The sequence below is a fragment of the Podarcis pityusensis genome, assembly GCF_964106645.2.
Source record: "Podarcis pityusensis genome assembly, chromosome: 16".
NCBI classification, from domain to species: domain Eukaryota; kingdom Metazoa; phylum Chordata; class Lepidosauria; order Squamata; family Lacertidae; genus Podarcis; species Podarcis pityusensis.
This window is the reverse complement of record NC_138041.1, coordinates 9,569,307-9,711,684: the sequence shown is the minus strand read 5'-3', so window position 1 is coordinate 9,711,684 and position 142,378 is coordinate 9,569,307. Positions and strand designations below refer to the sequence as shown.

Below are 142,378 nucleotides of genomic sequence, written 5' to 3'. Positions count from 1 at the left end.
AGGAAGAGGAGAGGTTAGGGGCCCAAACAAGAGGAAAGGGGGATATGTTGCAGGGTTCAACAACAGCACCTATTTCCTTTTTGTTGTTGTGGGGTTCAAATAGCAAGGGGAGAGGTTCTGGCACTCAAACATAGGGGTAATTTTAGCTTCTGGGGCTAAGAAAATACAGTGCCTGTTTTCTTTTTTCTTACCGGGTGGGGAACAAAAGCGGGAGAGGTGCCAGGGCTCAAACATGTGCTAATAGGCTCTGGGGCTCAGCTCCCGTACCTATTTTCTTGTTCCTGTTGGATTATAAAGCAGCAGGGAAGAGGCAAGGCAACTCAAGAGAAGGAATACCAAGGAGGTCTGGGGATGGAGAACAGAGCCCTGTGCAAAAGTGTGTAGAAACTCCACCCACTTTTGCCACTGGCCCCGCCCACCAGTAGCATGTGGCCCCTGGAAGGCTGCCGAGAAAGGAATGTGGCCCTCAGGATGGAAAAGCTCCCCCACCCCCTGCTTAAGGGGCAGGGGAAAGAGGCGCTGGGGCTCAAACAAGGACTTAATGGCTTCTAAGGCCCAGGGCCAGCACCTATTTTTTTCTATAGGGTTAAAAGAAAGGGAGGGGAGGTCAGGATAGGCGCTGGGGTTCAAACAAGGGCATAATAGGTTCCAGGATTCAACATCTGCCCTTGTTTTCTTTTTTGAAAAGGAGGAAAGAGGTACTGGGGCTGTGACGCAGAAGTAGTGGGTGATGGAGCTTAGCCCTTGAATCTATTTTCTTTTCTGTGTAAAATGGGTGGGGAGGGGTGCTGGGGCTTAAACAATGGGTTCTAGGGTTCAGCTCCAGCATCTGTTTCCTTCTTGTTATCGTTTAGTCGTGTCCGACTCTTCGTCACCCCATGGACCAGAGCACGCCAGGCATTCCTGTCTTCCACTGCCTCCCGCAGTTTGGTCAAACCCATGCTGGTAGCTTCCAGAACACTGTCCAACCATCTCGTCCTCTGTCCTCCCCTTCTCCTTGTGCCCTCCATCTTTCTCAACATCAGGGTCTTTTCCAGGGAGTCTTCTCATCTCATGAGGTGGCCAAAGTACTGGAGCCTCAGCTTCACGATCCGCCCTTCCAGTGAGCACTCAGGGCTGATTTCCTTCAGAATGGAGAAGTTTGATCTTCTTGCAGTCCACGGGACTCTCAAGAGTCTCCTCCAGCACCAGAATTCAAAAGCATCAATTCTTCGGCGATCAGCCGCCTTTATGGCCCAGCTCTCACTTCCATACATCACTATTGGGAAAACCATAGCTTGAACTGTACGGACCTTTGTCGGCAAGGTGATGTCTCTGCTTTTTAAGATGCTGTGTAGGTTTGTCGTTGCTTTTCTCCCAAGAAGCAAGCGTCTTTTAATTTCGTGGCTGCTGTCACCATCCGCAGTGATCATGGAGCCCACGAAAGGGACAAGAGTTTCTGGGGCTTAAAGGTAGAGCTTAGCTGGTTGCAAGGCCTACCCTCAAAATCTGTTTCATTTTCCTGCCCATGGGATTTTAAAAAGTGGGGGTGGGGGGAGAAATAGGTCCTGTGACTTTGTCATCAAGCCTCCATCCTGCTGTTCATTTTCTCCTGCCTCCCCTTAAACAAACACGCAGTATTAAGAGTTTTAGCAAGCGAGACAATTGGCTTGAACAAAGCGTTAAGCAGCCTAAGACAACAGATCGATACGGAACACAACCGAACACAATAACAACGGAGAAAAGGGAGAAGGAAAGTTAATTGTTCGTCTTTCTGAGTCATTATTCTTCGGCAGATGCACCGAAACAGTTAGATTGCGTGGGATGAGGGTGTGTGTGTGAGAGAGATGTAAATAGAACATTTCCAGAGGGACCCTAAACAAGTCGCTATAATTATAACAATAAAAAAGCAGTAAAGTGTTGTGTTAGTGGGTTGTTCAACATGTTCCAAGTTGCACCCAGCTAATGCCCCGTCTGTACTATGCATTTAAAGCACGACTGTATCACTTTAAGCAGCCGTGCCTTCTCCCAAAGTCTCCTGGGAACTGTAGCTTGCTAGCTCAGTTGTCAGAGCATGAGATTAATAATCTCAGGGTTTTGGGGGGTCGAGCCCCACCTCGGGCAAAAGATTCCTGCATTTCAGGGGGTTGGACTAAAGGACCTCTGAAGGTCCCTTCCAACTCTACATAAAATTACAATATAAAAGCTGCAAAACACATAGTAAAAATAAGGACACCAACCAGCCAATAACCCACCCCCTTCTAACAACTCATTTAAAAGGGCATCGGCTGAAAAGGAATCTTTTCGCCTGGCGCCTAAAGGTGTATAATGAAGGCGGCAGGCGAACTAATGGTCATTCTGTGAGTGTTCACATTTGGGATTATAAAGCTTTACAATTACACCAACCCATTTTGCTTGTTATTGATATTTATAATTTTTATTTATGATTTTCAGTTATATATATACATTACAATAGTTTTACAATCATTCTAACATTTCAGAACTTGACTTTCTTCCTCTTTCTGCGGTTCCTCCAATTAATTTTTTTATATTTCCTGCATATTCCAAATTAACTTAGCTTATTCATTTATTTATCTACTTTAAATATATACTAAATATGTATTACAATAATCCTGCCAATGTTCTTATCTGTTTGCAGTTTGTTTGTAAACATTTCAATAAACCATTTCCATTTTTTAATAAAAAAGTTTGTTACCTTGAATTCTTATTTTTTCCGGTAAGTTTTGCCATTTCTGCATATTCCATACATTTTTGTATTCATTCTTCTTTCATTGGGATGTCTTCTTTCCATTTTTGGACAAAAAACATTCTTGTAATCACATACATGAATAATTTTTTATACAGTATGGGTAGTTCTGCCTCAATAATTCCCAAAGGGAGAGCTTCTGGTTTTGGGGGATTTTTTTACAAATGCTATTTTAAACATCTTTTCCAATTCATTATATATCATTTCCCAGTAAGCTTTAACCTTACCACAAGACCACCACATAGGATAAAAAGTACCTTCTTTTTGCATTTCCAACACTTATTCGATTTTGATTTATACATTTTTGCCAGTTTACTTGGTGTTAGATACCATCGATATAACATTTTCATATAGTTTTCTCTTATAAACCATAAGACGCTGTGAATTTTATATCTCTGTTCCACAACCGTTCCCATATCTATTACCCATTGTATCATTGAGGATTTTACTTGCTTATCCTTCGTCTCCCATTCCAATAACATCTTATACATTTTAGACAGCACATTAACATTACATTCCAACAGATCTGTCTCCAATTGTGATGTTTGTTATTGTCATTTACTGTATATACTTTCGTGGGCTCCATGATCACTGCAGATGGTGACAGCAGTCACAAAATTAAAAGACGCCTGCTCCTTGGGAGAAAGGCGATGGCAAACCTAGACAGCATCTTAAAAAGCAGAGACATCACCTTGCCAACAAAGGTCCGTATAGTTAAAGCTATGGTTTTCCCAGTAGTGATGTATGGAAGTGAGAGCTGGACCATAAAGAAGGCTGATCGCCGAAGAATGGATGCTTTTGAATGATGGTGCTGGAGGAGACTCTTGAGAGTCCCATGGACTGCAAGAAGATCAAACCTCTCCATTCTTAAGGAATTCAGCCCTGAGTGCTCACTGGAAGGACAGATCCTGAAGCTGAGGCTCCAAGACTTTGGCCACCTCATGAGAAGAGAAGACTCCTTGGAAAAGACCCTGATGTTGGGAAAGATGGAGGGCACAAGGAGAAGGGGACAACAGAGGATGAGATGGTGGGACAGTGTTCTGGAAGCTACCAGCATGAGTTTGACCAAACTGCGGGAGGCAGTGGAAGACAGGAGTGCCTGGCGTGCTCTGGTCCAGGGGGTCATGAAGAGTCGGACACAACTAAACGACTAAACAACAACAACAACTGTATATACATAGGAACCTAGAAGGCTTCCTTATACAGAATCAGATTATTGGTCCATCTACCTCAATAATGCTTGTACTGACTGGCAGTGGTTCTCTAGGATTTCAAACAGGATACTTTCCCAGCCCTAACTGGATATTGAACCCGGGATCTTGAATCAGGAACCCCTGAGCTATGGCCCTTTGATTCAATGCAGCATATTCAGTGTACACAGTAACACCCAGGCCGCAGGTCCCTGCCTGCAAGGAGCCTACAGTCTTTAACTGTCCAGATTATTTTGGGCATAAAGTGGTGCTCCCTGGACTAGAATTATCTTTAGGCCCGTCGATATTTCTATTACACTGTATGAAAGATGTACCAAATAATCATCAAGATCCCATTTTGAAGACGGCTGCTAGGATCGGCTACGCTAAGCAATGGAGATTGCGAATCGACTGCGCTTGATATTGGAGCTGGAAAATAAATTATGAGCACATAACAGCTGCGTCGAAAAAGTATAGAGAAAGGAAAGACAAAAGAGCCAGTCAGGTGTCTGCTGTTTACCAGCAGCAAAATAAAACCCATCTGTCCACAAAAATGACTTGAAGTCACAAGTTTCCTTTATCATATGCATTTATTATGTAACCAGGATTCCTTGCGCTGTAGTCATTCTGGTAATATTTTAATACTGTAGTTTCAAAAATAAAACTTACTGTGCATAGATATTATATGCCTTAGCTCATCATCGTAAGATTCCAAGGCAATCAGCAATATTAAAATGGACTTTTATTATATGATTACCCCGACTGCTGGAGCAGGTGTTAGGCCAGGCATAGGCAAACTCGGCCCTCCAGATGTTTTTGGGACTACAACTCCCATCATCCCTGACCACTGGTCCTGTTAGCTAGGGATGATGGGAGTTGTAGTCCCAAAACAGCTGGAGGGCTGAGTTTGCCTATGCCTGTGTTAGGCCATAGACTTGACACAAGATCTCATCTTTCGATCCTCTTACTCAAAGTGTATGGGCGATTTGGGATGAGAAAACCACTCTGTACGTCCTCAGAGCCTGCCCTAGTATATAACACCTAGCTTTGTAAAATGGGAAGCCTTCACTCCAATCTGTAAGCAACTTATATGAAATTAACACACACGAGCTTTTGAATGACACCCGGATGACAGCAAACAGCATTCCAGGCTTAGGTATGCTGTGATCCCCGCTTGACAGTTGAGAAATAGGCAGAGAGAAAGTGACTTGCCTGAGCTTAGGGCCATTGAGGTTGAGCCTGACAGGTTCTGCGTTCGAGTCACGTAGCGGCATAGTCGCAAGGTAGAGTCACTTCCAGCCAGGGCTTGTCCTCTGGTCTTTCCAGTCTGGCATCCTGTCTCTTCACACTGCTCATTACGAGATGCTTGGCGGAGAAGCCGTCAGGAATTGGGGCGACTGGGAGAGGGCAGGGGAGGCAAAGTTAGCCCGCTGCCATCCACTCCCAGTTCGTGGCAGAAATGGCTTTGATGCGATGGAAGGGCAGATCGATTCTCCCTCTTGTTTTTCTGTCGACCCATTCCAAAACACTTAGGCTGTTTTATCTTTCGCCTATGGACGGTCCAATCCATCCATTCAGCAGTTCTGTTTAGCGAGCGGGATCTGCAACCAAACGTTGCAGTGCAGGTGCCGGCCAGTCAGTCCTGCCCTTCTCTACGATACTCCATTCCGCCCTACTTTTTCCCCTCTCCACCCCAATTTCCAGCAGTCTGTGAGCATTGCTCATTCCTCACTGGGCTGTTTTGGGGTTTCTGTCCCCTCCTTAATGTTGCGGAAGGGGGAATATTTGCTGTGTTTCTGGGAACCTTCCTCCAACCTTGCCCAGACAGCGCCATTTTGGCTACATATGGAAAAGCGCTAACCATGAAACCCCAGATATAGAGGGAATGGTGAATGTAGCCCAAACCTCAGCACGGATGTTAAAAAAACCTTGCGATCCCTTAGAAACAAATGAGCATCTTTATGGAATAAGCATTCCTGGACCCACAATGCCATGATACGTGCATTTACTCAGAAGTAAGGCCCAATGGGTTGAATGATGTCCACTCCCAAGTAGGGATGGGGAAGAAATTGGGTTCCAGACAAACTTATCTAATCTGCACTTTCTAAATCAATGCACGAACCAAAACTCAGAGTTGTCTGATGAAATCTGCAATGCTCTGAATTTTGCAAGGCCGTTTTGTAGCCTGGTAATGTGTACAGAAGTGAATCTCACAAGGTAGAGAGTGTACAATATCCATTAGCAACGCTAACATGCCAAAAACGCTTTATATTTGGGGGAATGCCTTTTGCAAAAAATGTGTCTGTTAGACAAACTTGTTTCCAAAAATGTGCGTCTTTAGGAGAATCCCAAACTAAAATACTGGTGAGGACTTTTAAATAAATAAATAAATAAATTGCAAAGTGCTTTGGAGATGTGAGGAAATGAATTGAAACTTGGAGACATGAGAAGCTGAGAGAAAACGAAATGGACAGATTCTCCCTCCCAGGTAAGTATGAATTGGATTGCACCCTAAAGGCCACTTCATATGAAAGGGTTCTAAAAGCTGTTAGGAGACCCCTTCTATTCCACTGAAGGAGCTGCAATTCGCAAATTGGGAAGGGGTTGATTGTTAGGCCATTGTGGGAATTTTAGCTCTGGGGGGCAGGGTTCTCCTAAAAATTCTCAGCTCTTTTAGAAAACTGCCATTCCCAGAATTATTGGGGTGGGGGAGAGAGAAGCCATAAGTGGTATCTTAGCTTTTTAAAAGTGTGTGGATATGGCCAAAGAAGGGGAAGAAATGGAGGCAGTGAGAGATTTCATTTTCTTTCCATGATCACTGCAGATGGTAACAGCAGTCACGAAATTAAAAGACGCCTGCTTCTTGGGAGAAAAGCAATGACAAACCTAGACAGCAGCTTAAAAAGCAGAGACATCACCTTGCCGACAAAGGTCCGTATAGTTCAAGCTATGGTTTTCCCAGTAGTGATGTATGGAAGTGAGAGCTGGGCCATAAAGAAGGCTGATCACCGAAGAATGGATGCTTTTGAATGATGGTGCTGGAGGAGACTCTTGAGAGTCCCATGGACTGCAAGAAGATCAAACCTCTCCATTCTGAAGGAAATCAGCCCTGAGTGCTCACTCTGTCGTCCCCTTCTCCTTGTGCCCTCCATCTTTCCCAACATCAGGGTCTTCTCCAGGGAGTCTACTCTTCTCACGAGGTGGCCAAAGTATTGGAGCCTCAGCTTCACGATCTGCCCTTCCAGTGAGCACTCAGGGCTGATTTCCTTAAGAATGGATAGGTTTGATCTTCTTGCAGTCCATGGGACTCTCAAGAGTCTCCTCCAGCACCATAATTCAAAAGCATCAATTCTTCGGCGATCAGCCTTCTTTATAGTCCAGCTCTCACTTCCATACATCACTACAGTGGTACCTCAGGTTACATACACTTCAGGTTACAGACTCTGCTAACCCAGAAATAGTGCTTCAGGTTAAGAACTTTGCTTCAGGATGAGAACAGAAATCGTGCTCCGGCGGCGCGGCAGCAGCAGGAGGCCCCATTAGCTAAAATGGTGCCTCAGGTTAAGAACAGTTTCAAGTTAAGAACGGACCTCCGGAACGAATTAAGTACTTAACCCGAGGTACCACTGTACTGGGGAAACCATAGCTTTAACTATATGGGCCTTTGTTGGCAAGGTGATGTCTCTGCTTTTTAAGATGCTGTCTAGGTTTGTCACTGCTGGTAAAGTTCGCAAACCGGGACACTACTTCCGGTTTTGTGGCGTTCGTAAACCGAATAGTTCGTAAACAGGGCTATTCTTCAACCGAGGTACCATTGTATCAATCAAAGCTTGTGGCCTGAAATGACCTTGCCAGACTCTTCCATCCGTCCATCTGCTCCTCGCTGTCGCCACTTTTCCCTTCCCGTTTAAAAACAAAAACACAACCCATATGCTTTTACCCTCTGAATAACCCCGCGGCCCGGAGTACCACAAGCTAATTATATATTTGGTAAAAGCTAAACTTCCTGGGGTGTAGTTTGCATGGGCAGCGCCCTCCCGACTGCACACATCTTTATAAATATGTGTGTTTGCTTTCTCCTTCGGCTCCCATGTTGTTGCTGTTTTCTTTCTCAAAGCAAAGAGAACGATTCCCAGAATGCCCTGGGAAGAGCGGTTGACTGTTTTGCTGCTCAGAGTAGACCCCCCTTGAAGTGAAACAACATGGCTTACTTAGGTCCGTACATTTTAATAGGTCTGTTTTTAGTAGAATCTAGCTGGAGACAAGCCAGGGTTGTTTGTTGTCAAAGAGTACAAGTGTCTGCCCTTCTCTGAGGAAACCCATTCGTAATGATGGGCAGGACCTAAGTTAGACCCATTCATTCCAATGGAGTGTGAGCTTAGGCCGTCATCTGCACTATACATTTAAAGCAATATTGTGCTAGTTTAAAACAGTTGTGCCCCCCCCCACTGGGAACTGTAGTTTCTTGAGGGAGCTGAGAACTCCCCCTCACAGACCTACAATTCTCAGAGAGGCGTACAAATCAATCCCTTTTTTCAGGGAGCTCTGGGAATTGTAGCTCTCCAAGGGGAATAGGGGGCGCTCCTAACAACTCTCAGCGCCCTCAAACTACAGTTCCCAGGAGACTTTGGGGAGAAACGATGCCTTTTTAAAAAAAGTGGTATGATGGCACTTTAAATGTGGTATGATGTTGCTTTAAATCAAGATGTGGCTGTGATCAGAGTCTGGCATGGACTGACGTAAAGAGGGGCTCACCCAAGCATCCTGATTTTACTTCTCTTCGCCTCAGCACACATGCAGTCGGTATCCATATCAGTTTTCTGCTCTTGCAGCTCGACAAGAGAACCACCAGCCTAGCCTCAGCAGATTGCTTCCGGGCTGTGAAATGCTTTGGAGTTAATTGGGCAACGCTGGAGGAGACTGAAGCACGTAATGACGCAACTATTTCTTAAGCTTTCGGCAGACGAAAGCTGTTGCAGCACTATGGAAAGAGGGGAATCTGTCCTTGCAGACAGATTAAACTGCCCTTGTTTTTGTGAGGACCAGAAAAGCCCTTTCCCTGAGGAGGACTCCAGGATCAGGCCAGTGGACCTTTGCAGGCAAAGCTATTGGTTTCGGGAATAAAGACTTCTAGCTTTTGCCAGTCCTACTCAGAGTAAGACCATCAGAATGAATGGAAACAACTAGCTTAGGTCCGTGAATGTCAACAGGTCTGCTCTGAGTAGGGCCTAGCTGGCTACCAACCCCACATGCTGCATCTACCCCTTATATAAAAGCACATAATACACCCTCCATAATCAAGGGCAATCGATTCTCTTTTCTACACTGTGATCTTAAACCTGCAGCCTCTCTTTAGGGATGGGTGTTCCCTGCTGTTTGTAAAATGAGGTAAGGGAAAATATTCCCACTCACTTTCTCTTCCACTCACAACCTTGCTGCAGATTAATATTATCATCAAAGGTGTGTTCCCCACTGGCAGTTTTTTCTTTCTTTTTCTTAATCGTCGCCGCACACCGCAAAGCTAACAAGTTGTGCTAGCTAAATAGAACCTCCATGCCCGGAGGGAGTCTACCTCCAAATGCCAGCTGCTAGGGAAAAGACGTCGCTGCCTTAGTGCCCAGTTGTGTAGTGGCAAATTCATAAAAACAGGGTCCCTTCGGGATAATCGCAGCGACACCCCCTTCGAAGATTATACAGTCTTCCAAGGCTGCGCAATAACCTTCTAATTATGCAATAATCGCAACTAGAGAGGCATTGCTGTGATGCACGCAGATCTCCATGTGTGGCCTTTGAGCCAGATCTATGAATTCTAAGAAACGGGGGGGGGGGGGGTAGGCAGGGAGGAATCAGTGCAGTTTTGAAATCAGGGGTTAAAATCAGTCCATTTTGAAAGATTCAGTCGACCGTATTGATTCAAAACAGCATCCGTTTGCATCTAAACGTAGACAAAATTTGCTCCTTGATCTCAGGAAATACCGAGCAAAATTTGATGACGGTATTTTAAGAGATGCCCAGATTCACCAAGGCAGACAAATTTCCCCCTAAAATGTAGGTATACCTACCTACCTACCTACCTACCTACCTACCTACACACACACCCCAAATCTAAATAATATAAATAATATAAATAATATAAATAATATAAATAATATAAATAATATAAATAATATAAATAATATAAATAATATAAATATAAAGGGGGGAGATTAGCATCTTTAAATGTTTTGCAAATTTGTGTCCTGGTCTTGTGACCCTGAATCTTCCAAAGATCTTACTAGCAGCCCTGCCGTGTAGGTCTCATCGTGACAGTTCTGCCTTCCATGGAACATAAGAATAATTCCCTGCGGTGATCCCAGCAGTGGGAAGTTAAAAGTGAAGTTTTGGCAAGGAACTCAAAGGGCCTCTGGGAACAGAGGTAGGATCAAAGGACATTCCTTTCTCTCCCACCTGCGCCTGTTTCATAGGCACGCAGCGCCTTTTCGCTTCATGTTGTGTACACCCTGTGCCAAATTTGTATACTGGCGTCGCCAGCCAAGCTTTAATTTGCCTGGCACAACAGCAAACAGGTTGCCTGGATATATTGGACCAAATGTTCCACCTAACCCAGGATCCAGTTTCCAACAGTGGTCAGCTGAGGTGAGGGATAAATTAGATTCATTTTGCATTTAGAGGTAGGCTTTTTTTGATTTGTACTTTCTGAATCAACAAACACAGTCACCCTTTGAAATTGGCACTTTGCCACTGTCCCCTCAAATGATCGTGGGAACTGTAGTTTGCCCCCCACAGAGCTATAATTCCCTGCACCCATAACAAACTACGGTTTCCATAATTCCTTTTGAAGGTGGGTGGATTATGCTTTGAGCATTTGGTGTGAGAGCACATTAAACCATCATGGCTTCCCCCAAAGGATTCTGGGAGCTGCGATTTGATATAGTTGCTAAGAGTTACTAGGTGGTCCCTATTCCCCTCACAGAGCTAACAATTTTCAGAGCTGCCTGAGAAAAGGGCTTGATTGTTAAACCCCTTTGGGAATTGTATATTTGGGGCAGGGGTTTGAATAAGGATCTTCTAACAAGTCTCCACACCCTTAGCAGTCATGGTTTCTCCCAAAGAATCTTAAGGACGGTAGTTTGTTAAGGGTGCAGAGACCTCATTGGAGACCCCCCTGTTCACCTCCCAAAACTACAATTCCCAGAGTGATTTAACAATCAATGTCTCTTCTCAGGGGAATTCTGCAAATTGCATCTCTGCGAGGGGAATAGGGCAGTCTCCTCGCAACTTGCAGAACCCTTAACAAACTACAGTTTCCGGGAAACGTTGGTGAGAAACTGTTAAAAGTGGCACGATAGTGCTTTAAATATATGACGTGAATGTGGCCTATTGCCTGGTCTTTTTTTTTTTTGAGGATTTGTTCTGATTTGTTTGCAGGGAGGGCATAAGACCGCGAGACTTCATCCAATTTTGCTTGCGTCTCAGGTTCTTTCCCATTACCTTCCCTAACCACAAAAAGTGTTGTTGTTTTTAAAAAGTGGATTTGTTGTGCTGGGCCGGCTGCAAACATTAATCCACTTTAATTGCACAAACCTAAATTTCCAGGCACGTGCTTGACATCTCTCTTGCGAAATACTGATGCTGCTGAGACGACCTTTTTAAAAGCCACATATTTTGTAAGCTTTCTTCATGGGGGAGCTACTGCTCCTCACGATCATTCTGTTTGGCCTTTCCTTGGAAATTATCATCAGAGGGAGAAAAAACGCCCCTCTCTTTCCCCCTGGAAATTATCATCAGATGGGGGGAAATGCACACACCCTCTCTCCTCACCCTGCCCTGAAATCTTACCTAATTTTAAAAACCTGAATTAGTGGCAAAGTGCCTCGTCTCTTCCCTTCCACCCACCGCAACAAGCGGCGCCTCACTTACCTGCGAACAGAATCTCGCAACCTTGTCGCTGTGCTAATGAATTTTGAAGGTCTGAATAATTTAGCGTTCGGGAACGGCTGGCTGAGGCGTCAAAAACTGTTCAAAGTTATGATAACATGCATTATGAAAAATAATGTGCATTCTGGGGTGTTTTTTTAAATATATTAAAAAAGGTCTCATTTGAAGCAAACGCTTTTGAAAATTCTTGGGGGATGTAATTGACAGCCACCAAAGGGAACTAGCCGTGTTGATATGTTCCTTTTATTCAACACCCCCACCCCCCACCCACCCCAAAATACAAGGCCTGGGTGGGTGCGATTTCAGATAGCTATGCTGATCCACGGCAGGGGGTAGGGGATTGAAAAGTAACAAGTTCGTAGAATTGTAAGTAGAATTGTAAGTTCGTAGAATTGTAGAGAGTCATCTAGTCTAACCCTCTGCCATACAAGAATCTTTTGCCCAATGTCAAACTCGAACCCACAACCCTCAGATTAAGAGTCTCATGCTCTTCTAACTGAGCTAAAAAGGTAAAGGGGCCCTGACCATTAGGTCCAGTTGTGACTGACTCTGGTGTTGCGGCGCTCATCTCGCTTTATTGGCCGAGGGAGCCGGCGTACAGCTTCCGGGTCATGTGGCCAGCATGACTAAGCCGCTTCCGGCGAACCAGAGCAGCGCACGGAAACGCCGTTTACCTTCCCACCGGAGTGGTACCTATTTATCTACTTGCCACCGGAGTGGTACCTATTTATCTACTTGCACTTTGACGTGCTTTTGAACTGCTAGGTTAGCAGGAGCAGGAACTGAGCAACGGGAGCTCACCCCGTTGCGGGGATTCGAACCGCCAACCTTCTGATCGGCAAGTCCTAGGCTCTGTGGTTTAACCCACAGCGCCACCCGCGCTACCTACGGATAATATCCTTCTTACTAACAGCAAACACTGGCCGATGAGTGCAGAGAGGAGACCAGGCGCCTCTGGGAAAACCCACAAAAGCAGGAGACACAATTTGCCTCTCCTGCGCTTGCCCACCCCTCTCAGCAATCTGGTAGTTTGCCCCTGGACAGGGAGGCTCTGCTGAGTTTTCCTAGCACCCTCCATCTCTCTCCACCTCCCTGAATTGTCAGATCCACTTTCATAAGGCATCCGAGCCTGTTTTCCATCACCACACCTTGTTGAAACAAATTCCACGTTAATTATGCATTGTGTGAAGAAGGCTTTCTCCCCCCCCCCCCTTTTCGCTTATCTTGCCCGACTCTCCTGAACTGAGTTTCATCTGGTTTGATGAGAGAGAGAGGAATTCTCACTCAGTGCCCTTCCTCCACACCAGACATCCTTTTCTTAAACCTCAATCAAGGTGTTCCCCGTAGCCGGAGTTTTTCCCAGACAAAGAAGTAGCCTCAAACACTTTCATCTTCGCTTGTAGAGAAAATAACTCCGGAGCCCCAATTTCCCACAAACTTTACATGTTCTGTGACCCACGTAGAGGCTGAGGATCTTCCTCATTTTATTTTGAAGAATAAGTACAGTGGGACCTTGGTTCTCAAACTTAATCCGTTCCGGAAGTCCGTTCCAAAACCAAAGCGTTCCAAAATCAAGGCGCGCTTTCCAATAGAAAGTAATGCAAAACGGATCTATCTGTTCCAGACTTTTAAAAACAATCCCTAAAACATGTAATGTGACCATGGATCCATAAAAATGAATCTAACGTGACCATGAATCCATAAAATGGAAGCAATAAACAATGTACTGCAGTCACACAGTCAATCAGTCAGTAGCTGAACTGTGTTCCACGCAGTCACAAAAGCAAAAACAAGACCCACAAAAATGCAAAATAAATAGGGAAAACAGACAGACCTCAGCGTAACACTCAAAACGGATGTGTGGCACTCAAATCGGAAGCGTAACACTCAAAACAGAGCACATTTGACTTCCGAAAAAAGTTCGCAAACTGGAACACTGACTTCCGAGTTTGCAGTGTTTGGGTTCCAAGTTGTTTGAGTACCAAGGCATTTGAGAACCAAGGCACCACTGTAATATGCATTTTTAAAATTACCTCTCTCATAGGTCTCATGTGTGACATGAGAAGCTTTTTGTGATCCCAACCCGAAATCTGGGGAGGATGAAAACTCTGGCTAAACCCAATTTGACATGTGGCCCCCAGAGGGTTAGTTATGGTTCAGTGTGGCCTGTAGCAACCCCAGACTCTATTCAGCTTTCCACTGATTACAAAGTATTAAGGGGAAATATCTTGCTGGTTTCTTAAAAATTGTACCCATTGCTCAGTATGACAAAAGGCAGGCATGCATCCTATTTTTTCCCTAAATTTATTTTAATGAAAGATTTTCTTGGTTTACAAAAGCACATGCCTTGTCTCTCTTTTTTCAGGTTGTACAGTCTTCCTTACAAATCGGTTACATTTGTTGTGAGACATTATGCTGTACAGGGTTGGGGAAGAAGAGGGGGGAGAGGAGGGGTGGGGTAGCGAGGCAGGCTTATATTCTTTTATATAGTGTGTGTGCCCTGCTTTTTAACAAGGCTATCCCAATTCTGAGAATAATCACTGCAAAGCAAGCCAAGAACCTAATGTTGCAAGGCAAATATAAAAAGATGCCACCAAGGAAACTTGATTTTATTATGGTTTTATGATGATTAACCATTACCTACCAAACTAAAAGGTGAACAAAGGAAATTTAAATCCAGGTGAATATCTGGCTGAGTAGCTGCGCCATTGGCACCGCACCGAAAAATGGGACGTTCTGGGATCCAATCAGAAGCTGGGATGGCTTCTGTAAATCTGGGATGTCCCATTTAAAACGGGACAGCTGAGGGGCATGGACCCTTGGCCCACCCACTGCTGATCTGCGGCAGCTAGCCTGATGCCAGACTTCTGGGTGGGGTGGGAAGGTTAAGGGGGGGTGGGAATTGTTGGGTCGAAGTGATTTGGTTTTTGGACTCGCAAAGGGGTTGAGGTTTTGTGGGTTGGAATATTGCTTTGTCTAGTCTTTGAGTTTCACTAATGTTGTTGGTTACTGCTTATGGGGTTTTCGTTTTTCAATACGTTGCATGTTACATGAAATATTAAGGTACAGTGGTACCTCAGGTTACATACGCTTCAGGTTACATATGCTTCAGGTTACAGACTCCACTAACCCAGAAACAGTGCTTCAAGTTAAGAACTTTGCTTCAGGATGAGAACAGAAATTGTGCTCCAGAGGTGCGGCGGCAGCAGGAGGCCCCATTAGCTAAAGTGGTGCTTCAGGTTAAGAACAGCTTCAGGTTAAGTATGGACCTCCGGAACGAATTAAGTACTTAACCTGAGGTACCACTGTATTATTCTCCCAGCTATCCCCCCCACACACATTACAGACCCTATTTTCCAGGTTTCTGATTTGATCACGGAATGTCCCACTTTTCCTTAAAGGTAAAGATAAAGGGACCCCTGACCGTTAGGTCCAGTCGTGGCCGACTCTGGGGTTGCGGCGCTCATCTCGCTTTATTGGCTGAGGGAGCCGGCGTACAGCTTCCGGGTCACGTGGCCAGCATGACTAAGCCGCTTCTGGCGAACCAGAGCAGCGCACGGAAACGCCGTTTACCTTCCCGCCGGAGCGGTACCTATTTATCTACTTTTCACTTTTGACATGCTTTCGAACTGCTAGGTTGGCAGGAGCAGGGACTGAGCAACAGAAGCTCACCCTGTCATGGGGATTCGAACCGCCAGCCTTCTGATCAGCAAGTCCTAGGCTCTGTGGTTTAACCCACAGCGCCACCCACGTCCCTTTTCCTTTGGATGTCCCTATTTTCATTGGAAAAATGTTGAAGCATATGTCATCACGGTATTATGTATGGACCTGTATTTTTCTTTCATGTCAGCTGCATGCAGACCTTTAGGTGACGAGTGTCTAGTAGGTTTATTCCATATAAATACTTAGGTGTTCCGTAAACTGCCTGATCGTCCAAGTCAGCCTAACCGCCACACTCATTCCTCCGCGTCTGTCATGCTCATCTAGCTGCTACTTATGCCACGACATTATAATTGCCGTGCCGGTTAGACCAGTGCTGAGACTGACCTGGCTCAGAGCCGGCGCACTGTGGGAACCCAAAAAAGTCTACAGGCTTGAGAAGCAGCAATGACAACATTTTGTACACAAAGAACAAGCCAAACATTTTGGCTCCTTGTTTTCTTTTGGTGGTGAGGGAGGAAGGCAGCCGAGGAGGAATATGGCAGAGGTTTGTGACATCATCCGTCTGTGTGAGTGGAGAGAGATATTGCGCTCCATCTCATAGCGCTAGAACTTCAGGGTGGGCCAAATGCAGTCCCTGCAAGTGTCCCTGTTTTCCAGAGATTTACAGAAGCCATCCCGGTTGCTGATCTGATCCCTGAATGTCCCGCTTTCCCCTAGGACGTCCCTATTTTTCATGGGAGAAATGTTGGAGGCTGTGGAGTTATGCGACCATCCGAGTCAAGGAGATCAGTAACTATACAACCATTAGAAGACATCTGAAGACAGCCCTGTATAGGGAAGTTATTAAAATACATATATACAGTGGTACCTCAGGTTATAGACGCTTCAGGTTACAGACACTTCAGGTTACAGACTCCACTAACCCAGAAATAAGAACTTTGCTTCAGGATGAGAACAGAAATTGCATGGCAGCGGCACAGCAGCAGCAGGAGGTCCCATTAGCTAAAGTGGTACCTCAGGTTAAGAACAGTTTCAGGTTAAGAATGGACCTCCAGAACAAATTAAGTTCTTAACCCGAGGTACCACTGTATTAATGTTTTATTATGTTTTCATATGTGTTGGAAGCTGCCCGGAGTGGCTGGGGCAATCCAATCAGAGGGGTGGGGTATAAATAATAAAATTATTATCATCATCATCATCATCATCATCATCATCATGGAATAGCATGTCCCTATTTTCATTGAAGAAATGTTGGAGGTTATGCAAATACGGCCCCCAGACACCTCTCTCTCTGGCCCTTGGAACTCTTCCTCATCCTTTTCTAGAAAACTGAGCAATCCCAATCGCAACCTCTCTTGACTCTGCCTTGCTGTTGACGGGAGGGCTGCCATCTTGGTACAGGAGACGCCGGCCGGCCTTCACCCAGCTGTTCTTTCAGATCACTGCTTGCAACACACAGGGAGCAGTTGCCTGGGGCCTGGAAAATATAGACAGCAGGACACCTGCACAGCTGTGACTGTGGAACAGAGAGGGGGCAGGATCTTTTGTCATATTTTCTGTGTCATATTTTCCAGCTACACCTTATTTATTGTGAGATGTGCAGGTTAAAATGACGTGGGATGCATCCTGATACTGGGTCATGACGTGTTTTCCATCTCGTTCAGTATTCAAATGTAAACTGCCTCTGAACCTGGAGGCTTTATTTAGCTAATAATGGAAAATGTTAGGCTGCCTGCTTTAAAGTGCCTTTTCCCACCCTCAAGAATCCTGGGAACTGTAGTTTGTTATAGGTGCCACCGATGGCAGCTCAGTGAGGGGTAAACTGCAGTTCCCAGTATTATTTGGGGAAAATAGCGTGCTTTAAATGTATGGTGTGGATCATGAAGCCTTGGTGGGGCTCCTTGGACGAAGGGGAGCAGGAAATACAAATATAATTATTAAAAAACCTCTCCTCCATTATTTTATTTGACTGAATTCAGGGAAAGAATCCCTGAATTCTAGTTTTATGGGAGAAAGCAAAAATAAATAGATACAGAAAGAAAAGAAACAGCTGCTTTCTTCAGACCTTGCATCATATATACGTAAACTTTGCGGAAAATGGGAATTGGATGAAGCATGATAATTACAAGTACCGTATTTTTTGCTCTATAAGACTCACTTTTTCCCTCCTAAAATGTAAGGGGAAATGTGTGTGCGTCTTATGGAGCGAATGCAGGCTGCGCAGCTATCCCAGAAGCCAGAACAGCAAGAGAGATTGCTGCTTTCACTGCGCAGCGATCCCTCTTGCTGTTCTGGCTTCTGAGATTCAGAATATTTTTTTTCTCGTTTTCCCCCTCCAGAAACTAGGTGCATCTTGTGGTCTGGTGCGTCTTTTAGAGTGAAAAATACGGTACATATAACAACTTGCCATAAGATTGGAACTGTGTTGTAGAAGAGGGCTTGATGGAGCCAGGAATATTGTTGCGGACTTAATCATCCTAGCACAGTTGCCAAGCACATAAACGTTTTTGGTTAGGGAGATTGGCTGACTGTTCTCAATAGCCTGCCTTTTGAATAGCTGGGAAACAAAACACTTATCCCCACCTCCCAGCGAAGGATGATGCAATCTAGGTGTTTTTGTATGTAACAAAGGAAGAGGCTGCAGTTTGATCTTGACTGAGATCTGGAACATAGGGAGATACACTGTATTATATTGAGTTGAGCCCTTGGTTCATCTACCTCCATACTATGTCTGCACAGACTAACCGCAACAGCTCTCTACACAGTAGTTTGAGGCAGGAGGAGGGTTGAAGGAGACATTTTAATCCAGTATGCCTTTAAAACAGGATCTATTAAATTTGCTCCTTCCAGAAGCGAAAACACAGCAGTCCCTCGAAATTGGCACTTATCCGAATTTCACTACCCAGTTCTCCAAACAAACAACATTAAGAGAAATGCATATATTGGGGAATTTCCTAGTGAAAATAACATATACGAATGCAAATTTGGGGAAATTGCTTTCCCAAGTTAGTATAAACTACATGTGTTTATTGGGAGAAATTTGCACTAACTGCAGATGAATTTTAATGACAATTTAAAAAATAAATTGCTGTGGGATGTGGAGGACTGAATTTAAGATTTGAAGAATGAGAAACTGAGGGCTAAAATTTGGGACAAGTTGAATTTATTTGCCTTGAATGGCCATAAAAGTGTCTTCTTTTTTTGCTCTTCAGAATACAGCAACTCTACAACCTCAGCAGGAGGCTTTCTGAACACTACCTGGAGATGTTGATGATTGAAATTGCAGCCTTCTGCATGCAAAGCAGATGCTCTACCCACTGAGCTATACAACCGTTTCCCAGATCCAGAAAAGTGGCTTCCAGATTACCTTATTTCTCAAGCATTTGCCTGCACAGAGTTTGTGGGGAAGTGAGACCATGACAAACTGTTTACTGAGAATCCATGCAGATTTATTTGCAGGAGAGTCATTAGCTGGCTCAAGCAAGCATTTTCCCACCTTTCCAGTGCATTCTTCTCAGCCACTTTTGTTCTTGCAAGAAGTCCAGTTGTTTTGGGAAGCAGATCTGTTGCGTAGGAGCACCAAATCAACTTTCATTAGGCCACCTGGACTTGTCAGTATCCCACGCAGAGATAGCAACAGTTTTGGTAAAAGCTCCCAGGATAAAGAGCGCTGAGATTAGCCAGACTCAGTGGGGCACCTCCGGAATGACAGGGTAGGGTAGGGCAGGGCAGGGTAAAGGGAAGTTTTTTCATGGCTGGTGCTTTATTGCGTTCTTAATATTTTGTTGGGAACAAAATATGGCTGGGGCAACCCAGTCAGATTTGAGGCATATAATAATAAAACAGCAGCAAGAACATTTAAAGCACTGTGATAACACTTTTAACCGTCATGGTTTCCCCTCAAAGACGACAGCTCTGGAAACTGTCGTTTGTTATGGGTCCTGAAAATTGTACAGAATCCACCGTATTTCCCTTCCCTGAGTTCCCCAGAGAAGAGGGATTGATTATTAAACCACTCTGGGAATTGTAGCTCTGGGAGAGGAAATGTTCAGGTCCCTCAAGAAACTACAGTTCCCAGGAACAGTTAACCCAATCAACCCCTCTTCCCAGGGAACGCTGGGAATTGTAGCTTTGGGAGGACAGCGGTCACCTCACAACTCTGGGTACCCCACGCAAACCGCAGCTCCCAGGATTCATTGGGGGAAGCCATGGCGGTTCAAAGTGGTACCATAGGACCAAAGCCTTATTTCAGGCATGTCCAACCGGTCAATCGCGATCTACTGGTCCATCGCGGGGTTGTCCCTGGTCGATGGCCCCCCCAGCTCAACAACTTTGGTCACAACAAGCCAGTTTTTTTATACTGGGAGTAGATCGCAGTCGCTTGGAAGTTGAACGTGCCGGCCTTATTTGAAACTGGCAAGCGGGGTTGTAGCTTCCATACATCGTCTCTTCTGGAGAAACCCAGCCTAGAGGCATTTCAATAAGCACAGCTTACTCTCGCCTCCAACCCATCGCCCTCTTTGCTAATTTTCTCTCCCCACCCCTCCCCGGGGTAATTTTCCTCCCTTTGTAAAGCCAGTTAATTAATTAGCTAATCAAAAGAACCCCAGCGGGCAGGGCAGCGAAGGTCAACAGCTCCAGCTCAGAGGGCCTCATCTGCGGAAGGCAGGAGGGACGTTCCAGGCAGCAGGAAAGGGAGACGGCTTTCTAAATGTTCCAGCTGTTCCTATTTGCCATTTGGATAATTTCTTTGGGGGGCGGGTAGGGTGGGACAGAGGTAGAATGTTTCATTTTAAGAAGACCAGAGTGGGGAATCTTAGGCCCTGGGACCAAATGCGGCCCTCTAAGCCTCTCTTGGGGACGCGGGTGGCACTGTGAGTTAAACCACAGAGCCTAGGACTTGCCAATCAGAAGGTAGGCAGTTCGAATCCCCACGACGGGGTGAGCTCCCGTTGCTCAGTCCCTGCTCCTGCCAACCTAGCAGTTCAAAAGCACAAAGTGCAAGTAGATAAATAGGTACCGCTCTGGCGGGAAGGTAAACGGTGTTTCTGTGCGCTGCTCTGGTTCACCAGAAGCGGCTTAGTCATGCTGTCCACATGACCCGGAAGCTGTACGCCGGCTCCCTCAGCCAGTAAAGCGAGATGAGCACTGCAACCCCCGAGTCAGCCACGACTGGACCTAATGGCCAGGGGTCCCTTTACCTTTAAGCCTCTCTTATCTGGCCCTCAGGACATTCACCAAGGCCACACCTCTCACAGAAACACGCCCTGCTTTCATCGAGTGCTTTTTCCTGGCCATACCATGTCCCTGAACCATTTTTATACATTTTGTTTCTCTGGAGGAAGATGTGTGCACACATAAAATCTAGCCTACGGTAGCAAGATAAAATTTAAATTATTTGCTCTACCCACTTTTGTTTCTGGCCACGCTCACCACAGGATGCTGAACTAGATGGGTCACTGGCTGTATCCCAGCAAGCCCTCATTCTGTACTCTTCACCTTTGTTATTTCCTTTTAACCTCACGGCTTACAATACTTTACACCCAAATATATAAAATTGCCTGCCAAAAGCGAGCATTTGACAAAGCGGATTCGACTAGTCTACAATCTATTTTCTTTTGTGCCATCACCACCTGCTTAAGTTTTTCCCCCCTGGTGCCACAGGACTTTTAGCTGTGCAAAGAGGTTCATCTGTGAGCTAAAGCATTCCTAAGTTTCAAAAGACTCTGAAACCCAGAGGGCCGAGCAGGAGGGCTGACACATTTCAGACATGATATATAAAAATAGAAATTGAGTGCGATCAGCTTGCTATAAGCACAAGGCAGCTTCTGAAGGCTCTGCAGGACAGATGGATGGAACATTTGCAAGCGTGGCAGAGGTGGTCTGGTTGCAGACCTGAACCCCTGCAAACAACATAGGTTTTTCAAAACCAGTTCCAATCCATTTTGAAAGGTCATGTCTTTCTTCACTCCAAAGGTGTACAGCGTGTGGTTAAGTGAACAAAAAGCTTTGAGCAACATGCAATGGTGTGTGTGTGTGTGTGTGTGTGTGTGTGTGTGTGTGTGTGTTGGTACAAAGGCAAACACCTTTGGAGCAAAAAAAGGGATTTTACAAGTACCAAAGACTTTCCAATTTCATCTAGCCACAGAGAACAAGGCTATATATATGGCCACCATTTGAGCCTCATGACAACCCTGTGAGGTTCAGTTGAGAAAGAGCATTTGGCTCAAGGTCACATAGTGAGGTACCAGACCCTCCAACATTTATCCAATGAAAATAGGGACGTCCTAAGGAGAAGCGGGACGTTCTGGGATCAAATGAGAAACCGGGATGGCTTCTGTAAATCCAGGCTGCCCCTGGAAATCAGGGACACTTGGAGGGTCTGAAGTACATGGCAGAGCAGGGATTTGAACCCAGGTCTCGCCCCTGTAGTTTGTTAAGGGTGCTGAGAATTGTTAGGATTCCCCCTCCCAGAGCAACAATTTGCAAAGTGGCTTAGCAATCAATCCCTCTTCCCCGGGAACTGGGGAATTACAGCTTGGGGAGAAGAGGGATCTCATGGCAACTCTCAGCACCCTTAAACTACAACTCCCAGAATTCATGGGGGGGGGACCCATGGCTGTTTAAAGTGGTATTGTAGTGCTTTAAATGTATGGTGTGAATGTGGGCTTTGTCAGACACCACATCAACTCCCAGAGATTCCTCTGTGGAATATTGGGAGGAGGCCTGAAGAGTTTTATAACAAGTCCCAGCCAATCCCGAGGCTTCATGCTGACAGGGCAGCCAATGGCCAGGACCGATATTGCTGTCTCAATACCTTTCCATACCTATAGGGGGCTCTGTGCCCCGTGTCCATACAATCCCCGCACAACTTACTACTAACAGGCCTCACCTCCTGCACTAGGCCTTGTCAAGCAAAGTGCAGTCAGATCCCCTGCTGTTAATTTCACCCTACTTTAAGGCAGGAGCATTAAGGGGCTTTATTTTGAGGGGGTGCAAAATCCTTTCCCTCCAGGTTATTTCAACAGCCTGTGACTTCTACTGCTTCCATGAAAATCAGCACCTCCCTTCCCTTCTTTGAGGCTGCAGACACAACACACGTTTAAAGCGCCTTCCCTTCCACAAAGAATCCTGGGAACTGTAGTTTTTAAAAGGATGTTGGGAACTGTAGCACCGTGCAGGGAGGGAAAACTACAGTTCCCTGGATTCTTTGGGCTTAATAATGTGCTTTAAATCTATGATGTGTGTGTAGTGCTTAGAGATTGTCACACTATGGGCGCAAATCCCTACTCGGGCATGAAGCTTAATGGATGGGCTTGGGCTAGTCAACATCTTTCAGCCTAACCTACCTCACAGGGCTGTTGTGAGGATGAAATTGGGAGGGGGAAAACTATATGTTGTCACCTTAAGCTCCTTGGACAAAGGTGGAGGTTTATAAATATAACAAACAAACAAACCCTCCATGATTAACAAACTGGTTTGTTAAGGGTGCTGGTGGGAACTGTAGTTCTGTGAGGGGTGAATTAGAGTTCCCAGGGTTCTTGAGGCAAGGCTGTGCTTTAAAAGTATGGTGTGTCTGCAGCCCCAGTCTGCTTTAAAGCACAGAAGATAAAAACAGAAGTCACAAGATCAGACCACAGATGATCTGTCTCACACCCGTCTGAGCCTGCGATTCGTCAGCCTCTCCCTGATGTGACGGAGATATGGGAAAGGAATTGTATTCCAGCTAACGAAACAAAACCAAAGGAAGCACAAGAAAACAGTGACCCTAAAACCAACTTTTGACAAAGACCACAAAAGCAGCCGCTGTGGTTCAGCTGAGTAACAGCCGCCTGTCTGGGCCGGGTCACTTTCCCCGACTCCGAATGCACCACAATAACAAAACACAGACAAGTCCACAGCACCAGACAAATTGCTTCCATGACTTGCGACTGTCGGATAAGCCCCCTGCTGCTGATGCATCATCAACAAACCAATTACATTTTCACCTTTCTACAGGTTTCCCTGAGAGGTACATGGCAGAGAATCACTCTGTGATCATCCCTCCTGTTTTGTCTCAAAAGCCTCCTCCAAACTCTTCTCCCCTAAACCCTTTGGGCGCAACTATCTTGGTCCGGCAATGGGAAACTGTTTTCACCCCAAGGGCCACATTCCTCTCTGGGGAAGCTTCCGGGGGCCACATGCCTGTGGAAGTGGTGGGTGGGGGAAATGACTCTTACGTTTTACCTTTGCAAAGTAGGCTAGTTTCTCACACGCCCTTCTCTATCCTCCACCCAGGCAAGGAAAAGGCATGATCCGAGCTCCAAGACACATTGCAGCTGGGCAGAAGCTCAAGCAAGGTATGCAGCAGGGCTGGTAAGGGGTGTGGCTCAGGAATGGGCATGACCTGGGGAAAATCTTGAGGGCCCAATATTCAGGGCTAGAGGTACGTTTGGCCCCTGAGCCTGTTCCCATCTTAGTCCTTGTCCCTTACTAAAAGGCAAAACTAAGCACAGTACAGTGGTACCTCGGATTAAGTACTTACCGTATTTTTTGCTCTATAAGACTCACTTTTTCCCTCCTAAAAAGTAAGGGGAAATGTGTGTGCGTCTTATGGAGCGAATGCAGGCTGCACAGCTATCCCAGAAGCCAGAACAGCAAGAGGGATTGCTGATTTCACTGTGCAGCGATCCCTCTTTCTGTTCTGGCTTCTGAGATTCAGAATATTTTTTTTCTTGTTTTCCTCCTCCAAAAACTAGGTGCGTCTTGTGGTCTGGTGCGTCTTATAGAGCGAAAAATACGGTAATTTGTTCCGGGGATCTGTTCTTAACCTGAAACTGTTCTTAACCTGAAGCACCACTTAAGCTAATGGGGCCTCCTGCTGCCGCCGCACCGCCGGAACACGATTTCTGTTCTCATCCTGAAGCAAAGTTCTTAACCCGAGGTACTATTTCTGGGTTAGCGGAGTCCGTAACCTGAAGCGTATGTAACCCGAGGTACCACTGTACATTTTGACTGAATCTCTACCTTTCCCCAAATTTTCTCTCCCTTGCATCCTACCCTGGGGTAAATTTGTGATTTTAAGCTCCATGGGGCAAGGAGCTGATGCCTTCTTGACGATTTACCCTTTAACATTTGCCAGTACAGTGGGATGCGGGTGGCGCTGCGGTCTAAACCACAGAGCCTAGTAGATAAATAGGTACCGCTCCGGCACTGGCTCCCTCAGCCAGTAAAGCGAGATGAGTGCCGCAACCCCAGACTGGACTTAATGGTCAGAGGTCCCTTTACTTTACCTAGTACGTATGTATTAAAAACAAATGTAAGGCAATGTAATTTTTGCAGAACTGTTCTGGAACTAAGCAAACTCAATGCAGGTGCCCAAATGTCACACATTTCCATTATTTTTTCACTCCTTTGAAAACCAAGTTAACTTGCTGCTGCTGCTGCTCCTCACAGCGAAAGTGCGAAACTCTCACCCTCTCCGTTCACTGGAAGTCTTTATTCAGCAACTCCTCCATCTGGGTTTTTTAGAAACATAGTCCACACACTGTCAAGCGGATTTGTGCAGCCCTTAAGGACTAGAATCTTGGCACGGGGTTGTTTAAAACGAAAGCAGAGAGTTCTCATATGCACGCGCCCCCACTTGCTAGTGCAATGTAGCAGAGAGATTGGAATCAACGAATACTCTGGTTTTAAACCAGTCCCTGATTAGCATCAACTTGCGACGTTAATCATTCACCAGGTCTCTGGTCCGTAAAATGGAAACAACGCTCAGCTGCTTTATGGAAAAGAAAGGTTAAATGGCCTCATTGACAAAATTAATAATAAAAAACTCCCGTAGAAATACCAAAAAGCAGCGATTGTAGCATGCCCAAGGGAAAGGGTGTGTGTGTGTCACATGATACACACTGTCCCAAAAGTATCTAGAAAAGTAGCAAACCAATCTTAAAAGATCAGTAAAATTCCCCAAGTCTCAACATTTGACGTTTTGTCCTACTTCCCTGGGTTTTCTAGGGGAAAAGTAAAAATGCAGGTGACAGAATATTTAACAGCAAAAGCTAGCCCAGGCTTCCTCAACCTCAGCCCTCCAGATGTTTGAGACTACAATTCCCAGCATCCCTGACCACTGGTCCTGCTAGCTAGGGATCATGGGAGTTGTAGGCCAAAAACATCTGGAAGGCAGAGATTGAGGAAGCCTGAGCTAGCCTGACTTGTAGGTTTTTGCTATACTTCCGTTGCTACAATTTCCCTTGTTCCAACAGGCATGTTAAGGTGGTGCTCATTTATATGATAATTTAAAAAAAATCTTCCTGTTTTCTGCGATATTTATTTTTACACACTCCACTTAGAAATGCGGATATTTAAGCGGTGCATTAATGTCTCAAATAACTAACTAAATAGTAATTATTATTTCAATCTCTTAGCTGCCCCTTCACCATCAGGTTCCAGGCAGCTAGTTACAGTAATAATAAAAAACCGCATTAAAAATCAGTTTAAAACAGATTAAGGTAAGAGGGTGGGTCCAAAAATATGTATCTGGTCTCAAAGACAGGAGTGCATCTTCAGCAAAGGACTGACGCTTTGTAATGAAGGTGGTGGACACATCTCTGTGGAAACTCCACAACTTTCAGGGGTCAGCAAACTTTTTCAGCAGGGGGCCGGTCCACTGTCCCTCAGACCTTGTGGGGGGCCAGATTACATTTTGAAAAATAAAATAAAAAATGAACAAATTCCTATGCCCCACAAATAACCCAGAGATGCATTTTAAATAAAAGCACACATTCTACTCATGTAAAAACACGCCGATTCCTGGACCATCCACGGGCCAGATTGAGAAGGCGACTGGGCAGGATCCGGCCCCCGAGCCTTAGTTTGCCTACCCATGACTTAGGCACTGCCGTGGACAAACCATGACACCCTGAACACCTGAGAGTAGTAGATATACCAAGAGGATCTGTAGGGGGAAAAGTGTCTCCAAAATATTCAAGGCCCAAACGGAGTCTCTGCCACTCAGACTGCAAATAGCCCATTTCCCACAAAAAACAGCCAATTCCACCACCAGGCCCCACCCCTCAATATTCAAATCACCTCCCATTCCCGGGCTCTGCCCCTACACCAGAGGTGACCTCCAAGTTCATACGGATCAGCACCGCAGCAGAGCACAAACACTGATGTAGCACGTTTCTTCTGGAGTTATTTATTCAGTATAAAAATAGATATATATATATATTTTACAGAGGTAAAAAGCTCTACAACATTATCTCCCCTTCCCCTCCGCACACAGAAATATATTTTTTTCGCAGTCTGTTCATTTCTCTGTCCTTGTGATTGAATATCGCCGTGTGCCAAACAGGGGCATTGCCCTTTGCTGTCCTCAACAGGTTTGCGTACACAAGACACAAAATGTCCGCCATCCTGCCAGATTTGAAAATGGAACCTCCCTGGGCAGAGGCAGTATACCAGAAGCTGATGGTGGCCATGGGTAAGCAGCACGGGGAGGACTGGTAGTGCTTCCTGGAGATAAATGGCTGACCACTGCCAGAAGCAGGATGCTGGACCAGGTGAACCCCTCAGTCTGATCTAACAGGGCAACACATCCTCAACACGACTGGTCTCCAGTTTGATCCTTTCAGGTACAAGGCAGCGGTCTTCTGAACTCGGCGCAGGCAGGGGGAAGAGTCGTCGTCAAAGCGGGGCACACAAAACAGAGGATTCCTCCCCACTCCAAAAATTCCAGGGCCTGCCTGTTTGATAGTCACAATTTTTTTTGCACTGTACATTGTCCCAAGGTAACTGTGTGTTTCCAGTTTCATGATGTGCCCAAAAATCCATAAGCACCACCAACAGGGCGTGATACAAGGTGGCATTCCTGCCCGCAGGAAACTCAGCGCCACGACCTTTGTGGCAGGGCCGGATCCATCCAAGCCTTGTTTGCCGCCGGGCAGCCAAAGAGAGTCCCCATCTGGTCCATGTCTGTCTGCTGGAGGCCTATATCTGTCCACAAGACCCCTCACCAGTCCCAGACCCCACCAGCCACATCCCTCATAGGGTTGCCGGCGATTTGATCCCGGCGCTCAGCCTGCTAAAACCGACTGGTGCACCACCGCATCACACGGAGGCATTGCGGGCACATGGAGACTCGCATCCCCCACACCACACTGTGTTGCGGGGGGGGTGTGGCGGCAACAGAACAGGTGCTCCCCCCTTTGCCGATGGCTTCAAGCTGGGGAACTGGGTGCCATCAGGGCCCCTGCGGCATCAGCAGTGGCAGCAGGAGGAGGACGAAGGTGAAGGGGCTGCAGAGACGGGGGGCCGAATTGTGCCCCACGCTGCGAAGCATCGTTGCATCAGGGTCATCTGCCGGGGGAAAGAGAGACAAGCAGGTGAGAAAAGGGTCTGGTCAACAGCAAAGTTGGGCACATAGGACGAGAATATGTGGGATGATGAGAGGCAGGACTATGAGGTGGGAAATGCTTTGGAATTCAGACCGTGGGAAGTCAAAAAAATTAAGATTACAATTTGGAAGTCCAAGATTACAATTGGACTTTTTTATTTTAGTTTTTTATTTTTATTGGATTTTATATGTTAATTGGATGTTCTTATTGGAATAATAATAATAATAATAATTATTATTATTATTATTATTATTTATTATTTATACCCCACCCATCTGGCTGAGTTTCCCCAGCCACTCTGGGTGGCTTCCAATCAAGTGTTAAAAATAATACAGCATTGGAAAATTAATAAACGCTTTAAAAAAATAAAATAATTATGTGGCACGCAAAATTCAACCCAAATTCAAATCCTCTCCTCCTGAACCACTTCCTAAACCCACTCACTTCCGTCCTTTTGGAGGTCTGACGCCCTCCATTTTCCCTCCTTGAGTCTTCTTCCTCACCACCATTTCTGCCAGCTCCTTTCTCTTCCCCGCCATACCCGCACCACCATACGTTTAAAGCACTACGACGGCACTTTAAAAAGTCACGGTTCCCCCCAATGTATTCTGGGAAATCTTATTTGCTGAGGGAGCTGAGAGCTGATATGAGACACCCCTACCCCGAAATTCAGAACTGCAGTTCCCAGGGAAGAGGAACTAATTGTTAAACCACTCTGGGAATTGTAGCTCCAGGAGGGGAATGGGTGTGTGTGTGTGTCTCGGCACCTATAACAAACTACAGCTCCCAGAAGTCTTTGAGGGGAACCCACGACTGTTTAAAGTATTACCGTAATGGTATAAATGCGTGTTGGGGTGTGTGGCCTCATTCTCACCGCCCCTGTTGCCTGGGCCTGAGTGCGAGGGGGGTGGAAAAGCATGTTGATTATTAATGTTTAATAGGATATTGTATTTTAATATTCCGTTGGAAGCCGCCCAGAGTGGCTGGAAGAAACCCAGCCAGATGGGCGGGGTATAAATAATAAATTATTATTATTATTAGGTGGCAAGAGTGAGGAAGGAGGAGATGCAGGTTCAGAGGGGTCTCTTGTCAATGGGTCCCCTGCAAATGGCTGATTGTGCCACCCCTCTTTGCGGCACCTCCACATCCCCCACCCCTACAGAACAAACTCTCTCCCCTGGACCTACCTGACTGAGGTCTCCCCTTCAGGGTGGGGCTGCGGCTGGGGGGCATCCGACCTAAAAGCGAACGGAGACACACAGTGAAGGCCGGACCCCCAGAACACAGCCAACCTAAATACTGAGCCCATAATTCTCAACCCCAGCTTAAATCTCAGCCTGCAGCCCCTTGTTCTCTTGATGCGGGGCAATACCACTGGGGCAATACTATATGCAACTAGGGGGCAATACCCCTTGCAAGGAGAGCAGACTTCCTCAACCTCAGCCCTTCAGATGTTTCTGGCCTACAACTCCCATGATCCCTAGCTAGCAGGACCAGTGGTCAGGGATGATGGGAATTGTAGTCTCAAAAAACATCTGGAGGGCCGAAATTGAGGAGGCCTGGTGGAGAGGATACAGGCAAACAGTTTTAAATACTGACGTGTGTCAGGTATTATTACTAGCCTCAAGAGCAGTCACATAAAAAAGTGGGGGCTGAGATTAGACCAGAGTATTAGCTTCAGGTAGGAGGAGAGTATAAACCTTTTCCTCTCCTCTCTCTCACATACGGTTATCCCAATTTATATCGCTCCCCACCAAACTGCCAAGTATCTCACCTTATGGAATAGGAAGTGGAGGGGAGACAGGGACTCATATCAGATCTGTCTTATTTCCCAAAGGCAGCCTTCCCCCAAGCTGGTGCCCACCCCCCCCGATTTCGCTGTCATCCCTGCCCACTGGCCATGCTGGCTAGGGCTGATGGGCACCAGGTTGCAAAAGGCTGTTGCAGAACTTGGCAGATAGCATTTGCGGGGGGGGGGGGGGAGTCTGATCAGGACAATGGCATGGGTTTAACGAGAGACAGACAGACAGACAGACAGACAGAGAGTGTCAGGCACTAGAAAACTCACCATTCTTTGCAGCCACTATGACTTTCAATTTAAGGCAAGATTCTCCGTGGTGATGGATAGGTTTTGCTAATAGGGAAGAATTGAGAAAGAGATTTTTATTGGCGAGAGTTGAAACAGACAGGAGGTTTTGTGTAGGTATTGGGGGACATCTAGTCTATATAAATCTGAGACCTGGTAACTTGACACGGACTAGAGAAGCTTTTGTTAATTTTTATTTACTGGTGCATCTATTTTGGGTGGGTGGGTGGAGGCTAAAATTATACAACACATAACTTATCTTCAATTCTTCAATTAAACTACACCCCACCACAGATCACCCCAAATCAGCTCCTCTTTCATTCGTTACCCTCTGCCCAAATTAATTCATCAACAAATCCTGTTCCTATCAAGTTTGATTAGCCCCATTAACTGCCCCCAAATTTCCTATAGAGAAGTCATTTTAGTTTAGTTCAATCCGCAAAATTTATATCCTACTCAATAATCCTGATCTATTTCCCTCAAATTCATTACCCGGCCCAAAACAAGAGATCTGGGGGCCCTCAACTCACAAACCCGACCCAATTCCCTGCACTGCTGAAAAATTCAGCCTTGGCCTCTGGCTGAGATGGATTTAAAAGAGGGTTAAATGTCCCCTAATACAAACCTTCCTACCCCAGTGGATGTTCTTAACCAAAACCACAAATGTTAGGAAAAACCCGTGACAGATCTCTCCTATAGGTCGGCCCTTAAAGTCCTATAACCAGGGCCTGTTAGAAATAAAAACCACCGTGTAGCCCTCTCGTTCCCAGCCTCCTTTTTCCCCATCTGTAAAATGGGCTTAAATAAGTGACCCTCCACCGTCTCAGAATGACACAAGTTAAGAAATCTTAGGAGCGCTAAAACGGAAAAATAAATGACAGCTGGTAAGGGTGTGTGTGTGTGGTTTCTCTGCCACGGACACTTACAGATATAATAGTATTCGTGGCCCTCCCGGAACTCTTTGCCCAGCGTGAAGGGAGTGTAGCGCTGGAATTTTTCTGAAAACCGCTCAGGGCCGTGAAGGGCATCGGGCTTGTTGCACTCCCACCGGATCTGCTCCTTCGAGCGCGGTTTGCAGGTCTCGTACTCCTCCTGTTCCACCAGGTATAGGGTGTAGCGTTCCATCGAGTGAGGAGCCACACTGCTGTCCTCGTAGTGCGGGCAGATGATGTCCAGGTAGTCGTTTAGCCTCACCTTGACGGCATAGCTATCCCACTGAAACCTGTATCAGGAGGAGGGAAAGACAACAACATTAGTGCTTGCACTCTAACGCCTGCATAAAGTTCCTCTAATAAATCCTTACAAACAACCCTGTAAAGTAGGCACTTTCAGGCAAGGTTGGTGGCGGTGGAACAGGCAGACACAATTTTGAAGCCGGTCCGTTTCGTCTCCATCCTCCAATAAAATTAACGTTGCGAGAAACGTCTAGGAAATTCTTACAAACTATCTCCTAACCCCTTTGTAGAAGGCTTGGGCGGGGGGGGGGGAGAGGACACCATTTGGAAATCGATACCATTTCAATTGCCCCAGCACCTCCATGAAATAAAAGTGTCACATACTGTTCCATCGCCTCCCCGCTAATAAAAGTTACAAGAAATCCTCACAAAACAGCCTTGCAAGATAGGAATCCCTTCGTAACTCCCCCCCCCCCAATAGTGTCAACATCCCAGGCTGGAAAAGTACAATTTACAACAATATGGCTATGACAAGGAATCAGCCAATTCTATTCAGATGAAAAAAGGGGAGAAAACGGACTTTTAAAAAATGGAAACCCATTGATTCAATCGCTGACAAAGTATTGCATGCTTTTCTATGGATTCCATGTATTTCTTTCATACGCTACTCAAAGGGAGCTTTTGTTAAGCTCTTCCTGTATATCTTTGAGGTGGATTTTTAAAGAATAGAATAAAAACAATGCATACAAACAACTTCCTCAAAGTGGGAGACTGCTGAAACACCCCTCCCTCCGGTAATTATTTGGGGCTGGCTCTTAACCTAAATCATTGCCACTTTACCTAAGTGTTATTATTTTCTTAAGTTGACCAAATGCATTTAAATAAACCTTTATGCAACTCTCTCTTATAGCTGCAAGGCAGATGCTCCCCTACCCACCCCCCCAGCCCAAAAGAAAGAACAAACTTCAGCCAGGCCATTTGCTAAAAAATAAAATAAAATCCACTTTTTTTACAGCGTTTATGAGCCTTGGAACTGCTGCACACATGTTAACCCGGCTGACATCTTTACAACAGCCCCAAGGTAAATCAGTTACATTATACCCATATTGCAGATGGTGGTGGGAGAAACACTGAGGCCAAAGGCTAATCAAGCGAGCCCATCACAGGGGGGAGATTTGAACGGGGGAGTCTGGATGTCACAACTTAGGTTGCAAACCTGCATGTGCTTAGTGTTTTTATTTTTTTAAAAAACAGATTTTTATTGAGGATTTTGTGATACAAAACAAAGAAAGAAAAGTTGTGAGTAAGACCCACTGAAGTCAGCAGGCTTACTTGTAAATTATCTGGAGATAATATCCAGTGGCATAACCAGGTAGGATGGGGAATTTCTCCCTGCCTGAAATCTGGAAGAACTGCTGCCAGCCCGTGTGGACAATATTGAGCTAGGCGAGTGGTAGAAGGCAGCTTCCTCCATGGGCAAGTTTGCGGCGCGAAAGCTCAAGAAAGATTCCAGTCCTCACAGCTCAAAATAGTTTAAATGGGAACGCAGAAAGCTCCCTTATACAGAGTCAGAAAACTGACCCATCTAGCTCAGTGCTGTCCACACTGACTGGCAGCAGTTTGCCAGCATTGGAGACAGGTGATACTCCCAGCCCTACCCGGAGATGCCATTGGGGATTGAACCCAGGATCGAAAGCAAATGCTCTACCCACTGAGCACACGACACAAGAGCATTGCTTCCCCCTTTCAGGGCTGGCCCTGGAAGCTTGCTGGGCTAGCCCACATTCCCAGCAGAGAGCCAAGGTGTTTATTAAAGCCTTGCCAAGACAGCTGTGGAAAGAGGGACTCCACCCTGAGTCACAGAAGCTTTGGAAACCGAAAGACTCCTCGGGAGAACGAACCCACAAACCGGTTTGGCCGCCCGAGGCGGGTGGCAGGAGGCAGCAACGAAGGATCCACCTCATCTTGGCCTCAGGTGCAGAGATAGCAGCAGGGTCTTGGGGGGGCGCCCACCCACCCTCCGTCTGTCTCCTCGCCCCAGGGCACCACCCAGAAGTCTTGACCCCCTGGAAGATCCCAAAGCAGCTGGCTGATCCTTGTCAAAACAGTGCAATCAAATGCAACAAGAAGGGCCAGTGGCGCTTCTGAGCCTCATCCATTTATTTCAGGACCTTTATGCACCGCTGGGTTGCCACAAGCCCTCAAATCAGCCGGCAAGACAACAACAGAAGTATCCTCTTTAAAAAAAGGCAAGTGTTTTTAGACACTCCCAAAAAATAACAACATCAGCTATAAGCGAAAACCAGATTAACAACACACGGCGGTTTCTACATGTCTGGATAGGCTTGACAAAACAAAACAAAAAAATCGCTTTTAGCAAGCGCCCCAAAGGGTACAGGGAAGGCGCCTGCCTGATGTCACAAGGCAGCGGGTGCCAATCCTGACAGGTCCAGGGTGCTGTTCTGCAGGGGCACACCAGATGCTTATGGGGAGCCTCAACAGACCCTGAGCACCACAGCAGCTCCCCCATCCTGCGGTTTCCAGCAACTGAGATTCAGAAAGGCTGCTTGCTGCAATAGGGGTAGCTGGCGGCAGACGAGTTTTAGATGCGGCTGGCGCCCCCAAATTCATGATCCAAGGGACGGCAAAGTGTAAAACTGAGTGATGCACTCGGGGACAAGTGGTGCCTGATGACATCAGGTCTGGTGGTGGTGGTTTCGAAGGGTTTTTGCTTTTTTTCTGTTTTTTGCAGGAGGGGGTTTATTGGCATGCAAAGGCTGGGCATTTAATTCTACACAGCAAAGATCTGGCTAAGGTGATCGTTATCATTGTTATTATTTCGCTTTTCTTAGTTGCTGCCCCTTTTGCACCAGTGACCCAAAGCCACTTGCCGGGATAGCATAGCACTGATGTGTTGTAGTCAATTGCTTTTTACTTAAAAAAAGGTAGGTGTGCTGAAATTAATGGAACCAAGTTAGTCCAGGTCGTGAATGGGTCTGCTCTGAATAAAAGTGGAGTACAACACGGAATGAGGAACTGTAGGTCGGGGTGGTGAACGCAGTGTTACAACCTCAGGTATATAAGCTAAGCGCCATATAGCACCTTAAACCCTGGTTACCAGTGGCCACAATGGAATGTCTATCCACCAGGGGGTTGGACTAGATGCCCCATGGTGTCTCTTCCAAAGCTACGATTCTGTGATCTCAACTGCAGCGCTTGGCTGTCGCTTGCTCTTACAGCAATTCGCTTGTCCCAGTATGCAAGAAGGAGAAACACACAGGGGAAATGATACTAACTATGCAGAAGTTTCTAAACTGTGGTCGCCAAACCTGGCACCCAGAAATCTCCACGTAGTCGCAATTGGACCCGCACCAGTAGCAAACACGCCTGGCTAGTTTAGAACACTGGTCCTCCAGATGTTTCAGGCTACAGATCTTATCATCCCTGACCACTGGGCATGCTGGCTATTTGGGGCTCAGCCGGGCTAGCGTTCAGCAGCTTTCAAACTCCATAATCTGCAGCCAGCATGGGCTAGCGGCTGCTCCAGAGAGTGATGAAGTTGACTGTGAAAGGCAAAGCCATGGTAAGTCCAATAGTTCTTTAAGGAGTCACAGCTGGGGAGCCTGCGTCCTCTCCCAGATGTTCGATTCCAATTTCCATTGCTCCCAGCCTGGGAACTGTAGTTTAAGGGTGCTGGGAACTGTAGCTCCATGAGGGATAAGATCCTTTTGGAAAGGAAGCAATGTGCTTTGAAAGTATGGCATGGATCACTGCTGTTTTTGACAACCAACAGGCCAACACAAAGCGATTAAGGCTGCCCTTCCTGGAAGGAAACTGCCCAGACACAGCAGCCTCAGGGTTTTCCACCCTGCCAGAGGTGGCCACATCTGGGCCCTGCAATCTCCTCTGCCTGGACTCTCACCCGTCACAGCAACTGCCTCCTCCCTGCAGGGGCAGGAGCTGTACACAAAACACCCCCCCCCCCGCTGCACGCTCCATCCCACCCCTCCAGCCAAGTTGGCATCGGACTTGGCCATCTCTTAAGCCTCCGTGCCAAAAAGACGGTTTCGCCTCCAGCGTCCTGGGCGGAAAAAACACACGTTAAAATATATATCTTAACAACATGTTGGTTTTTTAAAAAAGGAGAAAGATTTCCTGCCCCGCGTGCCCTTGGCGCCTTCCCTTGGGCTCTCGCCAGCGCCGGGCGGGAAGGAAGGAAGAGGCCCATGGCTAGTAAGGAAGGGGGGAGATGGACCCTGGGAAAGGAAGGAGCGGCTGGCCAGCTGCGGCTTTGCTCTCTTCCAACTTTCTCCAAGCTGATTCAGCCTTGCTGGCCAAGACCCACCACCTGCTGCCTGCACCGCTTGAGAACTTTGCCCTCTTGGCAGTGCCAGCCGGCGGGTTTAAGGCACCAGTGAAAGGCAGAGAAGAGGCCAGTAATATCTGCAGGGGGCAGACAGGCACAACTTTGAAATCACCACCCGATTCATCTTCTGCAATGAAGTAAAACTCTGCAGATCATCCTCAAGGTGCCTTTGCCAACTTGGCACTCGCCAGAGGCCAACTCACAGCCAGCCAGCATGTCCAATGGTCAGTGGCAATGGGAGGTTTTTTTGAACCCTGGAAGCTCCTTGATATTGAGTTGGATCCTTGCTGCACCTAGCCCTTCCCCTAAAAATACACTAAGATTCTAGTCCTCATGGTTCTGACTCCAATAGGAACACAGAACCCTGGATCTTCCCCATGCAACGAAGATGCTCTACCTGAGCTATAGTTGTAGTCCAGGGACATATTTTTTTCTAAATCAATCCCCAAAGGATCTCACCACAGGCACGTCTCTCCCCAGGGCTTACAAAGCTGAAGAGTCCTAGCATCTCTTTTCAGTGCCAAGCTGGGAACATCTAGTTACAAACAGACGAAAGGAACCTCTGTGCATTTGCAAAGTGCAATTCCTGCACCACTTATGCTACTGCAGAGAATCTGTCATGCGATGGGATCATCCCCCCCCCCCAGTTTACCCCTACAATGACCCTGTGAGGTAGGTTAAGAGTCTGCGACTGACTCCAGCAAGCTTACTGAGTGGGGATTTGAACCCTGATCTCCCAGGTCCTAGCCTGACACTCTAACCCAGGCTTCCTCAACTTCGGCCCTCCAGATGTTTTGAGACTACAATTCCCATCATCCCTGACCGCTGGTCCTGCTAGCTAGGGATCATGGGAGTTGTAGGCCAAAAAACATCTGGGGGGTGAGGCTGAGGAAGCCTGCTCTAACCACTGCACCACACTGCCTTCCTAGAGTAGTTCTGCTATGGGGCAGCTCTACAATTTAAGCAGGTAGATAAATACTGTATGGGAAAAGCCAAATGTCACTTAGAGAAGGATCTGAAATATTTCCCTTGAAGCCTGAATTTGTTTTATTCTGCATTTTTTTTTAATCTGATATTTTAATGTGTTGTAAACCACTCTGAGATTTTTTTCTTTAGGACATAAGGCAGTATAAAAATGAAATTAATAATAAATTTCATTGCAAAATAAAAATGCTGCCTAGACTTTCTGTTCTGGCGACCATAACCGAGGTTTAAGGTGCCATTTGGCAATCAGATTATATATCTGAATTTTGAACACTGATGCAGAGCTCTGCTGGATCACAGTGCCCAACCAGATGCCTCTTCCAGGAATCCCCAAAGCAAGACCTGAGCTCAACCGAAAATCTCCCCATATGCGATTCCCAGCAGATAGCCTTAACAAACTTGCCCAAAAAAGTCCAGCATTCTGCTTTCAGAAATGGCTAACCCAACACCTCCCCTGCTTCCTGCCCCCACCTCCCTGCCAGCAATGTTATTCAGAGGTACACTGCCCCTAGGCGTGGAGGGTTTACTTCTACAACCACTCAGCCTTTTACAAAGACTCAGTGCCAGCATTTACAAAAGCTCTGATTTAAGCAAGATCAGACCCACCCAAGGCAACAGCACAGAGCTGACCTGACCCGAGGCCAGGGGGACGGGCAAATCTCACAAGCTAGCTGCCATGGGGGGGGGGGAGGGAGGAAGGCCACCTGGAAAGGGCCAGCCAGATCCCTGGCCTTGAGGTTTGCACAACAGGACACAGATGTCTGTGCTTCTCACACACAGGCAGAATGAACAAAGGCACCAGAGCTCGCTCTCCCTCCCTCCCTCCCCTCACCTTACCTTCCAGCATAAAAACAATGGCTTAATGCGATTAACTCTTCAGTCCCCGGGAACTGGCTGGAACCCTTTGCCCCCACCAATCTCTGGGCCTTTTAACAAATGGGAAAAACCGTGCCGCTATTCAACAGGTGAGCTTTCCCAGAGATGCCAGGGGGCGTACCTGTTGGATTTCGGCCCCAGCCCCTACAGCTCTTATTAAAAAAAACGAAACAAACTGCAACAACACCTCAAGAAGCAGAGCTTCCCCCTCCTTCCCTAACGCATCTTGTTGTGAGTTTATTTTGAGGGGGGCATTGCCATTCAAATGGTGAGCCAAGTCATGTGATCGATTATGTGGGATGAGGCTTACTCTCCCGCCCCCCAATATTTTATTCAAGTTGGCCCCCTTGGCTGTGGGCCACTTTTAATACCCCACCCCACCCTCTAATTCCCAGCACGCAAACAAAAGCCCGATGTCTCCTACAGGCGCCATCAGAAGTACAGATCTGTAAGCTCCTTGGGGCAGAGAACCTGTCTTTTTCCTTTTCGGTCCTTTGCGTGTCATCCATAAATTACAGCCGGCGTGACATAACTCATTAAAAACCACGAGCTCCTCAAAAATGCTCTAAACCGGACCCGGGAACCCCAAGGGGCAAAGGGGGTGAAGAAGGCGTCCCTCTCCCCACCTCGGCAAGCAAAGGGTCCTTTCCGTCCGCACTGCCCTATCTTTCCCAGCAAAGACCTGATTCATGCCTCTGTCACGGTGCCTAGGTACAGGCTGGGTGCCAAGCGCAGGCCTACCGTGTGGATGTTTACGAATTCCAGCTTTTATGCCCAACCAGCTCCTCCTCCTTCCAAAGGTCCAGGAACCCACCCCTCATCCATATTTTGCAAAGCTAAACCTGCCTCCTTCAAAGAAAGAGTAGCAGCAGAGGCAACCTGAAACGTGAGGCTTGGGGGCTGGCAAGGGAAATCTGTGCCAGGCTGCCAGAGGTGGGCTGCCCTGGGTGGCCCTCGCCCAAAATGCAGGCGCAGGAACAGGAGGGGGCGAGCTAAGGCAAAGAGGCGGGGTGGGGTGGGGGAACAAGGGAGAAAAGAAAGGAAAAACTTTCATCTGCAGAGCTTTCACGCCAGATTTAAAGGGCCAGCTGCCCCTTTTCCCTTAACAGGGGCAAAGACCGAGGCTGGAAGGTAGGAGGGTGCCAAAAACCACCAAACCATCAGGGGGATGGAAGCAGAGTCCTATTTCCCTCCAACCCTCCCTCCAACCCCTCAGAATCTCCACGGCCCTTCCCCAGATGTATTCCAACTTCTAGGGAAAACGACCCCTCCACGGCTAACATCTAACCGAAGGGGTTTCTAGGCGAAACTCATTCTTTCCCTGAACGTCCGCACCCTCCTTCAAGAAGCCTCTGCCCGCAAAAAAGACACGCACACCTATTCAATACACGGCAGATTTTTCAACAACGGGGCGATCACTGGCCAAGGTTGGCCGCGCTCCCCGCCTGCAAGGCGCCTCCAGTGGAACACCCCCTGAAACCGGACCCCTAAGCGTCCCCTGGGTGCCTGGTTAGAAGGCGGGGATCTCCAAATGCCACCCCTCCAACACAACCCCATTATCACAGGGTGGGGCGGGAGCGACGCCAAAATAAAGGGTCATCCCTTTTATACACGCGCAAAAAGTAAATTCTGGCTGGGCATTGGTGACGATGATAACTCTCCAGCCCCTGGCTAGGAGGGCTTGGTTCTCCCCTCCACGCTCCCCCAAAACTCACTTGGGGTTGGTGCTGTTCCAAAAGACGGTGTGCCGCTCTCCCGACGCCACGCACAGCCCGCACCAGAGGCCCACCAGCGGGGCCCACAGCAAAAGCAGCAGCTCCATTGGAGAGGACGCCTGGGGTTCTCTCGTAAAAGAGTAGAAAACCAAGAGTGTGCCTGATGCGCCTTTACGCACAGCCGCGGCACAGTGGCGCCTGATCGACGGCGCGGACAAGCGCTCTCTCCAAACTGCTCCGCCCTCGCTTCGCGATCTCGCTCTCTCTACAAGCTGGGCAGCTTGCCCAGAGCCGAGCTTTATACACCAGGGAGGCCCCCGCCCCGGGCTGGGCTGGGTGGGGCTGGTTAGGACGGGGAGGGAAGGCGGAGTAAGAGCAATACTCGCTGCGGAGAGTTTTGCGCGCAGAGAGACAGGCAGGGAAAGAGCGCGGGAGAGACCCGCTCGGAGTCAGCCTCTCACACACCCCACCGCTAACAACAACAGCCGCTGCCACGCCCTGGGTCCTTGCACGTGGGTCAGAAAGCAAAACACAACAGCAAAGCTGTCTGCTTTTTCTTGGCGCCATCTGCGCTACAGTTTTTAAAAGGCATGATGCCGCTTTTAAAACAGTCTGGTCCCCACCCCCTCGAAAGTCCTGGGAACTGTAGTTTGCTGAGGGGACTAAGAGGAGCTCAGAACTACAGGTCCCAGAGTTCCCCGTGAAGCGGGCTTCGTTGTTAAACTACTCTGAGAATTGTAGTTCTGTGACAACACAGTTCTCCTAACAACTCTCAGTACCCCTTCGCCACCTGCAGCTCCCATAATTCTTTTGGGGAAGCCATGACAGTTGGAAGTGCTAGCATAGTGATTTAAATGCCCAGCTTTGCATCCTTCTTGAGTGTTTCTGGCTGGGATGTGCCTTGAACCCAGATCAAACATCTCTTGCTTCCCTGGGTGAGTCTCTGTATGTAGAAACTAGCCTAATGTAGAAACGTATTACAGTATTTGCATTTGTGGCTCCACCCACTTTATACTCTGGCACTGCCCACCACTGTGCCCCTGGAAGGCTGCCCAGGAAGTAATATGGGCCTTGGGCTGAAAAAGATTCCCCAGAACAAGGGTCATAGCTTGTATAACGCAACTTCCCCACAGTGATGGGGATCCCGCGGCCCTCAAATGTTGTTGGACTCCAGTTCTCATCATCCATGACTGTTGGGCCAGTGCTGGCTGGGGCTGATGGGAGTTGGAGTCCAGCAACCTCTGGAGGGCCACAGGCTCCCCATTCCTGCTTTACACCAGGGTTTCCCAAACTCGGGTCTCCAGCTGTTTTCAGACAACAATTCCCACCATCTCTGCCCACTGGTCTTGCTAGCTAGGGATGATGGGAGTTGTAGTCAGCTGGAGACCCAAGTTTGGGGGAACACTGCTTTACACCATCGTAGGGGAATTCGGTATGTGATCCCTGAATGGTTAGGACCTGTGTCTAAATCAGGGAAGGGGGAACCTGTGGCCCTCCAGATGTAATGTTGAACTCCAGCTCCCATCATCCCTGACCATTGGGCTTTGCTGCCAGGGGCTGATGGGAGTTGGAGTCCAGCAATATCTAGAGGGCTCCCCAGACTCCCTTATCCCTATGCTCAGATCAGTCCTTTGTTCAGAACCATGAGCACAGGACTCTTTAAAAAGAGATTCTTGGAAAAGATTCAGAACAGGGTAATCCAAACTGATCAAGGCGATGGAAAAACTCCCTTACGAGGAAAGGTTGCAACATTTGGGGCTTATTGAGTTCCGCAAAATGATGAGTAAGATGTGGACGTGATTGAGGAATATAAGATCATGCACAGCCTGGCTGGTGGGAGTTGTAGTCCCAAACATTTGGACTATGTATTTTGGGCAAGGCTGTTCCAGTAAGTACGTTTTAGAATTGCAGCACCAGCCACTATTTATCTACTTTGGGCTTTTAATCTTTCATAAATGATTGTATTAAATAATTATTTTATTAGACAATGATTGTATTTCAGCTTTGTGCTTCATTGCTGCGGACCTATTTGGACAGAAAGCAAAATATTGATATTTTTAAATAAATGGAAATAAGTAAATATAGCAGCATTTATAAATCAAACACATGCAATCTTAGAAAATGACACACAGCAAGACAACATAGTCCTTCATACTGCTGGTCACAGTTTTACATTTCTATTTTTTAAAAACATTTTTATTGATACTCATCAAAAGATATACAAAATTTTATACTCAAGGCAAAGTATCTTTTTATAATGTACAAGGATAAAAGAAATAGTTTTAAAGTCTAATGTTCTTGTTGTGAACCTCCTTGAGACCTCCATGAATAGGGCGTTGTATGTTGAATACATAATAATAATAAATAATAATCTAAAAAGAAACAGGAACAAAGAGAAGCTTTACATTATTACACACAAAAGCATTCATCTCTTGTGCAGGAATGGAAGAACAGCCAATACACACCTTTTTAAAGGTGAAAATAACAAACGCAAGAGACTTGCACCTACACCCACCCACCCACCCACCAGCAACAGCAAATGAAATTCTCTAAAACGAAAAGGAAAATCGAAGAGGGCAGTAGGGCAGTACATGCGCATAAACACACTGCCCCACACGGGCCTCTTGGCACATGGAAGAAACTTAGGGGTCGCACCAGAGAAGCAGGGCATGGAGTCAGGCGTAGCTTTTGCGGTGGCCTCCTTAAACACCAGCAGGCTTGTAAACTCGAGGGACCCAGACACTCATGTGCTGGAAGGGAACGGCAGCAGGAGGTGAGTGGGCAAGCCCAGGCTCGCACTATGCCTACATGCGGCCTCCCATGTGCCACAACAACTTGTTGCACAAGGGCTGATCCAAGCAGTCACACCAGAAAACATGACACGGCAACACCAGCGCAGTCCGACAGGCCCTTTTTTGACCCAGAACAGTTAGGTCCCAGGGAACTCACACCATACATTTACCGCTTTAAACAGTCAAGGCTTCCTCCAAAGAATTCTGGGAGCTGTCGTTTTTGACGGATGCTGAGAGTTGTTAGGGAAGTTTTAAACGGTTGATGTTTTATTGCGCTTTTAATGTTTTGTTGGGAGCCGCCCAGGGCAAAATCAGTCAGATGGGCGGCACATAAATAATAAAATTGTTGTTGTTGGGATACCTCCCTCTTCCCCTCACAGAGCCAAGATTTCCACAGTGGTTCAACAATCAGTTCCCTCTTCCCAGGCAACTCTGAAAACCAGCTCTGTGAGAGGAAGAGAGGAGGGTATCCTAGGGTCAGTTAAGCTAGAGAATCCGCTTCCACGAGGCAGTAATGGCCACCAACTTGGACGGCTTTAAAAGTGGGTTAGACCAGGGGTCAGCAACCTAAGGCCCATGGGCCAGAAGTGGCCCATGGAGGCCATTTAACCGGCCAACGAGCCACCCCCGAACCGAGCCACCCACTTGGCGAGTCCCTGTGCGCTGCACTAAACCAGCACAGCTTGGCGTGGGGACTCTCTTCCGCGGCTCCGGAAATTGCTTCTGCGCATGCCCAGATGCCAGAAATTGCATCTGCACATGTCTGTGGCACCAGAAAATGCTTCTGCGCATGTCTGTGGCGCCGGAAATTGTTTCTGCCCATGCCCAGACACCAAAAATCACTTGTGTGCAGGCGCAATTCTCAGCATCTGGGCATGCGCAGAAGCGATTTCCAGCGCTGTGGACATGCGCAGACGAGATTTCTGGCGTCACGCTGTGCCAGTCTGGCCCACAGAGGATCTCCCCGGGAGTGATCCGGCCCATGCCCGGTAAGCCTTGCCGACCCCTGGGTTAGACAAATCCATGGAGGAGAAGGCTGTTCTCCCTCACAGAGCTACATTTCCCACAGCTCCGTGGGTAGAGGAATAAAACCACTCTGGGAATTGTAGCACTGTGAGGGGAATGAGGGCAGTGAGGTCCCTAGCAACCCTCAGTGGTCTGAGGATCGATTGTTAAACCACTCTGAAGGTTGTGGCTCTGTGAGAGGAATAGCGGGGTCTCCTAGCAATGCTCTGCACAAACTACAGTTCCCATAATCCTTTTGGGGGGGGTGCCATGACTGTTTAAAGCGGTATCATAGCACTTTAAATGTAGGCTGTGGATGTGGCCAAAGAGGCACTCACACTGAATAATCCCACAAGGACGTCCTCGCAGCTCTGTCCTTTTTAGCTCAGTGGGGGGATTCAGTTTGGGCCCCTTTGGCTTTAAGTCGTAGGGCACAGTTGGGGAATCTGTGGCCCTCCAGATGTTGCTGGACTACAACGCCCATGAGCCCTGTCCATTGGCTGTGCTGCTGACTGGAGCTGATGGGAGTTGGAGTCTATCAGCATGGGGGGGGGGTGGCTCTATAGATGTTGTCGGACTCCTGCTCCCATCATCCCCAGCCAGCATGGCTAGTTGTCATGGATGATGGGAGTTGTAGTTCCACACCGGAAGGCACCATGCCAGCTAGCTCTAACCTCAATTAAGTTCTTAGCTTTGGTGCTTCCATGCTTGAGGTGGTTGCCTTAAATTTCACAGTGACCTGTGTGTTTTCCTCCAAGCTTGACTCCCCCATATAAAACCCTTCAAAGCTGGGGTCAAAATCCTTATGTTTCTGTTTCCCAATTTTGAACGGGAATTATGAGTTTCCAGCACTCCCGTCTCCTTTCATCTCCTTCTACTTAATCCGAGAACAAATAACCCATGTGAACAGGGCAAGATCAGACCTTGGTCTGAACGTATGGGGAGCCAGTAACTAATCTGAGCAGCCCAATAATAAGCCAGTCCCCCCCCCCCAATAGAGCATCAGGCCTGCCCAGTAAACACAGCAGTTCTGGACTGGCATCACTTGGAAAAACAAACCGCCAACCCAGCAAAGCAAATTTATCACAGTTCAAGGCTGTGGCATTGATCATATATATATATATATATATATATATATATCACTAAACAGTGTCAGAAATAGAAAATAGAAAATAAAATTAAAGCAAAAATATAATACAAAGCCAGTAAAATAGTAGTATAAAAGCATATGAAAATGGGAATTCATATGTGTCTGTGTGTTTATATATGCATATACATATGAATGTGTGTATAAATGTACGCAATATATGTATATGCATTTATAGATAATATCTGTATTTCAAAAAGTTCTTTTTGTTAATATTTTATTTAAAGGATTTCAGTTATACAAAATAAAGTGACGAAAGGAAAGGAAAGATAAAAAGTGAAAAAACACATTAAGAAAGAAAGAAAGACATAAATATAACCAGTTACATTTCCATAAATTGTTATATAGATATATAAATAATATTATTGTCCGGATGGATATGATTATTAAAAACCTACTATATTCTGAATAATCTTGTCTCAAATGTCAAGGTATTTGCCAAAACAATGCCTGTGCTTATATGTCGCGAGTGTCATCATGTCGTCAATCCATTGATTAAAGGGGATCCTATTCTTCCAGTTCTTCCAGGGTTTCCCAGACTTCGGCCTCCAGCTGTTTTTTTTTTTGGACTACAACTCCCATCATCCCTGAGCACTGGCCTTGCTAGCTAGGGATGATGGGAGTTGTAGTCCAAAAAAACAGCTGGAGACCCAAGTTTGGGAAACACTGCCGGTCCTTTGCCTGTTTGCATGTGGGCACCTCTCAAGACATCGCAACCAAATTTTGTGCGAAGGTTTCCTGAGACCGAGCTTGTTCTTTCTTGCTTCGCTGGACGCCATTTTGAATCAAGATGGCGGATGGACCCTTCCAAACCTATGCTGAAAAGAACCGCTGTTTGGAAAAACTGCTCTTTTTTGGGGGGTTTTTTTGTAGAATTCCCAAGCCTACGAGGATGCTGATATATGTATGTGTGTATGCATGTATAAAACACGAGTTTCATTGATCTATTGGGGAAGAAGCTGCTAAATTTTGTGGCCTGCTCAAGGCAGCCCCACCAGCCCCACTAGATAGGCTGCAGCTGGACTGAGGCATCAAATCTGATGGGCTCTGAAGGCTTCTATGCAGAGGAGATGGCAGGGGAGAAGGAGAAGACGGAAGCTGCTTCTAGAAAGAGGTAGGAAAAATGCTGTGGAGCGCTGGGTAGGTTCAGGGCCGGATTTAGGTCTGATGAGGCCCTGAGCTACTGAAGGTAACGGGGCCCTTTATATGTCCAGCTGTCCTTTGTCAACAACAAACGGTCACTGTTTTTTGTGTTGAATATATGCTACATGGTAATTTATGGACCTAATCGGTATCTAAAGCCATTTGCACATAACAAAATATGTATTATATCAAAGTAATTGTTGAACTGAAATACAGTTAAGAAGAAGTATATTAATAGTGAAATTATTAAGCTCTAACTCATGGGCAGGCAAACTAAGGCCCAAGGGCCAGATCCGGCCCAATCGCCTTCTAAATCCAGCCTTCAGACAGTCCGGGGAATCAACGTGTTTTTACATGATTAGAATGTGTCCTTTTATTTAAAATGCACCTCTGGGTTATTTGTGGGGCCTGCCTGGTGTTTTTACATGAGTAGAATGTGTCCTTTTATTTAAAATGCATCTCTGGGTTATTTGTGGGGTACAGGAATTCGTTCATTTATTTTTTTTCCAAAATATAATCCGGCCCCCCACAAGGTCTGAGGGACAGTGGACCGGCCCCCTGCTGAAAAAGTTTGCTGACCCCTGCTCCAACTTAACATGATTGGAGACCTGTTACTTACATCATAGGAGCCTACACAACACAAAACACTGTTGCTGTATATAGGTTTTATTTTATGTTTTTTATCTTATATTTTGGAAATGTACGTCCAGTTTTTTCCTTCTTTACATTTTTTTGGGGGGCCCAAGAGAGTGGGGCCCTAAGCTATAGTTTGTTTAGCTTATACATAAATCTGGCACTGGGTAGGTTTGCTTACTCTCCACCCCTCCTTCAAGTACTAAGCAGGGCTTCTCAAGTCTGACAAGAAGACAAAGGAGAGCTGATAATGGCCCAACTTCTGAGGGGGCTTGGACCTTGAGATTGTGACATCCCTAATAGCCTGTTATCTGGATAAGCAAAGGTGTTTCGATGAGATAGGAGCTGCATGATCAGAGGGCTCCAACTGCCCTGTTTCTTAACTGGACAGTTTGTGTTGCTCTTAATTATTGCCATTGCTCTATGGACAAGCAAACAAGGAAGCAGAATTTGAACCGGGCACCCGTAACTGGGGTTTGAACCATACTGCGGCTGCTTCAGCAAAAGTGCTGTGCAGTGCATGCTGCTGGCCTAGAGAGCCCTCTAGTGCCCACTTGGGGTAAGTCTGGCCTCGAGTGGTATGTGTGTCCTTCTGCCTGGCTCCCCACCTCTTGACAACAGTGGCTGTGTGTTAATTGACAACACCAGCACAGCATTGACTTGGCTCATGTCCCTGAACTACAATTTCCATCATCCCTGACGTCCGGAGGGCACTGTGTTGGCTGTCTCTGGCAAAGCACCATTCATGAACTTGCACATCCATTCAGGAGAGTACCAGTTTCCTCAGGCCTCCTGTTTTTAATTAGCAACCCATGGCATATTTGGGAAAGGTGTTTGCTAGTGGTGCATTCAGACACCTTTTAAGATTGGCACAATGGCTCCTGAGATCATCTATTTCTGGGTATGACTGGATGCCATTTTGAATCAAGATGGAGGACCGAAATGTTTGAAGCCGCGCTGATTTTAACCATAATTTCGCGCAATGGTTCCTGAGATCAGCAAGTGGGTTTTTGTTTACGTTTTGATACAATTGGATGCTGTTTGAATCAAGATGGCTGACTGAGCCTCTGAAATCTGCGCTGATTTTAGCTACTGTTTTCAAAACTTTACTGGGTTTGTTGTTGTTCCTTAAAATTCCCAAGCTGTTCCAGGTACAAGGCTGCCATTCTGCAATAATTCACTTCTTCCAGAACATGCTAACGTTTGCTGGACTCTCCTGCTTATTCTGTTGAGTCAGGGCAAAGTTTTATCCTGAGCGCGCCATTTTGGTCGACTTGATCTGATAGTTCAGTTGCAACTTGGGGAAAGTCAATGTTTTTGAGTAATTCCCTCCATACAACAAAAGCTGGAACAACTCCCTGGCAGTAGAAACATAACCCCTCACAGAGAAAGGTTTGCTGTGCTAGCTTTCTGCTTGCTGGGAGTTCGCTTTGTTTTGCTTTGTTGTTTTAAGGACATAGAGGAGCAGTCTAAGTTATTCCGAGCTGAACAATCCATCCCAGACTGTACCACTCCGTTCCGCTGCCTGTGTCGATAGGACCAATAAGTAAGAGCCTCCGGCGGATTCCCCAGAGCACCTAAACATGGCCGTCCGTCAAGCTCTCCTTACCGGCACGGCGGCGCTTGTCGGTCCCGAACGCCGATCCATTCTCGTTTAAACAGCTGCTGGAGAGAGCGAGAGGCAGAGAAAGCGATAACTCCTTGACGTGTCTGCAAAACAACCTTCCTCTTGTTTATCGCATAATGATGCATTGATTGCGGGTAATGTTCCATGCCCAACACGGAGCAGGCAGCAAGCGAGAGAGAGAGAGGGAGCAGGAGCTGGCGGCAATCCTGACATGCCAGACAGCAGGCCGCAGTAAGCCGATTCCCCCTTGGCGACACGCTGGAGAGGAGGCTACCTTTGCAAACCTCCCTCTCCTCCTGCCCTTGCAAGTTTCGAACTGCCACAGGGAGCAGCGGCCAGAACACATGCTTTGCGTCTCAGGTGGTAGGACAGAGGAAAGAGGACAGGTCCTGGGTTCGAGGGCCTTCCCGGCAAAGTAGGCTCTGGGAGGGTCCTCCGCTACGGTCTTGAGAAGAGGTCTGGTGGATCAGGCCAGAGGCCTGGCTGGTCTTAGCATCTGTTCCCACAATGGCCAACACATTAGGAGCCTGCAAGCAGGACCTGAAACTCCCCCTGCTTGCAGTTCCCAGCCACTGGCTTCCAGAAGCACATCACTGCCTCCAAACAGGGGCGTTAGAAATCTAGCCATCGTTGTGGCTATGAGCCATTAACCTAGTCCAGCATCTTCGCCGGGGAGGACGTGGGGAAGGCTTCCTTGTGAGCTGGAGGCAGCATTGCTAGATCAAGCAGGAACATCTTATGAACATAAGAACATTGAAGATGGAGCAAGCTTCTTCTTTTCCTCCTGCTCCAGAGGGCAGGACTTGAACCCGTGGCTTCAAGTCGCAAGAAAAGAGATTCCGGCTAAACATCGGGAAGAGCTTTCCGACAGCAAGAGCTGTTCAACAGGGGAACAGTCTCCCTTGGGAGGTGGCGGACTCTCCTTCCTTGGGGGTTATTAAGCAGAGGTTGGATGGCCATCTGTCACGGATGCGTTAGTTGAAACTCCTGCATTGCAGGGGCTGGACTAGATGAAACATGGGGTCCCTTCCAACTCTACCGTTCTACGATTCTACGACAGTGGAGGGAGGACATAGCTATTGTTGCTAGTAGCCATTAGCAGCCTGATCCTCAGTGGATTTGCCTAGTACAGTGGTACCTCGGGTTAAGAACTTAATTCGTTCCAGAGGTCTGTTCTTAACCTGAAACTGTTCTTAACCTGAAGCACCACTTTAGCTAATGGGGCCTCCCGCTGCCGCTGCACCACGGCTGTGCAATTTCTGTTCTCATCCTGAAGCAAAGCTCTTAACCTGAGGTACTATTTCTGGATTAGCAGTGTCTGTAACCTGAAGCGTCTGTAACCTGAAGTGTCTGTAACCCGAGGTACCACTGCAGTCCTTTTTCTATTTCCATGCCTTATTCCGAGGCACAAACCTTTCCAGACTTTGCAAATCCCAAGCACGTGGTGACACTCCTTTCCCTTACTTCCTTCTCTCGTCCAGAAACACACCAGCTCCATCCGGTAGGCCATGGGTAGGCAAACTAAGGCTTGGGGGCTGGATCCGGCCCAATCGCCTTCTAAATCCTTCCTGTGGATGGTCCAGGAATCAGTGTGTTTTTACATGAGTAGAATGTGTCCTTTTATTTAAAATGCATCTCTGGGTTATTTGTGGGGCCTGCCTGGTGTTTTTACATGAGTAGAACGTATGCTTCTATTTAAAATGAATCTCTGGGTTATTTGTGGGGCATAGGAATTCGTTCATTTTTTATTTTATTTTTCAAAATATAAACCGCCCCCCCCCACATGGTCTGATGGACAGTGGACCAGCCCCCTGCTGAAAAAGTTTGCTGACCCCTGCGCTAGGCATTACAGTCCCAGTTTTGAAAGCAAACAAATGTTTTCTCTTTCTGGTGCCACCTTCCTGAACCCAGGCATGTCAATGCCCCCCCCCCCGCTGGACCCCGCAGCCTCCCCCGCCTCCCTCGAGCTGCCAAAAGGCATTCGTGCAACCTCTCTAGAGTTTTCTTCACACAGTGACCTTCTATAAAAGCAAACAGATAACAAGAGTTTATGGCCGGGGTTTTCACTCCCAAGGCTTTTTCCGCACGTCCCGCATGTAAGAAGAAGAAAACACGTAAGGCGGAAGGGGATCACTTTATTCCGGCTAAGTTCCCAGAAATTAAGCGACATAGTTTCCCCCTTTGCAGAGCAGAAAGGATTTAACCAGTAGGTCATAATCTAGGGGATAGGGCGGTGGAGGAGGGTAGCCTTGGAAACCCCCTTCTGTCTCCCCCCCAACCCCTAGAACTGTTTTAAATCCCTACACCAGGGATCTGCTGAACCCAGGGCTCACTTGTGTTCTCTGTCCAGGGGCAGGTGAGGGAATAATAGTGCCCTGGAGCATGCACAGAGTGCTCCCTTGCCAATAAAAACATAGATGTTCTGCGGGGGGACGACGACTATTTCCCCCATGTCTATGGGCAGCCAGTGTGGCTTTCTTCAGTCCCAGTACCTCTTGCTTTTATGCCCCCTCACCTGTCTGTTGCACCAGGTTCAAGGTTTCCGCGCTCAGGACCAAAGTTTGACATTGAGTCCTCTTTCCCCATCTTAAGGGCGTCCAATAAAAGAGATCCAAACTGAGTTTTGATTGGTTAGCTGATGAAATATACTGACTCTCAACTCTCACAATTCCTGACCATTGGTCAAGCTGGCTGAGGCTGATGGGAGTTGCGGTGTCCAGCCACATTTGCCCTTTGCTGGACTAAAAAAAAGAAATGAGGGGCGGGGAGAATTATTTCATTAGACTTTGGTGTGTGGCAGCAGGTGCCATCTTGGGAGAAGCATTCCTCTTTAAAAAGGGCAGAATCAGCTGCAAAATTGGTGGTTCACGGTACAAGGCCACTGACTGCTGGAGCCACACGCTGGGGTGACCCACATATATCAAATCAAAAGCTACCTTTTGAGAAGGTCCCAAGGACCCAGGGATCCATGACAAATAGCTAAAAGTTGCCATTGGAGCTGCTCAGTGGTCACCAAGTAATGTGCCCATTTTACAGATGAGGAATGCTGAGGCTGAGAGATGCACAGCCCCCGTTTTTAACCCGTAAAAGGCATCAGTCTTTTCTGTCTATCTATCAGCTCTCCAACTATTTGTCTCCCAGGCCTAGAACAGCCTCTCTTTGCTCACAGTGCTTCCACGAAGGTGCTTTCTGCAGATGAATTGGGATCTGACCGTGTCTGATCTCTCCTGCTTCCCAGCGCTTTTAAACAAAGCAAGATTTAGCACTTTAACATGCATACAGTTTTAAAGTACTTCTTCCAGTATTGGGAAAGGCGTAATAGGATTGGATCTTGTTGCTGGAGTGAGAAAAATGATTTATGGAGAGGTTTGGATCGATGGAGGGTCAGTTGATGAAAATAATCTGGGCTCCTGTAATTTTTCTCTCCTCCTGTTAACACCTGTGCTTGGCTTCTTTGCATATCACACAGCAAACCCAGCTCTCCAAATGCTAATTTGGAGAAGTGGAGGAAGGGCAATAGGGAGAGGAACCCCAGCCAGCATAGCCAGCAGTCAGGGATGATGGGAGTTGTAGTTCTGCAACATCTGGAGGGCAACAGAGTCCCCACCCATCTCCTACACCCATCATGTTCTAACCAATTAGGGATCACATATTAAATGCATGGAAAGCAGGCATGGGGGAGTTGGTAGCCCTTCCAGATGTTCCTGGACGTCCACCTCCCATCAGCCCCAGCCAGCATAGCCAACGGCAGGGGATGATGGGAGTTGTTGCTCAGCAATGGGCAGAGGGCTGCAAGTGTCTCACTCCTGTCCTAGACCAACCATGTCCCAACCAATCAGGGATCACATATTAAACACACCTACAGAGGTGTAAAGCAGGAATGAGGAGCACATGACTCTCGTGATATTGCTGGGCTCCCACTTCCCACCAGCCCCACTCAGGCAGTGTGGCTAATGGCCAAGGATGATGGGAGTTGTAGTTCCTCTGTGACTTGAAGGTCTGGGCAGGTTCCTCCATCCCTGTGCGAAGACCGCAGCAGGCCGGCACACACATACCCTAGAGAACAAGGGAGCAGTGCCAGGTTGGAGGCAGAGCAAGGGTGAGACGAGACTTTACTCTATCGTAGCATTGTCAACACGGTCACCAGGGGAGGAGTGAGATTTCTGCGTACGTGCACCTGCCCAGAGCAAGTACACAAATAGCCAAGGAGTAGTAAGGAGCATGTTTGCGTTGAGCTTGTAGTCGCAAGGGCAACGATCTCGTGATCAACTTACTTTATAGCTCACAGGGAGTGAGGGCAGTGCCCGGGTGAGTTGGCGGGCACAGGGGTTGTCACGCGGGCAGGTGGCTGGGCAAAGGGCACAGCAGCCCAACAAGAGCACTGGCATGAAGCCAGGGCGCTTTGCAATTGGGTTCAAGTAGCTCTCAGGCTCGGAACATGGGCAAGAGCACCGCTGAGCATGTGCAGAGGGTCTCTCCCTTCTCTTGGGGAGAACACAGCCTCCCATTTCCCCAGAGACTGAAGGGGGCTCCTGAGTCCCACTGAACAAACCAGCCTGGGCTCACCTTAATGACTCTCCCCGAATCTCTCCACAATCCATTGCCTGGTCCTGGCTGGAGGTGAAAGGACCTGTCCATTTCAGATTTTCTCAGCTTCTCAGATTTTCCCATTTTAAAGTTAGCTCTGCGTATTTCTGCAGAAATTAGTGGGTTAAGAAAAAATCCTTATGAAAACTCATCAGCGTTTTAATGTGAATTCCTCCTGATAAGGTACATATGTGGTCACGGGTTTGAGTCCCACACTGGGTGGAAGATTCCTGCATTGCAAAGTTGGATTAATTACCCTCATGGTCCCTTCCAACTTGACAAATCTAGGATTCTATTATTTCTATGCGTAGATGCAGTTTTGAACTGGGTACCCATTTTTTTGCAAGCGGTCTTCCGTAATATAATTCAGTCCTGATGTATTATTTTCACAAATAGATTCCTTTTATGTACAATTCTCCCTAATACGATGCATTTTTTGTGTGGGGGGTGGGGTGGGAAATGTTGGTTGGAAACCTGTGTCACAAAATCTGGAGAAGTGCGAATCCCGATGGATGCCCGAATTCCGCTTTGCATATTGTTTTGGGAGGTCTGGATTTGGTAGCGTTGCCTTTCATAGAATTAGGTAATTGTAGATGTGGAAGAGACCCCAAGGGTCATCTAGTCCAACCCCAGGCTGCGGTGCAGGAATCACAGCTTCCACCTTCCCTTAAATGCAGGCCGAACCGATTCACTCCCTGATCCCTTTCCCTGGTGACCATTCTTTTGCCCAGGATGGAGACTCTCTGGGGCAGAGACTGTTTGCATCACCTTACACCTTAATGTTCGCCCCTGCGCAAATGAAAGAACTCTTTGCGGCTGAACCCTAGAGAGTTAAAAGCAGTCCTTTGAGGCCTCTCGCATCCACTCCTGCATGCAGCTGAAAGCAGCCGCACCCACAGACTCAGACGCAGCCAAGTTGGCGGGCACAGACTTTGCCCCATGCCAAGGCTAGGGATTTCCCCCTCTTTTCCGGGTGGGGGATTCTGGGGGAGCCAGGAGAAGATTGGGGGCGGTCCCTTTCCTCTCTGCAAGAGGCTTTCCTTCCCCCTGGCCCCTATCCCCTGCCACCAGGTCTGTGGGAAGGAAGCAGCCTCCTCACCCCCACCTCTGCTGACAAGACCCGTCCAGCCAGTTTGCCAGCTTCTCCCTCCCAGGGCAGGCTCTGACTTGGCAGCGCCCTGTGCATAAACCCAACAGTGTCACCTGGCGAGGCAGAAAGAGAACACAATGGCGCAGCTTTGCAGCTTAAGTGCATGTGCGGGGAAGTCCCGGGTTCGAATCTCGGTGCTCCTGCGACCTCAAGGTGGGATAAAGCATTTCGTGTAGCATCCTGCAGTCACAGTGGTCAGCAGGGCAAACAAGCAGGACTCGAACCAGAAACTGGCACTCAGGAGGCATCCTGCCTCCAGCAGTGGAGGGAGAACTTAGCCATCCCTCTCCTCCATGAATTTGTCTAATCCTCAGCAATGCTTCTGAATACCAGTTGCAGGAGGAGAAAGGGCTCTTGAGCTCTCATTCTGTTTGCAGGTTTCCCATAGGTATCTGGGTGGCCACTGTGAGAACAGGATGCTTGACCAAATGGGCTGTTGGCCTGATCCAGCAGGCTCTGATTTTCTTACATGTTGTTGTGTGTGCAGTCAAACTAGCACCCCACACACAGGTAAAGGTAAAGGGACCTCTGACTATTAGGTCCAGTTGTGACCAACTCTGGGGTTGCGGTGCTCATCTTGCTTTACTGGCCAAGGGAGCCGGCGTACAGCTTCCGGGTCATGTGACCAGCATGACTAAGCCACTTCTGGCGAACCAGAGCAGCGCACGGAAACACTGTTTACCTTCCTGCCGGAGTGGTACCTATTTATCTACTTGCACTTTGACGTGCTTTCGAACTGCTAGGTTGGCAGGAGCAGGGACTGAGCAACGGGAGCTCACCACCGTAGCGGGGATTCGAACCGCCGACCTTCTGATCGGCAAGTCCTAGGCTCTGTGGTTTAACCCACAGCGCCACCCACGTCCCTTACCCCACACACAGAGGTAGGGATTTAAGGTGCCAGACATTTCCATCGCAGCCAGTACTGCTTCTCTTCTACCTTGGCCAAACCCTACGCTGTCCGTCTTGCTGCCTGTTGGGGCCAAAGCTGATGCAGTTAATTTTGTAGTGAGTTAATAAATTGACTTTGGTGCCTGGAAGGGAAACATCAAAAGTAACGCGGGCAGTAACACGATTATTTACGTACGGTTTGTGTTGTAAAGCAGCAGCAGCAGCAGCAATGGTAGTGAATACTGGCTTAGGCAGTTTGTGCTCCTGACCTCGGACCAATGTGTGGGTCACAGCAGTTTCAATTCCTGTTTTTGATGGAACTTTCCAACACCCCTGCTTGCAAGGGACCCCAAAGGTGGCAGAAATAGGAAGTCTTTATGTTGGGGGGGGGAATGGGACAAAAATTGTATGGGAACAGGGATACACCCCAAATTTTCTATAAGGAATAAGAGTGTTCAGGAAAAAAACATGGGTGCATGTGGATAACGGTTGGAGAGGGGGAACAGAACAAAGTGTCTGGAATCCTGAACACTGCAACATTTTGTTACAGTTCCGCTTCTAAGGTTCTTTATTATACAGTGGTACCTCGGGTGGCGCTGTGGGTTAAACCACAGAGCCTAGGGCTTGCCGATCATAAGGTCGGCGGTTCGAATCCCCACGACGGGGTGAGCTCCCATTGCTCGGTCCCTGCTCCTGCCAACCTAACAGTTTGAAAGCACGTCAAAGTGCAAGTAGATAAATAGGTACCACTCTGGCAGGAAGGTAAACGGCGTTTCCGTGCGCTGCTCTGGTTTGCCAGAAGCAGCTTAATCATGCTGGCCACATGACCCGGAAGCTGTACGCCGGCTCCCTCGGCCAATAAAGTGAGATGAGCGCCCACTACCCCAGTTGTTCACGACTGGACCTAATGGTCAGGGGTCCCTTTACCTTTACCTGGGTTACAGACACTTCAGGTTTCAGACTCCACTAACCCAGAAATAGTACCTCTGGTTAAGAACTTTGCTTCAGGATGAGAACAGAAATTGTGCGGAGGCGGCACGGAGGCGGGAGGCCCCATTAGCTAAAGTGGTACCTCAGGTTAAGAACAGTTTCAGGTTAAGAACGGACCTCCGGAACGAATTAAGTTCTTAATCCGAGGTACCACTGTATTGCAAACAACGAGGACAGGTCCCTGCCACAAGGAACTTACAATCTAGAAACTGCTTCAGAACATGGGAGTCAAATAGAATAGCTGGGTGTGTGTGGGTGTGTGTGTGTGTGTGTGTGTGTAAAGATCAGAGACTGCGTTTAGGGGTGATTAGTGTATGCCTGCAGATGGTAACAGTTGCCACTGTTTGTGTGGGGGAGCAACTTCACCCCCTAAAGGTCTGAGCAATGATCGTGCAATTAGGTGATTCAAGATGGGCACCTGAGGACTTTCTAGGTTCTCCCCGGCTGTCTGGGCAGCCAGAATCCTTCCAGACTGTGACTCACTCAAGGGGAGGCGGGCGGATGAGGTGTCACTCTGCCCTTTGTGTCTAAGCCTTGGAGGAGCACCCTGACCTCTGGCTGAGCCCCAGAAGGAAAGAACTCAGTTCTCTTGTGGGAGCAGCAGTGAGCTGTTGGAAGGAGAGAGCGCTGGGGGTCCTCTGCAGCTGGCGCAGGAGGCTTAGAGCAAGGAAGGGGGGGGGACTCCTTTTCTCTTCTGCGCCTCCTGTAGGGTGAAAATCACACAGGGTCCGTGGAAAACTGGGAAAGTGGGCAGAGCTCGTCCGATCTCTGTCCCCCTCCTCTGCAGGCTGCATGAAATCGAAGCATATGGAATTATTCCAAGCAAAAAACATTTCAGCCTGATTGGGTACAGCATCATTACAAAGAAGGCTTTCTGACTTCTTCTCTCCCGGCCCCTCCCAGCCCTGCTTCCCAAACTTGGATGGCTTTAAGAGGATTATACAAATTTGTGGCAAAGGCTAATGATGGCTACTAGACACGGTGGCCAGGCTCAGTGCTCTCAGAGGCATCGCACACCTCCGAATACCAGCTGCCGAGAATCAAAGGTGGGGTGAGTTGCTGGGGCGCTCAGGACTTGCCCAATGGAAGCCAGTGGGCTTTCTCGTTGGCCATTTCAAGAAACTGCAGTGGATCGATGGCTACTAGTTAAAATAGCTATGCTTTACCTCTGCTACCCATCACCTCTGGGTAGCGCTTGCTGCCAATCAAAAGAGAAGAGAGCTCAGGTCCTGTTTTCAGGTTTTCCGGAGGCACCTGGCTGGGCACTGTGAAAACAGGATTTTGGACTAGCCAGGCTGTTCTTACAGGATCAGGCAAATTCATGGAGGACAGAGTTATGTTCTGCCTTCTTTGCCAGAGGCAGTGATGGTTCTGAATACTCGTTGCTGGAAGCCACAGGAGGGGAGAGCGTTCTTGCGTTTGAATTCTGCTTGCAGGTTCCCCACAATCGTCTGGTTGGGAGAACAAGATCCTGGATCTAGAGGGGCCACTGGCCTGATCCAGCTGGGCTTTTCTGTTCAATGGGTCTCCTCTGAGTAGGAGCAGGAGTAACAGCCCTTGCAAAACCACCGCAAGGTGACGGCGCAGGGAAAAGACAACTATCTTTATATGTAATTTTTTTCTCCACCTTTTATTTCATTTTTTTTAATAGACTAAGAGCAAGTATATGAAAATCACCAGCCAAAGCTCTCGTGGGGTGGGGGAGGAAGGGGGCACCAAAAAAAAAAAAAAAAAGGAGAACCCTACCCCCACCTCGCCACCCCCAAAGTTCCTTTGCTTGTTTTTTTGTCCGTGTAGTTGGTTGGTTGGTTGTTTTTTTGCCCCCGGGAACGAAAAAAAAGTGTCCGTGCATTTTGCATAGGTTCGGTCTTCACAGAAGACAAAGGGAAGAATCGCGCCCCCACCCCACCCAAAAAAACCTAAAAAACAAAACCCCAAAAGACTCTGGCTTAGATAGGCGGGCCGGTGCCCGCCCCGTGCCCACCCCACTACATGATCAGTTTTTTTTATATAATCTATAGACACGGATAATAGAGCCTCTCTCTCTGTACAGGACACATAAAGAGATATGTACAGGTAACCCCCCCCCCTCGGGTTGAGGGCTAGGAGATCACACACCCCCATCCTACACGCACCCTCCAGCTTGAGAGTCACCAGGAAGACAGTGTATTTTGCTGCCGCCGCCACCTATCTCTGGGGTGGGCATTCCTGGGGCACGGTGCCCGCACCCCCTACGCAGGGCGCACAACTCTCCTTTGCAAAAGTTTTCTCAGGCCGTGCAAAACACTCCCTGTGTCCTGACCTGAGCCATTTTTTTAAAGTTCCTGAAGGTGGTTCTGTCTCTCCAGATGCCTTTTTTTCTTTTTTTTTTGCAATGGGGGGCATTGGAAAAGGCAGGCAGGTTGCCTATTGCTGCGGTCCTCAAAAGAGACTGGGAGCCCGGCAGGAGGAGGGAAATGCCATATTCTGGTTTTTTTCTTCTCCGGGACACCAAAACAAAACCCCGGCCGCCCCTCCGAAAGTCCGCAGGAGAGGGAGGGCCTGCTCTGAAATACCCGCCATTCCCCTCACACACATGAGCAGCCCCAGCGAGCGGCAGACGGGGGGGGGGGGGAGAAAAATCAGAAGCGGAGGAAACCCTCCCCCCCAGCTGGTGGGGAGGAGCAGGAGCAGGAAGAAGGAGCAGCACAGCCAGGAAGGTCAGTCGTCCTCCATCTTGGGGCCTTTCCTCCTCACTCTGCATCACCTCAAGCTGCCTCCCTTTGGAATTGTATTTCTTTTGATATATAGATTAAAAAAAGGTCTGGTGTTTTCTCTCTTTTTCTTGTCCTCAGAAACAAACCGGGGAGGGCCGCTGGCACAGGCTGGGTCAGTGAGCTTGAGTCGGGGCCCCTCTCCTGCGGCGACTCGCGGGCGGCTAGGAGGCCAGCAGGGTCATGAGGAAGAGGGCAGCAGCCACCGCCAAGGGTAAGTGTTCCCGCTTCGGACTCGTCCCGCTGATGCTTTTCTCCAGCTTAGGCATCTCGGGGTTAAAATTATCTGCAAGGGGGGAGAAAGAGAGAGAGAAAGAGAGAGAAAAGGGGAAGATTGGACTCTAGCAAGGAGTTGGGCACCCTCTCCCCTCCCCTGGCAAGTGCCTCCTGCTCAAAGCGCCTTCAAGATGGCGGGCAGCAAAGGATTTTGGGTATCAGGGAGGAAGACGGCTGCTACTCCATAGCTCAAGGGTCAGGGACCCTCTTCCTGCAGCAAGTGTCTCCTGCTCAAAGCTCCTTCAAGATGGCAGGCAGCAAAGGGTTCTGGGTATCAGGGAGGAAGACGGCTGCTACCCCACAGCTCAAGGGTCAGGGACCCTCTTCCTGCAGCAAGTGTCTCCTGCTCAAAGCTCCTTCAGGATGGCAGGCAGCAAAGGATTCTGGGTGTATGGGGGAAGGAGACGGCAGCTACGCCACAACTAGAGGTCTTTATTACCCAGTCCAGGACAGACAGAATTCTGAAGAAGTTCTTGCCCTCTTTCCAGCAAGTGGAGGGGGGCACTGCCAACAGGGAGGGGCTGGTGTTTTGCTGAGTCTCCGGGAGAAAAACCAGTGCCCCCTGCCGCCCCCCACCCCAGCAGAGAGAGAGAGAGCACTGTGGGCATCACTCACCCAAGTCCTCGATCTTCACCTCGGGCCCTATAGTGAACTGCGGGAGGGTCGGAACCGCTTTCTCCCCAGAATGCGACGCTGTGGGCAGGAGAGGGTGGGGGGGAAGAGGGTTATGCCCAGGGGGGAGAGAGGACGGCAACCAGGCCCCAAACCCCACCGCCCCTATGTTGTGGTTTTCACCCACCCCATCCCAATGATGCTTGCTGCCCCCCAACCCTGGCACCCTGGAACTCCCAAACAAGCTGGGTGCCCCTTGTATGTGGTTGGGGGTGATGAGATGTCAATTGAGGCCACTGGGTCATGTGACACACAACGTAGGTTTTTTTGGGGAGAAAATGGAGCATGCACCAGGAGGGCTGTGGGTGTGTCAGAAATGATGAGCAGCACCTTGTAGGGAGTGGAGTATTATGGGGTGCACGCAGAGCACAAATCTGTCACTGCGTTTCTTTTTGCTAAGCCTTAGTGTGGATTATCATTAGCGGGCTGTTAAGCCTTAGTGTCCTTTTCAAATCGACTCCATCAGAACATAGGCAGCGGCCCTATTGAGAGTCAGACCAATTGGTCCACCTGGCTCAATACTGTCTACACTGGCTGGCAGCAGCTCTGCAGCATTTCAGACGGGACATTCCCAGCCCTTCTTGGAGATGCTGAGGACTGAGCCTAGGATCTTCTGCATGCAAAGCAGGTGCTCTACTGCTGACCTCCTTTTAAATATAATAGTATTGTTCTAGTCCTCATGGTTTTGACCAAACAGCTGCTGTAGGAATATAAGGCACTGCCTTATTCTGATTCCTGGTCCATCTAGCTCAGGGATCTCTGCGCTGACTGGGGCTGATGGGAGTTGCAGTCCAAAAATAGCTGGAAGGCCCCAGATTATGGGATGCAGACACAGAGGCATGGCTGGTGCTGAGTGCCCTCTGGTGCTCACTGCGCCTCTCCCCCCCCCCCCCCAATTATTCATGCTGCTCTGTGTCAGAAACGCTTTGGGTATTTTGATAGATAAGCCAGTGTGTAAATACGTAATACAGCAACCATATCATTGCATGGAAGTATTGGGTAAATGGCATAGGCTGTGTAGAACGCGATTAATAAATTAACGGTGACGATAAATGTTATGAAATATTCAGCGGATTTATGCACTTATTTAAACAGCCGGAGGTCAGTCTCACAGGCGAGGAGGGGCTGTTTGTCACTGGAAAGTAACGAGAAACATAAACATTACGAAATCCCCTTTTCATCTGGGTATGCCGACGACCTTTCCTTCTGTTGCACCTCCATTTCACCACACGGGGGCGCGTTAGCAAGAGAGAGCGCAACCATGAGGACTAGCGGCTTGCTTTTGAAGGGAGGAAAAAGCAAGAGGTAAAATATCTAAGAAGTATCTACACAGCACCCTGTCCAGGAGGGCTTGCAATTCGCTTTGGAAAATAAAAACAGCGCAATGATAATGAAGATTCTCAGCATGCTTTGCTTAGCACCAGATTCTGTGGTGCAATTGCAGAAAGCATGGAAACACAAACAGAGCGAGAAAAAGTCGGCTGCTTGGGACCTCTGCAGGCTTTTGCACCCCAGATAATCCTTGCTCCCTTTGGTCAGGCACAGATATCTAGAGCAGCACAGAAGAAGAAAAATGAGGGGCTTGTATCCACCTCTCAGAGTAGATCCGTTAACTTGAATGAGCGTGCCCATTTTTCCTAACAGGTCTACACTGAGTCGAACTTGGCTGGATGCAACGCAGTTGTGTGTTTGCATGGGATGAACGTGCTCAGAGCGCCTGGGACAAGGGATGTGTCTCGCGCACACCGGGGGTGAGGGGTGTGCCCCAGGGAGGTGGGGGTGCCAGGTGGGGGTTCAAAAGAGAAAAGGAGCCAGGCACTCACGGGAGGCGCAGCAGACGAAGACCTTCATTCGGAGGCAGGCCCGGCGGTGGTTGTGCATTGGAGTCGCTGGAAAAGAACAGAAAGCAACGTCAGAAGAGGCTGCTGGATCAGGCCAAAGGCCCATCCAGTCCAGGATCCTGTTCCCCCATTGGCCAGCTGGATGCCCCAATGGGAAGCCTGCAATCTACTGTTCAGTGGTAGACTGCCGTAGGACATGGAGGTTCTGCTCTGAACTGCTGTGAGATCAGAAGAGCCCTGCTGGATCAGGCCCAGTGGCCCATCCAGTCCAGTATCATATTTCCCCGGGGGGGGGGGGAGTTCTATTAGCTAAGTCAAAAGGAACCTCCTTGGGCAAAGGCAGTCTACCTGAGCCATATGCTAAGTTCCTCCCCAGGACCTGAGATCCTCTGAGCTGCAAATGCCCTTTGCATGGGGGCCCTTTTGCAATGAAGGTGCTATGTTTCAGCAGCAGGAGACGGACCCTGCAGACAGAAATCTCCCTGCCCCGGTCCAGGGCAGACAATAGCGAGCTGGACGGGCCAACAGTCCGACTGCTTGGTTTATAAGGCAACTTCTTATTTAAACCAGCCCTTCGTCCAGAATCTTGAGGACCAGCATCTCGCTTTTATTTCGAGGGGAAGGGCACAGCTCAGCGACAGAGCACTTGCTTTGCATCCAGAAGGTGGAATCCCCAGTAGGGCTGGAGAGGCACTGCAAAACAATGACTGGACTTAGATGGAGCAATGTTTTGACTCTGTGTCAGCCAGCAGCTCCATGCTGCCCCCACCCCTTGCCCAACAGCCCGGATTTCTGGCGCTGGTCCCAGAAACGCACCTTCCACCTGCTGACATTCTGCAGATGAGAATCAGGGCAGCCAGCCTTGTTTACTTGATCCGTATCTGTTTGCACCCCGGAAGGATCACGGCCTGAACTAACCAACCCCCACCTTTGCCCATTCCTCAAGGCTCCCCCACCCCCCAAGCTCCTTGGCCGCCTTCGGGATCCGGGCCCTTGGCAAGGGACTCCCCCGCCTTTCAACGCAAGGAGGAAGCATTAGCAAATTGATCAACACGGTCCTCCGTCTCTCCTTCCCTTTAAAGAAGGCGAGGAGCGTAATCTCTAGTAAAAGGTTTAATCTTGCGCTCGGATCTGGTTGTACTCATTATAGACGTGCTCGGCAACATTTGCTGGCTGGATAGGCAGGGGGATTTTTTGAGGGGGGGGGTGGGAGGAGAAGGGAAAGAGTCCACTGGCAAACTTGGGTCTTCTAATTGGCCCACTGGCTACAGCTACAAAAGCCAGTGTGTTGTAGAGGATGAGTAAAACGAGAGGGGGGAACTATTTCATTATTCCATTTGCACTCCACTTTTTCCCTTAAAAAGGTAAACGGTAAAGGGACCCCTGACCATTAGGTCCAGTCGTGACTGACTCTGGGGTTGCGGTGCTCATCTTGCTTTACTGGCCGAGGGAGCCGGCATACAGCTTCCGGGTCATGTGGCCAGCATGACTAAGCCGCTTCTGGCGAACCAGAGCAGCGCACAGAAACGCCGTTTACCTTCCCGCCAGAGTGGTACCTATTTATCTACCTGCACTTTGACGTGCTTTTGAACTGCTAGGTTGGCAGGAGCAGGGACCGAGCAACGGGCGCTAACCCCGTCGCGGGGATTCGAACCGCCGACCTTCTGATCGGCAAGTCCTAGGCTCTGTGGTTTAACCCACAGCGCCACCTGCATCACACTTTTTCCCTTGTGTACACACATAAACTGGGATAGCTCTGCTGGTAGAGCACGAGACTCAATCTCAGGGTTGCAGGTTCGAGCCCCACGGTGGGCAAACGATTCCTGCATTGCAGGCGGTTGGATCCTTGTGGTCCCTCCCACCTCTACAATTCTAATGATTCTTGCCCTTTGCCATTTCATCCTCATTTCCATTTCAACTCTCTGAGGTAGGTTAGCCCGAGAGAGAGAGGGAGTAACTGGCCCCAAGTCACCCAGTGGGCTTCATAGCTGAGTGGGGATTTGAACCCTGATCTCCCAGGTCCTAGTCCAGCACTCAAACCGGTACTGTTGGCCTCCCAGCAGCCAGCCCAACCAATCATCAGGGATAATGGGAGTCATAGTCCAGGACTGGACCTGGAGGGCCACAGCATTCCCATCTCTGTACCAGATACACATCCCAACCAATCAGGGATCACATCTGGTCTCCAATGCCCATCAGCCCCAGCCAATGTGGCCAGTGGTCAGGGACGATGGGAGCTGTAGCTCAGCAATGTTCTTGGGCTCCAGCTCCCATTGGCCAGCTAACAGATCCTTCGCTCCACTCATTCACGCTGGAGCCACCCTGTCCCGTATCATGTGATTCTTCTCAAGGTGTAGATTGGGCCTGAGCAAAGCTGCGCCCAACTTTAGCCAGGGCTGCCCCCTGGTGGACCCTAGAAATACATGCGACCACTTAGCCCTGCCAGGTGACACAAGGAGTAAGAGGTGTGGAGGGCAGAGGAAATGTGTGCGCACACATCTGAAAGGAAGAATTTCCTTTCAAAAATTGGTCGGGTGGGGCAGAATCAGCTGTCTTTAACTATCTGGACCTTTCAGCAGCCTTAATGGGAGATAGAGGCCTCATCTGCCCTACACATTTATAGCACTATGATACCACTTTAGATAGTCATGGCTTCCTTCAAGGACTCCTGGGAACCAAACCTTATTCAAGGTGCTAAGAGTCCTTAGGAGTGCTTTAATTTTAAGGTACAGATGCGGCCAAAGCATTTAAGATTGTTGGATTAGAACTGGGGAGACCCTGGTTTAAATCTCCACTCAGCCACTGAGCTCACTGGGTGACCAGCCACTCTCTCTCAGTCTCAACCCTAACACTCCTTGCTGGGTGTCATGAGGATGGGGGAAAAGCAGGGTTGGAAAACTGTGTGCATCCTCAAGCTTCTCAGAGGAATGGTGAGATATAAACACAAATCAATCGACTCTACTGTCTACTCAAATCAGGAGCGGGAGATTGGACCCAGGACCTTCTGCATGCAAAGCAGGTGCTCTGCTACCAAAGTAAGATTCTAGTCCTCATCGTTCTGGATAAAAGGTTCACTTAAATAGGGACACAGGAAGCTGCCTTATCCTGAGTCGGACCACTGGTGCATCTAGCTCAGAAGACGAAGGGGATTGAACCCAAATCCTTCAGCATTGAGTTTATGGGCCTTTTTCCAAAGACCTCCCCTCAGTTCACAAGATGTTTCCCTCTACTGAATAAGCCTGCTGCACCATCAAGCTCATCCCTGTCTAGTGTTCCTGAACCTTGGGCCCCTGGCTGATGTGTTGGACCTCAGCTGGCGCTGATGGGACTTGCAACCCAAAACCTCAGCCAGGCCCCAGTGCAAGAAGACTACTTCGGTTTTGACTAGCTGGGAGCTCTCCCAAATCCTTCAAGCCTCAGAAACAGGTCCTTCCGATCACTTGCTAACAGAGACCCATTTCTCCATCAATGGATGGTGTCAGGGATGGAACTCAACCCCATCCCTGCACCCCACCCCTTGCATTTAAGGACTATGGGATGGTGCATCTCAAAGACTCACAGATGTAGTAATACTCGTGTCCGGCGTGGAACTCGTAGCCCAGCGAGAAGGCGCTGTAGCGCTGGAACTTCTCCGAGAACTTGATGGGGCTGTGGGGAGCGTGGGGCCGGTTGCACTCCCAGCGCTTGAAGCCCTGGCTGATGTTGCACGTCCGGTAGCCCTCGTGGTTCACCATGTAGAGGATGTACTGCTCCATGCGCCCCTCGGGCACAGAGGCGTTGTAGTGCGGGCAGTAGATGTCCAGGTAGTCGTTGACATTCACCTGGACCGTGTAGCCTTCACGGCGCAAGCTGGGAAGGAGAAGGAGAAAGGAGGGGGGGGGAGAGTCAGGATTGGTCCCAAACAAACAAACAAACAAACAAACAAACAAACCACAACTCCCCAGTTTGTGGAAGGAGCATTCACGCACGTGTGTAATTTTCAGAACTTGCACACAGGCGGAAATATTATTATTAAAATAATAGGAATCCAAAATAGGATATCCAAAATACTCGGAATCAGCAAAACGTAGCTAATATTAGAATTATAGAATTGTAGAGTTGGGAAGGACCACGAGGGCCATCTAGTCCAACTCCCTGCAATGAAGGAAACTTTTGCCCCGACTTGGGGCTCAAACCCCAAGCCCTGAGATTAAGAGTCTCATAGCGATACCTACTGAGCTGTCTTGAATAGATGTGGCTAATTTAGATTCATTCATTTTGACAGGTCTATGCTGAGTAGTTGGATACAATCCATGCTTGTTGTTATTATTATTGGCAATAATAATCTATGAATTATTAATAGTTAATAATGTCACTTTTCCATTGCCTCTCGAATGCCAACAACACAATGACTAATTATTTATTTAGTTTATCTCCTCCTTCCACCCAAAGGAGCCCAGCCCTTGGATAGCTCAGTTGCTACAGTATGAGACTCTTAATCTCAGGGTTGCAGGTTCAAACCCCACATTGGGCAAAAGATTCCTGCATTTGCAGGGGGTTGGACTAGATGACCCTCGTGGTCCCTTCCAACTCTACAATTCTATGATACAGCAAACAATAAAGCAGCAAATAAACCCAATTTAAAATAAGCACACCTTACAAAATCATGTAAAAATGATTAGGGGTGATGAAGAACATCAGATTTGGTATGCACTTTTTTGGGGCGGGGGGAGGCGGAGAGGAGAGAGAAAACGCAAGGCTGCTACATGCAAGTTGTGGCTCCCTCCTGAAAGGTACCTGCTGTCTTAGATAACAAAGCACAGTCACAGCCCAAGTTTAAATTAACATAAAAACTGATCAATGTATTAAAAGTGTTAATACACTTGCACAGAGTCTACAGTCTGTCTCAATACCTTTGTATGTAAAAGCAAGGAAAGGGTATAAATGCCAGTACATGACAACTGCACCCCCAGCCCAAAGGACCCCCCCCCGCCCCATCAACAGCAAGGAGTTTGGGGTTCTCCCAACGCCCAAGATTGGGATGAAGTTCCAAGAGGCGACCACTAGAGGCCGCAGGACACAACCTGGCACCTTTTCCACCAGTTTGGGATGAGCTTGCCATTCATTTCAACGAAACGCGTCCGCTGGGCCCTCCCAATACAAAAAGCACCCCTGTAATCAGGGCTGTGTCTGCCCCAAGTCCCTGCAGGAGCAGAGAATACAGTACTGGGGGCGCAGCACTCTGAAACCCCTCACCATGTTTGAGGTTGGAAGGGACTCCCAGCCTCATCTAGTCCAACCCTCTGCGCTGCAGGAATCACAGCTAAGGAATCCCTGACACACGGCCACCAAGGAGCACCTATGAAGGAGCACTTTCCGAGCGAGTCCACACCAATGTTACATAGTCCCACTCAGAGCAGGGGTGGAATTTGTCCCCCAGGCCCCTCTGTTTGTCCCTTGAATAATGGGGGTGGAGACGCTCCTTCAGGTATACTGGGCAGAGGCTGTTTAGGGCAGGCACAGGCAAACTCCGGCCCTCCAGATGTTTGGGACTACAACTCCCATCATCCCTAGCTAACAGGAACAGTGGTCAGGGATGATGGGAATTGTAGTCCCAAACATCTGGAGGGCCGGAGTTTGCCTATGCCTGGTTTAAGGGCTTGAAAGGTCAGCACCAACACTTTGAATTGTCCTCAGAAACATACTGGGAGCCAATGTAGGTCTTTCAAGACCGGTGTTATGTGGTCCCGGCGGCCACTCCCAGTCCCCAGTCTAGCTGCCGCATTCTGGATTAGTTGTAGTTTCCGGGTCGCCTTCAAAGGTAGCCCCATGTAGAGCGCATTTCAGTAGTCCAAGCGGGAGATAACCAGAGCATGCACCACTCTGGCGAGACAGTCCGCGGGCAGGGAGGGTGTCAGCCTGCGTACCAGGTGGAGCTGGTAGACAGCTGCCCTGGACACAGAATTGACCTCCATGGACAGCTGTGAGTCCAAAATGAACCCTAGACTGCACACTTGGGAAGTAACAACAACAACAACAAGGCACCTTTGAAGGTAAAATTGAAATCTGTTGCTCCATGCACTTTTCCCTCTTCGCCTACCACCGGCATGTGGCCCTCAGTAAGGAAAAGGCCTCCTTTGCTTTCAGACCCTCAGGACTAAAGAGTGTGGGGACGTCATCTGATGAAACAGCAGAGACCTGATGGGTGGCTGAACAAGCTTCCTGGTGGCTGGGGTTGTGTGTGTGTGTGTGTGTGTGTGTGTGTGTGTGTGCGCGCGCGCATGCAGGGTGGAGATTCTGTCTCCCATACAGCTGGCAAAACCAGAATAAAAAATAATGCAACGGCAGGAGTTATGATAATGCACTCTCATTTGCATGACTGATACAGGCAAAAGTATTCAGTGCTGTCCTGCTGGGGGGGGGGGGGCGAGGAAAGACCCGGGTTCAAATCGCCACTCAGGTGGGTTTCCCTCCAAGCAACTGCTCTCTCTCATTTGGTCTGTCCTACCTCGGAGGGTTGTTGGAAAGCTGAAAAGGGAGAAGGGTTGGGAGACAGAATCATAGAACTGTAGAGGTGGAATGGACCCAGGGGTCATCTAGTCCAACCCCCTGCAATGCAGGAATGAAGTACGTCACCCTAGCTTCTCGTTTGAAACAGTTACAGTGCTAGAATAAAAATAAAACGGTGCATTGTTTTCACACCCACACCATACAATGCAAAGCATCATTTATACGTTTTTAACAGTCACAGCTCTCCACCCCCCCCCAAGAATCATGGGAACTGTAGTTTGCACCCTCACAGAGCTCCAGCGCCCTTAACAAATGACGCTTCCCACAATTCCATGGGGAAAGCCTTGCGTGCTTTAAATGAGTGGTGCTAACACCAGAGTGGCATCAGGGATGCTTTCCACTGCAAGTTCTGCATTTCAGGGGGTTGGACTGGGTGAACCTAGAGGGGAGGTCCTTTTCAACTCTTAAAACTCTTGTTGTTGTCGTTTAGTCGTGTGACCCCCTGGACCAGAGCACGCCAGGCACTCCTGTCTTCCACTGCCTCCCGCAGTTTGGTCAAACTCATGCTGGTAGCTTCGAGAACACTGTCCAACCATCTCGTCCTCTGTCGTCCCCTTCTCCTTGTGCCCTCCATCTTTCCCAACATCAGGGTCTTTTCCAGGGAGTCTTCTCTTCTCATGAGGTGGGCAAAGTCTTGGAGCCTCAGCTTCAGGATCTGTCCTTCCAGTGAGCACTCAGGGCTGATTTCCTTAAGAATGGATAGGTTTGATCTTCTTGCAGTCCATGGGACTCTCAAGAGTCTCCTCCAGCACCAGAATTCAAAAGCATCAATTCTTTGGCGATCAGCCTTCTTTATGGTCCAGCTCTCACTTCCATAAAGCTCTAGGATGCTACAAATGCGGCCTTAGTTGGACGCCAGCTGAACTGAAAGTCTTCCAAATTTTGCTTGAGGCCAGGGGACGAGCAGTGCTGGGCAGTCATTTTGCAGGATGGCTTTGTATCCATTTTATAATGGATATATTTTTTAATCAAGCCAGACCATGCACCTACCATCCAACCCCCTCCCTGTCCCCCCCTCGGCCCGCTCCCAGCTCTGCAGGTTGCCCGTGTATAAATGACAGGAGTCAGCCTAACGCCATCGGGCGTCTAGGGCCACGGTGATTGACACCTCTCGAGATCGGTCTGGAAAGCAACAGTCATCTCGATGCGCCTGGAACGGACGCGACCTGCGGATGCCGGGCTGGGAAGACTGGTGCCCCTTCCTGAGCCACGAGGTCGTCCGTGTCGTCCCCCCACCCCTCTGCCTCCCCCAGACCCTTCCAATCCTCTCGCTTGAACCCGCGCAAGGCACCCTCCCCATGTTCTCCTTTTCCAAGCTTGTGTCAAACGGAGGGCGCCAAACATCGATTGGCCACAGACACACATGCTGTGCAGATGCGCTCTGCAAATTATGTATTTCTATTTTGCAAAACGCAACTTATGTTAAAACTCCTGGGCGGTGCTGGAGGTGGCAGGGGACTGAGGATGCGAGCCGGTGAGGTGTTGGAATAGGACCTGGGAGAGAGCAGGGTTCGAATCCCTATGCAAGTGAAGCATGCTAAGTGACAGCTGCTTGGGCTGGAAGTCCAGATTTTGGGTCAGGAGTCAGTAAACTGTGAGTTACAGCTTTCGTTTAGAAAGAAAGCAAACTTCTAATCTAAATAATCGGCATGTTTGTGGTCTTGGGCCAGTCACTGTTTCTTAGCCTAGCCTACCTGTCAAGGTTGTTGTTGGGAGGAGAGAACCATTTATGCCAACTTGGGTTCCTTAGGGTGGGGTAGGGGAAAGAGGTATATAAAATGCAAGAAAAGTAAAAATAAAAATGGAGAGCAATGCAATTTTCTTGGCCCACCAAACATATTGGGGGAAAAGTAGGGGGTTGAACTAGATGACCCTTGTGGTCCCTTCCAACTCTGTGATTTGATATGTGCAAAGACGTGTGCATATAACAACAACAACATTTATACCCTGCACGTCTGGCTGGGTTTCCCCAGCCACCCTGGGAACGGCATCCAGGAAAATGCACACATTGGTGAAAATAAGATATAAAGTTTCCTTCTATTAGAGAAAGCTGCTTGCAAAAATGTATTAGCCAAAACTGCATGCAGAAATGTGTTTATCAGGAGAAAGTTGCGCAAAAGAAATGAATTGCCAAAAAGAAAAAAAATCATTTATTTTGCGCAAAAATAAATGAATTGCAAATTGCTGTGGAAATGTGGAGAACTGCATTTAAGATTAGAAGAATTAAGAAAACAAAGCTAAACTGAAATGGACAGATTCATCCATCCAGTTGGGGGAGGGACTCTCTTTATTCCGCCTCCAGTAAAAATGGTGCCAACATAGCCACATATAGTTAGTCAATGTGGACCACAACTCCCATTATCCCTGCCCATTGGCCATGCCGGCTGAGGCTGATGGGAGTTGTAGTCCGAGAACGATGTTGTTGTTGTTGTTGTTGTTGTTGTTGTTGATTCAATTTATATACTGCCCTTTATCCAAAAATCTCAGGGCGGTGTACACAGCGTTAGAAACTCCCATTGTTCCAGGCGCATTTTGCAACAGGGAATTTCATTAGCGTGATCTGTTTCTGAGCCCTGGGCGCAGTACTGCGCCTAAGATTTCCGATTAAAACTGCAGAGTGGAAGGAAAGGACCACCTTTTTCTGCCTCCCCACTTCCAGCCACTCTCTGAAGACTGGAGAAAAGACCCTCTTAAGAACATTAGGGGTAGGGAGCAGGCAGGGAAAGGACTAGACCATGTGAAAGTTCATTCATTTTCAGCTTTTTATTCTTGTTATTAAAAAAAGCGTGTCTAGACATTCCGTTCTTGCGCCCATAACCCTGGTTTGTGGTGCCATCTAACATTGGGTGTACCCCATTAAGAACATTGTTTTTCACTGCATTGTTGAACTACAACTCCCATCATCCCTGCTTTACACCTCTGCAGGTGCATTTAATATGTGTTCCCTGATTGGTTGGGACACCTGTCAAGGATGTTGCTGAACTACAACTGCCATCACCTGTGGACACAGGCTACAATGGCTGCGGCTGATGGGAGCAGGAACCCAACAACATTTTGTCTTTCAGGGTTATCACAGGCTGGCTTCTTGGGGCCACTGCAGAAAGAGATCAGTCCTAAGCACGGGGAAAACAGCATGTTCAGGACCACCTTTTGTGTTGTGATGGTGCACAAAACCAGACCGAAGTAGGAACCAGGCCAACCACTAAAAATCAGATCCTTCTCTGTGTCCCATCCCTCCCTCAGGAGGTGGGTGGCAATCGATTACGGGGCCTTTGTGGTGGTGACCCCCCAAAAACCCTCTGCTGCATCCCTTCCAGAAAGAGCCACCGGTCTCCTACTCATTTTCCCCTTTCCAATCCCCATGTGCTATTTAAATGCTGCCGAATGTTCTGTTTATAGCCGCGTGTATGTGATTTTAAAGATGGATTTCATTTTTAGATTTTTTTAATCCCGTATCTAAATTTTACCACAAATTCTATAAGTTGTGCAGCCTCCCGAAAGCCTCACGAAACAGGAGGAGGAAAGTGGGGTGTGGGGTGGTAGTTGGTGGATTCATTATTTACATAAAACGCACTGCCGACTCTTGTGATTTGAAGGCAATCCCAGGAATTATTTTTTCAAGGGGGGAAAAACACACCCACACACTTTCTGCCGAAAGGGAGAAAATTCCAGCAGCCAGAAGGAAGATGTGCCAAAGAGAAAGACGTGTGTGTGTGTGTGTGTGTGTGTGTGTGTTTGGGGGTGGGTGGGGGGGTTATGAAGAACTTGAAAAGGGATGCTGAGCAGCGGGGCGGGGGAAAAGCCCTTTAAGCCGCTCTCCAAGCTGTTGAAAGACAGGGAAGGAACAGTTGCAGTCTAGCTCTAAGATAGCTTCCTTGCAATGATACTGGCCCTACCCACCCAAAGGGCTAGGCTGCTGATGGGGACAGGCGAACTGCAAGCAGCGCACTCTGTTGCAAGATGAATCCCAAACTCACTTGGTAGAGCATGAGTCTCTTAATCTCAGGGTTGTGGGTTTGAGCCCCAAGTTGGGTAAAATATTCCTGCACTGCAGGGGGTTGGATTAAATGACCCTCGTGGTCCCTTCCAACTCTAGGATTCTGTGAAGCTTAGATCAAACACTCTAAAATGTGGTTAAGGGCTCTTCCCAGGGAGGAGAAAGGCCATCTCTCCCAGCTCACAAGCCCCTCTTAAGGTAGCCCCAGAAAGGCTGAAAGGAGAACCTTAATACAGTGGTACCTCGGGTTAAGAACTTCAATTCGTTCTGGAGGTCCGTTCTTAGCCTGAAACTGTTCTTAACCTGAGGTACCACTTTAGCTATTGGGCCTCCTGCTGCCGCTGCACGATTTCTGTTCTCATCCTGAAGCAAAGTTCTTAACCCGAGGTATTATTTCTGGGTTAGCGGAGTCTGTAACCTGAAGCGTCTGTAACCCGAGGTACTACTGTACATTTGTGTGGAAAGAGGAATTATTATGCTCAAGACAATCCGTCTTCTACACAATTATTAAGCTTAATAGATAATTTTATTTATTAGATTGAGGCTTCCTCCAAAGGAAGGAAGCGTATCCATGCTAACACAATTAAAACATATCAATCCTGATTCAATTAAAATGTCCACAAGGCAGTTTAGAACAACGTTCAAAACTTCTAAGAGCAATCACCTAGGCTGCATTTGTGCCATACATTTAAAGCGCTGCGATACCACTTTAAACAGCCATGGTTTCCCCCAAAGAATCCTGGGAGCTGTAGTTTGTGCAGAGAGTTGCTAGGAGGCCCCTCTATTCTTCTCACAGAGCTACAACCCCCAGAGTGGTTTAACAACCGATCCCTCCTCCCAGGGGGAACCTGGGAATTATGGCACTGTTGTGCTATAGGGGCCTCCTAACAACTCCAGCAGCACCCATAGCAAACTACAGTTCCCAGAATTCTTTGGTAGGGGAAGCCATGATGATTTAAAGTGGTATCATAGTGCTTTTGAAGTACAATGAGAATGTGGAGTCGCTCTCCAGCATAGAATTTCAGGACTGGCAGGGACAGGATGTTCAGTCATCAAACGCCTTGGCAAACAGGAATGTTTTTACATTTCTCCTCAAAGAAAACAGCGAGGGAGACTGACGCACCTCACCACTAGGGCAGGTGTTCATTCCACAAACGGGGCACGGCCACCGAGGAGGCCCCGTCATGGGTCATTGCCAACTGGGGCAAATCATTTCAATAGCAAACTCATGTGGAAAAGTGTCAATGTCCCAGGAAGCTAAAGGGGGCCGGTTGGGGGGGGGAGGGAGGTCCCGTCATGTTTAGGGGGGTCCCCAAGATTTGCAGAATCATAGAATTGTAGAGTTGGAAGGGACCACGAGTGTCATCTAGTCCAACCTCCTGCAATGCAGGAATAAGCAGATGTCTCATACGGGGCTTGAACCTGCAACCTCGGCGTGATCAGCACCAGGCTCTAACTCACTGAGCTATCCAGGGCTGACCAAGTACAATTTTTATTCTAAAAAATCCAAGGGGAAAATCCTCCCCTAGGGAAGAAAAACACACAATGAGAACTGACAGCTGTGGGCTGTTGCAAAATTTGCCCATTTGCAAAACTCGGGTAGGGATGGAATGGAGTACCCTGGCGGAAGGGCATGGCTGGCACCCTTAGGAGGCGGGAAACAGACCCACTTAATTGCATGTGTGTGTATTTCAGTGATGCATCTGTTCTTGAAAGGAATTGGGCCTCGCCTCTGCTTGATCTCGTTTATTTTCCAGGGCAGGAGTTGCAATTCCCAGCCTGGTGCAAACCCAGCCGTTTACTCAATTTGTAAAGTTGACAAGGGGAAGGCACAGGAATCCCGGCTGCGGCCCATCGTCGGCACCCCCCCCCATAAATAAATAAATAAATCCCGGCAGCTTGTTTTGCCGGAGCTGGCTGGCAAGGGGGCAGCCGAGTCTCCCCACACGAGCCGCCTTCTGCCAGTGCCCAAATCTCAGGGGATCGTGTCGGAGAACGCTGTGCTTCACACACCCCTCCCTGTCTGTTTCACCCCTCCTGGTTGCCAGCTCCTAACAGGGCAAGAGGGATTTCAGCCTTTGGGCGGGCGCCAGGGAGTGCCCAAGCGGGTTGTGCTGTGCCAACGCTTTCCCATCAGGGGCTGCTGCTGTTGCTGCTGCCACCACCCAGTAAGGGGTGAGTGTGTGAAAAGAGAAAGAAAAAGCTCACACAAGGGCCACTGACGCTAATTGCACCCCACTGAGCAATTAAGATAACTTTGCTGACGAGCAAGGGCAGGCAAGAGCAGAGGTGGAGGTGAAGGGTGGGGTCCCTTGCAAAGAGAGGAGCAGGAAAAGTGCTCCTCTACCCTCCTCCTCTCGTTTTCCTCTATTGAGGTGTGCTGGGGGGGGGAAATGCACACATCTGGGTCTGGGCCACATTAACGCACACACCATATCTTGAAAGCATGTTTTCACCTCCAAAGAATCCCGGGAGCTACAATTCCCAGCATTCCCTGTGAAGAGGGACTGACTGCTAAACCAGCTCTGGAAATTGCAGCCCTGTGAGGTTCTCTGCCTCCAATACCCAAGGCATCAAACCAGAGCAATATTTCCCCCACCCTCCCACCGTTGAGATGGTATTACCCAGAGACATTTGGGACAGAGAAGGATAGAGAAGGCTATTATTTGCATGACAGCTAAAACCAAACCATTGTGTTCAGGGGCACTATAAGACTAAGTAACAGTGCAAGAAACTCAGATATATAAGCTGATCACCAAATGGCACCTTAAAACTCGGTTACCATGACCACCACAACAGAATGTTTTTCTCAGTAAGTTGTTGTATTATTATTATTATTGTTATTATTATTATTTGCATTTCTATACCGCTTTACATTTTAAAGAAAACATCTCAAGGCAGTTTAAAACATCAGATAAAACAATCCGGAATAAAACAAATGCAAACTTCCAGGAAAATAGTTCAGATCTAAGGGACATTTTGCTTTCCCCATATTTATTTACCACCTTAATTGATAGAGCTGCCCAATAGCAGAAGTACTCTAGGAAGGAAGTGTGGTGTAGTGGCTAGAGCGCCAAGCAGGGGGTGTGGCCGGGGGACAAGGGGCTGCCTGCAGCGAGTTCAAATCCCCTCCGGTTTTTATGCATTTGGGGAGGCACAAACTGACTCTGGCCGTTGCCTTCTCTGCCTCAAGGAAGCTGCCCAAAGATGGGGGCAACTTGCAGAACGTGTGGGTGCAAGAGAGAGCCTTAAAAGGGGGTGAAATCTTGTTTTCTGTGTGTGGAGTGCGGAGGAACGGCAGCCAACCCGCCCGTGACGCCCACCCCTTCTTCCCCACTTTCTCCACCACTGCTGGCACTAATCCTGTTACCCGTTAATGCTCTAAAAGGGCGCCCCTGGGGAGCTTCCATTACGCTGATCCTGCACCGCAAGGCCCCTCTGATGTGCTCAGGGGAGGCCCCGGCACTGCCTAATCCTGCCTGATTGGGAGCCCGGGCTTTGATAATCCTGACAGGCTGACAGGCCACACACCAGCACGCATGCACGGCTCCGCCAATTAATTAGCCACGGTCTCCGCGCAGCACTGAACTGGCGGCACGGAGGGACATAACCCTTTGCGCCGCCGATGGGGGGGGGAGCGAGATGCAAGGCGCCAAAATGCCTCTAAAGACCAGGCGCTGGGGACAGATTCCAGGGGGCGGCTGGGCATGAGACACACGCACCCCAATGTGTGTGTATGTGTGTCTCGTGCCATGGGGGAACTGGCTACGGGCTGCAATGGGGAAGCAGAACCTCCACAACCAGTGGCAGTGTATCTTTGATGGTCAGGGGAAATGCAACATGGGAAAGGCCTTTGGATGAAAAAAGAGGCTGGATTAAAAGAAGCTTGTCTGGCCAACCCAGCAGAGCAATCCTTCTAAAGAGGGCTGAGATTCTAATTCATAAGCTGCTGAAGAGAGGTGTCTGCCATGGATGCTGAGAATGGAGCTTCCTCGTGCAATGGCAGTCTACCTCCAAATGCTAGCTGCCAGGGCTTGGCTGCTGTCTGTGTGCCTGTTTTGTGAAGTTCTCAAGTGCTGGAGGCCTGGGATCCAAAAGAGAACGAGGCTGTTATATACTTCTGGCATGACTCCTATTCCCCAGTCTCAGATCCCAAATCTGATGCTCTTATCTTGCAATGTAGTTCTGCTCTTGAGAACTTGCACACTGTAGCGGTGGAGACAGTAAGCGGTGAACCTGAAACTCAAGCGATCACATCTCTGCTCTGCTACTGTCTCAGACCCCGAGGCCAGGCCTCCTTACTAGAAAACCTTGGTATTGATAGCACTCAGAAAAGAGGAAAAGCACTCATTACATGCTCAGGGGGCTCCCCCTCTTTTCTTACTTAAGTAGCCGTGTTTTTCCACTGCCCTGCACCCCAGGAACTGAAACTGATGTAGAAGGCTAATACCAACTGACCTAACAGCGTCATTGTAAGGATTATCAAAATCAAGAACACAAAGCACAGTGGAAGCTCAAAACGACTGCAAGCTAAGTCTGGTGGGATATTCTGCACTGTTGAACTACAACTCCCAACACCCCTGACCATTGGCCCTACTGGCTGGGACTGATGGGATTTAGAGTCACACCTCTGAGTTCATTTAATATGTGATCCCTGATAGGTTGGGATGTGTGTCCAGTATGCAGTGGGGAGCCTTTGGCCCTCCAGGTATTGCTGGACCCCCATCACCTCTAACCATTGACCATGCTGGCTGGGGGTTGATGGGAGTTGCAGTCCGGCAACATCTGGAGGCCCACAGGCTCCCCGTTGCTGTCCGACAACAATTGGTTCGTACATGGACAGTTCACCACGTCCCCGTTCTGTACCCATGTTAGGAAGCCCAGGGCAGGTTCACACACAAACACCCTTCAGCAACTCCCTGCTGGCCCATCGCTTTGCCACTGTCATCTCCTCCAGATTTCCAGCCCAACGAGCAAAAGCGCCTTGTGTGCACATCTTGAAATCGGAGGCCTTGACAAGAGTGACAGGCAGCCTCTCTCTCCACCTTCCTTTCATGCGCGAGGAGGGACCGCCACACTGTGGCTGGAGGTGCTGCCATCGTCGCCTCTCCAACAAGTCCCGTGCCCAGGGGCAGGACAACAAAGGCCCCTCTTCTGCTGTTTAGAGGAACAGGGGTTTGCAACCGATGCAAACTGCATCTCTTTTCAGCTGCTCAAAAACGGTCCTCCACAAGCATCAAAAGCAGCATCTTTGGCCAGGGATGTGAGGTCTCTGGGGCCCTTCAGATGTGCTCAGACTCCATCTCCCATCAGCCCCCAGCCAGCATGGCCCATGGTCGGGGATGATGGGAACTGGAGTCCAACAGCAGCAGCAGCTGGCGAGCTATCCCTGACCTGAGGAGCCTGAAAAGTCCTGGGTTCAAATTTTGCCTCTGTCACAACCTCTCTCGCTGAATAAGCCACTGTCCGACACACACACTCTCACACACACTATTAACATCTGGAGAACTGCAGGTTCCTCAGCCCTGCTCGAAGAAGCAGCGTGGCTCAGTGGGTAGAGCATGAGACTCTTGATCTCAGGGCCATGGGTTTGAGCCCCACGTTGCGCAAAATATTCCTGCATTGCAGGGGGTTGGACCAGATGCGCCTTGGGGTCCCTTCTAGCTCTAAAATTCTATGATTCTGTGCTGCATGGGAGAGATGCAGAGATGCAAGAATGCCTCTCAAGATAGGTGGATACCTCTTAAGGCATGGGTAGGCAAACTAAGGCCTGGGGGCTGGATCCAGCCCAATCGCCTTCTAAATCTGGCCCGCGGACAGTCCGGGAATCAGTGTGTTTTTACATGAGTAGAATGTGTCCTTTTATTTAAAATCCATCTCTGGGTTATTTGTGGGGCATAGGAATTCGTTCATTTCCTTCCCCCCCCCCCAATATAGTCCGGGCCCCCCACAAGGTATGAGGAACAATCGACTGGCCCCCTGCTGAAAAAGTTTGCTGACCCCTGTCTTAAGGGCTAAGAAGGGAGACCTGCAGCTCTCAGGACAGCGCTGGACCCAAACTTCCAGCAGGGCTAATGGTCAGGGGTGCTGGGAACTGTAGTCCAGCGACATCTGGAGGGCTGCAGGTTTCCCCACACCTGTCCTTGGCACACCTCCCAACCAGTCAGGGATCACACATTCAGCTGCACCTACAGAGGTGTAAAGCAACCGTGTCTTAAGGCTGCCAGGGTACTTGTATAGAATTTTTTTAAAAGCACACAGTTCCAGCACATTTTCAACAGGCCCCGGATTCAGGAGGCACCTAATGTTTTCGCCAGGGTACAGGAATCCGCAGCAATAATATGCATGTTCAATATGCATCTCCCCCTCTTTCCTGGTCCCCCCAGGAACCTGCAACGCGGCTTCCATGTTAAGATCCGTTTAAATAATACAGAACGGTGCCCACACAGCTCCCTCTTAAAATTTGGCAACGGGAGCTTTTTGCAATCAATGGCCTATTCTGTAGGCGTTTAAAAATCGATGAACGCTTACCCCCAAAACCCAAGAGGTAGAAGAGGATGAAGGGGAGGCAGAAGAGGGTTTGCAGCTGGAACAAATCCAGCCTCGCAAGTCCATTTGCACAGGCTGGAGAAACACCGGCGATCGGGGTGCAAGTGGGGCTGCTTAGAGCGGCAGGTCTCCAACCTTTACAGATCCAGGACCTGCCTTCAGCCCAGATGTGCATGGAATCACAGAACTGTCGAGTCCGAAGGGACACACGGGGGTCATCTATCCCAAACCCCGGCAATGCAGGAATCTCAGCTAGGTCATCCCTGACAGATGGCCATCCAACCCCTGCTTAAAAACCTCCAAGGAAGTTCTCTCGCACTCTGTGCACTCAGTCTAACCTGCCTCACTGGGTGCTGCCAGCCAGTGCAAACAGCACTGAGCTCAATGACCATTGGTGGCAAAAGGCAGATTCCTATGGTTCTAAGCAGGGGGCAGGGCCTGGTGGGAAACATCTGCGGGTGAGAGAGTGAGGCCTGTGGACCAGAGTGTCCCTGCCCCTGATGTGGGAACTTGGTAGGAGGCAAAGGGAAAGCCTGCCCTCTGCTGGAGAAGCTGCAGAGTCCCTGCCAGCCCAGACAAAACAACGCTGGCCTTGACAGGGTGAGCCGCCGGACCCAACAGACAGCACCTTCGTACGCTTCTCTGACGAACACAGGCAGGTCCCAACCTGTCAGGGATCTTGAATGCCTGGGATTATTCCTGGTCGTGCGCCCCAGGCAGGTCTGGAAGCCCGGCCAAGGCTTCTTGCAGAAATCCGGGCACTGCCCTTTGAGGTGCTGGCCTAGGAATTTCGCTTGGCTGGGTGCGGCAGTGGCGGTGAGGGGCTAGTCCGGGGCGGGATCGCCTGACTTTATTTGCGGCCTTCTGCCAGCCGCTTTCTGCTCCTCTGGCGCAATGAGGGCTGACCCCTCCCTCGACCCGCCTTGGCCTCTTCCCTTTTCACAAGACGCCGTTTTCACACCACTTCAAAGGCAGCCGGTGATGGAAGGCTGAACGTTTTGCTCTGGGGCGGATCATTGCACCTTGATGTGTGTGGGGTTTGGGGGGGGGAATGCGTTGCCTCCTGTGTGGCGCTGCCCGCACTTCCAAAGGGCCTAACTGGCACAGCCCAGAGAAAGGGCAGGCAGACCAAGGAAGCTGCGTCTTTGCTGCCCCACCTCAGGCCTAGCAACCAGGGATGGTGCCTCTGAACACTAGCAGAGTGCCTTTCTCCTAGGCTGTGAGCCTGGGGTGGTGAAAGCTGTGGGCTGTGCATGGCATGAGGCCTGAGCTTCGTGGCTGAGGGGGGAATTTGCACCTGGGTCTCCTCAAAGACCCGTGTGGGTCATGGGTGGCGCTGTGGTCTAAACCACAGAGCCTAGGACTTGCCAATCAGAAGGTCAGCGGTTTGAATCCCCGCGACGGGGTGAGCTCCCATTGCTTGGTCCCTGCTCCTGCCAACCTAGCAGTTCGAAAGCACGTCAAAGTGCAAGTAGATAAATAGGTACCACTCCAGCGGGAAGGTAAACGGTGTTTCCATGCGCTGCTCTGGTTCGCCAGAAGCGGCTTAGTCATGCTGGCCACATGACCCGGAAGCTGTATGCCGGCTCCCTCGGCCAATAAAGCAAGATGAGCGCCGCAACCCCAGAGTCGTCCGCGACTGGACCGAATGGTCAAGGGTCCCTTTACCTTTTACCTCCTCAAAGTTCCAGGCATATGATGCAGAAGGCCCAGCTTGGCTGCAGTCAGTGTGGGAAAAGGACCCAGGCACTTCCTTGAAGCTTGAACTTGTTTTATTATGGATTGCTTTATTTGATCTTTTTAATGTAAGCTGCTTTGAGTCTTTTCCTTTAGGATATAAAGCGGTATAGAAATGAAATCATCAACAACAACATATTTTACTGTATTTTTGGTTTCTATGGAAGCCGCCCAGAGTGGCTGGGGAGGCCCGGCCAGATGGGCGGGGTATAAATGATAAATTATTATTATTATTATTATTATTTCATGGGGGGTGGGGAATGGCACCTAGACATTCTGTTGTGGCAAACATAACCTAGGCTACAGGTGCCATTTGGCGATCAGCTTATATGAGTTTCTAACGCTGCTTGGGCTATGCACCCTTTGCTGGGAATAAAGTCGCACTGAGCTCCCTTCTGGATAGGCGTGCATAGGATTGCACTTTGTAGCTGATCCAAAGCTGAACGTAAGACTGTGTTTGGGGAGGGGGGACAGCGTCCCTTGTGCTCAGTGGAAATTATATAGTGAGCTCAGATCACCGCTCTCTATCCTCTCGCTGGGGAAAGCTCCTTTTTGCGCAGGGAAGACGCAGGCAGTAATTCAGCTCAAACACCGCCTCCCTTTTTTGTAAGTGAAGCTGCAGGCAAAATTCAACAGGGACAGCAACCTTCCCCCTCTACCCCAAGTGACGGGAAACATCCCCTGTTGAACCTCTGCCTGCATTCTTACCCCGGTAAGCAAGCGGGTTCCGACCCAGCCACAAACTTCTACTTAGATGCAAAACAACAGCCAGAGTCCCAACCCTCGCCTCTCCCCATGGCTCAGGAGAGAGAGAGAGAGCGCTGCTGAGGGTGCAAAGTACCCCCCACAGGGATTGCTTCCTGCAGTGGGACCTATTAGAACTATCGGCAGCCTGGTAAACAGTCTCAGGAATAAACTGAAGGGCTGGAGAGGAGAATAATTTTTTCTCAGGGCTAAAAATCGGGGGCTGGGCAGCGATTTGTCTAAACTAGGGGCGGAGGGGAAACCTGCGGCCCTCTGGGTGTTGTTGGGACTCCAAATCCCATCCTGCATGGCTGGCGGTCAGGGATGATGGGAGTTGTAGTCCAGCAAAAAATAATTTTTTTTTTTTTTTAAATTGGCAGGTCCCACATCACGCTTCACCTCATTTCCAGAATTTAAAGGAATCCAACTAGTGCCAAACGGGGGGTTGGGTGGGATCCAATGGTTTGTGTAAATGAATCCATTCACATCCATGTGGACTAGAAACTGCCCTTTTCTGTTTTAAGTGAAAGCTGCAGTTTGTCTGCACTTCCTGTTGGGGCAACTGCAGAGTAGGGAAATTGAACCCTGGGCTCCAAGGTCCTCAAGTCCACTACTCTGAATATCTGTCTGTTGCCCAGGGAGGCTCACCTGACATCAACTTTCTCGTCACTTCCAGACCACGCAATGGCATTTTTATTTTCCCAACCATTCTGATAGCACAGATCGGTTGATGTTATAGTCTTAAGTTTTGGACACACTAATGCACGTCAGGGAGAAGGGCTCAGGGGCAGAACGCCCCAGGTTCAATCCCCCAGCATTGCCAGGGAGGGCTGCCTGAAACCCTGGAGAGCTGCTGCCAAGTCAGTGCAGACCACTGGTTCCCAAAAGGGGGTGGCCAGTGGCTTCTAGCCACAACCTCTATGTTCTCCCTCCACGCTCGGGGTCAGTGATGTGCCTCCGTTGCCGGGAGCAGCGAGTGGGGAGAGTTGCTCAGGTCCTCTTGCAGGATGATGGAGGAGACGGGACTTTGGCCTGATCCAGCAGGCCTCTTAAGTTATTATGACTCCTCTACACACACACACACACACACACACACACACACACACACTGCAGTGTGGTTCCTTGCGCTTCCGAAAGGACCTCGAGGAGGCTGGAGCCACACCTCGACTTCTCCAAAAGAGAGCGCAGCTGCAAACCGCCAACAACCACCCCAGCACCCCCCTCGGGCCAAATCCCCGCCCAGGATGACGCTCGGCTCCTGCCCAGGCGAGTACAACGTGCTGCTGTGCCCAGCCACTTGGATGCTGTGCTGAAAAGGACACCCCTTCCTGCCATAACTCACTTGCGCCCGTGGCATCCCTTGGCTCTCTTCCTCGCATGGAGGGATCTTCTCCCCCCCCCCCCAACCTCTCCCAACTTTGCAGCAGAGCTGGGGAAGGGAAGAGCTCTGTGGGTAGGCGAGTGAGAGGCTCAAGGCCTGGGACCTTCTCTGCACCATCCCACAGGATATGGAAAAAGTATTTTAAATAAAAGACAGAGAGAAAAGAGCTGGGGGCTGGCTACTATGCACCACACATGCCTATCAGTTGCTGGGTGCTATATAGCAGGGTATAGAGGAGGAGCTGATGACAGGCAGAACCTCCATGTTCAGACGCAGTCTACCCCCAAAAGCCGGTTCTCCCCAGATGCAGCTGCTGGGGCCTGCAACTCCCCTCGTCCCTGATTACTGGGTGACACTGCCCAGATTGAGGGAGCAGGAGGGCCGTTTCTTTTGTGCCCTTCCTGGGGCAGATGGTTGGCTCCTTTCGGAAAGAAAATACTAGCGACTAGGGGGGACTCCTGCAAGAGGGCGGTCCTAATAAGGCACAGAAATGCCTCTTAAGCTCAACGCAGAGATAGTCTACCATGGAATAAAGGTAAAGGGACCCCTGACCATTAGGTCCAGTCGTGGATGACTCCGGGCTTGTGGCGCTCATCTCGCTTTACTGGTCAAGAGAGCTGGCATTTGTCCACAGACAGCTTCCGGGTCATGTGGCCAGCATGACTAAGCCGCTTCTGGCAAACCAGAGCAAAGCACGGAAACGCCGTTTACCTTCCCGCCGGAGTGGTACCGATTTATCTACTTGCACTTTGACGTGCTTTCGAACTGCTAGGTTGGCAGGAGCAGGGACCGAGCAACGGGAGCTCACCCCGTTGCGGGAATTCGAACCGCCGACCTTCTGATCGGCAAGTCCTAGGCTCTGTGGTTTAACCCACAGCGCCACCCGCGTCCCTCTACCCTGGAATACCGGAGGACAAACAGCTGGGGAGGGCACAACATCTGCTTTGTACACAGAAGGTCCAAACCCCAACGGCCCCCCAGGTGGGAGAGAGACTCACTCGGGAACCCTGGGGAGTGGCTGCCAGTCAGAGCAGGCAGTACTGAGCTAGATCGACCAATGGTCTGACTTAGTATATAGCAACCACCTATGTAACTCCTGCGATTTCACGCCCTGCCTGTGAGTTTCCTGGGAGGGGTCTGGAGAGCCCCACCTGGACACAAGATGCTGGAACCAGGACCCCCCCCCCAAACTACTCAGCAGCAGTTTTCTGTTAGCTTCGGCAGCATCTGGAGGTCTCCCTGCCCCTTCTGCCGGTGCGTGGAGGGTTAAGGCACCGCGGCGGAACAGGAGCGACATCGCTTCTGCACGGCTGGGTTTTTAGAACAGGCGCTTTCAGGGCAGAGGCACCTTCCATCATCCTGTCGGAGCCGGGCAGATGGATTTCCCCTGGCAGAACCGCCAGCGACGAGTGCTGCCCGGGCACGGCGTCCGGCAGCCCAGGAACCCGCCAGTGCCCCCCGAGATCGCTGGCAAGTGGCAGAGGACAGAGGGTGGGGGGTGGAAGGAGAGGTGCCAGGGGTAGCCCATCTGCCAGGCTAAAAGGGGGGCTGGTGGGGCAGTGCAGTGGGGACGGCCTGGTGCCTGCTGCGGTGATGGCAGAGGGTGGCCACGTGGCAACAGAGAAACGGGCAGGGCTAGGGGAAGCAGTGGGTGGGCGGGAGAGAGAGGATGTTGTACCCAAAATGACACATCAAGGAGAACTGGGCTCTTGGAACAGGCCAAGAAACCTCCTTCCTCGATGCATTCCTGCTCAATGCTACAGCGGCCAATGAAAACGCCTCAGGGAGGGTTACCAGCAGGGCATGATGGGAATATCCTTCCCTCGTTATTAGGCCTCAGCATCTGGCAAGTCAGAAGCAGGACGTGGGGACTTGTGCTCTCCAGCAGCTCGTGGTTTAGTGGCAGAGCATCCACTTTGCACACAGAAGGTCACAGGTTTGATCTCAGGACTAGGAAAGGCTGCTGCCCGGACCCTTGGCGAGCCCCTGACAGTCAGTGTAGGCTGCACTGGGCTAGATGAGCCCATCGTGTGACTCAGTACGAGGGAGTTTTGGGGAAAGGAACATCTGCTTCACATGCAGAAGGTGCCAAATTCAAACCCTGGAGGTATCTCCGTATAGGACAAGGAGAGACCCTCTCTTTCTCTGAAACCAAGGAGAGCTGTGGCCAGTCAGTGGAGGTAGTACTGGGCAAGGCAGACCAATGTAGCAAATAGATAAATAAACCCAGTGGCGGTAAGTTCCATAGGCTAAGTGTGCATGAAGAAGAACCTCAGAGTTCCATTTGCCCCTTGAGTTTTGGCAGATGGCTCAAACGCAGGTGAACGCCAAGCAGGCAAGGACAGCGCTGGCGTTTAGGCCCTTGCTTAATATTCTGCTCATCCCAGACCTTCCCTGAGGCGTGATCCAGCTATGCTGCTGTATTAAATCTGACCTACTGATTTTGTGAAGTTGTTTTGTACTGGTTTTATGAATGTAATTCTATGGTTGATTTTATGCTGTTTATCACCGTGCTATATATATATATATATATTCTCACCAGGTCTGTGACCGCACAATAAAATTTGCTCTTGGGTCTGTGACTAGAGAATAAAATTTGTTGATGTTGCTAGATTTGTTGTTGTTGTGTGGGGTGGGTAGGTGTGTGTGTGTGTGCGTGCGTATACACACACACACACACACACACACCAAAGGGGCTGTGCCCTTGCTTGCTCCACTCACCGCCCCCCTGCCATTCCACCCCCCACTAAACCCCATACAACCTGCCACCCTAACGTCCTGCAAATCTAGGATTGTGAGGTGCTGCTACAAATCCTCCCAAGAGGGCTGCGTGGTGACAGCCTTACATTTTTATGTATATAGGAAGATATACTTAGGTATTCTTAATGTCATTGAAAATTTTGCAGAATAAACAAGCACACCATCTGAAGGCTTTCCGAGTACAGATCCCTCCCACATCCAGCCTTTTACCTCTTTTGAAAAACTTTCAGGCCATTTGTGCCTTTTAAGCTTTGCGGGTGGGGGGACCAGACACACACACACACACACACACACACACACACACACCTCTGTTGGCCTTCTAGCAGCGAGACATCGCAAAGAGCCAGTGCACATGTGGTTATGCCAGAGACTGTATGACACTGGCTCAGAGGAGACCTCCACCCCGCGGTGCAGGCGGCCACTCGGCCCTCCGCTCCAGCTTTGCCTTTGTGCATGGAGAGGTGGGGGGGGGGGTGGGGAGGAGGGTATTGATCGGCTAAGAGCAACACAGCTCATTGATTTTACACTTTCTTTCCCCGACAGAGTACACAGCAGCAGAGACTTTGCTGTGGGGGGAGGCGGGAGTGGGCAGGAGAGAAGAGGGGAACCTAGTTATTGGAGATGGGTGAAGGGTGGCCCACTTTCATGCCCCCCCCAAAAGCTGGGGGGGCACAGGTTGGCCTGCTGAGCTCAACTAGCCAACAGAAACACTGAACTGGAGATGAGGGACTTCAAGCCTGGAGACTAATTGTGACCCCCCCAGGCATCTCCATCAGGCCCTTGGGACCCACTGTAAGGCCCCCAGAACACATCCTTCAATAGGCTGTGCTCTGTACCTTCCTTAATGTTTTTTGCCCTGCTGGAATATGTCCATGAACTCTCATAATGTTTCTTGCATGCCTGGATGCAGGAGAAGACAGAGGGTGGGTGGGAGAGAAACTAGTCTTTTGTATAAAGGTGAAATTTACATTTGCTGCTCCACCCACCCTCTGGCCCCGCCCACCACCTGCATGTGGCCCCTGGAAGGGAATGCGGCCCTCGGGCAGGAAAAAACACCCCCACCCCAGCATTAAAACCTAGGCTACCAAAGGACGTTAGGAGAGAGCCCTGCTGGATCAGGCCTCATAAACAACCCCCTAGTTCTGCATGTGCAGGGGGTATTCGGGGAGGGGTGGTACTTTGGGGGACCCACACATTGTGCTCCTTCTGGGCTACTTTGTTCACCTTTGGTCCCCACCCTGAGCTCAGCTCTCACCTGTGGCTCTTAGAAGCTGGCAGCGTGCGACAGAGGCCACACCTGGGGAACAGCTTTGACTGGCTGACTAAACCAAGTCTCAAGACTAAACCAAGTCTCAAGGCTAAACCAAGGGTCTCAAACCCTTGGTGAGTTAGGGACTTTGGTGCTGCTAACACAGCGGTTTGACTTCACCCCCGGAGGCACACTCCATTGTCCAGCATCCTGCTCTCCCAGTGGCGCACCAAGATGCCTCAATGGGAATAATAAATATAAATATTAATAATAAAATTTATTTATATCCCGCCCTTCCCAGCCGAAGCCGGGCTCAGGGCGGCTAACAACAATAGCCTGCAAGCCGGACCTGAGAGTACCCAGCTACTCTCCCCGCTTGTGATGTCCACCCATTAGCCTTCAGAAGAACCTTTGCCTCTGCCAGCGAAGCCTGCCTGCCCCCCCCCCAATCCCATTTATTGGGGAAGAGCCGATTAAAAGCTTCCTTGCCTGCCCTACCAATTTGAACAGGCGACCAAGCGCGCTATTTACTACAAGACGAAGTCGGATTTATTGCAAATAAATTAATTGATCTGGTTGATTTCTATTTAGCGAGGAAGAAAGCAGAGGCCTGCAGGGCGCAGGGAGAGGGCCTGACTGCTCATTTGTCTGCTCAGGCCTTTGTGTCTCCCGTAGGAACGCAGGAAGGTGCCCTATACAGTCAGGCCACTGGGTCCCTCTAGCTCAATAGTGTCTACACTGACTGGCAGCAGCCCTCCAGGGGTTCAGAAAGGGGACGTTCCCAGTCCCTCTGGAGATATCAGGAGATTGAGCCTGGGACATTCTGCATGCAAAGGTGCTATCCTAATCTTTTGTTGGAAGCTGCCCAGAGTGGCTGGGGAAACGGAGCCAGATGGACGGGGTATAAATAAATAATAATAATAATTACTACTACCACAGCTACAGCTAGATGACTCAAGTATATGATGCAGGTATGGTGTTAACACAGGAACAGCCAATGCACAGTCCTCCAGGTGGACTACAATTCCTATCATTCCCAGCTTGTGGGGTCAATGGTTAGGGATGATGGGAGTTGCAGTCCAGGAGGGCACCAACCCTTGGTCTAGCACAAAGGTGATGAACATCTGTGGCCCTCCAGATGTTGTCAGGATCCGATTTACATCAGCCCCAGCCAGCAGGGCCGATCACCAGGGAGGATGGGAACTGTAGTCCGTCGCCATGTGGGGGGGCGCCCTACAGGTTCTCCATCCCTGGAGAGTGTCAAGATCAGGGGCCGGGGGAGACCCAGGCTCTGCCATACAGCCTTGGGCACTGAGTCATTCATCCTAGGCCACCTCGCAGGCTTGTTGTGGGAAGCAAACAAACCTTTTGGGAGGAAAGATGGAGGAAAATGTAAGGGGCAGAATGTTGGAAGAGCCAGAGGCAAAGGTTGAGATGTTTGCATCAGGAATGACTTCACTCCTCAAGTAAATACACCTCAAGTTTTGTGCTTTGGGGAGAGGGAAACAGAAAGCAACATCAGCCTGGCGAGAGAAGCAAACTAGAAACACTTTCTTATATTTCCTCCCTCTCGCCATCGTCCGCCTGACAACAGCCACGCGGGTAAATCCCCAGTAAATCTAGAGCCTGCCCGCTTTGGCTAACAAGATCAATGGGATTTTTAATTGAGTTTTAATTAAGCGATCAATCTGCAGCTGGCAACTCAATTAAGGGGTCCGTGTGGCACCAGGGAGAGCGCGGCCCACCCCCAGCAGCGCTCAGGTTGCCTGCCACAGGTCGGGAACGCCTGTCTGGACACCCTGGCCACCTGCGCTCAGGGACCCCAACACCCCAGTACTGCCCCCCCCCCGGTTAAGTGCTGCAGCCCCATCTCTCCCCCTGCACACATGTCTCCGTTGCAGGAACAGCTATTCGCACTCGGTAAGGCACAAGGCACCCAATGCCACACTGCAAGCCTTTTGCACAATTGCAAACTTAAAAGTAGCCCTGTTGGATCACGCCAAAGGACCCAGCTACTTCAGCAAACTCCCAGCAGCCAAGCTGGTTCTTCCCCAAGTAGGGGAATGGGAAGTTGCTTTTTACAGAGGTCAGACGACTGTGTTAGAAATGAAGATACATAAGCTAGGTGCTAAATGGCTCCTTAAGCCAAGATTGCAGTCGCTAAAACGAAACGTCTACAGTGGACGCTCGGGTTACAAATGTGATCCGCGTGGGCAGCATGTTCGCAACCCATAGCGTCCGCAACCCGCAGCGCCACGTCTGCGCAAGCACAGGTTGTGATTAGGTGCTTCTGCGCATGCACAAAGCGCGATTTAGCGCTTCTGCACATGCACAAGCCCCGGAAGTAACCCGTTCCAGGACTTCCGGGTTCGGTGTGGTGCGCAACCCGAAATCATGCAACCCGGAGCGTCTGTAACCCGAGGTATGACTGTAGTTGCCATTTTTGGGCAAGACAGCTCTCAAGTCTTACTTTTCAAATGACGGACTGACTGCGATTGATTCTCAGTTAAACATCTGGCTAGTTCAGGTGACAACCTGAACATTTATCTTGGCTTGTTCTTAACTCTTTGATTGTGCGGATAAAATATAACTGATCGAATTCTACAGGATGTGTCGCTAGTATGTGAAAGCAGTCCAGATCCCATGATCCCCAGGCACGCACCTCCATCCTGGTGCCCAGGCATCTTCACTTGATCACAAGTGGTCAAAATGTGCCCGGGGCCTGGCTAATTTCAAACACTGGTCCACCTTAGTTCAGTATTGTCTACACTGACTGGCAGCTCTCTAGGATTTCAGACCAGGTTCTCTCCCAGCCCTGCCAGGAGATGTCAGGTATGGCGGAAACGTTTCTCAGCCCAAATTCTGGCACTCTTGACAGGCCCTGGGGCTCTGTCCTCATTCACACAGGCATAAACACACCTCCTAACTCCCTTCGTTGACATTTTTTCCACCTTGCTCTGTAGAGACACCCAGTTACCAGCAGCCAAGTCCTGCTTGCTTGACACCCATGAGTCACGAGCTCAGTTTTGGGGAGCTGCCTTGTCCTCGGGGACTTAGTTCCACCTTCACCTGCTGAGAAAAGGAAGAAAGCACCACAAAACTGGGCGCAACAACCGGTCGACACCTTTGCTGATGAAAGGCATTTCGTTTTGAAGGACGGGGAAAACGCTGGGGAACAAACCCTGCCCAAAGTCAACACCCTCCTGTGCTTCTGAAATTCCCCTCCCTCCTCCCATGTGCAGGAGCTGGAGAGCAGAAAGGAAAAGCATTTTGCACATGCTCAGGAACCACACGGTTAACTGTAACCTTGTTCATTGCTCCTGCTCAGGCCGCACAGAAAAAGCATTTTGGTTCCAGAAATTCTTTCCGATTGTGCAGATAAAATATAATCGATAGAATTCTATAGGGTGGGGTCTTGGTGTGCGAAAACAGTCCAGATCCAAGGATCCTCAGATGATGGAGATGTCAGGTCTTCACTTGGTCGCAAGTGGTTGAAAGCCAGGTGCAAAATGCTCCTGGCGTCTGGCTAATTTCAAACACTGGCAGTAGCTCTCCAGGGTTTCAGACAGGGGACATTCCCAACCATACTTGAAGATGCCAGGGACTGAACGTGGACCCTCTGTTTGCAAGGCAGATGCTTACCAACCCTTCCTTGGCTTCACCTCCCCCCCCCCCCCCTGAGACACAGATCCAAGCCTGGAGGCTTCACTTTCTGCCTGCAATCCCGTTCATCCCTGGCCCCTGCCTGCCTCCCCCCTCCATAGATGGGGATTAAGGCCCCAGGCTTTTGACCTCTCTCTGCCCAGCATCAGTGGCCGCTGCGAGGCCACAGCTCTCACCTGCCCAGAGAGCGAGCAGCCAGCCAGCCAGCCAGCCGTTCAGGGCGCACAAAGGAGGCTGAGGCAGCGGCCCCCGCAGGAGCTGAGAGGCTGCCGCTTTGAAGGGTTCTCCATCTCAACAGCTTGCGGCCTCCGAACACACGGCTGCTGTGGAGCTCGAGCAGATAAGAGGCGCCTTGAAGTGGAAACGCCGGGCGCTGCTGCAGGCGGACGGGTCTCCAGTCACCAGGCGCGGCAGCAGAAGGGACCACGGGACGGGCGCTTAAACGCTCTGGCGCAGGGGCATCTCAAGAGGGAAGACGCTGGGCCGGAGGGGTGGAGGGGCAAGGTGGGAAAAGAGGGTGTTGTCTCACCCCGTCAAAGCCATCCAAGTTGGCCACTTCTTTCCCTTGTGTGAGCAAATTCCACAGTTTAACCGTGCAAAGAAGCGCTTCATAGAATCATAGAGTTGGAAGAGACCACAAGGGCCATCGAGTCCAACCCCCTGCCAAGCAGGAAACACCATCAGAGCACTCCTGACATATGGTTGTCAAGCCTCTGCTTAAAGACCTCCAAAGAAGGAGACTCCACCACACTCCTTGGCAGCAAATTCCACTGTCGAACAGCTCTTACTGTCAGGAAGTTCTTCCTAATGTTTAGGTGGAATCTTCTTTCTTGTAGTTTGGATCCATTGCTCCGTGTCCGCTTCTCTGGAGCAGCAGAAAGCTTCCTTTCGTGGGTCCTGATCAAAACGTAATAAATCCTGCTAAGTCCCCCATATAGCGATCACACGGGCTGAGCACCAATAAAATCCACCCACCACAAAAAGGATTCACCTTTTCCCCACAGAACACAACACCATGATGCCACCGCCCCATTCAAGATTTCCTATTCTGCTGTGAGTTCTGGGGCTCCCGAACGTAAAAGTTCCCCAAACATGAATGGGATAAAGAAACCCAGCAACGTTAATAAAAGAACCTGTTGGATCAGGCCCATGGCCCACTTAGTCCAGCATCCTGTTCTCAGTGTGGCCAGCAAGACACCTCTGGAAAGCCCACCATTCCAGGTCCTGAGTGCAACAGCAACTCTCCTTACTGGAGACCTCAGATATTCAGAGGTCTGCTGTCTCCAAAGCTGGAGGGAAAATCTGCAGCCATCATGATTAGCAGCCATTGATAGGCACTGAGTGTAGCCCTGGGGTCAGCAAGGTTTACCTCGCCTGGGCCAGTTCACTCCAGTGGAGATCCCTCTGTGGGCCTGATTGTGCGCGCGCATTAGCACATGCGCCCGCGATTTCCGGCGTCTGCGCAGACGTGATTTCCGGCACCGCGGAAACGAGTCCCCATGCTGTGCTGCTTTAGCGCAGCGCGCAGGGACTCGCCGAACGGGTAGCTCAGTTCGGGGGCTGCTTATGGGCTGGTTAAACGACCCCCATGGGCCGCTTGTGGCCCATGGACCTTAGGTTGCCTACCCCTGGTCTAGCACATCAAAGGACAAACAGCTTCCGGTGACTCAAGTAAGCAAAGCTATTCACTCAAGAACATAAAAGCCAGGCCAGTGGGCAGTGTGAGAAACTGAGGTATATAAGCTGATCCCCAAATGGTACCTTAAACATGGGTTGTGGTAGCCACAACAGACTGTCTAGGTGCCATCCCTATCCCCCGATCGCATCTTCACTATCACCATTTATTATTATTATTATTATTATTATTATTATTATTATTATTTCCAATTTCTATACTGCTTTATATTTTAAATAAAAAAAACCCAAAGCAGTTGACAACACCTTAAAACATCAAATAAAACAATCGAGAATAAAAGAAATACAAGCTTCAAGGAAACTATTTCAGATCCTTCGCTAAAGGACATTTGCCCTTTTCTCCATATTGATTTACCTACTTAATTTGTAGTGCTGCCCCACAGCAGAAGGACTCTAGGCGGCCAGGGTGCTGTAGTGGTTAGAGTGTTGGACTGGGACCTGGGAGATCAGGGTTCAAATCCCCACTCAGTCAGGAAGCCTGGCCTTCAGCTTCTTGAGTCCTTTGAGAAAAAGGTGGGGTGTAAATGCACCCCACTCATTGGCTTAAGAAAGCTGGAGGGGACAGCCAGATGGAGGTGTCAGTCACAAACCTGGCATTCAGAGATCTCCACGGGGTTGCAATTGGACCCCTGCGCCAGTCGCAAAATGAGCCTGGCACCTGGCTACTGTATTTTTCGCTCTATAAGACGCACCAGACCATAAGACGCACCTAGTTTTTGGAGGAGGAAAACAAGGGGGGGGGGGGAATATGAATCCCAGAAGCCGGAACAGCTCTGAGCAACAGTTCTGGCTTCTGGGATAGCTGCGCAGCCTGCATTCGCTCCATAAGACGCACACACATTTCCCCTTACTTTTTAGGAGGGAAAAAGTGAGTCTTATAGAGCAAAAAATACGGTAATTTCTAACACTGCACAGTGGCCCGTCCAGTCCTGCATCCTGTTTTCACAGTTGCCAACCAGATGCCTCATTGTGAACCCCACAAGCAAGATTCGGCCACAAGAACACTCTCCCTTCCTGCAGTTTCCCGCAACTGGCATTCAGAAGTATTACCGTCTTTGACAGAGCCTAGCCATTGCGGCTACCAGCCCCAGGAAGCCTGGTACTCCGTGAATTCTCTTCCCAGACGCGGCCATCCCAGCTGAGCAAGAAAACCTCCCATTACCAGTCCAGCCTGTGGTAACCCTGGTTCTGGTGCCGCAGGTTTTACCCAGAACCCTCCTCTTCTTCCCAGTCACACCGCCAGCCTTTGCTACCACCAGAAGCTGTTCCCTCTTACTGGACGGGGACCAATTCCTCTCAAAGACGCTTCATCGGCCTGACAAGGTAGATTTGAGTGTTGCTGACATAAACGCAAAGAGGCAAGGCTCTCTCCGCGGACGAGGCTGGCGCGCTCTCTGACCGCAGTGAGCCAATGTCGTTTCGAACGCTCACGGCGGGGCTGAACTCTTTCTTAACTGGAAGGGAAAGGCTCCACCGCCCGACCCATCCCAGAAAAGAATCTCCTAAAAGGCTTGCAATTTCCACCCTCCCCACAATTAACTTACATTGGGGGGCGGGTGCGTTAGGGCTTTGGTATCTGAAGCTCACAGGGTTGTCTCTCAGCCTAGCCTACCTCGCAGGGTTGTTGTAAGGAGGATACTGGGAGAACCACATGCAACCACCTTCAGCTCCTTGCTTGGGGTTAGGTAAGGTAAAGGTAAAGGGACCCCTGACCGTTAGGTCCAGTTGTGGCCGACTCTGGGGTTGCAGCGCTCATCTCGCTTTAGTGGCCGAGGGAGCCGGCGTACAGCTTCCGGGTCATGCGGCCAGCAAGACTAAGCCGCTTCTGGCAAACCAGAGCAGCGCACGGAAACGCCGTTTACCTTCCCGCCGGAGCGGTACCTATTTATCTACTTGCACTTTGATGTGCTTTCGAACTGCTAGGTTGGCAGGAGCCGGGACTGAGCAAAGGGAGCTCACCCAATCGCGGGGATTCGAACCGCCGACCTGATCGGCAAGTCTTAGGTTTTGTGGTTTATAATGCCATTAAAAAAAATATGCTAGGATGAATAATCTCTACTGCAACATCAGGGCTGCGGGTCCTTTTTCAGACTGAGGGCCGCATTCCATTCTGGGGGCCGCATGCTAGGGATGGGCGGGGCTGGAGGCAAAAGTGGGCGGGGCAACACATGCAAATTAAACCTTTGTTCTACACCTACAGACTAGTTCTACACCTACAGACCCCTTGCTAGGAAGGGGTGTGGCCTGAGGTGACTCCCAAGGGCCAGACAGAGAAGACCAAAGGTCCGAATGTGATTCTTGAGAATCAGGTTCCCCACACCACCTCCAAGTAGTAGTAGTAGTAGTAGTAGTTTATATTTATTATATTATCGCTTCTTTCAGGACAAAAGAATGCAAAGCGACTTACGGAAAGGGGGTGTGATTTCTGCAGAAATGGAAAATGGGGGATTTTGAAGGATGCAGCTTCCCACCTTGCTTTAGGGGCCAGTGGGAATTTGAACGCAGGGCCTGCTTGCTCTGAGACACTCTGGATGAGGGACCTCGGCCCTCCAGATGTTGTTGGATTCCAACTCCCACCAGCCCCAGCCAGCAAGGCCCCTGGTCCAGGATGATGGGAGGTAGAGTCCAGCAACATCTGGAGGGCCACAGGTTGCCAACCCTTGATACTGACACACATCCCAACCAATCAGGGATCACATATTAAATGGGCCTGCAGAGTATATAAAGCAGGGATGGGACTCCCATCAGCCCCAGCTAGCATGGCCAATGGGCAGGGAGCTGTAGTTCAACAATTCTGCACATATTATGTTCTTAATGTTGTACACAGCTCTGGGATCTCTGGATAAAGGGCGGCACATAAACTGAATAAACAACAACAAAACAACAACAATGTTCTTGGACTACAACTCCCATCAGCCTCAGCCAGCACAGCCCATGCCCAGGGATAATGGGAGTTGTAGTCCACATTTGGCTGTCTGAGCTGTCTGCGGTCAATTCACCTGGGGCCATAAGGAGCCTTCCTATGTGAAAGTACTGTGCCCAGAGCTCAAAAATCATGCTAATGAAATTCCCTGTTGCAAAATGTGCCTAGAACAATGGGAGTTTCTAATGCTGTGTACACCGCCCTGAGATTTTTGGATAAAGGGCAGTGACAACAACAACAACAACAATGTCGTTCTCAGACTACAACTCCCATCAGCCTCAGCTGGCATGGCCAATGGGCAGGGATGATGGGAGTTGTGGTCCACATTGACTGACTATATTTGGATTATGTTGGCATTATTTTTACAGGTGGAGGAATAAAAAGAGCCCCCACCCCACCCTGGGCTGATGGATGAATCTGTCCATTTCCGTTTAGCTTTGTTTTCTTAATTCTTCCAATCTTAAATGCAGTTCTCCACATTTCCACAGCAATTTGCAATTTATTTATTTTTAAATCTTCCCCCCCATGATCTCATGATGGCAGCTGGAGGGCCTCTGGTTACAGGGCAGGGTCAAGAGACTGTGGGGACTTTTGTGGGATACAGAGGGGACTTGCTGTCAAAGGAACTGGAGATGAGCCAAACTACAGGTGGCATCGGAGTATGTGTGGAATCATAGAGCCAGAGAGCTGGAAGGGACCCTGAGGATCATCTAGTCTAACCCTCCTTCAATGCAGGAATATGCAACTGTCCCATACGGGTGTCGAACCTGCAACCTTGCCGTTATCAGCACCACGCGCTCTCACCAGCTGAGCTATCCAGGCAGACCAGAACTCGGTTCTCCAGCTACTCCTCACAACTTGGTCCAAAAGAAACAACTGCTCTCAAGGCATTATATAGAAGAGCAGACAGACAGACAGCTATAAATAAAAAAAAATTAGAAATCCCAGTTCCGAGAGATTTCTCTCCAAAAAAATGCTAAGTTGGTAGTCCTCACTAATCACCCCTGTCAGTAATTGCAACTCAATGGAAAACAGCCTGAAATCTTACACCCAACACTTGTTATCACTCATTCTGGAACATAGCTATAATGGAGGAAATTGCACAGAATTTGAGATTTCAGCAAGGACTGGAACCTCCAGGCACTTTTCATACGATCTGACATCCCTTTATTACATACACAGCTGAACCATCATTTTCAAGGCACCCGTCGTCACAAGCCCGGCAAATCTGGAACTAAACTTGACAATCAAATAACACTAATATTCTTTTTCTTTCTTTCTTTGAGGACAACTTTTGTTCTTGTTTCCTCTTTTTCCGTGACTGGGTCTTTGTGCCTCAGCCCGTGTGGAACAGTACTCATTCTGCGTTGAGTATTTTATGGTTCTGTTTTTCATGTTTACGTTTTCAGCCGCTGCTATAATTGTTCTACAGTGGTACCTCGGGTTAAGTACTTAATTCGTTCTGGAGATCCGTACTTAACCTGAAACTGTTCTTAACCTGAAGCACCACTTTAGCTAATGGGACCTCCTGCTGCTGCCACGCCGCTGGAGCACAATTTCTGTTCTCATCCTGAAGCAAAGTTCTTAACTTGAAGCACTATTTCTGAGTTAGCAGAGTCTGTAACCTGAAGCGTATGTAACCTGAGGTACCACTGTATATTCATTATAAAATGAAGGGGTGGGATCTGCCCCAGAAGGGCAGGGAGCAGCAACTGATTTAGGCCAGGGCCCCCCAGGAATTGCTAGATATCAGCTCCTGTCATCACTCCTGACAACTGGCCAGGCTGGCTGATGGAGTCTAGCCCAAACACATGCCAAGTTGCTAGTCCTCACTACTCAAACCTGGGCCAGAAGCGCATAGAACTGTTACTGATCTAGGCAGTGCTTGAAATTAGACAGCCTCCAGGTGTGTTTTGCGACTGGCGCAGGTCCAGTTGCGACCATGTGGAGATATCTGGATGCCAGCTTGGCAAATGACATCTCCATCAGGCTGGCCCCTCCAGATTTCTTAAGCAGGTAATCAGAACAGCCTGCTTATTGCATTTATGTTGTTGTTGTTTAGTCGTTTAGTCATGTCCGACTCTTCGTGACCGCACGGACCAGAGCACGCCAGGCACTCCTGTCTTCCACCGCCTCCTGCAGTTTGGTCGGACTCATGTTTGTAGCTTCGAGAACACTGTCCAACCATCTCGTCCTCTGTCGTCCCCTTCTTCTTGTGCCCTCAATCTTTCCCAACATCAGGGTCTTTTCCAGAGAGACTTCTCTTCTCATGAGGTGGCCAAAGTCTTGGAGCCTCAGCTTCAGGATCTGTCCTTCCAGTGAGCACTCAGGGCTGATTTCCTTCAGAATGGAGAGGTTTGATCTTCTTGCAGTCCATGGGACTCTCAAGAGTCTCCTCCAGCACCATAATTCAAAAGCATCAATTCTTCGGCAATCAGCCTTCTTTATGGTCCAGCTCTCACTTCCATACATCACTACTGGGAAAACCATGGCTTTAACTATACGGACCTTTGTTGGCAAGGTGATGTCTCTGCTTTTTAAGATGCTGTCTAGGTTTGCCATCGCCTTTCTCCCAAGGAGCAGGCATCTTTTAATTTCGTGACTGCTGTCACCATCTGCAGTGATCATGGAGCCCAAGAAAGTAAAATCTCTCACTGCCTCCATTTCTTCCCCTTCTATTTGCCAGGAGGTGATGGGCCCAGTGGCCATGATCTTCGTTTTTTTGATGTTGAGCTTCAGACCATATTTTGCATTTATAGCACACCTTTTTCTCCAAGGTGTACATGGTTCCCCCCCCAGTTAATCTCCACAACGACCCTGTGAGGTAGGTTAAGAGTCTGTGTCTGACTCCAAGGTCATCCAGTGAGCTTCCTGATGGAGTGGGCACCCAGCCATTGTCCTGTGGCGACCATAACCTAGGTTTAAGGTGCCATTTGGCGATCAGCTTATATATCTGAGTTTCTGGATCTAGGTCTAGATGCAGAACCCCAGTCCCTCCAAGTTCCAAGGCTGATGGGAGTCCAATGTGCCTCCCCTGTCCCTGATCTGCGTTAACCGGTTAGGTATGTGCCAAACCGACTGCCTGTAATCAATTTGAATCACTCATGAGGGGCTGCGAGAAAGGGCGGCTGTCATTTCAAGCTCCTTTCTCGCCGATCAAACACAGGTAGCCGTGTCAAAACATTAAGGGGCATGGGGGAAAGCAGGAAAATGTTCACAAGGGCCGGCCAGGCAAGGTGTTTGAGAAGAAAACAGTTCCTTTGGTCACATCCACGACATGCACTCAAAGCACTCTTAGACCCCTTTAAGGGCCGTGGCACATTCCCCCGGAAGACTGCTGGGAACTGTAGTCTGTTAGGGGTGCTGGGAATTGTAGCTGAGAGTGGAATCCCCCCCCCCAAAAAAAGACATTTAGCCTACAGTTCCCAGGATATTTTTTTTTGGGGGGGGGAGCAGTTGGAAGCAGGAAGGGAAGGATCCTGCACTTGGGTTCCGCTTGCTGGGTTCCAACTGGGACATCTATCTGGCCACTGTGAGAACAGGATAAAGGGACTAGATGGACCACTGGCCTGATCCAGCGGGGCTCTTATGTTCTCAACCCAGGAGTTTCTGCACATAATGATGCACCTACTCTATGCATTGAGCAACAACCTCTTCCCTTCAATGTTAGACATGAGTAGCGATAGGCATGGAAATGCTTTTGAATTCTGGTGCTGGAGGAGACTCTTGAGAGTCCCATGGACTGCAAGAAGATCAAACCTCTCCATTCTGAAGGAAATCAGCCCTGAGTGCTCACTGGAAGGACAGATCGTGAAGCTGAGGCTCCAGTACTTTGGCCACCTCATGAGATGAGAAGACTCCCTGGAAAAGACCCTGATGTTGGGAAAGATGGAGGGCACAAGGAGAAGGGGAGGACAGAGGACGAGATGGTTGGACAGTGTTCTCGAAGCTACCAGCATGAGTTTGACCAAACTGCGGGAAGCAGTGGAAGACAGGAGTGCCTGGCGTGCTCTGGTCCATGGGGTCACGAAGAGGCAGACACGACTAAACAACAACAGCAACAACAGGCATGGAAAGGGGCAATTCCCGGGGCAATTCAGAAAGAAAACAGGTTGAAAATATCCCTTTATATTGCACCCTGTTCAGCGAAGAACATTAGTCACATCGGAAATATATCATGGAATCTGATGACAACCCTAACAAAAGACTTTGATTTATTGTTCCGGGGTAAAAAAACAACAACCCAAAGTAATAATAATAATAATAATAATAATAATAATAATAACCAAAACAACTTCCAGGGCTTACTCCTACGTTGTGGCATCAAATTCCCAGCCAGCATGGAGGCAGTCCTATGATACTTAACAACGCTGCCTCTAACACACTCCCGGGAGAAGCTTATTTATTGTCTTTCTAAGAAAATTCTGCGATTCTTCTCGATCCTGGCTCAAGACTTCAGAGCCTGGCTGGGTCGGCTGTATGAAGAGAGAAAGAAAGAGAAAGAGCGCGCAAAAGGAGAATTTGAAAAAAGGAGGAGGAGGAGGAGGAGGAGAGGGGCTTTGCTTAACAGGATTAAGATGACTGTAAAAAAAATACCCTTTAATCTCCACCCTGGGGTTAATCTGGATTAAGGTTCTGCGCATTCCCCCCCCCAACTTGCCGATCCGGATGGAGTGCTGCTCTCTTCCCTGCTCGCTGCAACTGGCACTCGCCTGGCGTGTCAAAACCGCACCTCTCTGATCTCCCGCCAGCCACCACCATCTCCCCCCCCCACAAAAAATAATAATGATGATGAGAGCCCCACCTTGGCTGCCCTCAAGTTGATTCCTCCCTGTTGTTAAAAAAGGCCCGGCTCCTTGAACTGGTATTAAAATCGGGGATTTTCTGCTTCAGATGCGTAATCCCTCTTTAAACAGGTACAAATGGGTGGGATGGTGCTGTTTACACAGCGCTGGAGCTCTCAACCTCTCCTCCGTCTGTGTCCGGACGCAGGGAAGGATGCGGCTGCTGCTTCCAGGTGACTCGGAGAGAGAAAAGACCTGTAGCTTGGCGGGAGCACCTGCTTTGTATGCAGAAGGACCCAGGTTCAATCCTGGCATCTCCAGGTAGGGCTGGGAATGAAGTCATAAATCAGCTCCCAATTAAAACCAGCCCATTCGTCAGAAACAGGAGGACCAGAACTTGAACTTTATTCCATGGCGACGCATCTGCCTTGAATGCCGAAAGTTCCAGGTTCAGACCCTGGTGGCAGGGAAACCATGGAGAGCTGCTGCCAGTCAGTTTGTAGGTGACACCGATGGACCAGTTGGACTGACTCTGTATAAGGCAACCTTTTTCCTGCTGTCTGGAAGGGTCATAGATCATCAGTGGAGCAAATTGGATTTAGCAATGAGACGTCAGCAAGCATTGGAAGGGAAGGCAGCGGAAAAGAGTGCAGGTTTGATCCCTGGTGACGCCAGCTAAGGCTGGGGATGCCCCCTGGCCTGAAATCCTGGCGGGTTAGATTCTGGCTCATTATAAGCCTGGTTCCCATGTTCCCCTGGCTTCTCACAAGGATGGGGCAGCCCTTCCTCCAAATTTAACTGATGAGCATTTGGATATACAGTGGTACCTCTGGTTGCGAACAGGATCCGTTCCGGAGCCCCATTCGCAACTTGAAAGGAACGCAAGCCGCGTCTGCGCACGCGCGGGTTGCAATTCGCCACTTCTGCACATGCGTATGATGTTATTTTTGCGCTTCTGCGCATGCGCAAGCGGCGAAACCCGGAAGTAACCCTTTCCGGTACTTCCGGGTCGCCGCGGGACGCAACCTGAAAACGCGCAACCTGAAGCAAATGTAACATGAGGTATAACTGTACAAACAGCCTGGCTGTTGGATCAGGCCAGGGCATCATCCTGCTCACACAGTGGCCAACAGTGGGTGCCCCAATGGGAAGCCCGCAAGCAGGACCTGAGCTCAAAAGCAACTCTCCTCACTCGTGATTCACAGGAAACTGGTATTCAGATGCACATCACTGCCTCCGACGTGGGAGGGAAAACACAGCCATAGGGGCCAGCAACTATCGATTTGGCTTTATCCTCCAAGAAGTTGTCTAACTGGGTGCAAAAGCAGTAAGAGGAGCCCATCCTGTGCCATGACAATTCCCTGCAAAGCAAGGGTGTGTGTATGTGTTGGAGGGATGATTTTAAGGATAAAACCGATCTGCCTATTTCAAGGGGAGCCAAAATTGTGCCCTCCGAACTCCCATCAATCCCAGCTAGCATGGCCAATGGTCGGGGTGATGGGAACTGGGAGTTCAACCATATCTGGAGAACAGAATGTTGGGTAACCCCTGGTTTATTTCCTTTCCATGTCCATTTCAGAATTGTTCATTCATAAGTCTGTTCTGTGCCATGCCTGCGCAAAATATATACTATCTTTATTTTTCAATTTTTAAAAATCCACAGAAAGATTAGCATTCGAATCCAGCTTTTGGGCTGGAGTCAACGTTAGTCATACTCAGGAGTAAATATATTGAAACTGATGGGTGTGACTAAGGTCCATTCATTTCAGTGGGTCGGCTCTTAAATATGACTAACCTCAGATAAAACCCGAATCCTTTTTGCGTGCATTTCTAAACATAACTTAGAACACCACTTTCTTAAACACATTTCTCTCCGTATGAACCTACCCGGACCCTGGGATCACCTTTTGAGGCCCTTCTCTGTGTGCCTCCTCTGAGGGCCAGAGGGTGGAAACAAGAGAACGGGGCCTTCTCTGCAGTGGTTCCCCATTTGTGGATTGATTTCCCCAGGGAGGTTCGCCTGGCGCCTTCATTATACACCTTTAGGTGCCAGACAAAAAAGTTCCTCTTAAACCAGGCCTTTGGCTGATTGACATCCAAGGCCCTTTTTATTATATATCTTGTGTTTTATATCTTGTGATTTTATATTGTGAACTGACCTGAGATCTATGGGTACATAACCTCCAACATTTCTCTGCTGAAAATAGGGATACTCTATTCCCTAACAACAACAATAATATTTTTTTATTTATACTGCACCCATCTGACCGGGTTGCCACAGCCACTCTGGGCGGCTTGCAACATATATAAAACATAATAAAACATTAAACATTCCCTATACAGGGCTGCCTTCAGATGTCTTCTAAAAGTTGTATAGTTACTTATCTCCTTGACTTGGGGGTCGCATAACTACATGCCCTCCAACATTTCTCAGACGAAAATAGGGACGTCCTAAGGAAAAGCGGGACATTCTGGGATCAAATCAGAAACTGGGACAGCTTCTGTAAATCCAGGACTGTCCCTGGAGAATAGGGATACTTGGAGGGTCTGCAGGTATGGGGTGGTATACAAATTTAATAAACAATAAATGGGGAATGAGGCAGCCCAGAACAGGGAATCATACAGAGACACAACAGGCAGGAGGGGTGCTCGGGCTCAGGAAAGCCACAATTTCTCTCCAGACCGCTCAGCATTGGGGCGCACGCCGCCTGCGAGTTATTGAAGCAGAAGGCAGGTTGACAGGTTGGGACTTTGCACAGATTCCCATCAACTCACTTTCAATCATTTCTATGGCATGCGCCTTAGCAGAGAGAAAGCCAGGCAACTCGAAAAGATCCAAGCGGCTGGTTTTTGCTCGGCATTCCGCGGCAGAGACGCCACTGCACAAAACAAAGGAACAAGATTGAATTTAAGATCGGTCACGAGCAGTTAGGTTACCGTAGCGGAACAGAGAGCGGAAACGCGGCGTGTTTGGGAAGGGTCAAGGGGGCACAAAACCCCTTCCACACAAACGGAGGGTAGCTGTGCCGCGGACACCACAAAATTGCGCACCACAATAAAATGTGTTTATCTTTTTAAGACGGCGCCACACTCTCAGCGATTGCTTTTGCTACAGCCCAAAGCAATGATTTCCAAAGTGTGCGTTTGGGGCACATTAGCGCACTGCAAGCAACACACCAAAAAATTATTTAAAGGCTCCCATGAGCGCCAACGGACCCACCCCCAGAATAAGAGGCAGCTGCCTCTGTAGGATTTGCTTCCTTCCAACTAGACTCCACTTGGGCTGTGAACGGGATGGCAAGCAGAAGGAGACGCCCTCAGGCGAGGCTGCCTGTTGCACCTCTGGAACAAGCCAGCCCAGAGCAGAGGCTCTTGCAGAGACACAAAAGGAGGGTAATTCTTCCCCATCTTTTTGCACTGGGTGGAATTAGGATCCAGTGGAGAATTACAAGCCCTGTAAGGAAGCTGAGCCTGTCGCTTCCAGAATGCTGTCTACGGCACTCCAAAGAGGGTGTTGACGAAGGGGCGCGTGTTCGGAAAAGGAAGACCGGTTGACAGAGAGGATCTGGAAAGCAACTCCTATGAGGAATAGTTGGGAACAGCTAGGATACTGCGGGAAAGGATCAGACAAGGGCAACCGAAATGAACCAGTGGATGGAACGACTCTTGACTGAGGAAAGGCTGATGCATTTGGGAATATATTTTTTTTAAAGTTTAGAGAAAAGGGGAGCAATAGATTGTGGGTGTCGGGAGTTGTGTGTTATGAGAGAGTGGGAGAAAAAAAAACCAATCCCGCTTGCAGAATTCTGGACTAGGTGGGCCTCTGGACTTCACCACCTGTCATGGTCCTGCCGTGACGCGGGTCAGGGTGGGTGGGAAGGCAGAAGAAAGAAGCATCTCTCCATTCAGGAATGCTACCCACGCAGCCGCTGACAGATCAGCACACGCCCAACCAGCCAGCTCTTCTTCACTCCCCACCCTGCTCTTGTGAAAGGCTCAGGAAGAGTCGGGCGCACCCAGAGAAGAATCACAGGAGATGTTAAATAGGATGGTGAAAGCAGAGCAGTGATGTGCCAACAGAAAGGAAGTGTGTGTGTGTGTGTGTGTGTGTGTGTGAACAGAGACAGGCAGGGTTGTAATTAAGATCCCTGAAACACTGTGGTGTGAATTTTATGGGGAGAAAATTAGCCACAGACATTTTTCTGGAGAATTTTCTCATCCACATTAGGCTAATTCCCATAAGGTCACTTCCACCAGAAGGTTTCGCATTGGGAAATTCATCGATGCCCATGTGATCTAATTTTGCAGATTTATTTTATTTGTATTTAGCAAAGGAAAGCTGAAAACTTTTGAACCTGCCAGCCGCCGTGTAATAGGGCATTGGCAATCAGCATTTGTTACTAATGATGTTATGAAAAAGGGAAAAAATTCCGCAGAAAAAATTAGCACAGGAAAAATATATATATATATTTGGCAGTGGAGTGAAATCCCATTCAGGAAAGTTTTCTACCAGTCAGAGATTCCCATGGGATATACCCTTGACCACATTTTAATCCATGGTGTATGGATTGAGCCCAGAGCCAAAACATCACAGAAACCAATTAAACCTACACAGTTTTTCCAGAGGGTGAACTGTGTTATAAGGCAAACTCTGGCCCATGAAAACCGATGCCATAATAAATTTGCCTGGGTTTAAGGTGCCACAAGACTTCTTGTCAATGGTTTTTACACAACGTTTCAGTTCTTAAACTCGGGGTGTGTGCGTTAAGCCTCATAGCGAATGGGCCAGGAGGAAATTTATCAAAAGACCACTCTCCTTGGCGACTTCTAGCCGCCATTGCTCCACACAACTGATGTCTTACAACAATGTCATGCTTGTAGACCAAAGGTCACAAGTCGAGCTCCAAGCGATCCCATGCTAATAATCTGCATACCCTCTAACACTTTGAAGCCAAAATCTGGGACGCCATCTTCCGGACCCCATCTTCTTTTCTTTTTTTTAATTGCGGGGACACGGCAGCCATTTTGGTTGCTGTGATCTTGCGCGATTTCACATCACAGTTCCCCCCCCAAAAAAGAGCACTTTTTGTGTGCCCCCCCCAATCATGTTTGAGGGGAATCATGCTCTGAAATTGCGCGAGAGCACAGCAACCAAAATGGGATGGGGTAAGGGGGAGCAGAAACCTCTAGATTCTGGAAGTTGGCTGTCAGTTGGAGGAGGGCAGGGATGGGGGGACCTGGTCATCTTCCAGGTGTTGCAGGACTCCAATTCCCATCATCCCTGAACATTGGACATTGCAGGGGCTGATGGGAGTTGGAGTCCAACAACATCTGGGTGGCCACAGGTCTCCCCCCCCCCTTACTAAAGGCCCTTCTCTGGCTTTAAGCCTGATTAAATAAGCACAAATTGGACTCAAAGCACCCACAACCAGCCAGGCAAGCCACAACACAAGCCCAGAGGTAGGCCTCAGAATAATAATAATAATAATAATAATAATAATAATAATAAATTTTATTTATATCCCGCCCTCCCCAGCCAAAGCCAGGCTCAGGGCGGCTAACAACAAACAAATAATCAAACAATCAAATAATCCAACATTCTAAAACATTTCATTATAAAAATTAATGAAATGTTTTAGAATGTTGGATTATTTGATTGACACATGGGCCTCAGAAACTAAGGCAGGCCGCACACAGTTCCTCTTGACTCTTAGGCTTTTAGCAGAGGGCAGCTGGTGCCTTTTGACCATTAAAAAAACAACAATTTTACTACTAATAATGCTCTGCTGATCTGTTACAGATCCATTGCACTTAAAAAAAAAATATTCTAGTAGGCTTATATTTTAAGTAGCATTTTGCATTACAAGACAAACACACACATACGTTTTCGCTGCCAGGTTTTATTTCATTAAGCCAGAGTATAAAAATACCGTAGTATCTAGATATTAGGAGCTGTGCCCCTGCTTGCTCCATTCCCCGGCTATGCCTCCCAAATATTAACCCACTACAAAAGTGTTTCCCAAACTTGGGTCTCCAGCTGTTTGGGGACTACAATTCCCATCATCCCTGACCACTGGTCCTGCTAGCTAGGGGAGGGGCAACAGCTTGGCTTCATCCCCTGCTTGGTTCCCTGGCTTCATCCTCAGCAAGAACAAGTGTGAGGCAACCAGTGCCCCCCCAGATGTTGCGGAACTACAACTCCCAGCCGCCTCTGCATGGTCAACAGCCAGGGATGGTGGGAGTTGTAGTGTAGCAGCATCCAGAGGACCAAAGGTCCCTCACCACCCAAGTTGAAAGGATCAGGCAGAAGGGGCAGGGGAGATCCTTCGCTGCTTGGGATCCTGCAGAGCAGCATTCAGTCAGAGCTCACCAAACCAGGCTGGAGGAGTCAAAATCACTCAGCCCAGGACAGCTTCCTATTTCCCCCGTTTCATTACGGCACCCTCCCGCACATCAGCCCCCTGCCAATAATTCATGCACTGATGCTTGATATCGCTGATTCCACATGGAGCATTGACACGGTGAAAGCTTTTTAACAGCGCTGGAGAGAAGGCAATCATGTTTGAAAGTGGCCCTAAGAGCGATCTGGGCGGGTGGAAGGGGGAGAGCAAGGAGCAAACCTCTCCTGGGTGTGGAACATCTTAGAAGGCACAGCAGAAACAGATTTTCCGAAAGCTCCTTCATGGCAACACCTCCCTCCCCCCCCCCCCAAAAAAACCCCCATCCTGGCCTGCAGTAGCCTGACACATCATGTGAGGGTGAAAACCTTTTCTACCTCTGCCCCTGATCAGCTCATCTGTTGAATCATCCCAAAATCGGGAGACCCCATTCACAAGAAGCACGATGGGTTGGCTGGTTTTTTAAAAAAGAAGCTTTTGCCTTATGCAGTGGTACCTTGGGTTACAGGCGCTTCAGGTTACAGACTCCGCTAACCTAGAAATAGTACCTCGGGTTAAAAACTTTGCTTCAGGATGAGAACAGAAATCGTGCTCCGGCGGCACGGAAGCAGTGGGAGGCCCCATTAGCTAAAGTGGTGCTTCAGGTTAAGAACAGTTTCAGGTTAAGAACGGACCTCTGGAACGAATTAAGTACTTAACCCGAGGTACCACTGTACCAGGGATGGGCTGAACCCAGAATGCAAGTGGAGATTTACCCGATGGAAATTATCCTCCATCAGAAACCATTCCCTTCACAGAGAAAGCTAGCTTCTCAGGGAGAAGCAAGGCTATATACAACCTGTCTCCCTAGTTTTCTACCTGCAGGGAATGTTTGTTTGTTGCCACTGGCACAGAGCAGCATCCAGTCACGTGGACGCTCACCGGAGGTCTGGAAGCAGTGCAGACAAGGCACATACTCATCACCTCAAATGAGAACTAGACCTTAAAAAGAAAAGAAAAAAAAACGGAAAGTGTGTCCCTAGCAACAGGGAAAAGGATCATCTACACAAAATAAATAACCACAATCCCATGGGACCAGCAGTCTGATTAAGACTGGCTTTTTCTGGCATTCTGTGTGTTACATCGCTGGATGCGCCGGTAGATAAAAGAAGATGCTCTTAGGAGCAAATGTGCTTTAGCATGTAGCGAAGAGAGCTGTGCTGGGTTGGGCCACTGGCCTGCCAAGCCAAGCATCCCATTTCCCAGGATCCTGAGCAGCGATGCTGTCAAGGAAGGACTTGGGGCAGAAGCCACACACACACCCTCAATGCAGCAGGGATGCTGGCTTAGTTCCTGGAGGACAGGGTTATCCATGGCTATGTTCCTACATCGACTGCCAGAGACAGTGCCCTGCTGAATGCCAAATGCTAGGAATCGCAGGTGGGGAGAGTGGATGCTGCTGTGCTCAGGTTCAGCTGGGGGCTTCCAACTGGTGCATCTGGCTGGGGGCCATAAGAACAGGAGTCTGGACTGGATTAATGGCTATGAGATACGAAGACTGTGTCTGCTTTGGCTGGGGCGATATATCAATATATCACCCAGGACCGGTATGAGGAGCAGACCGTGATGTCGGCTTCACTCAGCGGTATATCGTTGGTGAAACGGCCACCGTTCCCGAGTCCCTCTGCTAGCGACTTCCTCCAGCGGAGCGTCGCTAGCAGAGGGACTCAGGAGTGGTGGCGGTTTTACCAGCGATATACAGCTGAGTGAAGCTGACATCCCACTCTGACCTCATAACTGTGCACAGGGAGAAAAAAGCTACATTGGCGAGGCACCAATACAGCTTGTTCCTCCTTCTGGATCTTTTAACTGCTCAGCTGAGGAGAGTGTGGTTGCCGCTCCCCTCCAAGCAATCAAGGGATCCCCCAGCCCGGCACTGGCACCCGCCACAAGTGGGGGGGGGACACTGGGGATGGTGAGAGCTGTGGCAATTTCACCCGCTACCTTGCAGGCTGAGACCAAAGCAGCTTGTGTTTTCAACACCGTGGTATATCGCCAGATGTTTGGCTGGTGATATACAGTCATACCTCATGTTACGTTATTTCAGGTTATGTCCCGCACCAACCCGGAAGTACCTGAAAGGGTTACTTCCGGGTTTCGCCGCTCGCGCATGTGCAGAAGCGCAAAATGACGTCACGTGCATGCGCAGAAGCCAATCGCAACCTGCGCGTGCACAGACATGCCGCTGCAGGTTGCGCTCTTTTCATGTTGTGAACGGGCCTCCGGAACAGATCCCGTTCGCAACCAGAGGTACCACTGTACTGCGATGCTGAAAAACTGGTATTGCCCAACACTAGTCTGCTGTTGGAGAGAGCGCTGTGGTGCTCAAAGTCCTGCTTGTAGGTTTCCCATAAGCATCTTGTTGGCAGTGTTAGAAATTCAGATATATAAACTAATCGCCAAATGGCACCTTAAACCTAGGTCATAGTTGCCACAACAAAATGTCTAGATGCTGGGGTTTTTGTGTGTGTGTGTGTGGTTTTTTTTTTTTTTTTTTTTGCAATTGGACTTAGTATTATTCTTATTCATTTCATTTCTATGCAGCTTTACATTTTAGAGAGCAACTCTCAAAGTGGTTTACGACACATTAAAACATCAAATAAAACAATCCAGAAGAAAACAAATTCAGGCTTCAAGGAAAACATTCCAGAGCCTTCTTTTCTAAATGACATTTGGTTTTCCCTAGTCGCCCGCCTGGCATCCAGAGATCTCCACGTGGTTGCAATTGGACCCAAGCCAGCGGCAAAATGCGCCTGGCCCCTGGCTAATTTCTAACACTGCAGCAATCGTCTGCTATGGAAAAAGGTTGTTGGACATGATAGGCGCTGATCTAAGCCAAAAGGCCGAGAAGCGATCAGGGCGAAGATCTCAGGGTAGTTCACAACGTAAGAATACAGGATAAGAACTACAAAATATATAGTCAAAACAAAAGCATAACCACCCCCCCATCCCACAAACACATTTAAAAGGCCATAGAATCAACCAAAGGCCTGGCAAATAAGAACATTTTGCCTGGCACCTGAAGGTATATAATGGAGGCACCAAACATTCCACAAATGGGGAGAACATTCCACAAACAGGGAGCCACCACAGGAAAGGCCCATTCTCGTGTTGCCACCCTCCGGACCTCTCGTGGAGGAGGCACATGAAGAAGGGCCTCAAAGGATGATCTCTGGGTCTGGGTTGCTTTATATGAGGAGAGGTGTTCCTTGTGTTTTTTTTACAGAATCATAGAATTGTAGTGTTGGAAGGGACCACAGGGGTCACCTGGCCCAAACCCCAGCAATGCAGGAATCTTCTGCCCAAGATTAAAAGTCTCATGCTCTACCGACTGAGCTATCCCAAGGATGAGAAACCACATTGCTGGACTCCAGCTCCCATTGTCCCTGGCTACTGGCCATCTTCCTTGAGCATCAGCCAGGCTAGCTGGCCCACAGCTTGCCCAACCTTGCTACAGGGTGTTGAGCGCCATGATCGTATACACAGGCTCTGTGGGTTTGAGATATGCATCACATCTGAATCTTGCCTTTCCTCCGGGGAGCTCCTCCTCACGGTGTGCACATGGGGTTAGGAGCCCAGCCTCACCAGCACGTCCACACAAGTTCCTAGTCCACAACATCTCCTTTCCTAGCTGGTCTGCCCGCCCAACTTTATGTATAAATAATTGCGGGTCTGAAAGGAAGACAACCGGCTTTTGGGTAGCTTCTCTGCATCATCGCCTGGAAGGGATTCCAAGTTGCCACCGGGAAAATGGCCTTGTATGAGCCTGTAGCTCAGAGAAGGGGAACATTTGGTCCTCCATATGTTGCTGAACTGCAACTCCCATCACCACTGGGCAAGGGCAATGTTTGGTGGGGCCGACGGGAGTTGAAGTCCAGCAACATACAGAGGGCCGAAGAGTCCCTACCCTGCTGTAGTCAGTCCACTACAAGCCCATGAGATAGGCAAGGCTACCTGGAGATGCCACAGATTGAATTTGGGAGTAGGTACTCTGCCACTGAGCTATACAGCCCTTCTCCACACAGCGCTACAGTTCCCAGAGTGGTATAACAACCCATCCTTCTTCCCAGGGACCTGTGGGAATTGTAGCTCTGTGAGGGAGTGCCTCCTAACAACTCTCAGAGCCCTTAAACTACAGTTCCCACGATTCTCTGGGGGGGGACAGTGGTATCAAGAGTGCTTTAAACGGATGGTGAGGATGGGGTCTGAAATGCTCAGCACACATTCGCAGGCCATGTGAACCCACATGCGAGAATACAGCTTGCAACAAGCTGTCCGCGGTTTGTGTGTTAATTTCCTGCGTAGAAATTCCTCCACAGGAGGAAGCTGTGAATGTGACCTAGCAATATCCCTCCCCGCCAAAAAATCCCTCTGCGCCAAAGATGGGGAATCAGTGGCTCTCCAACTCCCATTAGTTATGGATGATGGGAGTTGTAGTCTGAACACTTCCGGTGGGGCACAGATTCCCCACGCTTGGCTCAACAGGGCTGCGAAACACTGATTTGATAGCCCCATAAAGAATATTGGGAGTATTTCCACACGCACACACGCTTACTCAGATGTCTACCCACTAAAATGTGGCAAAATTTAAGCTGGCATTCTTCTCCCTCCTGTTAAGATAATGCCAGTGTTCCACATACCCCCATACTATTGATGTTTCTAACACTGTTCCCTGCTTTCAGAGCATGAGGACCAGAAACCTTCCATGAATAACATGCCAGCCTGTCTTTTTTAAAAAGAAAATGGTAAGAAGTTTAAAGGTTTCCTAATTCAAGCTATTCCCCAACCAACTCCAGTTGGCTCTCTGTTTTTAAAGGGGCAGGGAGCATTTGAACCTCGTTTGAAGACTGAGAAATAAGACTGAGAGATGTGTGGAGCTTTTGTATGCAGGACCCTCTAAAGAAGACCACCTCCCAACCTTTCCTCCGCCCATCCTGGACCAATCAGCAGCTCTGCAGCTCATCAGCACACCAGTCACATCTGCCCTTGTCCGGAAAAACACACAGATACACACCAGTGTGACACAGGGACCTGCTTAAAAAGCAAGAGGGGTGTGGACCCCAGAGATTTTTGGGGAGCGGAGGACACCTTTTCTGCAGGGAGTCTGAGGACAACAATAACAACCGCCACCATAATCTCGGAGCAGGCATGAGAGACTTAAAAATAAAAGGGATGGGAGACCAAACTCAGGCAGGTGGCATCAGTTTCATGTCTAATACAATATTTGGAGGAGAGGATCGGGTTGTGTTGATGTCCAATCTGGGAAAATCCCAGGCTGCAGTTCACCCAAGTGCCTAGAAAAATGTAAGAACCATGGCTCTTTTGGAACTCTGCAGCCAATTTTTATTTATTTATTTTAAAAAACCTATCAAACTCCCAGAAATGCAAAGCGTTTCTTCGACCTAAGGGTAATCCACTAAGGCCATGCCGGTTACTGAAAGGTGATGGGACGGGTGATGGAGCGAAAACCTAGCATTGAAGCCATCTTGGAGCCTCCAAAACCAATGGCAAACCTCCATCTCATTGTGGGTTTACAGGAAATGTGGTCCTGAGGAGAGTGGCACACATAAGTCAAAGCAGGCAGAAATAGACCAGTGGGGCACGTTCGTTCTCTCTCTCTCTCTCTCTCTCTGTGTGTGTGTGTGTGTGTGTAAGACGCCGCATTGATGAAACGGGTTTGGGGGCGGGGGACAGGGCAGACGTCAAAAAACTCATTCCCTCCCCGATCCTGGATAATAAGAGCAACCTGCTTCAGCAGCAGTTGGAATGAGAGGAAAACTGGATATTCATAAACACAAACAAGCTTTGTATGGAGGAGAAGGAATGCTCCCTAATGTCTCTCCAGGGGAATAGGGGAAAGCAAGCAGCTTCTCAGAGGTGGAAGAAATGGGGCATCGTCTCGTCTCCATCCCAGGAAGGGCTACTGCGCTTGTTCTCAAAGCCCAGCACCCTAAGGCCGCAGGAACACTTTCAATGCTGTCAGGTCAAAATGTCTCCAGAGCAACCTCATCCCCATGACAGGTGTCTCGCGGGGGTTTGTTTATGGCTTGTCTAAGCACCCGGTGACCGGGGCCCCACAAGGACCAATTCCGCCGATAATTTATCCCCAAAATCCCAGCGCGCAAGGCTATGTACGGCGCGTGCGGCTGCAGTGAAACCAACACTGCCGCACTGCTCCGCCATAAATATCCCCGACGCGCCGGCAACTCGGCTCTGCGGCAGGGACCCCCCGCCCCCCCAACAACACGCCTCGGCTCACCACAAAAGGCGGGGGCCAAGCACCCACGGCGCGGTTGGCGGGGACGTAAAGACCGAAGGGAAAGGGAGCCAAACCGAAGCCTTTCCCCGACACCCCAGCAAAGGCAACCATCGAATGGCTAGGCCCCCAAAAAAGAGTCCCCGGCGCCCAGCGGGGAAAGGGGTGCCGAGGCCTCGCGGGAAATAAGCCAAGCCAGGTGAGCTAGGCCTGTTGTGACCACTGCCATCACTGCCGCCAAGGCAGCCCCAGTGCATTGTGGGTCAGGCTCTGCAGAGCAGATCTACCTGAGCCCTTGATACGGCTCCTTAGCAACCATCCTCTCTCTTCAACTGCCACCCCCACCCCTGCGCTGCACACGCACGCACACATTCACACACAACCACTAAAAGTCAGGTCAGGTTAGAAAGCTTTTTAGCCGGAGGAAAGGGGCTGGGTGTGTGGGGAGGTTCCCCCCCCCCAGCAAAGGGCCCCGCGTCCGCTGCTCCGCCATTGTGTGGCGCCCGCCAGCGCCCAATTCAGAGGCGCAATTTATGGGGCCTGGGCTTCCGCCTCAGAAGACATTCTCAAAGGAGACAGTCCTCCCTCGAGGCACACAGAAAGGAGGCGCGGGAGAGGGAACGAACGGAGGGCGTGAGACCCAGACGCACCAAGGACGGACGGACGGACAGACACTGGGGAGCAGGAGGGAGAGAAATTTGCAGACAGCCGGGCACATGTGGACTCCAGGCTCGACCCGTCCTTCCCAGCGTCGGTTAACGGACAAGTCCCAGAGAAAATGGAAGCCACAGACGCAAAGCGGCATGGATATGCCACCGGGGAGTAGGAAACAGGCGCTGGCCTGAGTGGGCCTCCAGAGGGTCACCCTGTTCCCAAGCCAAGCCAGCACCCATTTTTAGGGTCCTGTGCCTGGCGCCGCCCACTTACGCTGCCGCCCTGGTCTCCCCACGGCGGCCGTATCCCTTCCTTCGCTTCACCCCATGGGCAGAGCATTAGAGATGCAACACACAGGCGCTGTTAACTCCCCCATTGATCTGGCTCCCTGTGGCTCTGTTCGGCGGCCATTACAATTTCCAGATTATTACTTAAAGCCCCCATTGATTTTTTTTATTATTTTTTTAAAAGCGAAGGGTGGAATCACGCAGAGAAACGGCGACTCGGCAAGGTGTCCCACCTTGCAAAACAACACTTTTCTGTTCAAGTCTCTAGATCTGGGCCACTCATGGCACCAGCAGCCGCCGGTCAAGCCAAATGCACTTGGGAATCAACGCCGCTGCTCGTTGGAGGTTCGATCCCAGAGTTACGCACATAAATAAAAGGGGGTAGGCGTCCCTACACAAGCCGAGAACCACGTCTTCCTCAGCCAAGGATTGCTGCCACACAGCAGGCCCTGCCTGGGCCCTGTAAAGAAATCAGGTGGCTTTGTTGATTAATCAGCCTCCCGCCACATGAGAGAGAGAGAGAGGGGAAAAAACATTGCTGGCCACCAGGACTCCACCAGGAATTCGAGTGGACCACACATGAATGAATAAAGAGGGATAGGCCAAATTATATACCGCCCCCCCCATCACACTTCAGCATCACTTCAAAATACAAGTGGCAGGCCCGTGGAAGCAGCTCTAACTGACTCATATTAAGCAAACGGGGGGGGGGGGGGAGGTGTATACAATCCCCCTCTCACTTGCTATCTATCGCCAGCGTGTAAACACGGAGCCCAGCAGTCAATAGAGCCGGAGCCCAGCAGTCAATAGAGCCAAATGACGCTCCTTCTGAAACAAAAGAGAATCAAGAGATGGTGTGTGCGATAAATATCTTTCAGATCCCTCCCACTTGGGAAAACAAAAAAATATGGAGCAGGAATGCCCTTAATGCCTCCAGCTTTCAAACCTTGCGGCTCCCCACTGTCAGCCCCCCCTGGTTAACCTCCCCACACACACACACTACACACCTTCTCTCTGTGTGTGTTCCCAAACACTCACATCCAGGCAGCCCGTTTCCTTTGTGGTGTCCTGGCAAATTTACAAAGGAAGGGTCAGGCAGGTGAGCCCCTTTGGAAAGGGTGAAAAGGTGATGCTGAAAGGCCTCAGCTGAGCAGGAGGAGCCTCTGTCCATGCATGCAGGTGGTCCTAAGTTGGATCCCTGGCATCTCCCTGCCTGAAAGAGCTGCTGTCGGCCAGTGTAGACCGCACTGAGTTAGAAGCACCAAGTCTCTCTCTAGACTCCAGAGAAGGCTATGCTAGGATGAACACCGGCCTTGCCTGTCTCGGATGGTTTTAAAAGAGGCATTTTAAAAAAATACGGGGGGGGGGGTTGTGAGAAATGATTAGGCATCAATCAGGCAGCTTCCGTCCTTGCAAACACACACACACTCCAAATCCCTGCATGAATGTTCAAGAGAGACAGATTCTCCCTTGGCACTTTGCCTTTCTCTTTGCAATAAACACCCCACAGCCTTCCCTCTCTCTCGCTAAGCAGCAGCCAGTTAGGAGGAGGAGGAGGAAGAAGGGGAAAAAACCTCGCCCAGTTCCCAGAGGAGCCCCGGCACTGCCTGGGCACGTGCCACGGGGTGCTCCGGGGATGCAAGGCGGGCAGGGCGCTCGACGTCCCCCCGCATCTGCCGTGCCTACAGATCGGTAGGCGTGTGTCTTCTCTGCCAGTCTCGCGGCTCAGCCCCACAAACAGCCGGGGAACCCGTGCCAGGGCTGGCGAGGGTTTGGCACACGGAGTCACACCTAGGTTCGGATATATAGGTCACGCCACACACACACACATGATCAAGGTTGGGCATCCTGTCTGTGGCGAGAGTCCTGGGGGTAGCAGCAGGCATGGGGAGATCTCGATCGGGAGGGTTATATTAAAAAAAAGGGCAGAGCGTGCCCCCCCAAATAGTGTGTGCCACCCAAGTTTTGGGTGCTGGTAGTGCCCACGGGGGTGCAAAGGTCACGTTGTCTCTCTCTCTCACACACAGAGGACTCTGTTGCCCTTCAACCGCGGTCTGATCGAGCCCACCCCCCCAAACCCCTGAACTAAGGAGAAATTGTCCTTTTAAAAAAAACCGACGGTCAAGGAAATAAACAAATAAACTCGCTCGGAAAGCGCAGACGGCCCCGCTCCCCCTCTCTAAACACACCTCACTATGGAGGCCACGGTGCCTGGATTTAGGGGAATTTGGCGGCGGGGGGGGGGGGTTAAGAAGCGGAGCAGAGCTGAAATTGCAAAAACTAGAGGGGAGAAACAGACGGTGGGGGGACGGAGACGGGCAAGGAGAGACGGGGGTGCCGGTGAGTTGCGGGGTGGAGAGAGAGAGAGAGAAGAGAGACTGGGGTCCCAGTCCAGACAGCCGCCAGACTGGGGGAGGGGGCGATTAGGAAGGAAAGAGGGTGGAGAGAAGGGGGGAGGGCAGAGGAAGCTTCATATTCTGCAGGATCTCTCCCGACGCACAGACAAAAAGCAGACAACCCCGCTCCCTCCCCCCCCCCCGATGAAATCTCTGCTCCCCCATCCCCAGGTTCCGGCGACGCGCGGACCCCGATCCCCACCGCGCACGTGCCCTCGCCCCGTCCACGTGCACGCGCACCCCCTCCTCCCAGACACCCCCTCCCCCCCCTTATGCAGTGCACGCGCGCCCTCTCCCACCTCACCCGCCGACCCCTCTTTGCCTAACACCCACCTTCGCCTCCCGCGCCGGGGCAAATTCCGGGGGTCCAGGGATATACAGGCGCAAACGGACTAACGGAGCCCGATCTCTTCTCCTGGAGCAACCCCCCTTTAAAAAAAAAAAAACCCACCGTCGTCCCCCCATCCCTTCTCCCGCGACCCCACTCCCACCCACCCCCCCCAAACCACCGGGTCCGGTACTCACTGCGGGTTGGAGCTGTTCCAATGCACCGCGTGCCGGTTGCCGAGGCTGCCGGCGGGGCCGTGGCACAGCAAGCAGAGCAGCGGGAGGAGCAGCAGGAGCGGCGGGGCAGGCGGCGGCGGCAGCAGCAGGAGCGCGGCCATCCCGCCGGCCGGGGCAGCGCAGCGCCAGGCGCGACCGTGCACGAGAGGCGAAGCCGCCGGAACGGAGAGCGAGGGCGAGAAAGAGATCCAAAGGCGATCGGAGCCGCCGCCGTCCTCCTCCTCCTCCTCCTCTTCGCCGCCGGAGCCCCCAGCGCCGCCGAGGCTCCTCCTTCCCTCCTCCTTGCGCGCCTCCGGCCCCGGGACCGCCCCCCTCGCGCGCTCCCTGCACGCCGCGCGCGCCCGATCTTTCCCACGGGCTCCCCACGCTGCGCGCCCGACGCGTCTCTCCATCTATTGGGGGTCCCTTTCCTGGCGCGCCCTTTGCTTTCGATTACAGGCGATGGAGGCGTGTCCGTGTCCGGCCACTACGCCCCGCCCCCTTTTTAAAAAGCCCCCCCTCGCAGCACATCTGGAGAACCCCCTCCCTTTCAAACACACACCTTTCCTTCCACCTTCTCCCCCATATAAAATATTACATTTGTGCCAAGGCTGTTTTGAATTCTTTGCGGAGTCAAAAATCACAGGGACAGGCCCCTGGGCATGGGAAGAGTGCCTTTGCCTCAGCATTCCCCCGGGGCTTTGTCCTTGGGACTCACTTGTGAATGAGAGAGGGGCTGATGTTAAAAGCATCAATAATATTTTTAATTCTGTGGAAATAGGGGAAGTTGGCCACCGAAGGGAAAGGGCCTCTGAGTGCACCTTATCTGCAAAGGTTTAAAAGGTGCCTTTGAATGCCACAACTTTGCAGCGCTCAGGACGTGGGGAAATCCAGCGGGGACGCAGCCTCTGAGCATGGGCAGAGGGCCTTGCCATCAGCAGCCACCGGACATCTGGGAAGTGGAAGGAAAGTCAGGTTTATAGGGCAACAATTTCCAGGCTGGAGCGAGAAGGCCCCCCTCGGCCCCTGGCAAACTCTACAGTTTAGGAAATAATTGTTGCCAGGTGGCGAACATCTGGAAGAAAGCTAGAGGTTGTCTTTTATCTCCGCACTCTCCATCCATCCCCCAAACAGAACTAGGAGCAGGCTTCATCCTGAGAGGTGGGGGGACGACCCACCATACTCAGCCGCAGGACTACATAGTTTCTATGCCGGGGGGAAAGGGACAATGAGAAAAGTGCCTCTGAGGTGGTGCAGAGTGCCGTTTCCCTTCCTTCCTCACAGAATGGCAGCCAGCCTCCCTGCGTTCTGAGATCAGGAACCACAGCTTCCAGGGGAAAGGGTGTGGTTTGCTTGGCACCTATCCTGTTAAGCAACCAGCAAAGAATGTCCTGGAATGGACTCCGGAGTGTGGAGTTGGCCGGGTCCTCAATGGCAGAGAATCTGCAGGTTTGAAACTCTCCACTACCATCACCTCCTCCCTGGCTACTGTGGTCTCATGCGGCAAACTGGGGAAGCCTCCCTGTGATCCCCAAAAAAGCTGATCCAGAAAACCTGGGAGGCAGACAACACCTTCCCGCCCACTGGGGAGAAAATCAACGCCAGCCGGCAGGGCCCAGCCCTTGCCTGAACATGTCTGGGGCTGTGGCCATGGCTGCGGCTCAGGCGCGTCAGGAATGTCGCCCCAGGTCCTGGGCCAAGGTGCGAATGCTGGCCTGGGACTGAGAAAGGAACACTGTGCCAGGGTGACTCCACCCTTCCCTTCTGCTTGGCAAAGCAACAAAGCGCAGGGCACTTCCCTGAAGCAGGGGAAATCTGTGGCCCTCTGGATGTCGCAGGACTACAATGCCCATCGTCCCTGACCAGTGGCTATGCTGCCTGGGGGTTGATGGTGTCAGGAGTGCGTGCGGGAGCCAGGCCCTGTGACCAGTAGGGCTTCGCAGGACTGGGGCCTTCTTAAGTTTGTTCTGGAGAGGCAAGGCGCGGCCGCACAGGTGAGGCCGATTGGTAACTCACTGCACCTGGTGGCAAGAGCTGGGAAGGGATATAAGCTCAGCATGTCCCTTCGGCTCTTTGCCACAGCAACACATTTCCTGTCTTGCTGCATTTGGCTTCTTGCTTCCTGATCCTCGGACCTTGGCTTCCTGACTTCCTGCTTCTTGACCCTCGGACCCCTGGCTTCTGGACTCTCATTCCTCCTCCCACCCCGCCATCTTGCCCCCGATCCAAACGTCCTCAGCCAGGACTTCGATCGCCCGTAGACCAGACCGTGACAGATGGGAGCTGCAGTCTAATGATATCTAGAGTAGCTTCTAGGCAGGAGAACAGGGAGGGGGACCCCGTTGCCCTCTAGATGGCTGTTAAGACAACAACTGCCATCAGCCTTGACCATTGGTTGTGCTGGTTGGGGGTTGATGAAAGCTGGAGTCCAAGAACTTTGCCGGACTACAACTGCCATCATCCATGACCAGTGGCCATGCTGTCCAGGGGCTGATGGGAACTGTAACCCAACAATATCTGGAGGGCCACCAGAGTAGCTTCCAGGCAGGAGGCCCAGGATGAGGGCCCCATTCCCCTCTGAATGTTGTTAATAATAATAATAATAATAATAATAATAATAATAATTAATAATTTTATTATTTATACCCCGGCCATCTGGCTGAGTTTCCCCAGCCACTCTGGGTGGCTTCCAATCGAGTATTAAAAACAATACAGCATCACATATTAAAAACTTCCCTAAACAGGGCTGCCTTCAGATGTCTTCTAAAAGTCAGATAGTTGCTTATCTCCTTGAAATCTGGTGGGAGGGCATTCCATAGGGCGGGCGCCACTACTGAGAAGGCCCTCTGTCTGGTTCCCTGTAACCTCACTTCTCGCAATGAGGGAACCGCCAGAAGGCCCTCGGCGCTGGATCTCAGTGTCCGGGCAGAACGAGGGGGGTGTAGATGCTCCTTCAGGTATACAGGACCGAAGCTGTTTAGCGCTTTAAAGGTCAGCACCAACACTTTGAATTGTGCTCAGAAACGTACTGGGAGCCAATGCAGATCTCTCAGGACCTGTTAAGTCTATGGCTCCTATCTTCTCTGACCATTGGTCATGCTGGCTGCTGGGAGATGGAATCCAGCAACATGTTCCCTTCTGGGCAGCCTTCTGGAGGCCACATGTCTGTGGTGGGAGGAGCCAGGGGCAAAAGTGGGCGGCGTAACAAAGGCCAATGCTACCATCATTCAGCAGGCTGGTTTCTACGCATATGCTCAACCCCCCACTTCTCTAACCACCATCCTTAGAAGCAAGAGGCATGCTCAGAAACCAGCCAGGCAAAAACACAGGGGGCAGCTTGTGGGCTAGGATGGCCAAGCCAGGAGTATCCCAGACCCTGAGATTTCAGAGCCCAAACCTGAGACCTAGGGGTGGCCCCTGGTGTGGGGGGTTCTGATTATTCTTCCTCTGTGCTTCCTCCCTCCACTGAGTCCTGGAGACGGAGGTTAACTGGGAGAGGGGAAGAAGGAGTGGAGCAGAGCAGGACCCCCACCCCAAGTCTATGCAACAATTTGCAACCCATCCTGCCCAGCAGAAGCTTGCCAGCTCCACACATAGTCTTCTTGATAAGAAATAATCATTAAAGGCACTTTCGCCCACCTGGAGATTCAAGCCCTCTCCCTGCCACCTGGAGGGGGAGTGAGGCTAACCTGGAGACTTCAGGTCAGCCCAGGAGTGTGTTGACAGTTCACCATTGTGGACAGTTTCAAGGGCCAAACGGAGTTGCCTGGAGGGTCCCTACCCCAGGGTCCAAAAGGTGCCTTCCCTTCCTGGCTTAAACAAGCTTCTATTCTCCCTCTCTTCCAGGTTGGTGCCCTGCCCGAGAACCGCCAAGGCCATGTCTGCTGAGATGAGTAGCAACCTTTGGAATGAATTTCCTCTCTATTCGCGGAATTATCACTGCCTGACACGCCCCTTTAGAAAAATCATCTCATTATCACCCTCCTTAGAAAGGGTTGTATGAATGGGAGGAGGGAGTTTTTCTTTTTTACAGTGCAAGGACTCAAGGGCGCTCCCACCCTTGTATTTGAGGATCCGGTCACTCAGCAGGAAAGAGGGCAGAGGGCAGGTTCTTGATGTAAAATCTTAGTCCTCCTTGTTCAAAATAGAGAGTTGGTATAAAGAGGAACACAGGAAGCTGCCTGATACAGAGGTAGAGCCATTGGTCTGCCTAGCTCAGTACTGGCAACACTGACCGGCAGCAGCTCTCTTGGGTTTGAATTCTCAGCCTGGAAAATGCTGGGATCTGGGACGTTCTACACACAGAGCAGGTGCTCCACCACTGAGCTGTGGCCCTTCCTCTAAATCAGTGTTTCTCAAACTTGGGTCCCCAGCTGTTGTTGTTGGACTACAACTCCCATCCTTCCTGACCCCTGGTCCCACTAGCTAGAGATGATGGGAGTTGTAGTCCAACAACACCTGGGGATCCTAGTTTGAGAAACACTGCTCTAAATGTATGTGATCTCTGACTGGTTGAGACAAGTGTCAAGAAGATGCTACTGAACTACAACTCCCGACAGCATGATGATGGGAGCTGTATTTCCGCAACATCTGGGATGGCCAAAGGTTTCCCCACCTGCCTGACGCAGTGCTTTACTTCTCCCTCTCTGATGAGTGACAACCGTGGGATCAGTTGAGGCAGACATTTAGAGGCTCAGAAAGCATAGAGGTGGAATCTGCAAGAGCTGACTTTGTACTTATCTGCCTCCATAGCCCCTGCCACTTATTAGAACATAAAAATCTATTCTTGGTTCTGTGAGTGTGTGTGTTTTTTTTTAATCACATCAGAATATAACTTGGGCGGGGGTGTAGCTTGTGATGTAATTTTTGACCTGGCAATATTTTGTGAATCATGGGATGTGCGTGCACTATGCAAAAATCACAATGTGGGAAAAACCGTGAAGCCAGCCAACATTTCTACACAGCTCCATCCTTATTTCAGACATCGGGACATATCTGTATATTGCGATGTTTAGCTGGTGAAACATCATGATGTTGAAAACCAGGTATTGCCCGGCCCTAGAATCCAGCTGTGCCCTCATGCCAAAAAAGCTGGGAACCCCCAGCCCTGGACCTTGTTCACTATGGAAAAAAAATCAACCCTCAGAACAGAAATCGTTGCAGATTCATTTCCCCTTGCTCTGTTGTCTCCCGTTGTGAGGTTTTCTAGACTGTAAGTGCCTCAGGACAGAGAACTGTCTCTCACTTCTTTACTTATTTATTTGGTATAGCGCCATGTATATAGATGGTGCAACAAAAGCCACAATAACAATCTGTATTTTTGGAACACTGTTCGTTCTGCATTTATGATATCTTACAATATCGCCGCCTGATTTTGCGTGATGGTTCCTGAGATCAAGCAGCAGGTTTTTGTCTTTCTTTGGATACAACTGGGCACCATTTTGAATTAAGATGGTGGACTGAGCCTTGCACGGATTTTAAGCACTGATTTCAAAACTGCAATGATTTTTTGTTTGTTTGTTTGTTTGAATTGGGTGTGCTGGCTGATGGTAGTCCCATGAACATCTGGAAGGCCACGGGCTCCCCATCCCTGATTTACACCTCTCCAAGTGCATTTCATTTTTGAATTCTGGTGCTGGAGGAGACTCTTGAGAGTCCCATGGACTGCAAGAAGATCAAACCTCTCCATTCTGAAGGAAATCAGCCCTGAGTGCTCACTGGAAGGACAGATCCTGAAGCTGAGGCTCCAATACTTTGGCCACCTCATGAGAAGAGACGACTCCCTGGAAAAGACCCTGATGTTGGGAAAGATGGAGGGCACAAGGAGAAGGGGACGACAGAGGACGAGATGGTGGGACAGTGTTCTCGAAGCTACCAGCATGAGTTTGACCAAACTGCGGGAGGCAGTGGAAGACAGGAGTGCCTGGTGTGCTCTGGTCCATGGGGTCATGAAGAGTCGGACACGACTAAACGACTAAACAACAACAAAGTGCATTTCATATGTGATCCCTGATTGGTTGGGACACGTGTCAAGGACAGGGGTGGGGAACCTGGGACCCTCCAGATGTTGATGGGCTCCAGAGCCCACAAGAGCATCCCTGCTGGATCCAGCAAAGGCCCATCTACCCCAGCATCCTGTCCTCACTGTGGCCTAGCAGGTGCTTGTGGGAAAGCTGCATCTACTCCAACCACTGGCCGTGCTGGCTGATGGGAGTTGGGAGTTCAAGCACACCTTTGAGGACCACAGGTTCCCCACAGGCCTGGGCTTAGAGCTACTGAGCAGCAAAATGTGCATGCATGCTCACACACCAACGCATGCGTAGGCGTGCACCAGGCATGGCTGGGGAAGGGCTGCTCACCTCTGCCCGCCTGCAGAAAGGTGGGTCGTGTGTTTGTGTCTGTGCATGGATGGCTGGAAGTGAGTGGGGGGAGAGAGGCTGTTTAGATGCCTGTCAGTAGCCCCAGCTGGGAAGGGTGGGGGGTGGGGAGTTGTGGGAAGGGAGGAGGCTGGCGAAACAAACGCGGAAAGACCAAAAAAAGCTTCAATTAATTATTCATCTGAGGAAGTGAAGTGTAGAAAATACAACATGGAAAAAAACAAGCTCTGAACGACTGGGCTGATGGTTGGAGCGGGCAGGGTGGCTGCAGGGGGGTGGGTAGAGAAAGAGGAGGGGTGGAAGGTACAAGGGGAGGGGGCAAGGAGAGAACAGCAGTCCCAGAGGCTCTGTGTGAGTGAGAGAGAGTGTGTGTGTGATGGAAGCAGCTGGCCATTAACCCTTCCGGTGCTGACACCGCAAGCAGGGCTGTCAAATCCTCCAGGTGCTGCTAGATTCCCACCTCCTGCGACCCGTGACCATTGAGCCATGCTGGCTGCTCAGCCTGATGCATGTTTGGAAGTTCAGCAACAGCTGGGAGGGCTGCAGGGTTCCCCTCCCACCACAGCCCTGTCCTAGACCCATATTCCAACCAATTAGGGATCCCATATTAAATGCACTTGCAGAGGTGCAAAGTAAGGATGGAGAGGAGGGCTCGGTGATATCTGGTTTTCAACATCACAATATATCACCAGCTAAACATCATGATAAGGGACACGGGTGGTGCTGTGGGTTAAACCACAGAGCCTAGGGCTTGACGATCAGAAGGTTGGCGGTTCGAATCCCCACAATGGGGTGCGCTCCCGTTGCTCAGTCCCTGTTCCTGCCAACCTAGCAGTTCAAAAGCACGTCAAAGTGCAAGTAGATAAATAGGTACCACTCCAGCGGGAAGGTAAACAGCATTTCCGTGCGCTGCTCTGGTTCGCCAGAAGCGACTTAGTCATGCTGGCCACATGACCCGGAAGCTGTACGCCGGCTCCCTTGGCCAATAAAGCGAGATGAGCGCCGCAACCCCAGAGTCGGCCACGACTGGACCTAATGGTCAGGGGTCCCTTTACCTTTAAACATCATGATATACCAACATATCACAATGTCTGGAATAAGGATGAAACTATGTAGAGGCAAACAGTAGGGCTGGGACATAACTGGTTTTCAACATCTCAATATCTCACTGGCTAAACATTGTGATATACTGATATATCACGATGTCTGAAATAAGAACAGAGCTATGTAGAGGCATTGGCTGGCTTCACACATCAAAATGATGAAACCGATATCCTGATATGGACTTCCAACTGGTTTTGGACAATATATCACCCAGCCCTAATGGGGAGACCATGGACCTCCAGATATTCTTAGACTCCGACCCCTGTCAGCCCCAGCCAGCATGGCCAATAGTTCCAGGTAGGATTGGAGTTGTAGTTCAGCAACATTGGGAGGGGCACAGGTTCCCCACTCCTGTCCTAGGCACATGCCCCAACCAATCAGGGATCACATATGAAATGAACTTACCCAGCCAGTATAGCCAGCAGTCAGGGAAGATGGGTGTTGGAAATCCAATACCTGGAGGGCCACAAACTTCCCAACTCGTGCTTTACACCTCCATAAGCGCATTGAATCTGTGAACCCTGGTTGGTTGGGACAGGGGTGGGGAACACTGTGGCCCTCCAGATGTTGCTGGACTCCAGGTCCCATCATCCCTGGCCAGGCTGGCTCAGAGGAGTCAGGAGTCCAGCAACAGTTGGAGTTAAGCTCCAGCTGGAGGCCATGAAACACCCTGCGCATGCTCAGAGGCACTGCGCTTTTAACCTCCTCACTTTTTCTGGATCTGAAACAGGTATTCCGACCAAGTTTCTACAGCCACATGCCATGGCAAATAAAGCAGAGTGCTTTTAATGCCATTGCCGTTAGGGGAATCTGTACTTTGCTCTGTAAACCTTATTACTACAATTGTAATTATACAAATGTTCTGATCTTTATGTTGTATTGATATTATGCTGTGTAGTGACATTTGCGTTGTACGTGGTGAAGCACCCTGGGAACTTCTGTCGAAAGGCAGTATATAAATTAAATTAATAATACTAATATTCTGGGGCTTAGGAACCTTTGAGACAGTTACAGAGGGAAGACTGAGAAGAGGTCTGTTTCCCCCTTAATCCAGTCCCCCTCCCAAAATGTAGAGATGCAGCTCTTTTGAGTCTCACCTCTGCCACAGACACTGTTGCAGTAGCCAAAATAATTATTTACACAGCCTCCACCCGCCCCCCTCCGGCACGACGCAACTCATGATTCTGGCTGACATTGCAAGGTTGTCGTTTGCAAGATTGTTGCAAGGATTGCCAATCACTGATCTGCGCATGTCTTGGGGGGGGGGGGCCTGACCATTTCAGCCGCACCATTTCTACCCACAGAACAACCCAAGTGGAATAAATTTGGGTGAGAGATAGCGAATGGCCCATGAGCTGCGTGGCTGATTCGAACTCGGATCTTCCCAGTCTTCGCCTTGCACTCTAACCACTGCCCCACACAGTAGGTCAGGAACCGGCTTATATAACAGATCTGAAGTAGGGAGAACAGACACCTGGGACATCATGCAGACACCAGGATTATCAAGGAGCTTCGAACATCACCTAGTAAATTGAATCTTGGCAGACAGATAGTCTGGGACATCCCAATTATTACAAAACAGTCTGAAAGCAGGGTTATCTGTATATAGCTCCCTCAAAATGCTGGGGCTTGCATTTAAAGGACATTTCAGTTAAGTTGTGGGTGAACATATCAGACGACACAACGATTCTTCAAACAGCTCTTCTTTATTCAGAGGCCAGAACGGAACGGAACTGAACTGAAGGGCTCAATCAGCCTGCTTATATAGAGCTCCAGTACAACGTTACTGTAGCAACTTTCTAAAACTATCCAATCACTGAACATCACTTTCGAGCCTTCATTTGCATAACTATCTACAGTATCCCCTTGCTGGCCAGGGTGAGAACTTCAGTACATAACAATTTCAAAGCACGGATTCACCCCCCAAAAAGAATCCTGGGAACTGTAGTTTGCCCCCTCCCCCCACAGAGCTACATCTCCCGGCGCCTTTAAGAAATTACAGTTCCCAGGATTCAGAGGTGGGTGGGCAGTAGAAGTTATGTGTTTTAAATGTATGGTATGTACACAGCCAAAGGGTACCCCAAAGGAGCTAAGGCACATAAAAGCTAAAAAAGAGAGCAAATACCGTATATTCCAAGACCTCCTGACCCCTAAAAAAAGAGCCCTAAGAAAGTTTCTGCCTAAAAGTGGGGAGGGAGGGGAGAAGACCTGCCACCAAATTTGGCACACACGCACACAGCAGTGAATACTAGAAAAGCAGAGAAAGCGGAGCATTTGACTGGAAGACAGTGTGGTGAGTGTCACTCTAGGACCTGCGAGTCCTGGGTTCGAAACCCTATTCCGCCACGAAACTCAGTGGGTTGAACTTTGTGCCACTCGCTGCTTCCCAGCCTAACCTACCTCACAGGGTTGTTGCAGGGATTAAATGAGGAGGGGGGAGCCACGTACGCCACCTCGAGCTCCCCGGAGAAATATGTGGGATAGGAACGCCATCAAAAAAGAACGTAAGAAAAGCCCTGCTGAATCAGGCCCGTGACCCATCTACTCCAGCATCCTGTTCTCAATGTGGCTAAACCAGTTGCCTGTGGGAAACCATCAGGCAGTATCTGAGCACAAGACCATTCTCCACTCTTGAGGTTCCTAGCAACTGATATTCAGAAAGCATTGCTTCCTCCAGACACAGAGATTGAGCACAGCCACTGTGGCTAGTTGCAGTCAATTGCCCTCTCCCTCCATGAATCTGGATTTATCTAATCCTCTTTTAATCCAGGTTGGTGGTAAAAAGGTATAGGGACCCCTGACCATTAGGTCCAGTCGTGACTGACTCTGGGGTTGCGGCGCTCATCTTGCTTTATTGGCCGAGGGAGCCGACGTACAGCTTCTGGGCCATGTGGACAGCATGACTAAGCCGCTTCTGGTGAACCAGAGCAGCGCACGGAAACGGCGTTTACCTTCCCGCCGGAGTGGTACCTATTTATCTACTTGCACTTTGACATGCTTTCAAACTGCTAGGTTGGCAGGAGCGGGGACCGAGCAACGGGAGCTCACCCCGTCAAGGGGATTCAAACAGCTGACCTTCTGATCAGCAAGCCCTAGGCTCTGTGGTTTAACCCACAGCGCCACCCACATCCCTCAGGTTGGTGGTAGTTTAACTAAATACTTTCAATAGGTGATTGATTGATTGATTGATTGATTGATAGATAGATGGAGGGATAGACATGACAGACCTCACAGGACAGGACTCCAGAACAGAGTCTGACACAGATGCTTATATATGGAACAGAATATTGGGATGGGAAAGGCTTCCACCAGTTTCGATTTGGAGTGAGTGGGGCACATGATCCCATAGCAGCCAGGAACATAACCCACGGCAGCCAGGAACTTGCACAACTTTGCAGAAAACAAGCCTCGCCAACATATCGTACACACATATATGCACACACAACACAACCGCTGGTTTGTGCCCCCTTTGGAAAGCATGCTTGCACGAAGGATAAAGAACATTCCCCCCACCTCCCTGGTATTTATTCAGCGTGCCCGCCAGGGTACACCATTTACCACCGCGGTGGAGCGATGTGACTGACGGGCGCTCCGGCAGCGGTGAGGCTGGCACCCTTCCTCTTGGCACATCACCAGAGACAAGATTGAGGCACGCTGCCTGCAGAAACCCCCCCCCCCTTGCGATCTCCCGCCCACAGCGCAGCCGTCAGGAACCGTGGCAGGTTGACGGCACAAGCAGTGCCGACAGCGAGAACGGGCAGTGCCAACGACAACGGTGGATGAGTTCGTTACAGGCAATTGTGGGGGGGAGAGAAGAGAGAGAGAGAAAGAGAAAGAGTGAGAGAGAGAGAGAGAGAGAGAGGAATGGGATTCACAGCTGAAGCTCTGTGGCAGGGAGCTGCAAATGTGTTGGCTTTCTGTCTGCCTCTTTGTGCCAGCCACCACCTTCTGCCACTCTGTGCCACCCTTGCGCAGCAGTGGGAATTTCTCTCTCCCTCCCCCCATCCGCCGATGTATGGAAATAACTCCCCCTACACAGCGTTCTCTTGTGGATGGAAACACACATAAAAGGCACACACACCTCCACATGCCGTGTTTACACACCGCCGTCGTGTGGAAGGGGAACACCAGGCCCAACATGGAGCCTGCGTCACGAGCGCATTCATGGGCCTTGGATCAGTGACGGGGCATTATTATTATTATTATTATTATTATTATTATTATTTAGTATCCTGCCCATCTGACTGTGTTGCTCCAGCCACTGTAAGTGGCTTCCAACAAACGTAAAAGCACAATAAAACATCAAACATTAAAAACTTCCCAAAACAGGGCTGCCTTCAGATAGTTGTGTGAGTATTTATTTCCTTGACACCTGATGGGAGGGCGTTCAACCGGACTGGTGTCATTACTGAGAAGGCCCTCTGCCTGGTTCCCTGTAGCTTCACTTCTCACAGTAAGGGAATCACCAGAAGGCCCTCGGAGCTGGACCCAGGCTGAACGATGGGGGTGGAGACGCTCCTTTGGGCATCTGCTTTGCATGCAGAAGGTCTCACGTTCAATTGCAGCATCTCCAGGTATGGCTGGGAGAGAACGCTGCCTAAAACTCTGGAGAGCAGCTGCCAGTCAGTGTAGACAATACTAAGCTAGATGGACCAGTGGGCTGAATCAGGATGCAGTGGCTTCCTGTGTGCCTATCTCCTGATAAAGCTGAGGACATTCCCTGCCTGAAAAACCTGGAAAGAGTGCTGCTGCCAGTCAGTGTATGCAATAGAGAGCTAGATGGACTAGTGGTCTGACTCAGAAGAAGGCAGCTTCCTAGGTTGGCTCTTCCTACAGCTCTGTGGAATGAAGCAGCCTGCATTCCTAGGTCCATGCGACACAAGGCATATAAAGGCTATTTTGGCTATTTTGGGAGACGTGCCAGTTTCTCCCAGGGCGGCCGGGTTCTGGAGGTGCTGGAGACTGAAACTGGGCCCTTCTGCATGCCAAGCAGATGTTCTGCCACTGATCAGCAGCCGTTCCTGATGGGTAGGAAGGTGGCACACGCAGCTTCCTGATCCCTACCAGCCCCACAAGCCTCCCCTTGCCAGGTCCTGGGGGAACCACCCATGCCCGTTCCTTTGCTGACCAAGGGGGGAGCAAATGCCATCGCTCGGATTTGGCTGGCTGAGCGCGAGGGGGTGGTTGTTTTTGTCGCTTTTTCGGCTCTGATTCATTTCCCCAAGCCGGTGGCAGGCGGCTCCGTTTCCACGTGCTGGCTCTGGGAGAACGCCAGGCTTACAACAACAACAACAAAATGGGGAGGGGGTGGGGTGGTCCGCCAACGGGTGCCAAGCTGCCGGCACTCGGCAGAGTTCGGCCCTGGGACGCCAGCAGGCAGAGAGAGAGAGCACACCGGGGACTGGGAGACTTGACTGCCCAGGGCAGGGGCAGCCAAACGCTTCCCAAAGGCGTTTCGGCGGCACAATGGCAGACATCACCAAAAGGACCAGGGGCCTAGATGTGGTGGAAAGATTGAGGAGGACCTGCGTCCAAATCTTGCCTCAGAGAAAAACTCCTGCAAGCCGGGCTCTCATTCGCATCACACATTTAAAGCTGTATCATGTCATTGAAAGGGACGTGGGTGGCGCTGTGGGTTAAACCACAGAGCCTAGGACTTGCCGATCAGAAGGTCAGCAGTTCGAATCCCCGCGATGGGGTGAGCTCCCGTTGCTCGGTCCCTGCTCCTGCCAACCTAGCAGTTCGAAAGCATGTCAAAGTGCAAGTAGATAAATAGGTACCGCTCCGGTGGGAAGATAAACGGCGTTTCCATGCGCTGCTCTGGTTCGCCAGAGGCGGCTTAGTCATGCTGGCCACATGACCCGGAAGCTGTACGCCGGCTCCCTCGGCCAATAAAGCGAGATGAGCGCCACAACCCCAGAGTCGTCCATGACTGGACCTAATGGTCAGGGGTGCCTTTACCTTTACTATGTCACTCGAAACAGTCATGGCTTCCCCCAAAGGATTCTGGGAGCTGTTGTTTGTCAAGGGCGCTGAGAGTTGGTCCGTCTGTGAGGGGAATCGGGGTCTCCGCACAACGGCACCCTTAACAAACAACCGTCTCCCAGGATTCTCCAGGGGAAGCCATGACTGGAATCACCACGCTTTAAATGCAGGGTGTGAATGTGGCCTGAATCTCTCCCTCGTGTGGCAGGGCCTGGATCCTGGACTCGGGTACCCCATACCTGCCAAGTGCCCCGGAGAAAACGGGACATTCCCTTTCTTATCATGAGACCGTGGGGCCGCGATCTCGCGCGCTCCTGTCTGGAAAAAGCTGACATCTTGCACGGCACCAAGAAGCATGCGTTTTTGGGGCGCCATGTGAGATGTGCTCGAAGAAAAGCGCTTTTTGGCGGACGAGACTGTCACATGACTTACCCCGGGAGCGCGTCCCGGAAGACAAGCATCCCGGTTTTTGATCAGAAAAAGAAGCATGGCACAGTACCCTTACTTCAGGGTTGGGGAACCTCTGGCCGGCATGTTTCCAAGGGGCATAAGGAGGAGGCCTGCGGTGTGTGTGTGTGTGTGTGTGTGTGTGTGTGTGTGTGTGTTTGCATCTTTGTGTGTGTGAACTGCCTCCTCCTGCCCTGGTTAATATTTAACCGTGGCTTCCTGTGACAGAACAGCTCGCAGTGTAGTGCATAGACAGTGTTCAATAAATCATTGCACAGGGCGGTGGAGGCAGGAGCAAAGGGGGGTGTGGGTGGGTTGGGGGTGCATTGCAGCTGGAGCGGGCGGTGGGCGAGGGGGGGCGCGTGATAATGGAGATTGCCGAGCAGAGAGCGGGATAAATTATTCATTAAATAAATAAACACGGAGCGAGCTTGCAAGGAGCAGGCGGGAGCGTCGCGGGGAAAGAGGCCTTGGCAAACAGGCCTGGCATGAAACCGTCACCCCCTCCGGGGGCCCCCGGCGGTGGAAACCTAGTCCACGTAAAAGGGGGGGTGAGGCACACCCAAGGTGCTACGCGTGGCACCCGAGACGGGGAAGTCAAACCGCGGCTCCTCGCGATCCAGCCGTCGCCCGTTAAGCGCCGTGACCGGAGGAACATGTCAAACAAATGTAGGACAAAAACCTGGAGTCTGTTGAACACGCCGTACTTTTAAAGGACGTTTAAAGCACCTCCAAGGACGCTGGGAACTGTAGTTTACCCCCCAACAAAACAGTCTTTCTTAGCACACGTAACAAACCGCAGTTCCCAGGATCCTTGGGGAGGAAGGGGTGTTTTAAATGCACGCCCTACATTTAAAGCACACCTCCCTCCCGAAAGAGGCCTGGGAACTGTGGTTTTGACCCCCACAGAGCTACGATTCTCAGCACCCTTAGACAAACCACAGTTCCCAGGATTCTTGGAGGCGTGCGCTTTAAATGAATGGTATACGTGCAGCCACACTCTGCTTAACGGTATATGTCTTTGAATTAAAAAGCACATTTTTTAAAATAAAGCGAAACCTAATTTTCTAAATGTTAATCATTTTGATTCAAATAAAGCGTCCCAAACAAAAGTGGGTTTTAATTTTCTAAACAGTTCTATTGTTTTCTTTCAACCTAATACAAATAAAACACTGATAACCACAAAATAAGAGTAACTGAGTAGGCCAGACTGACCCCCACCTGCAGTGCCCCAGCCCAAATGCCATCGCACCTCTGGCGACAGTAGTCTCTCCGCTGAAATATGTGAGCACCAGAGAACCCCAAAAGAAAGTTGAATGCATGCTGGCAGTTGCCAACTCATGTTCAGGATGTTAAATGTCCCAAATGTCAGCTTTTGATTTCAGCTGTGTCCATAAGATAGATTTAAAATACATTCCCCACTCTGAAGAATCCTGGGAACTGTAGTTTCCCCCTTAGAACACTACAATTCCCAGCACTCTCAACTACTGTTCCCAGGATTCTTTTCATGGGGTGTGCGATTTAAATGTATGGTGCTTATCCTGACTTTTAAAAACCCATTGTGGTCACATCCACACCTTACATTTAAAGCAGTATCATACCACTTTAAACCGCCATGGCTTTCCCCAAAGAATCCTGGGAACTGTAGTTTGTTAAGGGTTCAGAAAGTTGTTGGTAGGAGGCTCCTATTCCTAGAGCTGCAATTCCCAGATTTCCCTAGAAGACAGATTGTTAAAACACTCTGAGAACTCCGAGAATCGCTTGGCATCCCTGCAGAACATTGATCAATTGATCGATCAGTTCATTGATCAATTGATTGATCAGTCCGTTGTTCAATTGATTGATCAGTCCATTGATCAATTGATTGCATTTCTATCCAGCTTTTTCTTCAAGGAGCTTAAAGCGCCATACATAATTCTACTCCCTCTCCTCATTTAATCCACAAGGCAACACTGGAAGATAGGCTGCCCCAAGGTCACGCCCAGTGAGCGTCAAGGCCAAGACGGAATTTGAACCCTGGTCCCTCCCAGGTCCTAGCCCAACACTCTACCACAGTGGGTAGGCCTTGTTCTGTCATGCTGCCGGTCTGAATCCCCACCACGAACTCAGAAATGCAAGGAATGTATATCTCTGCACTGCAAAACCCACCGCCCAGCTTCAGAAGAGAGTGACCGATGGAGAGCACTGCATCCCCACCCACCCCAGTTCACCCAGATCCCACGGTTAGGGGGTGGGCGCCTTTCTCCCTTCCCCTGCCCATTGTTCCATTTCCTGTTTCCTTTTTTAGCGCCACGGTGCCTATTAAAATTGAATGAGGCCCTCATGGCTCGTCGGGTTGAGTCAACGTCTCGCCAGTGCTGAGCCCGCTACGCTTCCCCGCCCTCCCAGCGACGTCCGGGGGGCTACGCTGAAGACGGTGGCAATACGGACCACCTGTCCCCAGGGCGTCCATGGGGTTGCCAGCTGGCTATGGTGTTTTGCAAGCTCAAAATGGGGGAAAATGTGTGTGGGCAGGAGGACATGCAAGGGTGTTAAGCCTCCAGGTGGGTTCTAAGAGGCTCCGCCTGCAAATCGCCAGGTATTGCATTAGCCCCACCCCAGAGCCAACAGATCGCCCTGTGGCTCCACCCTTGGATTGGCTAACTTTAACTCTCGCATTCTAGCTATTCAGCTAGGTGGACCAAGAGTCTGACCCAGGATAAGGCAGCTTCTTCCTTTGTTCCTTTGACCCATGGCATAACTTGGCATGAAACAGCCTCCCAGATTCCTATTTAAACCAGCCTTTTTATTCAGAACCATGAGGACTAGCGTCTTGATTGTTATTAGGCAGAAGGAGCCTCTGAGAAGAACAGGAGAGAGCACAAGAAGAGCTGCTGCTGGATGTCAAGGCGGGAGTCAGGAGCAAGTCGGCGATAACTCACAAGGTTGTCTGCGAAGTTAGCTCTTTATTCAAAGAAGCAAAACAGCGTAGGCCAGGGGTCGGCAACCTGTGGCTCCGGAGCCGCATGTGGCTCTTTTACACCTTTGCCGCGGCTCCGGGGCGGATACTGGGGGGGGGAGGAGGCGCATTGTGCGCCCCGACACTCCCCACTGTGGCGGGCGCTGTACTGGCTGTGACGTCGCATGGGGGCGGTGCGTGCGTTAGTCACGCACCGTCCCGACGTCACCTTCCCGCCCGCCCGCTACATTGTAAGGGGCATGTACGCTGGTCACTGCATTGAAAGGGGGCATGTACGCTGGTCACTGTTTTGAAGGGGAGTGAAGAACACACACACACAAAAAGGTAACTTGTTAATTTAACGTTTATTTCTATGAGGAGGAGTAATTCTGAGGGGTCAAACAAAGAAATAATAAAAAGTGACAAAAAAGTTATTTTTATAATGACGAGTTTTGCGGCTCCCAGTTTTTTTTTCTTCGGAAACAGGTCCAAGTGGCTCTTTTTGTCTTAAAGGTTGCAGACCCCTGGCGTAGGCCTAGTGAGCACAGCAACTCTTCCCAGCAGGTCTTGCCCCGGTGAGGCGGTTGTGAGAACGGAAATTCCCCATCTTCTACCACTTTCTAAGGCTCCTCCCCAGGGCCCTTTCCCAGCAAGCTGAGACTCCTTCGTCTTGTCACTCTTTGCTTCACCCTCTTCATGCCTCTTCTGGTTCTGGGAGACCAGGAGGGAAGAGGAGCTGGTCACACAGCAGGAGGGGGAGACTCCCTGGCTTCTTCAGCAGACTGGCCACCCCCTCCTCTCCAGCCTCTGCTTCTACCTCTGAGTCTGAACCACTCTCTGCCACTGCATCTTATTGCTCACTAAACCCTGTTCCCTCTTCATCTTCGGACACTTCCTCCTCCCAGCCTGCTCCCTCTGGCCAGTCATCGCCATCCCAGCAACACTCCCCTGGCTCTGAGCCTCCTTCCCTTGAGGGTTCACTTGCCTGAAAGTCTGGAAAGCTGCTTCCAGTCAGTGTGTAGACAATACTGAACTAGACAGACCAATGGTTGGACTCAGCATATTGCAACTTTCTACTCTATACAGCACAGAACACCTCTCAGATTCAGATTCTCCCTCGCTCCTCCATCCTCTTCTGAAATGATTCACACACGGATGGAGATTAAAGAAGGGGGGGGGAGCAATGGGGATATATAGACTCTATATTATGGAGAGGGAAACAAGAGTATTGGGGAAGGGGGCGGGGGCTTTACTCCTCCCCTTCCAGTCTCCAGACCACTAACTCAAAGGGGATTATGGAAAGCAGGGGGGCTGAGGATTAAGCCCCCTCCCCACATTGGGGCCACCTTTGGATTTCAATAGCCCTGCAATCCTCGGGATCTACATTTGAATGGGATCCAGCTACTTCCCATTCTCCTTGCAACTCCAAATCCACGGTCTTGGTGTATGGAGCCAGTGGCCTGGGGGGGGCAGGGGGGGAAGGAGGTGGCAGCCTCAGCAGTACATTCAGATAATTTTAGATTCTGGACCAGACTGAATGGTTTTTCAAGTGTGGGGGGGGCGTGAAAACAAGCGTTTTTATACCCCACCTGTCCTCCAAGGAGCTCAAGGTGGCAGAAAGGTTATTCTCCCCTCCTTTAGTTTAATCCACAGAGCAACCCTGTAAGGTAGGCTAAGCCTAGAGGCAGGGACTGGTCCAAGGCCACCATAACCCTCTGTCTGGCAGGGTACACTTCTACCTTTATGGGTCCACCTAGCCTAGAAGACGCGCTTCGGTGGTTAGAAGGACCTGGGCTCAAATCCCTGCTCAGCCATGAAGTCCACCGGGTGTCCAGTCTTACGGCCTACCCTACCTCTCAGGGTTGTTTGGGAGGGCGAAAAGGAGAGGAAGAGAATCACGGGTGCCAGCCTGAGCTGCGTGGATTTAAAAAAAGAAAAGAAAGGTGGGAGATGAATGTCATAATAAAAGTAACGAATGCTGCAGCTAACTTGCGCTTTTTCTGCGGAGGCCGCAAGTCAGGGAAAGAAGGTGATAAGATGCTTCCCTTGCTGCCTGTCTGAGTAGTGCATCCTCCTGGGGGGGTTGCGGGGGGGGGGGCGGCTGTGTGCCTTAACCCGCTCTTTGCCTCTGCCAGGCTGCCGGCAGAAAGAGAAAGAGAGAGAGATCCAAGGAAATGCCAGCCGAGGTGTGAAGAGAGATGGAGAAGGAGCCCCGGTGAAACCACGGATCTGGAGGGAGCGGCTAGACGGCAGGCGGCGGCAGGGAGGCGGCTGGCAAGCCTCTCTGCAGGCTACCTAAGGGAGCCGACCTTTGGCCCTGCCTCGCCTGGCACGCGGGCAGAGATTCTGGCTTGCTAGGGGAAGGAGGAAGAGAGGCGTTTTCTGCATGTGGGAAATCAAGCAGGGAGGGAGGCTGGTTATTGCCACCTTTGCTAGCCTCTTCGTAGAAAATAAAAAGGCTTCCCAAGCAACTAGCAGCATGCCACAGATGTTGTTGTTGTTTAGTCGTTTAGTCGTGTCCGACTCTTCGTGACCCCCTGGACCAGAGCACGCCAGGCACTCCTGTCTTCCACTGCCTCCCGCAGTTTGGTCAGACTCATGTTTGTAGCTTCGAGAACATTGTCCAACCGTCTCGTCCTCCGTCGTCCCCTTCTCCTCGTGCCCTCCATCTTTCCCAACATCAGGGTCTTTTCCAGGGAGTCTTCTCTTCTCATGAGGTGGCCAAAGTCTTGGAGCCTCAGCTTCAGGATCTGTCCTTCCAGTGAGCACTCAGGGCTGATTTTCTTAAGAATTGATACGTTTGATCTTCTTGCAGTCCATGGGACTCTCAAGAGTCTCCTCCAGCACCAGAATTTAAAAGCATCCATTCTTCGGCCATCAGCCTTCTTTACGGTCCAGCTCTCACTTCCATACATCACTACTGGGAAAACCATGCCACAGATAAAAGGCCGTTTTAAAACGGAGGATTTCAAAACACACCAAACAATAAAAATGGAGTGGATTCCCCGTGAAGGAAGGCTGCAGCGTTTGGGGCTCTTAGAGAAAAGGCCGAGCAGCAGACACCGTGAAAGAAGTTCAGAAAATGATGTGTGGCGTGGAGAGAACAAATAACGTTGTTTTCCCTCTCATGTAACACAGCAGTACCTCAATTTTCGGACATCTCCATTTCCGAACATTTCAGTTTTCGAACGCCGAAAACCGTGAAGTAAATGCTTGTTTTCGAACGCGCCGCAGACTTCCGCTGCTTGTATCTGTTGTTTTTCACAATTTTATCTATTGAATTGGCAGACCGCCCTTTGTACCTCGGTTTTCAAATATTTCGGAAGTCAAACGGTCTTCCGGAATGGATTATGTTCGAAAACCAAGGTACCATTGTAGTAGAAATTGTGGCCACCCAATGAGGCTGAATGTCTGAACATTCAGGATAGATAAAAGAAAGTGCAGGCAAATCTCCATTTACACGGGAGTTGCATTTCATTTAAGTGAAATCACGTATATTTGAAACACCGTTGGAAAAGCCTGCAAAACACCCCATTCCGCCCCTTTTGGGGTCACTTCCAGGTTCAGTTCGATGTGCAAATGTGCGGTTGTGCACATATTGAAGAGGCATAAATGGCATGTTGGCTGCATTTTCTTTCTAAAAAGAAGGAAAACAAAGAGAAAAGTGGTGCACACCAGCGGCGTAGCGTGGGTTGTCAGCACCCGGGGCAAGGCAAGTAATTTGCGCCCCCTAACCCGGGGCAAGGCAAGTAATTTGCGCCCCCTAACCCCTAACCTGCCGCCGCTGCCAGCTTCTTCTTGCTGCTGCCTGGTCTGGTCTGGTGTGGTTCTCTCCCGCGCTCAGCGCTGCGCTGGGCGGCCGCTGCACTGTCCCTCCCCCAGATAGTCCCTCGCTCTCTCTCCGCACCGCACGCCTGGCACCCACCCCCTCCACAGTGGGCGGCGACCCAGCGGCTCGGATCGGATTCGCACAGCCAGCACTGCAGTGAGAGAGAGTGAGTGAGCCAGGTAGGGGCAGAGAGCTGCGAGTGCGAGCGCCCCCCCCAGATGTTGCACCCGGTGCGGCCGGCCCCCCCTGCACCCCCCACGCTATGCCACTGGTGCACACAAACACACAGAGCCATCTGACACAGTTACCTCTTAACCCTTGTCCCACACAAAAGGTAGTGGACCCTCCCAGCTCTCACCTGGGTGCTTCCCTTCCTTCTACCAGCCTCCCACCCTGGGAGACCTTCCCTTCCCTGCCTGTCGCGCAGGGTCCTTCATCATCCACCCATCACCTTCCTGTGTATATCCTCATTAAGTCTGAGTAGAGGACATCAAAAAAACCGATCAAAACATGACTGTAGGTCGAGTTAACAGAAGAAGACAGAAGCTAGAAATCATAAAAAACAAAAAGGGAGATGACTGGATTTTTAGAGGTTTTTTTACACGTATGTAAGTGTAGCAACAAATGCATAAATAATCCCTGATTTCCATCTTTTGCCGATTTTAATACAAGCTGGGACCTGGCTAGGAATGACCCAGGAATGTGGCCCTCCTAGATGCTGCTGGGCTCCATCTCCCGTCTATCCTGGTCATTGGCAATTCTGGCTGGAGGGCTGATGGGAGATGGAGTCAAGCCGCAGGTCCCCCCAGTCCCGCCTTCAAAGAGCACAACTCAGCCAAAGCTCCCAGGGAGGTAGGGGTTAACAATGTCCTCTGCCCAGGTCTCATGTCTGAATGAGTCAGTGGGCAAAGCCAAGCAGTGTTTTTGGCCCAGGGGCAAGTTGCACCATTCAGTTGCTCAATGGATGTCAATTGCTGATCTGGAAAGTCAGATAGCGCAGCAACAAATCAAAGCTCATGGGAAGCTTTCCTGACTGTTAAGGTTCCCCCCACCCCTTCCTGGCAAACCACTCTTTCCCTTCCAATTGCCAAGGAATCTGTAGCCAGTGCATTCCTGTAGGAAACATCACTCTGGGCTAAAAATTAACCGGGGAAATAAATTTACAATGGTGCAGGTTTCTTGGCAAGGGCTGGTGAGAACTTGTGGGTGCTGGGAAAGCAGCCCAGCAGGCAGAAATTCAACTGGAGGAGCATGGGAAGGAACAGAGGAAACTGACATGTTCACCCATCTAGATCAATGTTGCCTGCACGGACAGGCAGCAGCTCTCCATTGTTTCAGACGGAGAGGCTTTCCTTTGCGCTACCTGTAGATGCAGCTTTGTGAAGGGCAAGCTACAGATCCCAGGATTCTTTGGGGATGGGAGGGAGAATGTGCTTCAAATGTACGATATGTTCACTACTGTATAGTGTTGTCCCCAACTAAGTTATACTCAAGAGTCAATCCATCGAAATCAGTGGATCAAATAAAATAAAATAGATTTATTCAACCATTTTTAGTTGGCGGCACAATGGGTCAGCGCACCTGGCTGTTAACCAGAAGGTTGGTGGTTTGAGCCCTCCCAGAGATGGCTGCGGGAAGGATTCCTGCACAGAGCAGGTTGGTCTAGATGACCCCTGGGGTCCTTTCCATCTCTACAATTCTATGGTTCTGTTTAATGTGTTTATAGCTTGCCTTTCCCCAAGCTGGGATTCAAGGTGGCTTCCGGCAATTAAAAACATAGTTCTAGAATACAAAAACACAAAAAACCCAAACAGGTTAAAAAGAATAGTGAAAACGTACCAGAACACAATCAGAACCTACAATTAAAATACGGTTTGCCCTGAAAGCAGCCCAGTGGCCAGCACTGCCGGCATCTTAGTTTCCAAAGGCCTGTCTGAACAGGATGGTTGGCCTGGTGGCGGAAGGATAACCAAAAGCAGAAGGACAGCCAATTTGATAGCCAATGTCAGTGATGGAAGCATAGCCAATTTGACCTCTCTTGCTAATTCCACAATTTTGGAGCAGCCATGGAAAAGTCTCTCTCTCTCTCTCTCTCTCATCACCAACTTCCATTCTTCTGATGTCATTGGGAACCAGAGAAGGTGCTCACCTGAAGATCTTAGCACCCAGACAGGTTTGTATAGGGAGATACAATCTTTCAGTTAGCTATATCTATTAATTTCAATGCGTCTGGTTCTGAGCAGGTCGAGTGTACAACCCTTAATTACTTTCACTGCAATCGCTTGTCTGAATTGAGCTGCCCTGGATGTGGGCCATAACAAACAATAAATGCACTTTGCCGTGTCCTCGTGAACCTCAGCGCAGAGTGTGCTCTTTATATACATGCGCGCACACCCTTCCCTGTCAGAAACTGTGAGCGCCCAGAAGCAGGCCAACCTATCAGCAATCCAAGTAATTCCCAACAGGAAGTAGAAACAGGTGCCTCTGGGTTTGTTTGGTTTCCGTCTTTACTTTTTCCTGTCTTGATTCCCTCCCTGGCTGCCGGCAGCTCTGTCTGGGATCGGAGCCCTCGCTGCTAATTAGCCGGTGATTAATTGTGGCGGGGCCAGGATATTGATGGCGCCTGCCATTCCCCAATCGGATTCATGTCGCTTAACGGGCTGACAACAGTGGTCGAAAGGCTGGATTGGAGAGACCCGCTAATGTTTCCTTTCCTAGGCTGCCCAGGTGCCTGTCAATCACACATGCATACCCACTCAGTGGTGTAGGGGTCCCTTCCTGGTGGTCACGGGAAGACCCCGTTCGCAGCCATGCCCCTTCTTTTCTAAATATAGCGCATTATTGAGTTTTTGCTTATGTATTACAAAAAAAGAAAACCATTGCACAATCAAAAGGTATTACAGTGGTAAAGGTAAGGTAAAGGGACCCCTGACCATAAGGTCCAGTCATGACCGACTCTGGGGTTGCAGCGCTCATCTCGCTTTATTGGCTGAGGGAGCCGGTGTACAGCTTCCAGGTCATGTGGCCAGCATGACTAAGCCACTTCTGGCAAACCAGAGCAGCGCATGGAAACGCCGTTTACCTTCCCACCGGAGTGGTACCTATTTATCTACTTGCACTTTGACATGCTTTCGAACTGCTAGGTTGGCAGGAGCAGGGACCGAGCAATGGGAGCTCACCCCGTCGCGGGGATTCGAACCGCCAACCTTCTGGTTGGCAAATCCTAGGCTCTGTGGTTTAGACCACAGTGCCACCCGCGTCCCTGTTACAGTGGTACCTTGGGTTAAGTACTTAATTCGTTCTGGAGGTCTGTTCTTAACCTGAAGCACCACTTTAACTAATGGGGCCTGCTGCTGCTGCTGCTGCTGCTGCTGCACCGCCAGAGCACGATTTCTGTTCTCATCCTGAAGCAAAATTCTTAACCCGAGGTACTATTTCTGGGTTAGCGTAGTCTGTAACCTGAAGCGTATGTAACCCGAGGTACCACTGTACTGCAAATAAATTAACTTCCAAAAATGCCACCCACCAAGAGATAATCAGGATCCAGCCCCCAATCAAGGTGCAATATGAAATATGACGATTTAATGAGATGTCGAATTAATAAGTTGTCCATAGCAGTTTTTGAATATTCAGGCGGTGGCTTTCGGATACCATTTTTTTACAACGTTTCTGACCAGCATATACGGAAATGTTAAAGATTAAAGATTTCCCCACGGGCTTCAGGATATCCGCACTGATTTATATATCATCGGGACCACCCTGCCACGCTCTCATGCATTTGTAAATTCAATAAAGGGAAACCAAATGGCCACAAATTGATCTCTTTCCCGTTGCCCCCTCGTCACCTGTGGCTTCCGAGAGAGTTTCTCTAGCAAGGCGATGTGCCGAAGTTTATCACACCGATCATTCAGACTTGTCAAATGAACACACTCCGTAGGTGCAGAGTCCCTTTGTGATCGTCACAGGCGCCAACACCCATCGCAGCAAGGCCCCTTCTAAGATTACACAACAATCTCATAATTGTACAATAACAGGGAGGCTTTGCAGCGATCAATGCAGATCTCCATGTGTTGCCTCTCAGCCAATGTACTGCATACCGTGCACATGCAAGAGGAAAGGATTTGGAGTGCCCCAGTATCTTATTTCAGACTTAAGTTGTGTTTTCCGCATAGCTCCATTGTCTCATAGCAGAACTTACACACCGTTCTCTTGAAACTGAAGCACCTTGAGTTTTCTGTGTTCTTAAACGCTTGGCTATGGAACATACAGAACATCTCCTCGCCTTTCTTCCCACACACCTTGTCCAGAGTGACCTGGAGAGCCCATCCTCAACGGCTGACTCACCTGATTTCATTCGGATTGATTCCAATCAGCACAAAGACTGATAAGCTTCTTCTTCAGAGGCTAAACGTCTCCCTTCCACGCTGGCTGGGCCGCTGGAGGATGCTGGAGGCAGGGACCCTGCTGCAGAAGTAAAAATGGGACTCTGACCCGTTGCAACCCAGAGCTGCTACACCACTGCATATGGAGAAGGAGAGGGTGCTGATTTGTGTATGCTAATTTCTGGGTATAGATGCATTTAGAAATAGTAGCTGATAGGAACATAGGAAGATGCTTTATACCAGACCCTCCAAGTGTCCCTATTTTCCAGGGACAGTCCCAGATTTACAGAAGCCGTCCCAGTTTCTGATTGGGTCCCAGAATGTCCCCCTTTTCCTTAGGACGTCCCTATTTCATCGGAGAAATGTTGGAGGGTATGGAATTATGCGACCCTCCGAGCCAAGGAGATAAATAACTATACAACCTTTAGAAGACATCTGGAGGCAGCCCTGTATGGGGAAGTTTTTAAAAAAATGTATAATGTTTTATTATGTTTTTATATATGTTGGAAGCCGCCCAGAGTGGCTGGGGCAACACAGACAGATGGCTGGGGTACAAATATGATGATGATGGAATAAAAAGGTAAAGGGACCCCTGACCATTAGGTCCAGTCGTGACCGACTCTGGGGTTGCGGCGCTCCTCTCGCTTTATTGGCCAAGGGAGCCGGCGTACAGCTTCTGGGTCATGTGGCCAGCATGACTAAGCCGCTTCTGGCGAACCAGAGCAGCGCACGGAAACGCCGTTTACCTTCCCGCTGGAGCGGTACCTATTTATCTACTTGCACTTTGACGTGCTTTCGAACTGCTAGGTTGGCAGGAGCAGGGACCGAGCAACGGGAGCTCACCCCGTCGCGGGGATTCGAACCGCCGACCTTCTGATCGGCAAGCCCTAAGCTCTGTGGTTTATCCCGCAGCACCACCCGTGTCCTTGATGATGGAATAGGATGTCCCTATTTTTATCGGAGAAAGGTTGGGGGCTATGTTCTATGGAGTCAGACCACTGGTCCATCTGGCTCTGTGTTGTCTGCGCTGACCGGCAGAAGCTCTCCATCAGGCTGGGAGACACTCACAGCCTCTAACTGGAGATGCCTGGGATTGACCCCCTGGGGCCTTCTGCATGCAAAGCAGATGCTCTGCCATTGAAGTACAGCCTGTTCCTACATTGGGCCAGAGATTTTGGTTATAACATACAATTTGAGGACTGGGAAAAATTATGGAAAGAAAACCTAAAATTTACAGCATGTATGACGTTAAAAGAAAATGCTATGAAAATGTTTTATAGATGGTATATAACACCGGTGAAATTAGCGAAAATGTAGAAGACATGTAATAAGTGTTGGAAATGTAAAGATAAAGAAGGCTCTTTTTATCATATGTGGTGGGAATGTAAGAAAGTGAAAGGCTTCTGGGAAAGGATATACAATGAACTGAAGAAGATTTTGAAATATACATTTATAAAGAAACCAGAGGCCTTTCTATTAGGAATATTAGGAAATGAGATAAAAAGAAAGGACTGCAAATTTTTCCAATATGCAGTGACAGCAGCAAGAGTGTTACTGGCCCAGAAATGGAAACAACAGGAAATACCGACGCTGGAAGATTGGAGAACAAAGTTGTTAGACTATGCTGAGTTGGACAAATTGACTGGGAAGATTAGATACTTAAGAGACCAAAAGTTCATCGAGGACTGGGGGAAATTTGTGGAATATCTGGAAAGCATAAGTGAGGGACAAATAACGCTAGAGGGGTTTAAAAAAGCACTGTGAAAAACTGAGAAGTATTGTCTAAAGGGAAAAGAAATGAAGGGTATAAACAATGACAATACAAAGTAGGGATGCGTAATTAAAATAAATGATTATGGATGATTTACGGAACAGCTGAAGGAAGTCCAGAAAAGAAACAATTTGTGAAAAACTAGATGAGAAATCAGTATGTATGTTTTGTTTTGTTGTAAATTAATAAAAATCATTTTATTTTATTTTTAAAAAAAGAAGTACAGCCTGTTCCTTCAACTGAGCTCGTTCCCCCCAAGCACTGGGGAAGTGCCGTGTGGACCAGCCTGGGCTGCATCGTGGGAGGAAGACTGTAACACTAACT

At 49.7% G+C, this 142,378-nt stretch overlaps 2 protein-coding genes and 2 long non-coding RNA genes across 7 annotated transcripts; 1 reads left to right on the top strand and 3 right to left on the bottom strand.

The window, feature by feature from the left end:
* Positions 1-22,300: 22,300 nt before the first annotated feature.
* LOC308465187 lies at positions 22,301-32,409 on the top strand. 2 transcript variants are annotated; one of them, XR_013980331.1, is made up of 3 exons: positions 22,301-23,548; positions 23,815-23,876; positions 32,188-32,409. It is a non-coding gene; the product is annotated as an uncharacterized lncRNA (long non-coding RNA). The 2 variants fall into 2 exon arrangements; XR_013980332.1 differs by lacking the exons at positions 22,301-23,548; positions 23,815-23,876 and adding an exon at positions 27,795-27,899.
* Positions 26,698-39,373, bottom strand: LOC308465057 (ephrin-A1-like). 2 transcript variants are annotated; one of them, XM_080984873.1, is made up of 5 exons: positions 39,114-39,373; positions 30,924-31,219; positions 29,980-30,045; positions 29,099-29,149; positions 26,698-27,873 (listed from the first exon to the last, which is right to left on the bottom strand). In XM_080984873.1, exons 1-5 carry the CDS (start codon positions 39,218-39,220, stop codon positions 27,758-27,760), a joined length of 636 nt encoding a protein of 211 aa, XP_080840999.1. In that variant the 5' UTR covers positions 39,221-39,373; the 3' UTR covers positions 26,698-27,757. The 2 variants fall into 2 exon arrangements, with proteins under 2 accessions (XP_080840999.1, XP_080841000.1); XM_080984874.1 differs by lacking the exon at positions 29,099-29,149.
* Positions 39,374-56,689: 17,316 nt separating this feature from the next.
* EFNA3 (ephrin A3) lies at positions 56,690-115,672 on the bottom strand. 2 transcript variants are annotated; one of them, XM_080984817.1, is made up of 5 exons: positions 115,204-115,672; positions 64,177-64,466; positions 60,600-60,665; positions 58,720-58,797; positions 56,690-58,114 (listed from the first exon to the last, which is right to left on the bottom strand). In XM_080984817.1, exons 1-5 carry the CDS (start codon positions 115,632-115,634, stop codon positions 57,993-57,995), a joined length of 987 nt encoding a protein of 328 aa, XP_080840943.1. In that variant the 5' UTR covers positions 115,635-115,672; the 3' UTR covers positions 56,690-57,992. The 2 variants fall into 2 exon arrangements, with proteins under 2 accessions (XP_080840943.1, XP_080840944.1); XM_080984818.1 differs by lacking the exon at positions 58,720-58,797.
* LOC308465199 lies at positions 110,404-114,388 on the bottom strand. Its single transcript, XR_013980344.1, has 2 exons — positions 111,345-114,388; positions 110,404-110,633 (listed from the first exon to the last, which is right to left on the bottom strand). It is a non-coding gene; the product is annotated as an uncharacterized lncRNA (long non-coding RNA).
* Positions 115,673-142,378: the final 26,706 nt, after the last annotated feature.

Coding starts and splice junctions, on each gene's coding strand:
- LOC308465057 (XM_080984873.1), bottom strand. CDS start 39,220: ATGGAGCTGCTGCTTTTGCTGTGGGCCCCGCTGGTGGGCCTCTGGTGC. Junction 31,220..39,113: donor TGGAACAGCACCAACCCCAA/GTGAGTTTTGGG, acceptor CTCCTGATACAG/GTTTCAGTGGGATAGCTATG. Junction 29,150..29,979: donor CATAGTGGCTGCAAAGAATG/GTGAGTTTTCTA, acceptor GTTCGCTTTTAG/GTCGGATGCCCCCCAGCCGC.
- EFNA3 (XM_080984817.1), bottom strand. CDS start 115,634: ATGGAGAGACGCGTCGGGCGCGCAGCGTGGGGAGCCCGTGGGAAAGAT. Junction 64,467..115,203: donor TGGAACAGCTCCAACCCGCA/GTGAGTACCGGA, acceptor TCTCCTTCCCAG/CTTGCGCCGTGAAGGCTACA. Junction 58,798..60,599: donor CTTCGTCTGCTGCGCCTCCC/GTGAGTGCCTGG, acceptor TCCTGCCCACAG/CGTCGCATTCTGGGGAGAAA.